Source organism: Salvelinus alpinus, chromosome 11, assembly GCF_045679555.1.
Source record: "Salvelinus alpinus chromosome 11, SLU_Salpinus.1, whole genome shotgun sequence".
Lineage (NCBI taxonomy): Eukaryota > Metazoa > Chordata > Actinopteri > Salmoniformes > Salmonidae > Salvelinus > Salvelinus alpinus.
This window is the reverse complement of record NC_092096.1, coordinates 45,100,922-45,245,100: the sequence shown is the minus strand read 5'-3', so window position 1 is coordinate 45,245,100 and position 144,179 is coordinate 45,100,922. Positions and strand designations below refer to the sequence as shown.

The 144,179-nt window shown below is 43.0% G+C and overlaps 2 protein-coding genes across 3 annotated transcripts; both read right to left on the bottom strand.

The window, feature by feature from the left end:
- Window positions 1-52,642: 52,642 nt before the first annotated feature.
- LOC139534245 (inactive ubiquitin carboxyl-terminal hydrolase 53-like) lies at window positions 52,643-113,963 on the bottom strand. 2 transcript variants are annotated; one of them, XM_071333212.1, is made up of 17 exons: window positions 113,561-113,963; window positions 89,437-90,160; window positions 88,367-88,459; window positions 88,004-88,138; window positions 86,023-86,133; window positions 85,063-85,145; window positions 84,835-84,919; window positions 84,088-84,234; window positions 82,069-82,218; window positions 79,749-79,917; window positions 74,925-75,077; window positions 73,443-73,589; window positions 68,695-69,511; window positions 65,434-65,501; window positions 56,145-56,214; window positions 55,154-55,932; window positions 52,643-54,909 (listed from the first exon to the last, which is right to left on the bottom strand). In XM_071333212.1, exons 2-17 carry the CDS (start codon window positions 89,578-89,580, stop codon window positions 54,833-54,835), a joined length of 3,228 nt encoding a protein of 1,075 aa, XP_071189313.1. In that variant the 5' UTR covers window positions 89,581-90,160; window positions 113,561-113,963; the 3' UTR covers window positions 52,643-54,832. The 2 variants fall into 2 exon arrangements, with proteins under 2 accessions (XP_071189313.1, XP_071189311.1); XM_071333210.1 differs by having other exon boundaries at window positions 55,154-55,935; window positions 113,561-113,962.
- Window positions 113,964-129,659: 15,696 nt separating this feature from the next.
- On the bottom strand, window positions 129,660-143,145 carry LOC139534246 (myozenin-2-like). The gene is made up of 6 exons (XM_071333213.1): window positions 142,812-143,145; window positions 141,566-141,655; window positions 140,488-140,654; window positions 137,300-137,429; window positions 134,894-135,080; window positions 129,660-130,302 (listed from the first exon to the last, which is right to left on the bottom strand). The coding sequence occupies exons 2-6, from the start codon at window positions 141,645-141,647 to the stop codon at window positions 130,062-130,064; spliced, it is 807 nt and encodes a 268-aa protein (XP_071189314.1). The 5' UTR covers window positions 141,648-141,655; window positions 142,812-143,145; the 3' UTR covers window positions 129,660-130,061.
- Between the last annotated feature and the right edge of the window lie 1,034 nt (window positions 143,146-144,179).

Below are 144,179 nucleotides of genomic sequence, written 5' to 3'. Positions count from 1 at the left end.
TTGATATGAAATGGATTCACACATGATATTTAAGATACTATAATACAATGATATTCCATCAAGCTATATCATTCCCTATTGTAGGCTCTTGGGGGTATCAGAAACGTGTAGAAATAATTAGAAACTTTTGAATCTGGCCCTTTCTCCATTAACTCAAAAGTGACAGTTCCTTCAGAAAGTATTCACACCCCTTGACTTATTCCACATTTTAGATACCAGCTGTCTTCTGCATTTTTATTCCCTACCATCAAACTCCTCATCAGGGCTTCTCCCTCCTTCCTCTCTACTTTACTATTATTATTGGAATGGAGGGGAAAGGCGTCCCTTTTTCCACTGCAAAGTACCTGCTCACTCAAAAAGAGATAAGATGCGATCCCAAGAGTGTCAAGGCACCCAGCATGGGTTCGATTACCTCCGTTAAGACAGTGAAATCAAAAGACAGCTGGCAAAACTCTGCACAGGAAGCGCACCAAATAACATTTCCTCGACGTCGAAGCTAACAGATTCCGTGCATCTGAAATGGTAAAGAATCCGTTGTCGGCTGTCCCCGAGTATGAGCATCATTAAATCTACAAAACCACAGCGACGACAAATGTGGGAATGCTGAGAAATCTGAAGTTTCAATCTTGGCAAAGTTACAAATACATCATGATCTCTTTGTGTTTGGGAATGACTCATAAAGGCAACATAGAATGGATGTTAGTTTACCCTTCAGGCACAAATGGGGCTGTGAAAAAGTGTTTGAATGACAGAAATTTGTGTTGATTTTACCATCAAACAGAGCTGCCTACAGAGTGCTTACAAAGTGCCAGGGGGATGTGTGGAGGCAAGACATTGTATATAAATGGCCTTACAACATATCACAGGGTACTTAAGTGAAAATGGACTTTTACACTCCTGCTGCTAGCTGGGAAACCACATTTCACAAAATGCATCTATGCAGCAGAACTGTCAAAGTATTGGAGGGGGACCAATCTTCGATCTGGGAGGTTAAATTGTTGATTTGACCTCAATGAAAAGGAAGCATTTACATCCTCCTCATGATTATATACTCTAATACACTGAAGTACATACAGTAAGTAGGGCCTCCTGACCTGAGGGATATTTTCAAAGGTTTTCCTCCCATTGCTTCTTCTTCTATCTTAGGCTATGTTGGCTTTGTTGGTTTCCAAGCATGAAGGCTAAACCAATGACAGTTAACCTGACATGTGACTGTACGAAATAATATAACATTCGCCCAAGTTGTTGCTTTGGTGAAGAATTGCATTGTGGTTTGTGCATTGTGAATGCAAGTCGTGTGCAGAATCTACTTTTCTTGACCTGAAATACTCTTGTCTTCAAATGTCATTGGAGATGTTCTTGAGGCTCGTCATTTTAACAGACCCAGGTGTTTGAGAGCTAAAGTAATTGGCCCTCGCGGCGTAAATGACTGTATGTTGTCAGAACACACCAACAGTCAAGACCATATCAAAGACATGGGTTACTTGAGTGCACGTGTTTCCTCCAACAAATTTTATGTAACAGGATTTGCCATTCGAGTTTCCTTGACAATCCAGTCAGTTTAGTGTTCATCAAATGAATTTTCATTACATTGAAAAGATGCTGACAACTAAATTATTTGACTGGTGATATCGCACGTCTAAGTGGAAAATTAGATAGCACATTTTTGGGGAAAGCTACTGATGTATTTCTGAAATGGAGAAAAGGTCAAATATAATGGAGAAGGGAACCAAATATGAGACACTGGGGGATAGTGAATTGTCAAGTCGAGCATCATCTGTGTGATCAGTCGACCACTAAATGAGATTTGCTAGAACATATATTTATTTCACGGTTCCAATTGCTTTCCTGTGACTAGCTAAACATATTCTAATGTCTCTCTCTACACAGAACTGTTTGAGTTAATTAATTAAGCACTACATAATTACTTGCTATTGCTATGTAAAGCCACTAGGGGCAGTATAGATTATGCATGCATTTTAGCAGCTTGGGCGATGGAAAAAATACTACAACTAGACTTGTAAAAAATAGTCTGTGTGAAAATGTATCCATTTTGATGAACAACTGACAGCACCCGCAGAGTAATGATCAAGCACAAATACACCAATATGATACCCATGCCAATGTAATACATTCCCCCCCAAATAAATCCCAGTATCCATTTTAGACCTGAGCAATCTGACTCCGCTGTTGAAAAATGAAATGTTAATCTAAAATAAATGTGAAATAATGTTGCTTTTTTTGATATCCACTATAGTTTTTATAGTGGATATCAAGTTTATAAATTGCATAGCTGGGCTGATGAGACAGTGGATTGCGCAGTCAGATGGAACAGAGTAAATAGGCATTTTAACGTCATAGATTTAGCCGGTGGTAACTTGTGGAATAGACACCGGCTGGAATGCGATTTTAACCATTCGGCATTCAGAATTAGACCCACCCGTTGTATAAAACCCCCTCTGACACTTATGAGTATTGAAAAGGGTCACATGATCCCCATGTGACACACTATACATTGAACACAAACAAACATGTGGTTTGTTTATCAAAACCCAAGGACAGTATGCGATCTGAGCGGGCGTCAAAAAGTCAATTTATCTTTCTGAACGAGTTGGATCAAGAGGCAGGCAGAGGTAGGGTATATTTAAAGAACTGGGTCTCTTGCCGACTCGCTCAACTCGGAATGAGAGTGCTCCATCATCCGGCGCCGCTCGATGACACCGGCTGGGGGACCAGGCGGAAAGAGCAATAGGGTGTCGTGCACTCGACGACGCTTTCCTTCAGAGTGGGCTGCTACGGACTTGCTCTGGTCTCGCATCACGCTCGGTCTTACAGGGACACAGAGGAACAGTTCAAAGGAACTGGCTGGTTGGTTGGTTCCTACTACTTTGGAACCTGTTGAGTTGAGGGAGTAAATAACAGTAAAGTGACTGTTGTAAAGATGTGTGCTAGATACTTGATTTCTGTTTATCTGTATCTCATTCAGTGTACCATATCAAAACATGTACAGTCGGTGCATGACCACTACAGAATAGCTGTTGTACAGATTGCTTTTGCTCCACAAACTGTAATATACTGTACCTATGCTCAAACGATGTGTGCCTACCCACTCCGTCATTACACTGTATCTGTTTATGCAACTAGGCCTGCCATATAAATGCATAGGTATTAAGGACATGTATTGTTGAACACAATATTAATGCATAAAATATTTCTGCCAACTGTTTAAGGAAAATCAGTAAAAGTTTGATAAATCATAATTGCTAATTATGACGGTCCTGAATGTCTTACTAAACAGTATGGGGAATGTTATTCATACAACTAGTTAGTCCTCTCTTCTAGTTGTGTTTCTGTTTCTCCTTTAACTTTACCTTTTGTTTTCAAATGAGAAAACAATGCTTCCCCCTGTTTTCATCAAATTCATTTTAATTAGAGTTTGTTAGTATCACTGGAAGACGCCATGCATTTTAATTGAATCTAATTACCTGAAAAGCAGGACTCTATCCATAACTGTCACTTTTTAATTATGTTTTGTGATCTGGAAACTACTGTTAAAAACAAGAGAAAATGGAATATAGCTTCCCACCACAGTATCACCCCCATCACAATTTACATTTTAATTTCATTTTACCTTTATTTAACTAGGCAAGTCAGTTAAGAACAAATTCTTATTTTCAATGACGGCCTAGGAACAGTGGGTTAACTGCCTTGTTCAGGGGCAGAACGACATATTTTTACCTTGTCAGCTCGGGGATTTGATCTTGCAACCTTTCGGTTACAAGTCCAACGCTCTAACCACTAGGCTACCTTCCGCCCCAAAATAATATTTTTTGCTGTTTATATTTTTCTAAATAGGAATTTAAAAAAGTGTGCCTTTATACGAAACATCAATCCATACATATAATTTGTATGTAAAGCACCTTAAGATGTAGAGAAACATGTATCAGGAATGCACAGGGAGAACCTTCACATTTTGACCCCAAACAGTCATGCTGAAAATCTAAGGCACATTTTCATTTTACGGCCTGTCAGCTTTCTGATATGGAGCAAATGAATGCGGCAGAAAACAAATCTATCAAATCCTACATCAGAACAACCATGCTCTCTATTCTTCTATGACTGGGGAACACAGATATAGTGGGAGAAAGAGGAGGAGGAGGGACAGAAGGACGGGAGAGATGATACTAAACCTTTGAACAAACCTGCTGACTGAAAAGGAGCAGGTTTTTTACTTCAATCCCGGGTAATTGCCGACTTAATTTTTACCAGGGACGGCTAATTATTACCTCGAGTATCATGTCAAACACACAGTCACTGGGATACTCCACACTGGGGTGGGGTATGTGTTTGTGGGGGGCGTTACAGAAAGACGCCCAAAACATGCAAAAATGTGAGTGAGGATGGAGGTAATTATAGATCCCCATTTAATCGGGTATTCCCAATCCTGGCCCTCAAGGACTGCAGTATCAGCTGGTTTTTATACTTGCCATTTTACATCGTGTGACCAATCTATGCCATTAAATGATCAATGAGAGGTCATTGAGGTCAATCATATTCAATACAGTTGACTTCCTGTTGAAAGCAGCTATTTGGGACTATAATAATAGCAGGCAGTAAACTGGAACGTGCAGTTATCAGGACCATTACAAAGTAGAGTTCACACTGATGCAAAGTGCATTTCTCAAGAATTGACTGTCATCTCTTTGGGAGGTTCAAAAATGTGTTCTTAATTCTTAAGACAGTGAATTTCTCCTCTGGCTATTTTTTACGCCTTGTTTGTTCTTTCGGGCCCCCCGTCGACTAATTATCATCAGTAGGCATAGCACCGTGAGAGACCTTTAAAAAACTCCAGGTCTTGTCACTCCACGAGATCTCCTAAGATGTGTGAGAGGCAAAGTGTGAAAAGTGTGTCTTTGACATGGGTTGGAATAAAAAGGGTCATTCGGAGGCACCTCAGTGGAAAAGCGTTGAAAGGAGGAACAGGTCTGAACATTCATAAGAGCAGACGTATAGATGCCACGTATCAGTTCAGTTCAATGAGTCCCCAGTGGCACCACGGCGGGTTGAAAATGTTAATTTCATGGCGTTTAGACAGAGCTAATGGATACCTGCCTGGAACACGACAGGTTAATCAGTGTCTTTTCAGCCCTCGCCTTTTGAACGTCTCCTGTTGAGTGTGAGTCACCCTGCTGCCGTAACGGTCCAGGCAGGCGAGACGTACATGGTGACATGAGGCGATATTAGACGTTTTGATTCGAAGCGTATACCTTTGAGGCGCAGTGAGTCTTCATCAGTGATTCCACAAACGTGGCTGAGTGTATTAATGTTTCCTTTAAATGTTGACTAGTAATTACAAGAGTTCTGTTCTTAAAACTTCTTATGGCTCCATCCCGCTAACGGGATCGATATGACAGCAGCCAGTGAAAGTGCAGGGCGCCAAATTCAAACAACAGAAATCTCATAATTAAAATTCCTCAAACATACATGTGTCTTATATCATTTTAAAGGTAATCTTGTTGTTAATCCCACCAAAGTGTCCGATTTCAAATATACTTTTCAGCGAAAGCACTACAAACGATTATGTTAGGTCACCACCAAACCACAATAAGCACAGCCATTTTTCCAGCGAAATATAGCAGTCACAAAAAGCAGAAATAGAGATAAAATGAATCACTAACCTTTGATGATGTTCATCAGATGACACTCATAGGACTTCATGTTACACAATACATGCATGTTTTGTTTGATAAAGTTCATATTTATATAAAAAAATCGGAGTTTACATTGGCGCGTTACATTCACTAGTTGCAAAAACATCAAGTGATTTTGCATATCCACATCGTTTCAACAGAAATACTCATCATAAATGTAGATGATAATACAAGTTATACACATGTAATTATAGATATACCTCTCCTTAATGCAACCGCTGTGTCAGATTTCCCAAAATAATTACGGAAAAAGCAAACCATGCAATAATCTGAGACGGACTCAGAACAATAGCCAAATTAGCCGCCATGTTGGAGTCAACAGAAACCAGAAAATACATGATAAATGTTTCCTTACCTTTGCTGAACTTCATCAGAATGCAGTCCTAGGAATCCCAGGTCCACAATAAATGCTTGATTTGTTCGATAATGTCCGTTATTTATGTCCAATTAGCTACTTTGGTTAGCGCGTTTGGTAAACAATTCCAAAATCACAAAGCGCGTCCAGTATAACGTGACGAAATGTCCAAAGGTTCCATAACAGTCAGTAGAAACATGTCAAACGATGTACTGAATCAATCTTTAGAATGTTGTTAACATACATCTTGAATAACGTTCCAACCGGAGAATTAGATTGACTTCAGTTGAGCGATGGAACGGAGCTGCCTATCACGTGAACGCGCATGGTCAAAGCATGGTCAAAGCATGGTCAGCTCGTGGCAGTGGTGACTAATTCCTGTCTCCTTCGGCCCCCCTGCACATTAGAGTCATCAGAAAAGGTTCTATTGACTGTTGACATCTAGTGGAAGCCGTAGGAAGTGAAAACTCATCAATATCTCGCTGTAATTTCAATGAGAGCTTGGTTGAAAATCTGCCACCTCAGAAAGAATCCAAACAGGAAGTAGAACTTCTCAGGTTTTTGCCTGCCATATGAGTTCTGTCATACTCACAGACATAATTCAAACAGTTTTAGAAACTTCAGAGTGTTTTCTATCCAATACTAATAATAATATGCAAATATTAGCAACTATGACTGAGGAACAGGCCGTTTACTCTGGGCACCTCTGTGCTCCTTTCATCCAAGCTACTCAATACTGCCCCTGCAGCCATAAGAAGTTAAGAGGGCTGAAGTTGGAATTCAGGTGGATAATGGCAAAAGTTATGTTATCTGGGTATTTCAAGTTTTCTTATTGAGACGTGTACTCATACGTGTTCATACATGTTCCTACTCATACATGCACAAAGGGCTCATACATGCTTATACCAAGTCTGAATGCATAATACCATACCATGAAATGAATAAAAGTTTCCTGTGAGGGTATTGGGATATCAGTCTTGAAATCGACAGAAACACAACAGTCAAACACACAACAGGCAAACACAAAAAAACATCTTTGTGATTGGTTTTACAGGACAAGTAGGATTTGAGTTGAAGAAAACACATTCAAACCAACGCAAGATGAAGAGCATTTGGACCAGGGGAAACAAGAAATGTAATAATGTATTACTGGTAGCAAGGCGAATCCTCTGGAACCTACAGTAGTGAAGAACGCTGAGGTGAATAATTCTCCTTCTAAACGTGTATCAAACACAACGCAGCAGCTGCACCCAGGCTAATGCTAGTGTGTGTGTGTGTGTGTGTAATCTTCATCATGGTCAGAAGTGCTGTGGCCTCGCAAATCCCATCTCACAGCATCTGCTCCCCAATCTTCAAGATGCAGGGCAACACACACACACACACACACACATAGTTTTTTTTTCAACGCTTGAATTATGATCCAAAGGCATTTATAACCTGCTCTGGAGAATTTAACTAAATTAAAACCTTGGACTTCATCAGATTATTAATTTCTCTAGCAATTCATTGCACTTAGGAAGACTTCAGAGAAATTAAAGTGTTGGGTTGGTTTCAAAAGGGTGAGAGAGGAGTGCTGGGGGAGAAATGAAATCAGTCATCGACGTCCATAAATCTCATTGGTGTTCATTGCAGAGTGAAGAGCGACCGGCGCATTTGTGCTGACAACGGGAAATAGTTTGATGGAGCGCTGGCACAGTTATTTTTTCCATTAGGGAAATACCTCACACACAGACACACACACACACACACACACAGCAGTGGAGTGTGTATGCGTGCGTGTCTGTGTGTGCATGTGTTTGTGTGTCTGTGTGTGTGTGTACGTACGTGTGTGTGTGGTCCAAGCATATGTCACTGCGGCAATAGATTGAGAGGAGGTGTGGACATTGGAGGTGAGGTCATTTCCATTCTGAAAAGCACCATTAAAAGTGATTAATTTAATAAGCCATAACTCATGGTGTCCCAGGAACATATTACAGAGGCACCTGAGTGATGAATCACACTTTAAAGGCAAATAAACGCTATCAGAAATATTCTCTTTAATGAGCATCTGTACTAAATCAAGGTGCCCGCCACGTCCCTGACAAGAATGGTGTTTTGATGCTAATGTTGTCCTGTTTATCATTTTGAAATGGCGGTCGGACAAACAAATACAAATCTGCAAAAGCTGTAAAATTGAGGGAAGGTGGAGTGTTGTTTATGTGTGGGTTCCTGGTAAGAGTAGATAGATCAACCCAAAAAATGCTCCACTTTGAGAGGTGATGGACGACAGCCAAGTATGGTTATGAAACAATATCCGCCTTGCCACAGTGGCTTTCAATTGAATTAACAATCATAACAACAGCCATTTCTATTATGGTACTGTGTCCATCGGTATTTAGCTGATATTTACCAGCTTACGTTTTGGTAGTTAGCTACTTCAATTCAACACAAACTACCTGGTACCAAATGTTGCCCAGTAGCGCTTGTTTTAATGAATAATAAGGAAACAAACAAATAGGTTACTGCTGTGTAAAAATCCTGTACAGTAAAATAAAGTGCTGCCATTATAGGGATGAAATTACCCCAGAGAAAAAGGTACTTTCAAGGTATAAGAAGGCTAATACTACATAGAAGAGCACTGTAGTACTGTAAGGCTCTACACACTACAAGCTAAAACTCAGGTTGGCCAGAGGGCAGGGAAGTAACAAGAGCAGTAACAAGAGAAGTAACAAGGGAAGTGACAAAGGAAGTAACAAGGGAGTATAAGGTATGAAGGTAAGACCCAGATGCAGACCACATCGAAGAAACAATAGTTTAATAATCCACCAGGGGCAGGCAATAGACAGGTCAAGGCAGACAGTTTTGCTATCACAGACTGGAACATGTTACGGGATTCTTCCGATGACATTGAGGAATACACCACATCAGTCACTGGCTTTCTCAATAAGTGCATCGAGGACGTCGTCCCCACAGTGACTGTACGTACATACCCCAACCAGAAGCCATGGATCACAGGCAACATTCGCACTGAGCTAAAGGGTAGAGCTGCCGCTTTCAAGGTGCGGGACTCTAACCCGGAAGCTTACAAGAAATCCCGCTATGCTTTGCGACGAACCATCAAACAGGCAAAGCGTCAATACAGGGCTAAGATTGAATCATACTACGCCGGCTTCAATGCTCGTCGGATGTGGCAGGGCTTGCAAACTATTACAGACTACAAAGGGAAGCACATCCGCGAGCTGCCCAGTGACACGAGCCTACAAGACGAGCTAAATCACTTCTATGCTCGCTTCGAGGCAAGCAACACTGAGGCATGCATGAGAGCATCAGCTGTTCCGGACGACTGTGTGATCACGCTCTCCGTAGCCGACGTGAGTAAGACCTTTAAACAGGTCAACATACACAAGGCTGCGGGGCCAGACGGATTACTAGGACGTGTGCTCCAGGCATGTGCTAACCAACTGGCAGGTGTCTTTACTGACATTTTCAACATGTCCCTGATTGAGTCTGTAATACCAACATGTTTCAAGCAGACCACCATAGTCCCTGTGCCCAAGAACACAAAGGCAACCTGCCTAAATGACTACAGACCCGTAGCACTCACGTCCGTAGCCATGAAGTGCTTTGAAATGGCTCACAACACCATTATCCCAGAAACCCTAGACCCACTTCAATTTGCATACCGCCCAAACAGATCCACAGATGATGCAATCTCTATTGCACTCCACACTGCCCTTTCCCACCTGGATAAAAAGAACACCTATGTGAGAATGCTATTCATTGATTACAGCTCAGCGTTCAACACCATAGTAGCCTCAAAGCTCATCACTAAGCTAAGGAACCTGGGACTAAACACCTCCCTCTGCAACTGGATCCTGGACTTCCTGACGGGCCGCACCCAGGTGGTAAGGGTAGGTAGCAACACATCTGCCACGCTGATCCTCAACACTGGAGCTCCCCAGGGGTGCGTGCTCAGTCCCCTCCTGTGCTCCCTGTTCACCCACGACTGCATGGCCAGGCACAACTCCAACACTATCATTAAGTTTGCAAACGACACAACAGTGGTAGGCCTGATCACCGACAACGACGAGACAGCCTATAGGGAGGATGTCAGAGACCTGGCCGGGTGGTGCCAGAATAACAACCTATCCCTCAACGTAACCAAGACTAAGGAGATGAGTGTGGACTACAGGAAAAGTAGCACCAAGCATGCCCCCATTCTCATCGATGGAGCTGTAGTGGAGCAGGTTGAGAGCTTCAAGTTCCTTGGTGTCCACATCAACAACAAACTAGAATGGTCCAAACACACCAAGACAGTCGTGAAGAGGGCATGACAAAGCCTATTCCCCCTCAGGAAACTAAAAAGATTTGGCATGGGTCCTGAGATCCTCAAAAAGGTTCTACAGCTGCAACATCGAGAGCATCCTGACCGGTTGCATCACTGCCTGGTACGGCAATTGCTCGGCCTCCGACCACAAGGCACTTCAAAGGGTAGTACGTACGGCCCAGTACATCACTGTAGCAAAGCTGCCTGCCATCCAGGACCTCTACACCAGGCGGTGTCAGAGGAAGGCCCTAAAAATTGTCAAAGACCCCAGCCACAGACTGTTCTCTCTACTATCGCATGGCAAGCGGTACCGGAGTGCCAAGTCTAGGACAAAAAGGCTTCTCAACAGTTTTTACCCCTAAGCCATAAGACTCTTGAACAGGTAATCAAATGGCGACCCGGACTATTTGCATTGTGTGCCCCCCCACCCCTCTTTTACGCTGCTGCTACTCTCTGTTTACCATATATGCATAGATAGTCACTTAAACTATACATTCATGTACATACTACCTCAATTGGCCCGACCAACCAGTGCTCCCGCATATTGGCTAACCGGGCTATCTGCATTGTGTCCCACCACCCGCCAACCCCTCTTTTTACGCTACTGCTACTCTCTGTTCATCATATATGCATAGTCACTTTAACCATACCTACATGTACATACTACCTCAATAAGCCTGACTAACCGGTGTCTTGCTACTGTTACTGCTACTGTCACATTTATTTTTACTGTTGTTTTATTTCTTTACTTACCTACACACACACACACCTTTTTTTGCACTATTGGTTAGAGCCTGTAAGTAAGCATTTCACTGTAAGGTCTACACCTGTTGTATTCGGCGCACGTGACAAATAAACTTTGATTTGATTTGAGGGGTTAGGGTTACGGTGGGGCAACGGTACAGGACGGCGGGCAGGCTCAGGGTCGGGGTAGGCAGAGGTCAGTAATCCAGAGGGGAACGAAGGTACAGGTCAGCAGGCAGCCTTGGTGTCAGTGGCAGGCAGAGTGGTCAGGAAGGCGGGCTCGGAGTCAGGACAGGAAAGGGTCAAAACCAGGAGCGTGGGAAAAGCAGAGACTGGAAAAAGCAGGAGCTGAGACACAAAACACTCGTTGACTTGACAAACAAGACGAACTGGCAAAGGACAAACAGAGAACACAGTTATATATACACAAGGGATAATAGGGAAGATGGGCAACACCTGGAGGGGGGTGGAGAAAATCACAAGGACAGGTGAAACAGATCAGGGTGTGACAGGGAGGTAACAAGGGAAGTAACAAGGGAAGTAACAAGGAAAGATTTCCACACTTTTTGTCTGTGTCCATTTGCTGCCTTTGTCCATCCTTTTGTACAGTAGGATTCAGCCAAAGCTAAAGCTGGGACGAAAAACAGAACATTATCAACCCCGACCACACTGATCACTTATCACAGGCATTTTTCTGATATTGTTTATTGCGATAAGTAGCCTAAATGCTAATGCTATGTTCTGTCCATATTTCCTTGTGACCTTTGTAGTGCTAAGTGTAAGTGACTGATGAAGTGGGCAGTGTAATGAGGTAGTGAGTCAAAGCTTGAATTAAACATTCCACCTACTCATTGGCTATGTGGATCCATATTCCCTTTTCTCCTAAAACATCCTGTTCTCATGTCAGATCAATGAGTTTAACACTATTCTAGATGTTTTATTTTTAAATAAAAATGACTCCCTCACACAATTGTACCTCTGTACAATTATTGAGGTCGAAGTTTTGGTAGAAGCCTTTTTCTGTGACGTTGATTTTTGGAGCAATACGATTAATTTAGTAGTGTGCGTGTTAACTCCTCTTTTAACTCTATTCTGTCTTTGCTGGCAAATGATGAGTCACTTTCATAGAGTATTACTATTACCTATGGTCAATTACGGTGTTGTTACATTGTGATGACACAACAGCTCTAATCATTTTCATTGTACTGGATAAATGAACGGCTAATGTTTTAGGAGTATAGTTTTGGCTTATCAGTGAAGAGTCAATACTGACCCAATCAATATTTATAATTAGAGATGCATGTGAATTTCGTTATGTACACAATAATTGAAAGAGACCTAACTCAGACATCAAATTGAAGAGATTGAGATAAGGTAATTCGGTTGCCATTGCAATGAATTTGAACAGAATGTTTTTCTGTCTTAATAGCACACAAATTACACTTGGTAGGTTCAGGACATACTTTGGACACCCGCAAAGAAAGATAAAACAAACACTGCCGAGAAATGAGCATTTTTCAATAATTGCCATGAAAAGGTAAAATTTACATTTTTGTTCAGTTGAAAATTGCATTCTCAAGGATTACAGAATGAATGGGCGCATTAAATTGGAGCTACAAAGGGCAATGTTAAGTTATTATAGTAGCAAAATATCTTGATTGAAAAGTCAAGTTTTCGCCATTGATGTATGCAAACAGAAAGTACCCATTAGTCTGCCTCTCGCGTGGGATGATTGGCTGCTGCTTAACGCAGAAACCGTTGGCATGACATCCTGTAATCAAATTAATTTACCCTAGGATGACCTATTATTTGAATGACAGCACCAACTGGCATGTGGCATTAAGTCTTATTCCTATACTCACTGACGTATTGCAAAAATAAATGTAGACAAATCCTTTTACAGTGAAGCAGAGTTGTTTTTACCACCCAAGAACTCACTGAATGCTAAAATCGAGATAAAAAACAATTTGTAGATTTTATGTTATTGTAACAACATTATAGTCCCAGTATGCGGACGACAAAAAAAACTGCCCAATCATTCAGTCCAGGTACTGAGGCCATACATGGCTCGGCTCAGGTTGCCGCAGGGTTTTCTTATGACTACTGGTTTCTATTGTTCTCTCCATGCACATGCCACACAGACAAGCCAATAATATTGTCTGTTTTGTGATTGTTTTGCAGCTCCAATAATATCGTTCCAGGTTAACCCCAAAGGGGTGCACATGTTTGTTTTAGCCCAGCACAAACCAACTGATTCAGCCAATCAAGGGCTTAATGATTAGTTGATTCTTTTAATTAGTGTTAGTGTGTCAGTAAATGGTGCATCCCTGAGAGTCCCTCTGGAATGTATCAAGAGACACTGTAAGAACTTGAAGCATTGACATTGACATTTTAGTCGTGTAACACAGGGTGTCCCAAAACCTCCTGGGTGCACGTGTTGGTTTTTGCCCTAGCACTACACAGCCGATTGAAATAACCAACTCATCATCACGCTTTGATTATTTGAATCAGTGCAGTGCTAGGATAAAAACCAGAATGTGCACCCAGGGGGGACCCCAGTACCGAGTTTGGGAAACCCTGATTTAGCAGACACTCTTATCCGGAGCAATTAAGGTTAAGTGCCTTGTTCAAAGGCACATAGGCAGATTTTTCACCTAGTTGGCTCAGGGATTCAAACCAGCAATATTTCAGTTACTGACGCAACACTGTTAACCACTAGGCTACCTGACGCTTTCTATCATCCATTACCTAACCCGGTCTCAGGTCTGCAGTTGTGACAGAGCATTGACGGGTCCTTCCACCTATTTACAGCCCAACACCTTATCAGCCATGTACATGCCTGACCCCCCGCCTTCCCCACCTCCACCCCATCCTTCCATCCATCCAATAGCTCCCCCAAACAGTTTCCCATTAACAGTTGAGTTGACATGAGGCCTGTCTCCTCACCCAGTCACATACTCGATAACAAAGGATGACCTTGACCCCATTCGGTCAATAGGTCACAGAATGTGGGGAGATGGCTCTGGATTTCAAAGGGCAGAGGGTGGTGAACAGTAAACAATGACAATGACACTGGTCGTATATACTGTACATATACCCCAATGGGGCAATTATACTGTCCCCAGCCTTTACCTCCCTCCTTCTTGTACGCTAGTCATTTCATTATCACCGTTCCCTTCCCTCATTACTCAACGTGGTTCCCTCCACTAGTGAGCCGTGAAGAGAAATGAATTAATTACCATGTATTTACCACGAGATTCGGATCTATAGCCGAAGGCTTCTAATTTGAAAATCCCAACATTTGGGGTATGGTGTTTACCTTGTGAACCTTCGCCAATTTAATTTAGAATTATTTGGCTCAAACTATAAGAAGAGACTGGGGCTGAAAATAGTCTCCCTGATTGAATATTCCAACTGAGAGACACCTACAGTACATAGCCACCGGTCTTAGCAGCAATCACGGCAGCCATTTTATTTAGATAGGCAAGCGTGACTAGGAGGTACCCATCTGCGCCGAACTGTCATTTGTGGAAACACGTGCCCGCCGGCTTCGAACACTGTGTGCTGCCATGCTCGGCTCATTCCGTTTCGCCAACACCACCATCCCACCCCTCCTCCCTCCTACACTCCTCTCCCTCTATCTCTCACCTCCTGCTTCACTGGGTTTTCACCCAACAAACAAGCAATGTTATACCTCTATTATGTGCGAGGGAGCCAGGCCTCTCCAGTACTCGCGACTTGACACTGGCGTAATGAGAACATATATGTACACACATCAACTGATCATCAGATGCAGACTCTATTTAAATGATCTTGAGCGGCAGGCAAAGGATTTGAAGGGGGCTCGGTTGGGAAGATGATTTAGAGGAGGATGCCCATTTATCCTGATAGCCTAGGATGGCGTGCACGCCAGTAAGCGAACCACTCTTATGCATAGTAGTAGTAGAAGTATAGTAGTATATGTATTATGTTGTACTTTACACACTGCAAGATGAAAATAGCAATTTAGCTTTCTGTATGTAGCAGTTGCTGCTTAATAGTATAGGACTGGCCAAGTGTATGAGATCAGTGAGAATGAATACAAAGTCCAATCAGTTATTGTGCAGATTTAAGATAGGTAGTTACTGTACAGCAGCCAAGAGTTCTGGGGCTCTGTGCTAAGTCTTAGTAATTACTAGCTTCGCTTGCTTTCTAGCGATATCCCAGGGAAAGGGGATACCTGGTCAGTTGCACAACTGAAAGCATTCACCCGAAATGTGTCTTCCGCATTTAACCCAACCCCTCTGGATCAGAGAGGTGCAGGGGGCTGCCTTAATCAACATCTTTGGCACCCGGGGAGCAGTTGTTGTTGGTGGTCAACTGCCTTGCTCAAGGGCAAAACGGTCGATGTTTCCACATTGCCGCCTCGGGGATTCAAACCAGCTGTTTGGTTACTGTCCCAATTCTCTTAACCTCTAGGCTCCGCCACCTGACCCACCCTTCAAAAGAAAACAGCTATGTTACTGTTACTTTAAAGCGTCTTACATTTCATCCTCAAAGCTTTAACAAAGTCTAACGGTGACACTGAAAATTATAATCCCGCTCCCTTGTTTTGGGAAGCCCACAGCTCGAGCATTGGGATTTAAATAGAGCAACAGTCTCACTTGACTCAACATAGGATATGGACTTAGATAGAGAGGGTGGAAAAAAGAAAAGTTAATTGGGAACAGTTGGGGCTGGAGTGGGATTGTGACTTTGATCAATGGCTGGGGAAACTCATTATCAGCGTGGGGCAGTGCGTGAGGCGGACTTTAATTGTGTGACAGTCTGTAACTCGGTGAAGTAATTGACAGCTGCAACAGACAGGTGTGCCCCATGACACTGTGACACGACGCAAAAAGACAGAAAGGGAGAGATAGAATGGAGAGAAAGAGAGAGGGAAGAGGGGGGAGGTCCTTTCAACTCCCTAACATGCATACTCCGTCACGCCAATGTCCTAAATATAAAGAAGGGTGTGTGTGGGGGTGTGTGCCTCAGGTGCAGACATCTCATGGCACTGTCGTCCACCATCATACTGTAGTGTCGACCTAGTTGTCAGTACCTTCTATCGTAATGGCTCCCATTAGTAGGTGCAAACAGAGAGACAGCCTTTTCAAGTTGAGTAGTTGACAAAGCTGTACTTTGCAGGCTTTGAAAGCAGTAGTGTTTAATTGGTGTTGGACCAGTCACTTGCAAGACCTACAGTACTTGTTCATATGTGTTGTAGTAAAATGTCATAAATTCTTGTGAAAGAGAGATGCTCTATCCAGGAACTACCAGCTACCACTATTACTGAAAAGTAACTGAAAAGGTATGACAGTGCTATGTAAAAACTCCCTGTAGCCTCTAATTCGAACTACATAGCCTTTCTATTTGCTTAAAAAAATTGGTCAATGTTACAAGCACTTGTTCAACATTTTAGTCATTTAGCAGATACTCTTATCCAGAGTGACTTACAGGAGCAATTAGGGTTAAGTGCCTTGCTCAATGACACATCGAGAGATTTATCACCTAGTCGGCTCGGGGATTCGAACCAGTAACTCAACACTCAACACTCTTAACCGCTAGGCTACTTGTCGACCCAAGCCAAGTTTGATGGTGATCCTACAGGACAAGAATAAGAGGGCCTGCATTCTATAGGCTGCCTGTGACTCATCTTTTAGCAGGAACAAACCCAGTCCTATCTGACAACCGCTAAGAGGACCGAAGCTGAACTGTGCTGAATTCAATCAAGCGTACCATAATTCCTTCCAGCCTATGTGTGCATCCCAAATGCCAACCTATTCCCTATTTGGCGCATTACTTTTGACCAGCGCCCCCTATATAGGTAATAGGGAGCCATTTGGGACGCAGTCTAGGAGTGGAAGCTGACTTACGGCTCCTATAATGGCATCCCATAATCAAGCTCCTCCTCTGTGACATGATTAAGAACTCGGCAAAGTAGGCACACACACTCTGCAAATCCTTTGGAGATGCCCCCTTCTTCAGAGTGAAGTGCACTCATTATATTCCAAAGGGGACTTGGGTGCTTCATTAGCTTTTATGCCCGGCCACCCGAGTTCATGATTCTTGTGGGGGAGGGGGCAACCGAAGAGTCCTCGATTGCAGGAATTTTCAATTGGTACATAGGCCTCTTGCGGACCCCATGAAATGTATTTTGGCTCTGTTGGTGTAGCTGGGCCTTTTAAACCAGCTTGTGGAACTGGGAATTTTGCAATGTCTTGAGCCAATGGATGATGTGGTCTGTAATATGGTGAAAGAAAATGATCAGTTGTTCATTATGTAATCTACAGGGTTCTTCAACTGAATCAGCTGAATTTGAAGTGGTTAGGGGTTAGGCACTTCAGGACCTTTAAAAGAAAATATGCATAATGTTACAACCCAGAGATAACTTGTAAAAGTCTTGTAAAATATAAATGACATCGTACTACCTGGTAGTTATGATGCTACTCTCCTTTGCATGGATCTTCTCATAATACAAGGTTAAACACAGAAGTTAAATCAAGTATCTTTAGATTATAAGATGTATAAGATTTGTTGACCATCTTCCTTTGGCATTACAAAGAAGCCTCCAATGGCCTCTGAGGCAAACCCACTGTGCAAACCAACGACACACAACTTGACTGTAAGGATATGTCGAAGGGTCAGGGTCACTGGGAAATTGAGCGCTAGCTACAGTACCTGCGAGAGCGTCTTTGTGCAGAATCTAATTACAACGTTAACCCCACCCGCCGAGGCGTGACTCCGGCGCGCAGCCAGACGGTCGCTGACACAATACCACATGGTGAGGTACTTTTAGATGACCAGACAGATGCTTTGGTCCACCTCACTAATTAGCAAGACTCCTCATGGTCCATAACCAGGGAAGAGAAACTCTGACCATGGCCATCTGCATTCTAAAAACACCACGCATCTGCTATGGCAACAACGTTCCAGAATGTATGTGGTTTTATTCATTCATTAACACAATTCTTGTTTTGTTTACATTAACTTTGTCAGCCATGTTGGTTTTTCCAGGTCCACAACCAGGAAGTATAAACTCTGACCACAGACTAACACCACACATATGTTGTAGCAGCAACACTGCCAAATGTATTCACACATTAATGCATTCGTTGTTTTGTTTACATTCAAAAAGTCATAATGTCGGCCAAATTGGTTTTCTAAGATCACCACACACATCTGCCGTATCAGTGACATTCCTGATTGAATGCCGCTTTGTGTGTGTGCACATGTGGGTGTTTGTTTGTCTGCGTGAGGGAAGTTTATTTCTGAACATAAAATAATGATAAAAGTAACAAAAAAATAGGCCCCCATAAACAGAAACAAAAAATATGTAATGTTTTTCCAATGCCTCGAGGCATCGCAGAATATGAATTGCCACTAAGTACTCTCTCAAACATATTAGTCCATAGATTGTAGCCATTATAGGTAAAGCTCCTGGCTAAAAGATTAGTCGTCTAATTCATTTTCTCTTTAACTTTGCTCATCTTTGTACATTATTTGTGATGCATTGCCTCTTTAAAGTTGCGAGCGAAATGTCACTTTAATAGTGTTTTGCATCTCCCATTCTGTTTACTGTCATTGCCATAATGGTTGTTGAAATGCTCAAATGGTTCTTGCCACACATTATCAACTATGTCATCCTGCTAAATACTTGTTTTGCACCCAAATGAGAATGGTATAGGTGACGGAACATTCTAGAAAAAAAGTAAAGTTGACATGCTGACATTGACCCCTCAGCTTTGAGTACCTCACTTAAAAAAAAATGTCCCGCCAAAGATTGATTTGATGCTTCCCATCTCTCACTACCAAAATAAGCCTATACAGATGCATGACACGTGTTTCAATATCTGTAGGAGCTCCATGTTCTAGCCTTGTTTTTTTGTCCGTGGATCCGCTGCCGATCCAGTGCATTTGATCCCAACTTTTCCCACTGTCTGCTAAATATCACAAACATTTCCAGGCAGCCTGGATGTCACAGTGGAAAATGTGTGTGTGCTTTTCTGTGTGTGTGTGTGTGTGTGCGTGCGCGCATGTGCATGTGTCTCTCTGCGTGCTTGCGTGAGTGCGTATGCATTTTCGGTGTGTGTTTGCGCCTGTCTGCCAATGCCTGTCAGAGTGAGGAGGGGAGCCTTACCCAGAGCAGGATGAATACAATCGGTTACCTGGTGAGGCTCAGGGCAGCTCGATCGATGACACTCTCCGTCTCTGCTGATGAACTCCCCTCTCTGACAAGGTGTATCATTCAGACCTGTCATCTACCAGGGCACTGTCTCGACATTTCAAAACGTCCAGCATACGGGACCAGACAGTGTCTTTTCCTATCCTGGTCCTGGGGACTAGGATACGCAGGGTTTTGTTCCAGCCCAAATCAACTGCTTGATGATTAGTTGAATGACGTGTGTTCGTAGTGGAACACACGACGGTATATGCACAGGGTTGAAGAACACTGGGCTGAGAGGTTTTTGTGAAGTGTGTAGGTTGCCCTAAGTGAGCGCATGTAACAAATGTGTTGCCATTGTTCTTACCCATATCACAAAAGTGAGGAGAAGCATCCAGCTGCAGATTATGCGTATTTTTGCGTTTCAAATGGTATGTGCACGCGCAACCTGTAGAAGTTTATTGGTCTCGTGTATCACAAGAGTCAGTAGCATTGTTCCAGGACATCAGTGTGCTACGCACAAACCAGTCAGGCCACTAGCTCTGGTCCAGGGCCTTACGTTAACCACTGTTGCTTGTGCAGCTAGCTAGTACACACCAGCTAGGTTAGCTAGCTAGTACTTACACACTAGCTAGCTTTCTAGTACACACTAGCTAGCACACACTAGCTACCTAGCTTCTAATTATAAATGGAATTTCATCACCCATGCTGTTGGTGGCGGTAACATCTCGTATGTCTCACGGCGTCTGTGGCGTGAAAAAGGAATCTGCTGGAGCCAGACCCTATTGGAAGTGAGTGAAGGAGGGTGTGTCACGTGTTAGGACATGTATGACTATGTTTTTCTGTGTAAACATCAATGATGCTTGATGACTGTCAGTTTAGCAGAAACACTGCGACATGTCCACTTTATTTCTTATCAACAGATTAGTTATTGACGTCGTACAATCAGTTTCTGCATCTTCACAAGAGCTTGTTATAGCCCCAAATGTGTGAGCCGGTCAAAACATGTTAGCTGTCATTTTCACCTCAAACAGGGATGAAAGGATAGGATCAGATGGACGGATGGAGAGTCAGTCAGTGTGAAGGAGGAGATGAAGCATCGGTCCGGTTATGAGATGGGTGTCTGATGCCTTTTCAGAGGCGTTGTTTTGGCAACTGCGCCAGTCAATCACGATTACAATGGCGATGGGAGAGGAGAGCAACGGCGCAGAAAGAGCAGAAGCGATAATTACTATGAAAGGGACAAAATAATGGGAACGAGCCTCACTCTACCAATCATTTCACGTATTAACTGCTGACTGACCTTCGACAACCAGCAATCACAGCTCATATTTGTGAAATTGCAAATAAGTTATTTTGACGTTGGTGTGTGTGTATGTGAGAGAGAGATTTCATTTATGTGTGTGTTTGCGTGTATCAGCACAGGTGTGATTGTGAGCGAGCGAGTGTGTCGTCTGCACACCAGCGTGTAAGTATGCGTATTATCTATAAGTGTGAGGAAAATATGCCAAGGATTATTATGTCCCTTTCTCCACTTTACCATGACATTATGGGTCTCTCCTCAACAAGCTCTCACAATCTCACTGCAGAATTAGAAGTTTCTCCAAACGTCCATTTTCGAAGTGAAGGGTTAAATGTAGGCACTCACTCCGGATGGTTAAGGTTAAGGTTTGGGATAGGGTAAAGCATTTATTTTTTTAAATGTCCACCACTGGGATCAAACATGCCACCTTCTGATCCAGAGTCATGGGATTACACTTATCTACCATCCTCATCCACAACGCCCTAGCAAAACCCAAGCCTACTTGATGGTATTAGCGCACATTGTTGCTCCTAGTGGCCGGTTTGAAGGAATTTCCTGTCGTCCAATTTCGAAGTCAATCTTGAACAATCTCCCTGCTATCCTTAACCATTTATTGAGTGGATACTGTAGTTACTTTCAATGGCCTGGCAAATTTGCCAACACAATATAGCTTAAAGTGGATCTCCTTTTTAAATGGGCAATGAGACAAAGTGAAGGAGTGCAGCATTGAATGATCTTGATCGGCTGTCTTTAGCCAGACAACCTCAATAGGAACAGATGGGACAACAACTTAGGAGACAACTTGAGAGAAACAAAGCTTTTTCCTGTGAGATAATATAAGGAATTATGAAATGGAAGCTAGAGAGACTAGATGCTTAAACGTACTGAAAACAGAGCAGAGAAGTGCTAAACTACTTCTGGGGCTGGGATCAGTTTGGCCTTTTAGATCACAATGAATAAGATGACATGGAAAGGGGATACCTGATCCTAGATGCTTGATACATATGGCCCCTAAATGTTCACTTGAGTATTTGCTTCAGTATACCCTCGTTATAAGTAAATAATGTATCTCCTTATAAGTATAAGTATATTTCATACTTTCTGGTTCAGGGGGAGAATAATATCAGCGTCCCTCTCAAGTGTAGCTAGCTGAAGGCATTCATCTCAGTGTCGTCTAATGTAAATGTGTCGTTATTGGGCTTAATGAAAATGAAGTTGTTTATGAAGCGCCTGATTACAAGGGTATATCTCCGTTTAATGTACATGCTTGAGATGAGCAATGGGGTGACTTGGGTCATTTGGACTGGAGTCAAAATCGTACACACTGTAAATGCCCAAACAGTTTAAGCAAAATCATGCATATTGATTTAAATCAGGATGAACTTTGATTGATACAGTTGAAGTCGGAAGTTTACATACACCTTAGCCAAATACATTTAAACTCTGTTTTTCACAATTCCTGACATTTAATCCTAGTAAAAATTCCCTGTCTTAGGTCAGTTAGGATCACCACTTTATTTTAAGAATGTAAATGTCAGAATAATAGTAGAGAATTATTTATTTCAGCTATAATTACTTTCATCACATTCCAAGCGGGTCATACGTTGACATACACTCAATTTGTATTTGGTAGCATTGCCTTTAAATTGTTTCACTTGGGTCAAACATTTCAGCTAGCCTTCCACAAGCGTTCCACAATAAGTCTGGTGAATTTTGGCCCATTCCTCCTGACAGAGCTGGTGTAACTGAGTCAGGTTTGTAGGCCTACTTGCTTGCACACACTTTTTCAGTTCTATGGGATTGAGGTCAGGGCTTTGTGATGCCAACTCCAATACCTTGACTTTGTTGTCCTTAAGCCATTTTGCCACAACTTTGGAAGTATGCTTGGGGTCATTGTCCATTTGGAAGACCCATTTGCGACCAAGCTTTAACTTCCTGACTGATGTCTTGAGATGTTGCTTCAATATATCCACATAATTTTCTTTCCTCATGATGCCATCTATTTTGTGAAGTGCATCAGTCCTTCCTGCAGCAAAGCACCCCCACAACATGATGCTGCCACCCCGTGCTTCATGGTTGGGATGGTGTTCTTCGGCTTGCAAGCATCCCCCTTTTTCCTCCAGACATAGTGATGGTCATTACGGCCAAAAAGTTATATTTTTGTTTCATCAGACCAGAGGACATTTCTCCAAAAAGTACGATCTTTGTCCTCATGTGCAGTTGCAAACCGTAGTCTGGCTTTTTTATGGGGGTTTTGGAGCAGCGGCTTCTTCCTTGCTGAGCGGATGTCCACCAGAAATGGTCTCTCTAAGCTGCACGTGTGTGTGGGCGCGCAGTAGCCTTGAGATTGCCTCATAGCTCCCCGGGACTGCCGCACAGAAGAAATACTGTATCAACCCACAGAGAGAAGCACGAGATTGAACTTCACTCAACTTTCTAGAGTTTTCCCTGTTAGTTAACACTATCAATGTTTCCCTTTTCTGTGGCAATTGTGATTGAATCAATGCAATATTGGCCACTTTCAATGCAACATAGCGAAACATTGACATGCATGACTGAGTACTCTACAAAGACCGTTGTGGCATAACCAATCAGAGCTGCAGTATGCCTATATGCAGATAGACCATTACCATATATGGATCTGTGCCATTTACTTTAATCTGGATTGTGTTTACAGCTGTGGTCGTGAGTAGATGTGCTTGTTTTGATATCAAAGTGAGAGCTGCATGTAGCCACGTGTGCACATTTTGTTCATATCCTTTGCTAGTTAGTGAGTTATTAACCCAGTTATAGATAATTTGAATTCAGCAATAGGGGAGGGATTGCTTCCTACAAGAGCACATAACGTGTACATTTCTAGGCATCTTTGGAAAAAAAGGTAAAGGTAAAGTGTTTTTCTATGTCTTAAAGGGGCAGTGTTCTATTTCGAGACCGGCTTGAATAAGCTAAGTAGCCAATAGGCAGAGGGTAGCATAATTTGTCTGATTCTCTGTAATAATAGTATGGAAATAATAATTCATTTTATTTTGTATGTTTCCTGTAGTGTACGATCAGCTCCTTTGTCTTGCTTACATTGAATTGAGGGAGAGCTTGATGTCCTGGCACCACACTCTCCCTATAGGCTCATCATTGTCTGTAATCATTCCTACCACTGTTGTGTTGTCAGCAAACTGAATGATGGTGTTGGAGTTGTGTTTGGCCACGCAGTCGTGGGTGAACAGGGAGTACAAGAGGGGACTAAGCACGCACCCCTAAGGGGCCCCAGTGTTGAGGATCAGCATGGCAGACGTGTTGTTGCCTTACCACCTGGGGACGGCCCGTCAGGAAGTACACGATCCAGTTGCAGAGGGAGATGTTTAGTCCCAGAGTCCATAGCTTAGTGATAAGCTTTGCAAGCACTATGGTGTTGAACGCTGCACTGTAGTCAATGAACAGCATTCTCACATAGGTGTTCCTTTTGTCCAGGTGGGAAAGGGCAGTGTGGAGTGTGATTGAGATTTCGTCATCTGTGGATCTGTTGGGGCGGTATGCAAATTGGAGTGGGTCTAGGGTATTTGGGATGATGCTGTTGAGCCATGACCAGCCTTTCAAAGCACTTCATGGCTACCGATGTGAGTGCTACGGGGCGGTAGTCATTTAGGCAGGTTACCTTCGCTTCCTTGGGCACAGGGACTATGGTGGTCTGTTTGAATCATGTAGGTATTACAGACTCGGTCAGGGAGATGTTGAAAATGTCAGTGAAGAGACTTGACAGTCGGTCCACACATGCTTTGACTACACGTCCTGGTAATCCGTCTGGCCCCATGGCTTTGTGAATATTGGCCTGTTTAAAGTTCTTGCTCAAATCGGTTAGCGAGAGCATTATCACACAGTCGTCCTTAACAGCTGGTGCTCCCATGCATGCTTCAGTGTTGCTTGCCTCGAAGCGAGCATAAAAGGCATTTAGCTTGTCTGGTAGGCTCGTGTCACTGGGCAGCTCACGGCTGGGTTTGTAGTCCGTTAAAAAAAAAGCCCTGCCACATCCGACGAGCGCCAGAGCTGGTGTAGTAGGATTCAACCTTAATCCTGTATTGACGCTTTGCTTGTTTGTCTGAGGGCATAGCGAGCTCCCGAGTGACACAGTGGTCTAAGACACTGCATCCCAGTGCAAGAGGTGTCCCTGCAGTACTTGGTTCAAATCCAGGCTGCATCACATCCGGCCATGATTGGGAGTCCCATAGGGCGGCCCAGTGTTGTCTGGGTTTGGCTGGGGTAGGCCGTCATTGTAAATAAGAATTTGTTCTTAACTGACTTGTCTAGTTAAATAAAGGTTAAAAAAAGTAGCAGGATTTCTTATAAGCGTCCAGATTAGTGTCCTGCTCCTTGAAAGTGACAGCTCTCCTTTAGCTCGATGCGGATGTTGCCTATAATCCATGGCTTCTGGTTGGGATATGTATGTACGGTCACTGTGGGAACGACGTCGTCGATGCACTTATTGATGAAGCAGATGACTGAGGTGGTATACTCCTCATTGCCATTGGATGAATCCCGGAACATATTCCAGTCTGTGCTAGCAAAACAGTCCTGTAGCGTAGCATCTGCATCATCTGACCACTTCCGTATTGAAGGTTGCGTAGAAATGACGTAAAACGGATTGAAGTTTTACTGCATTAAAGTCTCTGGCCACTAGGAGCGCCATTCCTGGATGAGCATTTTCTTGTTTGCTTATGGCCTTATACAGCTCGTTGAGTGCGGTTTGAGTGCCAGCATCAATTTATTGCGCTAAATAGACGGCTATGAATAATATAGATAAAAACTTTCTTGGTAGATAGTGTGGTCTACAGCTTATCATAAGGTACTCTACCTCAGGCAAGCAATACCTCGAGACTTCTTTAATATTAGATATTGTGCACCAGCTGTTATTGACAAATAGACACACACCCCTGCCCGTCGTCTTACCAGACGAAGCTTCTCTGTCCTGCCGATGCATGGTTTTTAATGTCCCATTGCTCAGTGCCGAGAAACATTTGAGGTAACACTGTCCATCAGAGCTTTTGCCAGAGAATTGAATGATCATTTCTCTACCATAAGCAGCCTGCAACGTCGTTTTAGAGAATTTGGCTGTTCGTCCATCCAACCACGTGTAACCACGCCAGCTAAGGACCTCCACATCCAGCTTCTTCACCTTCTTCACGATCGTCTGAGACCAGCAACCCGGACAGCTTATGAAACTGAGGAGTATTTCTGTCTGTAATAAAGCCCTTTTGTGGGGAAGAACTCATTCTGATTGGCTGGGCTAGGCTCCCCTGTGGGTGGGCCTGGGTGCCAAGTGGGTGGGCCTATGCCATCCCAGGCCCACACATGGCTCCGCCCCTGCCCAGTCATATGAATTCCATAGATTAGGGCCAAATGAATTTATTTAAATTGACTGATTTCCTTATATGAACTGTAACTCAGTAAAATCGTTGAAATTGTTGCATGTTGCATTAATATTTTTGTTCAGTATATATACACATACATACATACATATATATGTATATATACAGTAGCAGTCAAAAGTTTGGACACCCCTACTCATTCAAGGGTTTTCATTTATTTTTTACTATTTTCTACATTGTAGAATAAAACTATGAAATAACACATGGAATCATGTTGTAACCAAAAAAGAAATAACACATATGGAATCATGTAGTAACCAAAAAGGAATCATGTAGTAACCAAAATAATCTCAAATGTAAAATATATCTTATATTTGAGATTCTTCAAAGTAGCCACCCTTTGCCTTGATGACAGCTTTGTACACTCTTGGTATTCTCTCAACCTTCTTCATGAGGAATGCTAGTCCAACAGTCTTGAAGGAGTTCCCATATATGCTGAGCACTTGTTGGCTCCTCTTCCTTCACTCTGCGGTCCAGCTCATCCCAAACCATATCAATTGGGTTGAGGTCGGGTGATTGTGGAGGCCAGGTCATCTGATGCAGCACTCCATCACTCTCCTTCTTGTTTAAAAATCACTTACATGGCCTGGATGTGTGTTTTGGGTCATTGTCCTGAAAAACAAATGATAGTCCCACTAAGTGCAAACCAGATGGGATGGCGTATCACTGCAGAATGCTGTGGTAGCCATGCTGGTTAAGTGTGCCTTGAGTTCTAAATAAGTCACCAACATTGTCACCAGCAAAACAACCCCACACCATCACACCTCCTCCTCCATGCTTCACGGTGGGAACTAAACACGCGGAGATCATCCATTCACCGACTCTGCGTCTCACAAAGACACAGCGGTTGGAACCAAAAATCTCAACTTTGGACTCATCAGACCAAATGACAGATTTCCACCAGTCTAATGTCCATTGCTCGTGATTCTTGGCCCAAGCAAGTCTCTTCTTCTTATTGAGGTGGTTTCTTTGCAGTAATTCGACCATGAAGCCCTGATTCACGCAGTCTCCTCTGAACAGTTAATGTTGAGACGTGTCTGTTACTTTAACTCTGTGAAGCATTTATTTGCGGAAATTTCTGAGGCTGGTAACTCTAATGAACTTATCCTCTGCAGCAGAGGTAACTCTGGGTCTTCCTTTCCTGTGGCGGTCCTCATGAGAGCCAGTTTCATCATAGCGCTTGATGGTTTTTGCAACTGCACATGAAGAAACATTCAAAGATCTTGAAATTTTCCGTATTGACTGACCTTCATGGACTGTCGTTCTCTTTGCTTATTTGAGCTGTTCTTACCATAATATGGACTTGGTCTTTTACCAAATAGAGCTATCTTCTGTATACCATCCGTACCTTGTCACAACACAACTGATTGGCTCAAACGCATTAAGGAGGAAAGAAATTCCACAAATTAACTTTTAACAAGGCACACCTGTTAATTGAAATGTATTCCAGGTGACTACTTCATGAAGCTGTTTGACAGAATGCCAAGAGTGTCCAAAGCTGTCATCAAGGCTATTTGTATATTTAGATTTTTTAAACACTTTTTTGGTTACTACATGATTCCATATGTGTTATATAATAGTTTTGATGTCTTCACTATTATTCTACAGTGTAGAAAATAGTAAAAATTAAGAAAACCCTTGAATGAGTAGGTGTTCTTAAACTTTTGTGTATGTATGTATATATATATATAAGTGCACTAATATATTAGACTAGTATGTTAGACAGCTTTTAAAGACTATCACACTGTCCGAAAGACACTGTTTGGAAAGGTTAATGTGACGTAAGCCTGATCAATTGACTAAGAAACATAAACATAAAACATGGCTACTCATAATCTCATGTAAAATGATCACAAAAGCTCTCAATTCTTCAGGATTTTATGTACTTTGTATTATTCACAACAATGACATGCCATTTACTAAGAGGCACTTTGTTACCATTCCAGAGGAGAATACAATAACCTCCATTTTGGAGGAAAACAGTAGAATGACTACTCTGAGGAAAAGAGTGACTAAGAAGAGGCCTCCGCGCTTTTGTACTCTACACAAGACGTCACTCAACAGTCATCTAGCGACAAAACGTAGGAAGCCGCTAAAAGCCGTTTACACACAAACAGGCAGTGTGTGGGGAATTATCCCAGCTACTAACATACAAGCTCTCAGCCATTGTCTGTTTATACAAGTGTCAAAGAGAACATGATTGCATTCTTTGCACTCGTATCAAACGACATCGCTGGGAAAAAGTTGAGCCCACTCGAGGATGATTGAAAGGTAGATTATTAGTGGCAATTTTGCATGTTCCAGAACATAACCGCCTTATGTTGTGGCGCTGCTGCAACTTATGCTAATTCATGTTACATAAACCTTCCTAATATGGAGGATGCTGAAGGAGAGCTGTGTGTTGTCGGCTTTTCCTCATAGTGGCTTGCTCATGCTAAAAACACCTAGAACGGTTTCCTAGGTGATGGCAAAAGCAGCACTTCTGGATGTGGTTTGAGTGGTTCAATGTGTTACGCCGCATTTTCTTCTACTCCGAAGTGCAAGCCACCGACTTCTCAGCTAGGCTCTATGTCGACTGTATGATGACATTGTAACACACTGTAGTGACTTAAACGGGAACTGCCTCCTAGAACCAACTGATCTGGTTATAAACAGCCTATGTGGCATCGATATGAGTCAGAAACATTCATTTTAGTGTGGAAATTGACGACATAGTGTAAATAGGGTAATAAATCAGTCTCGTCCAAAGGGAGATTTTGGAAGTTAGTGCGTCACGACTGGTATGGATGGGTGGGGTATGGATTACCTACATACCCACTTTTACCAACCAGGTAGGCCATTTACAACCGTTTACAACCGCAGTTCTCATTTACAACTGCGACCTGGCCAAGATAAAGCAAAGCAGTAAGACATAAACAACACAGAGTTACACATGGGATAAACAAACTTACAGTCAATAACACAATAGAAAAATCTGTATACAGTGTGTGCAAATGAAGTAAGGAGGTAAGGCAATAAATAGGCCAATAGTGACAAAGTAATTACAATTTAGCAATTTACACTGGAGCGATATACAGTTGAAGTCGGAGGTTTTCATACACTTAGGTGTATTAAAACTCATTTTTCAACCACTCCACACATTTCTTTTTAATCTACTTTGTGCATGACACAAGTAATTTTTCCAACAATTGTTCACAGACAGATTATTTCACTTATAATTCACTGTATCACAATTCCAGTGGGTCAAAGGTTTACATACACTAAGTTGACTGTGCCTTTAAACAGCTTGGAAAATTCCAGAAAATGATGTCATGGCTTTAGAAGCTTCTGATAGGCTAATTGACATAATTTGAGTCAATTGGAGGTCTACCTGAGGATGTATTTCAAGACCTACCTTCAAACTCAGTGCCTCTTTGCTTGAGCATCATGGGAAAATCAAAAGAAATCAGCCAAGACCTCAGAAACCTCCACAATTCTGTTTCATCCTTGGGAGCAATTTCCAAACGCCTGAAGGTACCACGTTCATCTGTACAAACAATAGTACGCAAGTATAAACACCATGGGACCACGCAGCCGTCATACCGCTCAGGAAGGAGACACATTCTGTCTCCTAGAGATGAACGTTCTTTGGTGCGAAAAGTATAAATCAATCCCGGGAACAGCAAAGGACTTTGTGAAGATGCTGGAGGAAACAGGTACAAAAGTATCTATATCCATAGTAAAACGAGTCCTATATCAACATAACCTGAAAGGCCGCTCAGCAAGGAAGAAGCCACTGCTCCAAAACCGCCATAAAAAAGCCAGACTACGGTTTTTAACTGCACTTGGGGACAAAGATCGTACTTTTTGGAGAATTCTCCTCTGGTCTGATGAAACGAAAATAAAACTGTTTGGCAATAATGACCATCATTAAGTTTGGAGGAAAAAGGGGGAGGCTTGCAAGCCGAAGAACACCATCCCAACCGTGAAGCACGGGGGTGGCAACATCATGTTGTGGGGGTGCTTTGCTGCAGGAGGGGCTGGTGCACTTCACAAAATAGATGGCATCATGAGGTAGAAGATTATGTGGATATATTGAAGCAGCATCTCAAGACATCAGTCAGGAAGTTAAAGCTTGGTCACAAATGGGTCTTCCAAATGGACAATGACCCCAAGCATACTTCCAAAGTTGTGGCAAAATAGCTTAAGGACAACAAAGTCAAGGTATTGGAGTGGCCATCACAAAGCACTGACCTCAATCCTATAGAAAATTTGTGGGCAGAACTGAAAAAGTGCGTGTGAGCAAGGAGGCCTACAAACCTTACTCAGTTACACCAGCTCTGTCAGGAGGAATGGGACAAAATTCACCCAACTTATTGTGGGAAGCTTGTGGAAGGCTACCCGAAACGTTTGACCCAAGTTAAACAATTTAAAGGCAATGCTACCAAATACTAATTGAGTGTATGTAAACTTCTGACCCACTGGGAATGTGATGAAAGAAATAAAAGCTGAAATAAATCATTCTCTCTGCTATTATTCTGACATTTCACATTCTTAAAATAAAGTGGTGATCTTAACTGACCTAAGACAGGGAATTTTTACTAGGATTAAATGTCAGGAATGTGAAAAACTGAGTTTAACTTCACTAGGGTAGGGGGCAGCATTGGGAATTTTGGATGAAAAGTGTGTCCAAATTAAACTGCCTGCTACTCAGCCATAAAAGCTAGAATATGCATATAATTAGTAGATTTGGATAGAAAACACACTGAAGTTTCTAAAACTGTATGAATGATTTCTGTGAGTATAACAGAACTCATATGGCAGGCAAAACCTGAGAAAAAATCCAACCAGGAAGTGGGAAATCTAGTTTTTCAACTCATTGCCTATCGAATATACAGTGTCTATGGGGTCATATTGCACCCCCTAAGGCTTCCACTAGATGTCAACAGTCTTTAGAACCTTGTTTGAGGCTTCTACTATGAAGTGGGGGCAAATGAGAGGGGATTGAGTAAGGTCTCTCCCAGAGTGCCATGAGCTGACCATGCGTGTTCACGTGAGAGATAGCTTGCGTTCCATTGCAATTCTGAAGACAAAAGGAATTCTCCGGTTTGAACATTATTGAAGATTTATGTTAAAAACATCCTAAAGATTGATTCTATACATCGTTTGACATGTTTCTATGGACTGTAACGGAACTTTTTGACTTTTCGTCTGCACCTAGTGATCGCGCCTCATGAATTTTGATTACTGGGCTAAACGCGCGAACAAAAAGGAGGTATTTGGACATAAATGATGGACATTATCAAACAAAACAAACATTTATTGTGGAACTGGGATTCCAGGGAGTGCATTCTGATGAAGATCATCAAATGTAAGTGAATATTTATAATGCTATTTCTGACTTCTGTTGACTACACAACATGGCGGATATCTGTTTGGGTTGTTTTGGTCTCTGAGCGCTGTACTCTGATTATTGCATGGTGTGCTTTTTCCGTTAAGTTTTTTAAAAATCTGACACAGCGGTTGCATTAAGGAGAAGTGGATCTAAAATTCCATGCATAACAGTTGTATCTTTTAGCAATGTTTATTATGAGTATTTCTGTAAATTGATGTGGCTCTCTGGAAAATCACCGGATGTTTTGGAACTACTGAACATAACGCGCCAATGTAAACTCAGATTTTTGGATATAAATATGAACTTTACCGAACAAAACATACATGTATTGTGTAACATGAAGTCCTATGAGTGTCATCTGATGAAGATCATCAAAGGTTAGTGAATCATTTTTTCTCTATTTCTGCTTTTTGTGACTCCTCTCTTTGGCTGGAAAATGGCTGTTTTTCTGTGACTTGGCTCTGACCTAACATAATGGTTTGGTGTGCTTTCGTCGTAAAGCCTTTTTGAAAGGTGTAAAATACTTGTATGTTTGAGGAATTTTAATTATGGGATTTCTGTTGTTTTGAATTTACAAAACGCTACCGTCCCACCTCATGTATGTAAACTTCCGACTTCAACTGTGTGTGCAGATGAGGATGTGCAAGTAGAAATATTGGTGTGCAAAAGAGCAGAAAAACAAAAACCAATATGGGGATGAGGTAGGTAGTTGGTTGGATTGTCTATTTACAGATGGGCTGTGTACAGCTGCAGCGATTGGTAAGCTGCTCTGACAGCTGACTCTTAAAGCAAAGACTTTTAGATGACCTGGAGCCAGTGGGCTTGGCGACGAGTATGTAGCGAGGACCAGCCAACGAGAGCATACAGGTCGCAGTGGTGGGTAGTATATGGGGCTTTGGTGACAAAACGGATGGCACTGTGATAGACTGCATCCAATTTGCTGAGTAGGGTGTTGGAGACTATTTTGAAAATGACATCGCCGAAGTCAAGGATCGGTAGGTTAGTCAGTTTTACAAGGGTATGTGTGGCAGCATGAGTGAAGGATGCTTTGTTGTGAAATAGGAAGCCAATTCTAGATTTAACTTTGGATTGGAGATGCTTAATGTGAGTCTGGAAGGAGAGTTTACAGTCTAGCCAGACACCTAGGTATTTATAGTTGTGTCTAGTGGTGATTAAGGCCATCTATTGTATTTCATGAACATGTGTAGACAATAGTGACTCATCCACTTAGTTAGATGTGGCTGGAGGGTGGTTATAGCATTTCTTTCACAAGACCCATCAATTTATACAAGTGTGTCTGGGAGAGAGTCATCTAATAATTATAAAATATTTATAAAATATTTTTATCTGGACATTTTTGACATTGCTACTATGTAAGTAACCATTTCACTGTACCGTTTACACCTTCTGTATCCTGTGTATGTGACAAATAAACATTGATTTTATTTGATATAGTGTGTGTTTACCAGAGACAACAATGTGAAGAACAACATGACCTGCACCAAAGTCAGATTAGGATATAGGCCAAGGATTAGATAGTGTATATTTACCTGGAGTTTTTCCTTATTCTAAGCTACTACTTTTACCACTTTTAGTCTTGAAAACTTTGGTTGTTTACTGCACTACGCACCCTGTTTAGCACATGGCCTCACTTGTGAATTCTTAAAGAGATGTATGGGTCTAAAGCTTAAGAGGGTGTGAACGATGCTGAATGGGTGTAGACAAAGAAGAGCTCTCCAGTAGGTGTACCAAAACATTCAAGGCCCATTTTCTCAAAAGTGGGATAACAAGTTTATCAACTTTCAAAACAAAATTAAGTTTCCCATTGTTCCTCAACTGCAGTGTATGATATATGATCTACTTTTATCCAATGTAAAAAATAAAATAAAATAAAAATGTTGCTATATAGGACCGAATCCAGGTGGTTGGTCACATATGTATACTGATTATATTTAATTTCATTCACAAGCTACTAACAAAACCTGGTGGATTTGTTGTTCAGCAGTGTTGTGGGAACCCCCCTACCAAATCAGGAGCAGATGGCTGAGGCTATACGTGGCCAGGCACCAGTCCCACCTCAGGATGGTCACATTTGATCTGGTCATAGGTCAAAATACTATCCTTTGTCCTGGAATTCACCTAACAACCATTGATAATGTAATCAGTGCTTTGTGTACCAACTCTACCTTGTTTTTTCTAAAGATGGTGGACAGGCGAGATGGTTTGTTCTAGTCCCCTGACTAAAAGACAGGTTGATTCAGATGTCTGAACTTGCACTCAGCATTTAAATTATACAAGGGGGTATACAAGTGGGTGACTTGTCACCAGGACAAGTCACCTTGATCCATGGGTTGAGGTAAACTCTCCACGATTCCTGCCACCTGACTGCACCTGCCCATAACCTGTCATACAATACATAGATGGAAGGGACTTCATCGCCCACTGGAGACTTGAAGACAGAACCTCCCCCATAGAGATGTGCATGTCAGTGTGTTTAGACAGCCAGCTCCGTAGAATAAACCATTGAAATAGAATAGAATGCTAGTTCTGGGACAGGTGAAGCTGTACCACAGATTTGTATGCTCCTTGTTCTATCTGTGCTTATACTCTGCACACAACGTATTTTCATTTGCTAGGTAAAGTGTAGGCATACTGTCTTTCTAAGCAAATCAATATTATAGCCCATTTACCGCAGAAAATGTCTTGTTTTTGTAACACGAACACTCCCATGGATTTTTTTGTTGATACATGTATCTACACTCAAGCTTGGCATGTTTGTGCAAGGTCCACATGGAAACTACACCTGCAGGGAGATTAGTTCTGCTTTACCCTACTCTGTTGAAAAAAATCTGTTTTGGTTATTGAGCTACAATAAGTGAAGTGGATTTACACCAGGTAACGGAATTACGTTAACAGGTCCCTGATCTGTACTACACAGAAATGGAAGATTATGGATATTAATGTTATTCTCCTCTTGTTTTACAAGAGCAGAGCACAGTAGGGTACAGTGCAGTACAATTCAGCACAACAGAGTAGGGTAGAGTAGGGTTCAGAACAGTTCAGTAGAGTACAGTAAAGTAGAGCAGAGTACCATACAATATACTGTACTCTACTCACCTGTACTATACTTTTCTGTACTGTATTGTCTGAACTGTACTACTGTACTGTATTGTACTGTACGGTGCTCTACTCACTATACTGTATTGTATTGTACTGTGCTATCCAAACTTGTGAAACATACGTCTGTGACAGGTTCAGATTTGATCCGGTCCGGTCCGTCTGTGACTAGGGCGGACTGACCAAATGTCAACTACTTTTCAATGTCTGGTGTCGGTCAGTGCTCAGTAGGTGAGGATGCTGGTTACAGTAAATGGAAAGAGAGGGGGCTCATGGCTAGGTGTCAGTAAGAGCTGGGAGAGTTGACAATAACTGGAGAGAGAGAGAGAAAGGCAGAGAGGGAGAGAGAGGGGGGTTGTCCAGATGACAGAAAGACAAAGAGAATTGTTATAAGCTGAACATGACAGTATGCCAGTGGAAAGGATCACTGTGGCAGGTGACGCAACTGTGGTTTGTGGCTATTATTATTTCCCATTGTAGCCAATTCAGTTGAAGGAATTCCCTTACAGATTTTGGGGTAATTCCGTTACCAATTTGGTACCAGAATTACGAGTTTTAATCACTTAATAATTCATAAACTAAATTGATATGAGTAAAATGACTTCATTAACTAATTGGTAGGTCTAGCATTATTGTCACTTCTGTGAACTTTCATTATCCTCCCTCATGAGAGAGAGAAATTTGAAAATATCTTTAAAATGTGTCTTTTTGGTAATGGAATTACAAGGCACAAGGCAAAAATTCTTAAATTTACAGAAGCTAAACAATTTCTAAGAACCCTTTTCCATCTGTTTATCCATAAATCAAAGCCTTAACTTATGCTTAATTTTTTATATGTAAAATGGTTGAAAAATGTATTCTTGCCTTCATTTCCCCGAAATGTAGACTCTTATATTTAATTTGACATGCTCCTATAAACTTCACGTTGGTGGCCATGGGTCATTTTCGATGGAAATGAATACACAAGGTAGAATACATAAGGTTCAATTTCAAAATGTGGTTGTGCATCAGCAGTTTTTCTCTTGTTATGTCAGTCACTGACAGTCACTCAATTAGCCCATGTCAGCTAACATTTTTCAGATTTGGAAGTTAGTCTAGCGGCAAGCTATTAATGGTCGAATTACAGACCGGGGTCGGCCATTGATCATCAGATATCATATATAGGGTGGACCCTATGGCAAAATGTGTAGAATTGCAGGAAATGTGTAGAATTGCACAACAATTTTTTTAGGGCTCTGACTGCATGTGTAGAATTGGATATGAGTACACAGACCCGAGAACCACTGCGGCCCCTCATGATGAGTTCAGATTTGTTTGAGGCCCCCAACCCCATCCATTTCCTGGGGTACGTGTAAACAAAATAAAACCTGAAGCCACACCAAACAAGGTAAAAATGTGGAATAGCACAACACAGTGTTCCATATAAGGGTAACCTGTAGTACAGTGGCAGAAATATAATCCAGGTAATACCCAACAAATCTATCACCTCGATTCTAGAAATAGAAATCCTTCCATTTTAAAATGTGTTCCTCTCTTTCCTTTCCTCTTTAACATGAATGGCGAATAAGGGTGGGGCAGTCAATGTCCCTTCTGTCGAGACTCAAAGACACACAGCTATGAAGGTTAAAGCGTGAATTGTCCGAGTGCTGGCCTGAGCAACGTGAACAATTTTGCAAGTGGTTTTAAAAAAGACTGTGTCTACCAGGGTCAAAGTGCTAATACGTTAACACTGTTTGACCGCTTTGAGAGGGAAAAGGGGGAAGATTATTAACGGTCGAGAGAGAGAAAAATAATGCGTTTCAGCTTCGCAAGGGATTAAACCCTTCAAATGGCAATTAAACGGTGGTTCGCCAGTCCCAGAGAGCAAAAGTTAAAAGCAAGGCAGTTTATTCATGAAAGCCTCTGATAGCCAATACACTGTTTTGTCTTCTCTCTGGCTCCCTAACTTTTTTTCTGTCACTCTAATCCACATATTTTTGCTAAAAGCCCACTAGTGTCTGAGCTTTGGCCCTGCAAAATGTCAATTAACCTGCCAATGGAAATCAGGGTGGCCCGACCCGAGTGTTCTTCCAACTAAAGGTTTGCCATCGCCTTCAGGAAGCTTCACCGTGACTAAATCTGAACGTCAACCTGGCAGCTTGGCCTTGTGGGAAACGCCAACACGTTGCCACCATGATTGGCATTTTCTTCTCTCTCAAGACATTGTTTCTTGTCAATGTATGTGTCTGTGTCACAGTCATTACATTGGTCTCGTTTCATGCAGGCAAGTGGGAGAGGCACGTGTGCGTGTGGTGTAAATGGGAATCTACATAGAAGGGAAATGTCAAACAGTATATCACTGCCCCCTAGTGTTGAACCAAGGACTTTGACATGACATGTCCAAGACACCGTATACATGGAGCTTCCTATTTATTAAGAGACTTCAAAGTGACTTCATATGATACAATAAATACTGTTCCTTTGTTCCATATCGTAATATGGTAAAGAATCAGCCAACTCAAATTTCAGAGGGCAAGTAACAACAAGATAAAGATCTGACCCAAGTCAGATTTAAACATGTTCAGTCTTTCAATGAACACCCATCAACAAATACAGCAAATATGTATCAGAATATGCAGCATATCATTATACAACATACAACCTGAGGAAGGTTGCTGGAGAGAGCTTCTTCGGTGTGTGGTCTCAAACCTCCGGCCTAGCCACCAGTCTGCTCTCTCTGTGTACTCCATTAAGCCACCCTCTCAAATCTCAACATTTGGTAAATCCCTGGAACAGACTACACCCCTACCACTTTACTTCCCCAGCCCGCCCAGTTTTTTAAATCTTCCAAAGCAATCAGATTCCACACGTTCTACTGCCCCAAATTAGAGGCGTCTTTAAATAATCCGGTTCCTACTACAGAGGCCTGGGGGCTTTGTGTTTGTGTGTGTGTGTGTGTGTGTAGAGAGAAACAGATATGGTACAGAAACTAGAGGAGGAGGATGTGATGGAAGGATGAGGACAGGAGGGAGAGGAAGGCAGAGTGAGAGAAGGGGTACATTTATCAAGGGGAAAGAGATTAAGGGAGGTTGACAGAGTAAGGAATCACATGGAGATGTGTGGTGAGAGAGGGAGAGAGGGAGAGGGGGAGAGAGGGAGAGGAGTAGGAGAGATAGAAGAAAGCGAGAGAGAGGGGGAAATGACAAAGCAGAAGCCTGCCTCTGACAGTGTGCTCAGCCTGGCTGATGGCTCCTAATGAAGTAAGCCAGCTGCGGAGGACGAGCCGCCCTGACAGGAAGCGAGACAGAGGAGGGAACACATACACGCATAACTCTCGGAGTCAGCCAAGACTCAAACACCCAAACTCTGTGTGTGACAAACAACCCATGCAATCAGGAGTAGACTGCTACCCAGATGGCAGAAATGATAGAAAGGGCCACCTTAGTTCCTTTGGGTTTGCCATGTTACGTCTCACCAATAAGGGTTTTGTGATCACCAGGTGAGTTTACCCTTGGGAGTGCAAGAAATTCATCACAAGAGCCACCGAAATCAATGAATTGTGGTGTCTAGTATTTATACCCATCAATTGCGATTTCAACCATTCCATTGACAGAGTTGATATTATTGATGACACCGAATCACTAGTCTCAGGAACTTTGCAAAGGCATCATCTCACCTCTTCTCCTTCTCAAACGCAAAGGAGTCAGCTGGCACCGTCACTTTGTTTTTAGTCAAATAATGGTCGACTACCTCGCGGCACTGACCTGGAAATAGGAACAGAGGGATTGGAGAGAAGAAGTGAGCCGTGCAATTTCCATCCAGCCTCCTTCTCTTCGAGGCGCGAGTGGAGAAAGTCCCGGGATCAATACCCTATTTCTGCATAGAAATTGTGCGGGGATGGTAGACTAATTAGCTATGATTAGTAAAACGGTCTGTAGTCGAGAGACTCTGCAATTACTACAACAAATAACGATCTATAAATTTATTAATTACGTTTGAGGCTGATTGCATGCAGGGATTAATGAGATTAGGGGGCCTTATCTTGTAGAGGAAATGTATTTTTGTGAGACTTATATCTTTAATTAACCTGCCTGTTATGGATTCTGTGATAGTTTTGGGTAGACGGGTGTTGAGATGTGCAAGGGCATTGGTTTTTGTTATCCTCTGCTGCCCTCTAAAGGACAAGAGAAGGAGAATAGCCTAATGTAGTTTCTTCTGACCTTATCAAATACATTTTTATTTGTCACATGTGGCGAATACAACCAGCCATACAACAGGTGTAGAATATAACGTAAAATGCTTACTAATGATGGAGGGAAGGTTAAAAGAGGAATAAAAGAGTGAAGACCATTTAAAAAAAGGCCAGTGATATTTAGAGAAAATATTTCATGCTTATCGGCTGGAAGCTCTTTTACTTTGTTGAAGCACATTTGACAGCGATTACAGCCTTAAGTCTTCTTGGGTATGACGCTACAAGCTTGACACACCTGTATTTGGGGAGTTTCTCCCATTTTTCTCTGCAGATCCTCTCAAGCTCTGTCAGGTTGGATGGGGAGCGTCGCTACACTGCTATTTTCAGGTCTCTCTAGAGATGTTCGGTCGGGTTCAAGTCCAGGCTCTGGCTGTGCCACTCAAGGACATTGAGACTTGTCCCAAAGCCACTCCTGCGTTGTCTTGGCTGTGTGCTTAGGGTTGTTGTCCTGTTGGAAGGTGAACCTTTGCCTGTCTGAGGTCCTGAACACTCAGGTTTTCATCAAGGATCTCTCTGTACTTTGCTCTGTTCATCTTTCCCTTGATCCTGACTAGTCTCCCAGTCCCTACCGCTGAGAAACATACCACAACATGATGCTGCCACCACCATGCTTCACCGTAGGGATGGTATTGGCCAGGTGATGAGGGGTGCCTGCTTTCCTCCAGACGTGACGCTTGGCATTCAGGTCAAAGAGTTCAATCTTAGTTTCATTAGATGAGATCATGTTCTTTCTCATGGTCTGAGAGTCTTTAGGTGCCTCCAAGCGGGCTGTCATGTGCCTTTTACTGAGGAGTGGCTTCCGTCTGGCCACTCTACCATAAAGGCATGATTGGTGGAGTGCTGCAGAGATGGTGGTCCTTCTGGAAGTTTCACCCATTCACCCACCCTGAACAAAGCCCTTCTCCCCCAATTGCTCAGTTTGGCTAGGTGGCCAGCTCTAGGAAGAGTCTTGGTGGTTCCAAACTTCTTCCATTTAAGAATGGGAGGCCACGGTGTTCTTGGGGACCTTCAAATGCTGCAAAAATATTTTGGTACCCTTCCCCAGATCTGTGCCTCGACACAATCCTGTCTCTGAGCTCTACGGACAATTCCTTCTACCTCATGACTTGGTTTTTGCACTGACATGCACTGTCAACTGTGGAGGCTTATATAGACAGGTGTGTGCCTTTCCAAATCATGTCCAATCAATTTATCACAGGTGGACTCCAATCAAGTTGTGGAAACATCTCAAGGATGATCAATGGAAACAGGATCTGAGCTCAATTTTGAGTCTCATAGCAAAGGGTCTGAATACTTATCTAAATAAGGTATCTGTATGTAAACTTAACTCCATCAATATTTCTACGGAGTTAAGTTGATACGAGTGTCAGCGGAGGGAAGCCAATTACATTGAGTCACTATCATTCGATACTTGTAAAAATGTAAATTCTTAATGTACCTATGTTTGTCCTGTATTCCTTTCTTTGGGTGCTGAAATCTGTAGTTTTGGATAAATGTAACATTTTACGCGACCTCTGCCAAAGGAGCCTTTGTCAACAGAGAAGAGGCATACCGTAGTTGCATGGACGATTTTACAGTTTTAGCATGGGATGCATAGAGTGGAATTTTTTATAATAAAAAAACTATGGATTCCAACTGACAACTTTATAAAAATCAGGACAAGCACAGGTAAACAGTAAGTGTTAAAGAATATATTTTTAGAATGTATTGAGTGGTAAGTCACTAACTTCCTACTCCTTTGGAAAACAGTTGATTACCAGCAGTCTTTTTTTTTAACTGCAGAGAAAGCACCCAAAGAAAATCTTGCGTTTACTCAGGACAAACATATGCTAATTACAAGGTAAGCATTAAATAATCAACATTTTACAAGTGACTCGATGTAGTTGGTGGTACACGCAGCACGCTAGAACTCTGTATGGAAAATATGGCACAGGGATCTAACCAGAGGTTCAATTGGGATTTGGGAGGTGGGTGTTCCCTAGTTCACAGGCTCTTAATTAATAAACTGCTGTAATCTAGCTAGCGCTACATTGAGAGTTAGACTAGCTGCAAGCACACAGTGTGACAGTGCTGTTATTGTTGGGTTATATCTGTTGTATTGTGATATGTCATTCATTGCTTTCGTTCTGTAAACGTTACTTGAGTTTGAGATAAAGAACAACATGGTTGATTAGAAATCGCCGTCACGGAGTTGTCATTCTAAACACAACATAGACACTATTCAGAGTAAACTCTCTTTGGGGACAATGTCAAATTAGCGCAAGCCTGGGTATCCGGGGAGCTGTTGCACCTGCTTAATAAGTGGTGGCTCGCTTGCTCTCCAGACCACGTCCCGCCTTGGTAGCGCACCGGCTGGGGAGTCTGTCTTTGCCCATAAATTAATGGAGCCTCGAGTTAGCGCTTCATCAGTGTGGAACTTCCTTTGTCAAGTGTTTAGTTAGTTAATTAGCTGAGGAACCAGTCCATCTGGTGACCAAAACCCACATCACCTACCGGTTTCCCTCCCTATCGGATCCTTCTGCAGCTGTTTGTGGCCAATGCAGTGACTTTTGGATGGGGGAATTGTGGGGCTTGACACTGGCACCTGTGTTGGAAAGTGCAGCATTTCCCAGGCGAATTATGAGTACGATACTAGAACTCTCGAAAGTCGGGTATAAACCAAATGTTATAGTCGTTCTGTAGTCAACTGTCAAGGCCATACTTAAATCCCATTGAAGCTGGTTAAATAATGTCTGCAATTCAGTCATATATATATATATATATATTGTAATGACCCGGCTGGGTCATAAAGGGAAAAGAGACGGACTCTAGGTGTGCAGGTCAGAACACAGGTTTATTCCTAAACTGGGCTATTGTTCCGACCACAGCCCACGCCGCTAAATGCCGAACGTACACAATGTTACCCTGTCGAGTTAAGGGTCACTCTCATAGGAACAGATCAAGGCCCCGAACAGAAAAAGAAAAGAAAGATGAGACAGTAATCCCTATTTATGCATTTCCAAATCCCGCGGGATTACCCATCATACCCCCCCCCCCCCCCCAACCTTTCCATCTGTCCTGACATATTTAACCCCTGCTAGTAGCCATGAGAACCATAACACACCCACAAACACAGAACACAATACCGGGTCGTTACAATATATATAAACACTCCCTATTCACTTTACATGTTTCATGATCCCTCATACACCTGTAAGAGTTGGATGGAATCAGTAATATGACACAGGAGGTTGAAATACAGCAGGCTGAGCCAAACAGTCTCTCGGTACCTGGCTCTTCAATTCTGACTTCATTCCTCCAGGTAGTGCTCAGTTGTGAATCATGAACCTAATTGCAATGGCTTGATCGGCAGGTTTCATTTGAAAACGTGCAACTGCAGTTGGAGATGGGACTCTATTCACACCACTTCGATACAAAGTGGTTAACCTGCTACGTTCATTTTCTTAACCTGCTGTGTAAGTTCTAACCTGCTACTACAAAGTAACTTCGGTATCGGAGTGCCGTTGACCGAACATGCGTAAAGATCGCAGAATTCAGATATGACGTCATTGTTTCAGGACTATCCGTTGATTTTGAAACTATGGCGCACGACACGGTTAAATCAGCCAATAAATCAGCACAATCAACAACAACAAAAATATTCTAATTGCTGGCGTCTTCAAGCAAAAATTGGTATCATGTATACTGTACTAATGACCTTTTCTTTTTAAAGAGTAACTTAGAGCAATTTACAATGCGGCAAAATTAGGAATTTGTGGTAAGTGCATGGAGCCTCCGTCTTTATGCACAAGATTGTCAGTCCCATTAACGCCACAAGATGGTGCGATGTCCTTAGGAGTGCACATTGGCAAGATTTGCTGTACATGTCATCATTTGAGGATCTATAGAGGTCACCAGTCGTGTACTAAAGTCCTCTTTCGTTTCTCATCGGCTCCGTGATTTACAGACATTTGGGATTTGTGATACAACAGAATTCTTATGTACATAAATAATCGCACAAGCACAATGGTGGTGTAAACATTTTTGTGCGGACAAACTCTATTATATAAAAAATATATATGTTATGCCTTCTCCAATCCAATGCTTTTAGATTTTTGGAAAGTAGTAAACCAGTGTACACTTTAGGAGAAAGGAGATATTACGTGGACACACTCTGTAGATACACTGCCTATAGAACGTTTACATCCCTTTGAATTTCTTCACATGTTATTGTATTAAAGTGGAATTAAAATTGATTTGTCATTTTTTGTAAATGTTTTATAAACTATTTTTTATTTTTACAGATTAATGAAAAATAAAACCAATTGATTAGATAAGTACCCCCCGGGTCAATACATGTTAGAAACACCTTTGACAGCGATTGCAGCTGTAACTCTTATTGGGTAAGTCTCATAAGAGCTTTGCACACCTGTATTGAGCAATATTTTCCCATTATTCTTTACAAAATTATTCAAGCTCTGTCAAGGAGTTGGGGATCATGGCTATTTTCAAGTCTCGCCATAGATTTTCAAACACATTTAAGTCAAAATTATAATGATATTCATTGGCCACTCAGGAACATTCACTGTCTTCTTGGTAAGCAACTCCAGTGTATATTTGGCTTTGTGTTGTAGGTTATTGTCCTGCTGAAGGGTGAATTACTCTCCCAGTCTCTGGTTTAAAGTAGACTCAAGGAGCTTTTCCTCTAGGATTTTGCCTGTGCTTAGCTTCATCCTGAAAAATTCCTGTCAAGTATACCCATAATATAATGCAGCTATCACTGTGCTTGAAAATAAGGAGACAGTTACTAAGTTGTGTGTTGTGTTGGATTTCCCCAAACATAAGGTTTTGCATTTAGGCCAAAAAGTGTATTTAGTGCCTTGTTGCATACTTATGCATGTTTTGGAATATTTGTATTCTGTATATTTGTATTAATCTTTTCACTCTGTCATTTAGGTCATTATTGTGGAGTCACTACAATGTTGTTGATCTATCCTCAGTTCTCCCATCACAGTCATTGAACTCTGTAGCCAATCACCAATGGCCTCATGGTGACATCCCTAAGCAGATTCCTTCCTGTCCTGCAGCTCAGCTCAGAAGGACGACGGCATCTTTGACGTGTCTGGGTGGTTTCATACATCATCCACAGTATAATTATTAACTTGACCATGCTTAATATATATTCAATGTCTGATTTCTATTGTTACCCAACTACCAATCACTGCCCTTCTTTGAGGCTTTCGAAAACCTCCCTGGCCCTTGTCGTTAAATCGGTGCTTGAAATTCAGTACTTGACTGAGGGACCTTAAAGATGTTATACTGTATGTATGTGGGACATAAGAAATTATATCAACCATTACAATTTCACACAGATTTAGCCAATATAATTTGTGATTTGTTAAGCTAGATTTTAGTTCTGAGCTAATTTAGGCTTGGGGGGAATACTTATGCATCAACTATATTTGTTATAAAATTATACAGCTAACCAGAAGCTAGCCGAAAGCGAGCCAGAAGCTAATCTGAAGCTGCCCAGAAGTTAGCCGGTTTGCTGGCTAGCTTTGGTGTTTCAGCTGCACACGTTTTGTGGTCATCAGCTATTCCTTTAGCTCGATAATCTACCGGCACTTTTGTGCAACGCGACTCGGACCGGAGCATACCGGGCCTTTTTTCTTCTCTCAGTTTCCCCGGATTTCAGCCGCAGGCTCTGGACATTTGCACCTTGATTTCGCAGCTAGCTAGCTGCAAACCGTGTGACTATTGGCTTACGTCGATCCCGGAGCAAACTTAAATCATTCCGGAGCTAGCCAGCTGAGGAGTTCCATCAGCCATTCCTGGGCTACAGTCACCTATCCGGACCCGTTTTTAATTTTTAATTTTTTAATTTTTTATTTTTTGTGCTGCAGATACGGAGACGACTGACTGCCGATGTTATCTGCCCGAGGGAGTTATCCAACTGGCACCTCCGTCGCGACGTTACCTGAACGCTCATCTGGGGCCCGCTAATCGTTAGCTGTCTTATCGGCTGCTATCTGAATAAGTATATCGGACAATTTTTTTCTTGGGTCACTATATCTATTTTGCCAATTGGATTGATCCCCTCTACCACACGGAACCCCACTAATCTACCGACGGAAACGCACGAGGTGTCTAAAAATAGACCTCCATCCTATGCTATCTTGCTACCGATAGCCATCTACCCGGCCAGCTGTCTGGATCGCCGTGACCCCAACCAACCTCTACTCACTGGACCCTTATTGATCACTCGATTAAGCATGCCTCTCCTTAATGTAAATATGCCTTGTCCATTGCTGTTCTGGTTAGTGTTTATTGGCTTATTTCACTGTAGAGCCTCTAGCCCTGCTCACTATACCATATCCAACCTTTCAGTTCCACCACCCACATATGCGATGACATCACCTGGTTTCAATGATGTTTCTAGAGACAATATCTCTCTCATCATCACTCAATACCTAGGTTTACCTCCACTGTATTCACATCCTACCATACCTTTGTCTGTACATTATTCCTTGAAGCTATTTTATCGCCCCCAGAAACGTCCTTTTACTCTCTGTTCTAGACGACCAATTCTCATAGCTTTTAGCCGTACCCTTATCCTACTCCTCCTCTGTTCCTCTGGTGATGTAGAGGTGAATCCAGGCCCTGCAGTACCTAGCTCCACTCCTATTCCCCAGGCGCTCTCTTTTGATGACTTCTGTAACCGTAATAGCCTTGGTTTCATGCATGTTAACATTAGAAGCCTCCTCCCTAAGTTTGTTTTGTTCACTGCTTTAGCACACTCTGCCAACCCGGATGTTTTAGCCGTGTCTGAATCCTGGCTTAGAAAGACCACCAAAAATTCTGACATTTTCATCCCCAACTACAAGATTTTCAGACAAGATAGAACGGCCAAAGGGGGCGGTGTTGCAATCTACTGCAAAGATTGCCTGCAGAGTTCTGTTTTACTATCCAGGTCTGTTCCCAAACAATTTGAACTTCTACTTTTAAAAATCCACCTCTCTAAAAACAAGTCTCTCACCGTTGCCGCCTGCTATAGACCACCCTCTGCCCCCAGCTGTGCTCTGGACACCATATGTGAACTGATTGCCCCCATCTATCTTCAGAGCTCGTGCTGCTAGGCGACCTAAATTTGAACATGCTTAACACCCCAGCCATCCTACAATCTAAGCTTGATGCCCTCAATCTCACACAAATTATCAATGAACCTACCAGGTACCACCCCAATTCCGTAAACACGGGTACCCTCATAGATATCATCCTAACCAACTTGCCCTCCAAATACACCTCTGCTGTTTTCAACCAAGATCTCAGCGATCACTGCCTCATTGCCTGCATCCGTAATGGGTCAGCGGTCAAACGACCTCCACTCATCACTGTCAAACGCTCCCTGAAACACTTCAGCGAGCAGGCCTTTCTAATCGACCTGGCCGAGGTATCCTGGAAGGATATTCATCTCATCCCGTCAGTAGAGGATGCCTGGATATTTTTTTTAAATGCCTTTCTCACCATCTTGAATAAGCATGCCCCATTCAAGAAATTTAGAACCAGGAACAGATATAGCCCTTGGTTCTCTCCTGACCTGACTGCCCTTAACCAACAGAAAAACATCCTATGGCGTTCTGCATTAGCATCGAACAGCCCCCGTGATATGCAACTTTTCAGGGAAGCTAGAAACCAATATACACAGGCAGTTAGAAAAGCCAAGGCTAGCTTTTTCAAGCAGAAATTTGCTTCCTGCAACTCAAATTCAAAAAAGTTCTGGGACACTGTAAAGTCTCCTCCCAGCTTCCAACTGCACTGAAGATAGGAAACACTGTCACCACCGACAAATCCACTATAATTGAGAATTTCAATAAGCATTTTTCTACGGCTGGCCATGCTTTCCACCTGGCTACCCCTACCCCGGTCAACAGCACTGCCCTCCCCTCTGCTACTCGCCCAAGCCTTCCCCATTTCTCTTTCTCCCATATACAGTCAGCTGATGTTCTGAAAGAGCTGCAAAATCTGGACCCTTACAAATCAGCCGGGCTAGATAATCTGGACCCTTTCTTTCTAAAACTATCTGCTGAAATTGTTGCCACCCCTATTACTAGCCTTTTCAACCTCTCTTTCGTGTCATCTGAGATTCCCAAAGATTGGAAAGCAGCTGCGGTTATCCCCCTCTTCAAAGGGGGGGACACTCTTGACCCTAACAGCTACAGACCTATATCTATCCTACCCTGCCTTTCTAAGGTCTTCGAAAGCCAAGTCAACAAACAGATTACCGACCATTTCGAATACCACCATACCTTCTCCGCTATGCATTCTGGTTTCAGAGCTGGTTATGGGTGCACCTCAGCCACGCTCAAGGTCATAAACGATATCTTAACCGCCATCGATAGGAAACAATACTGTGCAGCCGTATTCATTGACCTGGCCAAGGCTTTTGACTCTGTCAATCACCACATCCTCATCGGCAGACTCGACAGCCTTGGTTTCTCTAATGATTGCCTCGCCTGGGTCACCAACTACTTCTCTGATCGAGTTCAGTGTGTCAAATCGGAGGGTCTGTTGTCCGGGCCTCTGGCAGTCTCTATGGGGGTGCCACAGGGTTCAATTCTTGGACCGACTCTCTTCTCTGTATACATCAATGATGTCGCTCTTGCTGCTGGTGATTCTCTGATCCACCTCTACGCAGACGACACTATTCTGTATACTTCTGGCCCTTCTTTTGACACTGTGTTAACAACCCTCCAGGCGAGCTTCAATGCCATACAACTCTCCTTCCGTGGCCTCCAATTGCTCTTAAATACAAGTAAAACTAAATGCATGCTCTTCAACCGATCGCTGCCTGCACCTGCCCGCCTGTAAAACATCACTACTCTGGACGGCTCTGACTTAGAATATGTGGACAACTACAAATACCTAGGTGTCTGGTTAGACTGTAAACTCTCCTTCCAGACTCACATCAAACATCTCCAATCCAAAGTTAAATCTAGAATTGGCTTCCTATTCCGCAACAAAGCATCCTTCACTCATGCTGCCAAACATACCCTTGTAAAACTGACCATCCTACCAATCCTCGACTTCGGTGATGTCATTTACAAAATAGCCTCCAAAACCCTACTCAATAAATTGGATGCAGTCTATCACAGTGCCATCCGTTTTGTCACCAAAGCCCCATATACAGTGGGGAGAACAAGTATTTGATACACTGCCGATTTTGCAGGTTTTCCTACTTACAAAGCATGTAGAGGTCTGTCATTTTTTATCATAGGTACACTTCAACTGTGAAAGACGGAATCTAAAACAAAAATCCAGAAAATCACATTGTATGATTTTTAAGTAATTAATTTGCATTTTATTGCATGACATAAGTATTTGATACATCAGAAAAGCAGAACTTAATATTAGGTACAGAAACGTTTGTTTGCAATTACAGAGATCATACGTTTCCTGTAGTTCTTGACCAGGTTTGCACACACTGCAGCAGGGATTTTGGCCCACTCCTCCATACAGACCTTCTCCAGATCCTTCAGGTTTCGGGGATGTCGCTGGGCAATACGGACTTTCAGCTCCTTCCAAAGATTCTCTATTGGGTTCAGGTCTGGAGACTGGCTAGGCCACTCCAGGACCTTGAGATGCTTCTTACGGAGCCACTCCTTAGTTGCCCTGGCTGTGTGTTTCGGGTCGTTGTCATGCTGGAAGACCCAGCCACGACCCATCTTCAATGCTCTTACTGAGGGAAGGAGGTTGTTGGCCAAGATCTCGCGATACATGGCCCCATCCATCCTCCCCTCAATACGGTGCAGTCGTCCTGTCCCCTTTGCAGAAAAGCATCCCCAAAGAATGATGTTTCCACCTCCATGCTTCACGGTTGGGATGGTGTTCTTGGGGTTGTACTCATCCTTCTTCTTCCTCCAAACACGGCGAGTGGAGTTTAGACCAAAAAGCTCTATTTTTGTCTCATCAGACCACATGACCTTCTCCCATTTCTCCTCTGGATCATCCAGATGGTCATTGGCAAACTTCAGACGGGCCTGGACATGCGCTGGCTTGAGCAGGGGGACCTTGCGTGCACTGCAGGATTTTAATCCATGACGGCGTAGTGTGTTACTAATGGTTTTCTTTGAGACTGTGGTCCCAGCTCTCTTCAGGTCATTGACCAGGTTCTGCCGTGTAGTTCTGGGCTGATCCCTCACCTTCCTCATGATCATTGATGCCCCACGAGGTAGGATCTTGCATGGAGCCCCAGACCGAGGGTGATTGACCGTCATCTTGAACTTCTTCCATTTTCTAATAATTGCGCCAACAGTTGTTGCCTTCTCACCAAGCTGCTTGCCTATTGTCCTGTAGCCCATCCCAGCCTTGTGCAGGTCTACAATTTTAGCCCTGATGTCCTTACACAGCTCTCTGGTCTTGGCCATTGTGGAGAGGTTGGGGTCTGTTTGATTGAGTGTGTGGACAGGTGTCTTTTATACAGGTAACGAGTTCAAACAGGTGCAGTTAATACAGGTAATGAGTGGAGAACAGGAGGGCTTCTTAAAGAAAAACTAAGAGGTCTGTGAGAGCCGGAATTCTTACTGGTTGGTAGGTGATCAAATACTTATGTCATGCAATAAAATGCAAATTAATTACTTAAAAATCATACAATGTGATATTCTGAATTTTTGTTTAAGATTCCGTCTCTCACAGTTGAAGTGTACCTATGATAAAAATGACAGACCTCTACATGCTTTGTAAGTAGGAAAACCTTCAAAATCGTCAGTGTATCAAATACTTGTTCTCCCCACTGTACTACCCACCACTGCGACCTGTACACTCTCGTTGGCTGGCCCTCGCTTCATACTCGTCGCCAAACCCACTGGCTCCAGGTCATCTACAAGACTGTGCTAGGTAAAGTCCCCCCTTATCTCAGCTCGCTGGTCACCATAGCAGCACCTACCTGTAGCACGCGCTCCAGCAGGTATATCTCTCTGGTCACCCCCAAAACCAATTCTTCCTTTGGCCGCCTCTCCTTCCAGTTCTCTGCTGCCAATGACTGGAACGAACTACAAAAATCTCTGAAACTGGAAACACTTATCTCCCTCACTAGCTTTAAGCACCAGCTGTCAGAGCAGCTCACAGATTACTGCACCTGTACATAGCCCATCTATAATTTAGCCCAAACAACTACCTCTACCTACTGTATTTATTTATTTATTTCGCTCCTTTGCACCCCATTATTTCTATCTCTACTTTACACTTTCTACCACTGCAAACCAACCATTCCAGTGTTCTTTTTATTTTATTTTTAACTTGCTATATTGTATTTACTTCGCCACCATGGCCTTTTTATATTTTTATTTATATATATATTTTGTTTGCCTTCACCTCCCTTATCTCACCTCACATTGTATATAGACTTATTTTTCACTGTATTATTGACTGTATGTTTGTTTTACTCCATGTGTAACTATGTGTTGTTGTATGTGTCGAACTGCTTTCCTTTATCTTGGCCAGGTCGCAATTGTAAATGAGAACATGTTCTCAATTTGCCTACCTGGTTAAATAAAGGTGAAATAAAAAATAAATAAAAAATACATTTTAAAAAATCTGTAGAATTGTATTTTCACTTTAACAGACTATTGTGTAGATCAATGACAACAAAAAAAATACAATAATTATTTTAATCTCGCTTTGTAATGCAACAAAATGTGAAAAAAAGTTCAAGGGGGTGTATACTTTCTATACGCCCAGTTTATCTTCCTCTTCCTCCGGGGTTTATCTTAATCTAGATGGTAGCAGAGCTTCACGTTTCCAAGCCTCCATGGCTAAGCCTCTTGTTCTCCATGTATCACTTAAAAGTTAATTGCAGCAGTTTTTTTCTCAATATCAAATCATTTCTGAGTAACAATTAAGGACCTTGCTGTGGTTGTTTTCAATTAAAACGGTTTAAAAAAATTAACTAAATAGCTTCTTAGAAAAATGCTACTTCTCAAGCAAGAATTTTTGCCAGGACTGTCTGGGAGTGGTCTGAGGGGCCTAATTGGAGTGATGTCACCAGGAGGTCCAAAAACCCCAAACTAGGCGGTCTTTTCAAACAGCTCGTTACACTAAACTTGCATCATCATACTTTTCACAATTTGTGTTATTCCAAAATCATAGTGCAGAAATCTAAAACATGGGGAAATCTAGTTTTTCACTGCACTGCCTCTAACTTCACTTAACTCCATGTATCATTTTACTGTGGGCTTCCTATTTACTCTTCCAGTACAATGTAAACTCAGGGGGGAAAAAAGAACCTGCCCTTTTTCAGGACCCTGTCTTTCAAAGATAATTCATAAAAATCCAAATAACCTCACAGATATTCATTGTAAAGGGTTTAAACACTGTTTCCCATGCTTGTTCAATGAACCATAAACAATTAATGAACATGCACCTGTGGAACGGTCGTTAAGACATGGACAGCTTACAGACGGTAGGCAATTAAGGTCACAGTTATGAAAACTTAGGACACTAAAAAGGCTTTTCTACGGACTCTGAAAAACACAAAAAGAAAGATGCCCAGGGTCCCTGACCATCTGCGTGAATGTGCCTTAGGCATGCTGCAAGGAGGCATGAGGACTGCAGATGTGGCCAGGGCAATAAATTTCAATGCCCGTACTGTGAGACGCCTAAGACAGCGCTACAGGGAGACAGGACGGACAGCTGATCATCCTCGCAGTGGCAGACCACGTGTAACACCTGCACAGGATCAGTACATCCGAACATCACACCTGCGTGACAGGTACAGAATGGCAACAACTGCTCGAGTTACACCAGGAACGCACAATCCCTCCATCAGTGCTCAGACTGTCCGCAATAGGCTGAGAGGCTGGACTGAGGGCTTGTAGGCCTGTTGTAAGGCAGGTCCTCACCAGACATCACCGGAAACAACATCGCCTACCGTCGCTGGACCAGACAGGACTGGCAAAAAGTGCTCTTCACTGACGAGTCTCGGTTTTGTCTCACCAGGGGTGATGGTCGGATTCGAGTTTATCGTTGAAAGAATGAGCGTTACACCGAGGTCTGTACTCTGGAGCGGGATCGATTTGGAGGGTCCGTCATGGTCTGGGGCGGTGTGTCACAGCATCATCGGACTGAGCTTGTTGTCATTGCAGGCAATCTCAACGCTGTGCGACACAGGGAAGACATCCTCCCTCATGTGGTCCCCCTCCTGCAGGCTCATCCTGACATGACCCTCCAGCATGACAATGCCACCAGCCACACTGCTCGTTCTGTGTGGGATTTCCTCCAAGACAGGAATGTCAGTGTTCTGCCATGGCCAGCGAAGAGCCCGGATCTCAATCTCATTGAGCACATCTGGGACCTGTTGGATCAGAGGGTGAGGGCTAGGGCCATTCCCCTCAGAAATGTCCGGGAACTTTCAGGTGCCTTGTTGGAAGAGTGGGGTAACATCTCACAGTAAGAACTGGCAAATCTTGTGCAGTCCATGAGGAGATGCACTGCAGTACTTAATGCAGCTGGTGGCCACACCAGAAACAGACTTACTTTTGATTTTGACCCCCCCCTCCCCCCCTTTGTTCAGGGACACATTGTTCCATTTCTGTTAGTCACATGTCTGTGGAACTTGTTCAGCTTATGTCTCAGTTGTTGAATCTTATGTTCATACAAATATTTACACGTTAAGTTTGCTGAAAATTAACGCAGTTGACAGTGAGAGCACATTTCTTTTTTTGTTTATATCTTTGTAGACTTGTTTGGTTACATTTACCCTAATCTTTCGTGTACAGGCATAGTCATAAATTACATTTGTGAGATTTAGGTTCAGGTTTGCAGAGATTATATTTACCCCAAGTAGGCTATTTATAATTATGGATATTATAATTATGTACATTAATAATGTTATGAGAATAACTGGTTTAGAAAAAACTTGGACATGGCTATGGTTAAATATAATTATTTATTAAACAATTGTTAATCAAAAATGAAATTGAATGTTAAAAAAACATCTAGAAAAATTACATATTGTACAAATGACGGCTCCTATTTCAACTTGACATAGAAAACTAGAAAGGCACTGTGCAGTGAAGTCTGCCGGGCAATATATTAAAACATTTACAACAAAAATTACTTTTTTACAGCATCACTAGAATGGTCCACCATGAAAAAAAATGACATAGCATGTACATGTAGGCAATGTTGTGATAATCTCTGGGGGTAAAACTAGAACAATACCTGCAGAAAAGCAGGCCCTTTCTACTTCACTCTTAAAATCCTTACATCCAGTACTCAATCCATTCTTGAGGTTTTGGTTCAAGTTTAGGTAAATCAATCAGACCTGGGTCAAATTCATATTTCAAATACTTACAAGTTTGAGGTGGGTTGGATTTAGCTTGGAGTTTAGACTTTTGGAACTAATTCAATTGGTTCCATTGTACAGGAACATCTAAATGAACCACTTTGAATGAATTTGACACGTGTTTGACCCAGGAGACAAATATACAGAAGCATGGTTTGACAACATGAAAAGTAACGTACCTTTAACACACTGCCCAGTATGAGACAGGAGAAACATTAAGAGCGAACAATGAGGCTTATATCTGGAAAGGAGTGTGAGAGGCGATCTGAACTGGGGACAGAAAGCCTTACAAAACACAGCAGCGAATTGTCAGGGGTGCATTTGTTAGTGCAAACCATTTAACAAAAGTTAGTGTTTCTTATTGAACAAGTTCAGGTTAGTCACTCCCTGTTTCATCCATTTGGTTCCTAGTGAATACACCCCTGGGATGGCAGGGTTAAAAAGGCAGCTTAGAACATATGCCAGATACCAATGACTTGAGATGCTTCTCTCCTAACAATTATTAAAAAGTGGTCCAATGTAGCTGTTATCTCAATATAAAATTATTTGTGGGTAACAATTAAGTACCTTACTGTGATTTGTTTTCAATTAAAATGTAAAAAAATAAAAATAAAAATAGCTTCTTAGGAAAGAGCAAATTCTCAAGCAAGAATTTGATAGGACTGTATGGGAGTGCTCTGAGTGGGGAGGGGGAAAGTGAAAACTAGCTGTTATTGGCAGAGAGGTTTGGAACTCTTTTGAATTGGTCGATCAACTCATTTCTGCCTGGTGATGTCAACAGGCAGGTCAAAACTCAGTCTCACCACAACAGGCTGACATTTCAGGCAGTCTTTTCAAACAGCTTTTACACTAAAATTATATTATAATTTTCACAATTTAACAGTATTATTCCAACAGTGTGGAAATATATACTGTATAAAACACAGGGAAAGCAAGTTTGACTGCACTGGGCCTTAAACACTCATTCAACCTCGGACTGGAACAGATTCACCTAACACCAGGTGCCTCTGTGGCCACATAGGGGGAACCCTTGGGACTTATTTTAAAGTAGTGCTCCAACAAAAACAATGCATAAGTGTACACAAACTGAATCTCCCTTATTCCATGACTGCATCAACACTGGACATTCAAAGTAAAAACCTGCTCAAGGCGGATTTACCTCACCTTGTTACATTGTTACATAGGCAGAAGTTGCGCAGTCACTGTAGAACAATGACATGACCGTAATTCGAGAAATAAATACAAGCATTTCATAGATTTTCTGGCTAAAGTGTAAATTGGTTAAAGATGAGTTATTGTCATTGTTACATTTAGTTTATTTGATCATCTCTGGAGGGGAAAAGTGGTTTCGTGGGAGACATTCTTCAGTGAGCCAACCTGTGAATGACCTTGGAAGTAAGTTCGAGCAGGTCCCTGCATCGACCAAGAACCATCCTAGGTTTGGATCCTCTTTCGTAATTTATTTTTGGCTTTCTACTGTGCAAATCCACAATTACTGCTGCTGCCATCTAGTGGCCACAATCACAATCACATGAAGACCGTTGTGCAGGCGTGGACTCCTGAGACTACTGCTGAACTGAGAATACTCTTCAGACTTTTGCTGCCTCTGGGAGTTACCAATCTCTTTGGCATTCCAGATTCATGTCTGTCTTCTGATATGACATCTCTACAAGCAAATAAGCATCACCGCAAGAGGATTCAAAACTTGTAGGAGATGACATTTTTTCTAACTGTTGCTTTCGTACCAGGCCTCTTCAACAGTAGACTTTCCATCATAGAAACCCATGTTCATCAAGTCCTTTGGGTGTAACAGGATTCCATTTAGCTATAGTTTTACTGGAGTAGTAACCTGCGAAAGACAGGAACATATATTAGAATATGCCAAGAAAACATATTATTCACCCCTGTAATAGACTTCTAATGAAAGTTTTTATAACATTTATTGATGACCCAAAAAATCTATAGTACAAAACATGCATTCACTTTGGTCACATTAAAACCACAAATGGTGACATGGGTATGACCACAAACAACTAGGGCTCCAAGTGTCTTCCAATTTCCGTGGCAAATTATCTACAGAGAGCTCCAGTTACCTGATTCAGGCTGGCTCTTAGGGGGCTCTGTAGGTTGGGCCTCTGGGATGGGGAGTCCCCCCTCTCCCAGGTCACTCTCACCAGACGACACGTGTTGTTCCCCGCCTTTAGCGTTCGTCATCATGTACAGGGCGGGCCTCTGGTGGTATTTTGCCCGGTATGTGTCTGTCATACAATTGTCCACAGAGAAGTAGGTGGTGGGGAGGCCCATAGGTAGAACCATCTCCCCTGTCACCGGGGAGTCTAGGTCGTCCGTGTCGTCCCCTGGCATTGAACTGGGAAACTTCTCCTCTCCGCTCTCACTGGCCGACAGATCGTTCCGGTCCTGGTCCGACGAGCCTGACTTGGAGCTAGCGTCCGATGAGAGCTTGTGGTCGGCGGGCGTCTCAATCCACCTGCGCAGGATGGTTTGGGAGAGTATCGGCCCGTTTTTGGCCTCGTTCCTGGCACTTGTGCAAATGGGCTCCTGGAGCTGGGGAGCGCGGAAGCCCGACTGGTCTGTCAACCGGTGGATGTTGGTCTTGGGAGGGAGAAGTGGGGCCAGGATGTGGTAGTGGGGCTGGGGGGAGCGGTCTTTGGTTACCAGGGGCTTGGTTTCTCCCTGTTCGGAGAAGGAGCCGGCGAGGTCGCCATAGCTGTTCCACTCTGAGCTGCTGGTCTTGGGCAGGTATGGGGGAATAGGGCTGACCGGGCTGGGGCTGCCATCGATGTTATCCTCCTGCTCGTCATCCAGACCTTCCGTCCTCTCCAGAATTCCATGCGTATATCGGAAGGCTCTTCTTCTGTCGCAAGAAGAATAGGACATACATCAATATATTTTCAAACTTGAAGGAAAACAGTCTATCCAGAATAAGATGTAATACTTTATCACAAGCATCAATACTGGCACATCAAAATGGGTCAATAGTTTCCATTACTTTTCAGTTATAATAAAGAATCAAAGAAAGAAACCATTCACTCTACTGAAAGTAGTACAATGATAATGCTTTACGTTTGTGAACTTGGACTCAATTTTAGGAGATGTGCGTCTTGCAGGTCTGGAAACTTTGCTGGGTGTTCACCTGGAATAGATTAATACATTCATTAGATTTGGTAAATTGCTACTAATTTGCTAAAGCATTTGACATACCCTGCATAAGGTATGAATTTATTGCTATTATAAGACTGATTATAGTTGGCATATGTTCCTCTATATCTAGTAAAACATACAAAACACAACCAAAACGCTTAGCCCAAAACACTTAGAAACAACACTGCCCTATTCTGAATCAAGTACCAAAAATGACTTCTCTAAAAAAAAAAAAAAAAATCTTACCCTCACTGACACACACAAACTACTCATATTGCTGTGCCTCTGCTTTGATCCCATGTTCGAACAGGGTCACAGTTTTCCTGCCCGTCTCTAGCACAGACATGTTATCTAACTGGGGTCATGTTAAGGGCCTAGCCAGGTGCTGGGGGAAGAGGTATCAAAGTAGAGCGGCAGTCTGGTAGAGTGCCCCCGGGCCCCCCTGTGTATCACTGTCTGATCTGGCATGAGCGAGGCTGAGGCCCCTCAAAGGGAGCCGGAGCTGAAGTACCAAGCCGATGCCCATTTGCTAGCCTTCAGGCTAACGATGCAAATCCTTGCTAATGCAAAGTGAGAACTTAAACAAAGATATAAACGCAACATGTAACAATTTAAAAGATTTGAATGAGTTACAGTTCATAAGAAAATCAGTAAATTTAAATAAATTCATTAGGCCCTAATCTATGGATTTGACATGACTGGGAATGCAGATATGCGTCGGTTGTTCACAGATACCTTTAAAACAAAGTAGGGGCGTGGATCAGAAAACCAGTCAGTATTTGGTGTGACCACCATTTGCCTCATGCAGCGCGACACATCTCCTTCGCATAGAGTTGATCAGGCTGTTGATTGTGGCCTGTAGATTGTTGTCCTATTCCTCTTCAATGGCTGTGCGAAGTTGCTGGATATTGATGAGATCCAGAGCATCCCAAACATGCTCAATGGGTGACATGTAAGGTGAGTATGCAGGCCATGGAAGAAAATGGGACATTTTCAGTTTCCAGGAATTGTATACAGATCCTTGCAACATGGGGCAGTGCATTATCATGCTGAAACATGAGGTGATAGCGATGGATGAATGGCCCAACAATGGGCCTCAGGACCTCGTAACGGTATCTCTGTGCATTCAAACTGCCATCGATAAAACTGCTATTGTTTTTGTTGTCGATAGCTTATGCCTGCCTATACCACAACCCCACCATGGGACACTCTGTTCACAACATTGACAATAGTAAACCGCTCTCCCACAAGACGCCATACACACGGTCTGCAATCTGCACGGTACAGTTGAAAGAGGGATTCATCTGTGAATTGCACATATCTCCAGCGTGCCAGTGGCCATCGAAGGTGAACATTTGCCCACTGAAGTCGGTTACGACACCGAACTGGGGTCAAGACGCCGGTGAGGAAGACGAGCATGCAGATGAGCTTCCCTGTGACGGTTTCTGACAGTTTGGGCAGAAATTCTTTGGGTGTGCAAACTCAGTTTCATCAGCTGACAGACTGGCTGGTCTCAGACGATCCCGCAGGTGAAGATGCCGGATGTTGAGGTCCTGCGCTGACATGGTTACACGTGGTCTGCAGTTGTGAGGCCGTTTGGATGTACTGCCAAATTCTCTAAAATTACATTGGAGGTGGCTTATGTTAGAGAAATGAACATTAAATTCTCTGGCAACAGCTCTGGTGGACATTCCTGCAGTCAGCATGCCAATTGCACGCTCCCTCTAACTTGAGACATCTGTGGCACTGTGTTGTGTGACAAAACTGAACATTGTAGTGGCCTTTTATTGTCCCCAGCGCAAGGTGCACCTGTGTAATGATCATGCTGTTTAATCAGCATCTTGATATGCCACACCTGTCAGGTGGATGGATTATCTTGGCAAAGGAGAAATGCTCAATAACAGGGATGTAAACAAATTTGTGCACAAAATTTTAGAGAAATAATCTTCTTGTGCATATGGAAAATGTCTGGGATCTTTTATTTCAGTTCATGAAACATGGGACCAACAATTTACATTTATATTTTTGTTCAGTGTATAAGCACACTGAGAATGTGGGTGTGTTTGCAGCACTGTGTCGGGCTTTGAACAGCTGACTGGGTTGGAGACGTGAGCGAGTGGCTTAGGATATCTGTGGCGCGTCAGCACACTCGACATTCTCCCTTTCCTTTTTTTTTTGTTGCACTCTCCGCAGGAGCATTACTGTCTAAATCCCTTCAGCTGGCATGCTATTATTACGCTGGGATCGGACTCCAGAGTCCAGGCTCTGTTTTCATTCTTTTTTTCTCTCCCTCCCCTCCCAACGCTGCGTGTTTTTAAGCCGCTAAGTCCGTGTGGCGATTCTCAATTTGATGCTGTTGATTTGTAATGTGGACAAGCAACCCAAACAATACGAATATGAAAAACAAAGCGGGGATGCAGTTTACAGCCCTCCACACCATTGCTCCTTACTGTAGCAAATCCTGTCTCTTCTTTACGGTGTGTGGGCTGTTGCCAAGAGAAAACTTGAGGGACCGGGGAGTGTAGCTGCTTTATAACAAAAGAGCAAGGCGGCTGCGGTCACTGCTTACAGAGATGCCTCGTCGCACTTTAAAATCACAAAATGTTTCAGACATCAGCAATCAGATTAATATCTAATCAATGGCTGAATAATCTCTTAAGTGATTAACGGCAGAGTCGGGGTCACTAATAGCATTGTGGTGCACTTTTCCTTTAGTGTTACAAATATAACCATTAGAGAGCCACAAAGTCATTGAGGTAGGGATGCATTAATAAAGTCACGTGGTTTTGGTTAATTTCCTAGAAGTTAGGGGCACCACAAGTTCAATAGTATAGTTCAAAAACTGTGTGGCTAACAGTTGCATTAAGTTGTTTGTGCTGGCATAAGAAACAATATGGGTAAGCTTGGGTCCTTATTGAATCAAAACCGCTAATATATACAAATTTAAACAATTTTTCCTCACAACGACACTTAAAATACATTTGTTTACTGGATGATTCCAAATGAGAACATGCACTTTGAAACCCAGTTACTCTCTTTGATTGACTGTGGCCTCTGGTGTTTCTGTGTACGTCATTCAGTATTTAGTGTTCCAGCAGTGACGGTTTTGAAGATACCATCTCTGTGGACGTAAATCGCCGATCCCATTTCAGTGAATGGGACTACACAGAGCAGCCGAAAAGGACACCTTCTCATGTGCCGAAAGCCAATCAAATCATCATCTTACTAATCACAGTAGTGATGTCATTTTGTTTCAAAAGCTCTACCATCATAACTCAGCATCTTTGTGTGAGCGTCAGGTTATTTTGCAAATCACGAACTCCAACCTCGCCCAGTTTTTTTTTTAGGATAACACCAGAATGTTTTGACAGCTCTTTGAACGTCTTAAATAGCTGTGTTGATGCAACAAAATGAGGCAACGTCAGGCGTTTCAATTTTAAGATTGCAGAGCCAAGATTTGTAGACCTCAGGGTTTTCTGCTGATCTGCAGTCCTTCAAAATCCGCAACATCAATCATACTTGCATTCACATTGCAATTCAGTTTCTTGTGTGAATCAATTATGGGATGAGAAAAAAGTTAACCGAGAAAAAAGTTAACCGAGCTTTCGATAAATCTAAATGTGAACTGATGGTGATCAAAGTGATCAGGGGACAAAAAAAACTGCCAAGAGTATTTATTGACATCTAATAAATGGTTCCTCGTCCAGCTTGAAACACCAATAGCACACAGATCAGAGGAATATAACTCAAGCTGGTATGGATGGCAGGGACACAAAGATATAGGATCTCGCAAGCTTACGACTCTTCGCGTTGCTCAGATTCAGTTTTAAACTCAACTTCTGTACTTCAATATATGAATCAATCATTTCAACTCCATTTACTTAGGCAGTTTGTTTAAATTCAATTATGAAATAATGGACCATTTGGCCACTAAGTCATTTCATTTCAAAATCATTACAAATTTCGTACAATATTTGAGAAAGTTATTAAAAGGGTTTGATCGGGATCTTAAGCACCTACACATGTGTAACATATTGTACAAATTATCACTTGTAGGGTATTATACGAATTGCAGGAAAAAAACAATTTGTTGTACATAATTTTGGCTCACGATCACTACTTTCAAAACTACTAGCTGAAATTATACAAAACATTTCTAGCATCACTTTAAACCCCAACCCTGTCCATATTGTCTATAAATCCAATCATCACTCAACGTAATCCATCCACTCTGTATGGTTTATAGGTGTGTTGAGACGCTGGTCTAAGAACATTCAACCTAAAAAGGCCCGATATTAATGTGTACTCTGAGGGCGTTAACACATAAGTCACTGGCTTGTTAAGTGGTGTCAATGGGCTAGCTAAGCCTGGGAGCGTGGGAGCATTAAAACCCAGCTCCCAATCCGCCATAGGCTTCGTCCCCTATATATTACACTACCAGGCCCATAAAGCACTGGTCAGAAGTAGTGTACTATACACAGTGTACAAAATATGAACACCTGCTCTTTCCATGGCAGACTGACCAGGTGAAAGCTATGTTCCCTTATTGTTAAGTGTTAAATCAACTTCAAAATCAGTGTAGATGAAGGGGAGGAAACAGGTTAAATAAAGATTTTTAATCCTTAAGACAATTGAGAATGTGTACCATTCAGAGGATGAATGGGCAAGACAAACGATTTAAGTGCCTTTGAACGGGGTATGGTAGTAGGTGCCAGGCGCACCGGTTTGTGTCAAGAATGGTCCACCAACCAAAGGACATCAAGCCAACTTGACAACTGTGGAAAGCATTGGCGTCAACATGGGCCAGGATTCCTGTGGAACGCTTTCGACACCTTGTAGAGTCCATGCCCCGGCGAAATGAGGCTGTTCTGAGGGCAAAAGGTGGAGGTGCAACTCAATATTAGGAAGGTGTTCCTAATATTTGGTATACTCAGTGTATAGGAAATAGGATGTCATTTGGTACAGGACAGAGAGAAACCCTGCATGGAAAATGCTTTATGTTAATAATTTCCATTAATTTAATATAGGTTCTTCTATTTACTATGTTCATTCAAATATGTGAGTATTAAAAAGGGAGATATATTGATAGCAAACATGACTGGATGAATGTTTGAAATTAATATGCAAAAGAGGCCTATTAATTCCTTGAGAAAGCAGACATGGCTTTTGGTTGTGCTTGGTTATCCATTGGGAGTCAAAAGGCACTCTTTCCATCTCAACAGGTGGAAAGAGTGATGAATAGAGATAGTTTGTGTCTTGGTAACAGAGGTTGGTGCATTGAAAAGGACGGGTAATTATCGACTGCAAAATGTCACTTTCATTGTTAATGAGACAGGTCCATATTTGGTCTAAGGGGGCATATTCAGGTAGCATTAGGGATGTTGTGCTAACACGATAGCAAAACAACAGTTAGCACTGCAGAGCGTGTGACTGTGGTCTCCAGACGAGCGTCTGGGGAACCGCAGGAGCCAATCGGAGTAAATCAAGTGAGGGCATGATTTACTGCTTGGATATGGCTGTTTGAAGCGGCTGGACTTTATCTCCCCCCCAGCGGCCGTGACCTTTCGAAACCGTCACACACACAGAATGCCTTCTCGAAAGGCATTGCATCCATTTTAGTACGCTGTGGTTAGGCTGGCATACCGGCAACAGAGAATATAGAGCTGTCATTTAGGTGGGCAAAATCTGGATGGCTGTTCCAGAAGAGAGACATCCACATTCTCAACTTGTATTACTGTTGTTTGTAGATGTAACACTGTATATCCAGACAAAGCAAAGGTTTGTGGTTTCTAAAATGGTGTTTACTATTTACATCTTAGATTATTATTTATCGTTTTGCAGTCTATTCTCCCACCCACACAGCCATGTGCTTTTAAAAAGGATTTTAGCCTCTAATGGACCTCTGGAATCTACTCAGACGTAACTGCAGCACAGCCCAGGCCAGAGTATCACAGCTGAATTCCAGCCAAATTGACTTCAAAACACTGTAGCTTGTCAATACAATTTGCAAATGGCAGGGAGCAGAGGCAACATCCCAGGCACAAATAGGGTGACTACATCGAACACTCAGGTTATCAACAAGTAGTGATGGGGGAACAAAATCAATAGTTAGCTATCGGGATATTATTTTTAATGATATATTGCTATATTATGTTTTGCACCAATTGGCTGTACCTGGACCAAAACTCCATTCATAGCCTGTTCTCCATCTTATAGTGAGCAGTTTGTTTTCAGCACTTATTTCCATGACTGATCAAAAATTGTTTCCTCATGGCTCTCACTTGTCCCTCTGCAGCAGACATAGGGTGAATCGCAATACATATCGTATCGGCACCGAAGTATGATGAGTCCAAATTTGAGATTTTAAGTTCCAACCTCCGTGTCTTTGTGAGACGCAAATCGGAAATATGACATTTTGTTACAGAAAAATATCACTGAGGCCAAGTGCAAGGCAATGAATCAACATGGTGCCGGAACAATTAAATCAAATTATTCTATTGTCGTCCTACTGTGTGTGCAATAAGCTACAAAAAATATTAAAATCTATTCCATTGGTCACCACTGTTTTCAAATGAAAAACAACTGCTAAAAGTGACCGATTTAAAAGCAGGGGAACAGAAATCCCAGCGGTGAGAAATACATCAAGGCTTAAAAGCATTTGTTTCCTTGCCAGGGAGTATTTCCACATGGATTGCTCTGCTCTGCATACAAAGACGCTCAAGGGCTAGCACAGGGCCCCCCACAAAACACTACCCTTTTCCCGCTTCAATTAGTCAGCTCACCAGACTTACATAAAACCAACCCACCTTCCCTCTGTTCTAAACACTGGTTGAGACCTCGCATTCACCCCATTCGTTCTTATGAAGAAGGGACACAATAAAAGGAGGGGAGGAGAAAATATTTTGGGCCACAGAAAATTGCATTTTATTTATGTGCATGAGGGAATTCCACCTTCTGACAGGCCCGGTCGTGGCATTTTCTGCTCAGCTGGGCACAGCTGGGAGGCCCCCGCAAGCTCGCTCATCATCCCTGCTCTGTAAGGACAAACTCCATGGATTTCAATTCTGAGAATTGGTGACGGGTGTTTAAAGGGCTGCCGTAGATTGGAGCATTACAAAACAATGTTTTTTCTCTGGTGGACTAGATGGATCAGACAGTGGGAACATGTGATGAAAATCAGAGAGTATACGTAAGGGGTGTCTGAGCTAGGGATGTAACAAATGGAGAAAAAAATCTTAACGTTTAAACTGCCATTTTTTACCGGTTTTGGGTTAAAACGGATAGAAATATTCATAAAAATCAACATGAATTCACAACAGAGCTGCGCTGCTGCCAGCAATTGTCCTCAAATCGATTCGGCTAGGAGTCGACTCCTAAGATTCCGTTTTTTTGAACGGAGGAGACTGATTAGTTGCCGTACTTCCGAGAACACAAACACACGCATCTTTCATAGCGAGCCAGCGAGGGATGGGGAGAGAGAGGAGGGGCACAGTATAGGCAGGTCAAACACCAGGCAGATAGATATGTCTAGTACACGGTTCTGACTCTATCGCAATGGAATGCTTTATCTCACAATTTCTTGGCTTGCAATGTCTCGCAACTTCAGTAAAGCAGGGCCTAGCATCAAGAAATAGGCTAAGATATAATACACACAACAGACCGAAGACCGAACACACACTTGCATCATTACCGAAGAGAAAGAGCAGTGGTGTAATAATTAGTCCAAACAGTATGCAACTAAAACAAGAGTTTTTATCAGATAAATTCAGTTTCTATTGGAAAGAAATCTCACAATGTCTTGTCTTACATGCCTCGCAAATTCACAGAAGTAGCCTAAAGGACACAGAGTATGTTAGCTGTTGTGTTTTCTGACATTTCCAAATCTCTCGCTAGCTCAGACCGTTATCCCCACCTGCTTCAAGATGTCCACTATCATCCCCGTTCATCTTTCCCTCGATCCTGACTAGCCGAAAAAACATCCCCACAGCATGATGCTGCCACCACCATGCTTCACCGTAGGGATGGTGCCAGGTTTCCTCCAGACGTGACGCTTGGCATTCAGGCCAAAGAGTTCAATATTGTTTCTCATGGTCGGAGAGTCTTTAGGTGCCTTTTGGCAAACTACAAGCGGGCTGTCATGCGCCCTTTACTCGTTTAGATGTTCTCACCCTTAGACTGAGCGGCGAACCACCCTGCGGCTATTCATGTCAGCTAATCTCCCTTTATCCTGTCTGGGGGCAAAAAAATTGCTATTATAGCTAGTTGTAAACCTGGCTTTTATTCCGGTTATTTTTTTTGTACTAATAGATAGTTGCTTTTTATCATCAATCCGACACAGGAATTAGTGATTTGTTCTACTTCTTTGAAACTGGTTGATTAAGTGTTAAAACACTATTTACATTGATATTCACCCCTCTCCACACCACTTTTCATGCTTATACATGCATTGTTCAGGGCAGGACACATCCTATTATTCTGTGCACTGCACAGAACACAAACTTTCCTCTGGAAAAGGTCAGATCCAGTAAATGAGGAATCGGTCTCACATGTACTTCCATACAAAATCTCCATCATTGGGCTATGACCTTAGCACAACTGATGGGACCATAAATCAAGGAAATTACAGAGTGGTGTTTCTTAATATCGCTAGACCTTATACTGCACATTAAATTTATCGGGGGAAATTAAACTTTAGGACCTAATGACAAAGATTATCATCCTCTGATGATAATGACTCCATCAGTCGTCCTTCCCTCCATATCAGACATAGTGGCTGACAGAAAATTATATATTTCCTACCATCAGAAAGGTTCAGCTGCCTCTTTCACCCATCGTCACTTTACACAACAATCCATTTAGTCTACATGAGGTCTCATCCAGGTCGCCAAAATATTGACTTGAAATTAGGACAGCTGCCTCGTTTAATCATTTTTGTGTGTTCTTGCTTTGGGCAAAAGTGAGAATTTTGCCAGATGCTTTGGCTTTTCTGAGAACTAACAAACAAGGACAACATCATTAAAAAGTACCTGAGAAGCAGGTGTACAAAACTAGCAAAACAAATAAGGAGTCGTGTACGTGAAAGCCGAAAGGCAACTGGCACAAAGCATCATGGGAAGGCCGGACAACTAATGGTGAATTACCAGTGTTTGGAGGGAAAGCTGATCCTAGATCTGTACCTACTGTAGGGGAAACTTAACCCTGTAGTGCTTACCATAGGAGAAAGAGGAGTGCAAGATGTCAGTCTTGGAGTCGTCACCTCTCCGGTGAGGGAAGGGATCCCTGAAATTCACAAATTGGGTAGGGCTGAGTCAAACGCTGACACCACATGAAAAAGGCCTTTCTTTCTATGCATGTCCCATTGTATGGTGTCTCTCGACATGCAGGTTTTTCCAACCTTTTAAAGAGATTATTTTGGATCTAAACTGCTAGAGTAAACACAGAAATAACACCCCCACCCACCCAGATCCACGCCACACTACTTTGTTCTGTGAATGATTTATTCATGAGTAATCTGATACTAAATCTACAAAACAGCTTTTTTATTTTAGTCCATGCATGGCTCACATTCATTTCTCTTCTCAGTTTGGTGCATTGGTGAATTCAGGTGACTGAGAAGAGTCAACACCAATTGTGCCCTAACAGGAATGGAGCACTGAATTGAGGGGTGTCAATACAATAGGCTATAGTGTGGCACTATCACCTCTTAAAATCAACTAGCAAGAAAGTTCAGTGATCTACAGACGCATGTAAAGAGATTATCTACGTACATTAAGGCCTTTTAGAGATTTCACTTACACATTTTGACATGGGTTTCTTGGTCAAGTAAAGTATCTACACTGAGTGTACAAAACATTATAAACACCTGCTCTTTCAATGACAGACTGACCAGGTGAATTCAGATGAAAGCTATGATCCCTTATTGATGTCACTTGTTAAATATACTTCAATCAGTTTAGATGAAGGGGAGACGATTCTTTAACCTGAGACATGGATTGTGTATTCGTGCCATTCAGAGGGTGAATGGGAAATACAAAATGTTTAAGTGCCTTTGAACGGGGTATGGTAGTAGGTTTGTTTCAAGAACTGCAACACTGCTGGGTTTTTCACGCTCAACAGTTTGTGTGTATTAAGAATGGCCCACCACCCAAAGGACATCCAGCCAACTTGACACAACTGTGGGATGCATTGGAGTCAACATGAGCCAGCATCCCTGTGGAATGCTTGACAACTTGTAGAGTCCATGCCCTGACGAATTGAGGCTGTTCTGAGGGCAAAAGGGGGTGCAACTCAATATTAGGAAAGTGTCTTAATGGTTTTTTTTTCACTCAGTGTACATAGTCCCATATAGTCGTAGTACTGACTCATCGAAAACAAATCATTCACTCATTGAGTAATGTATTTATATCATATATTAATCCATTTGAATTATATACATAGTACAATATGTGAATTCATCCCTATCTTGTTATAATGACTACACTATTGTCAGTAGACGCTGGATTGCGTAACGCATTTTGGTCAGACTGGTGTTGGCCCATCGACTGACTGTGCCTCTTGGGAAGAAAGCAGTCGTCAGCTAGTTGGGATCATTATCACCAGACACACTGGCGAGCCGACACTGAAGACCCTAGCACAACCTCGGTAGATTCTGCTCTTTGTGCACGTATGTAAAAAACATTTTTTTTAAAGGTCATGCTTCACTCTCAGAATGGGTTGTTTGCCATTTCTGAATAATTAGACTGTGCAGAGATTTTGAAGTTGAGTCGAATCATAACATGAGTTGCGAAGAGATTATAGCTGGAGGGAGGCAGTGAGTGAATAAAAGGTGTCTCAAAATAATCTGATTAGAACAGAATGAAAAATCCAAAAGTAGCCTATACAGTGCATTCAGAAAGTATTCAGAATTCTTGACTTTTTCCACATTGTTACGTTACAGCCTTATCCTAAAATCCTCAATCTACACACAATACCCCATAATGACAAAGCAAAGACAGGTTTTTAGAAATGTTTGCAAATGTAAAAAAAGAAAAAAAAATGAAATACCTTATTTAAATAAATATTCAAACACTTTGCTGTGAGACTTGAAATTGAGCTCAGGTACATCCTGTTTCTATTGATCACCCTTGATGTTTCTACAACTTGATATGAGTCCACCTATGGTACATTTTATTGATTGGACATGATTTGGAAAGGCACACACCTGTCTATATAAGGTCCCACATATTGACAGTACATGTCAGAGCAAAAACCAAGCCATGAAGTCGAAAGAATTGTCCGTAGAGCTCCGAGACAGGATTGTGTCAAGGCTCAGATCTGGGGAAGGGAACCAAAACATTTCTGCAGCATTGAAGGTCCCCAAGAACACGGTGGCATCTTCCTAGACCTGGCCACCTGGCCAAACTGAGCAATCAGGGGAGAAGGGTCTTGGTCAGGGAGGTGACCAAGAACCCGATGGTCACTGACAGAGCTCCAAAGTTTCTGTGGAGATGGGAGAACCTTCCAGAAGGACAACCATCTCTGCAGCACTCTACCAATCAGGCCTTTATGGTAGAGTGGGCAGACGGAAGCGACTCTTCAGTAAAGGCACATGACAGCCCACTTGGAGTTTGTCACAACGCACCTAAAGGACTCTCAGACCATGAGAAAGATTCTCTGGTCTGAATAAACCAAGATTGGACTCTTTGGCCTGAATGCCAAACATCACATCTGGAGGAAACCTGGCACCATCCCTACGGTGAAGCATGGTGGTGGCAGCATCATGCTGTGGGGATGTTTTTCAGCGGCAGGGTCTGGGAGACTAGATGAACAGAGAAAAGTACATTAAAAAACCTGCTCCAGAACGCTCAGTACCTCATACTGGGGTATAGGTTCACCTTCCAACAGGACAACGATCCGAAGCACACAGCCAAGACAACACAGGAGTGGCATCGGGACAAATAGCCTAGACAACGCAGGAGTGGCTTTGAGACAAGTCTCTGAATGTCTGTGTGGCCCAGCCAGAGCCTGGACTTGAACCCAATCGAACATCTCTGGAGAGACCTGTGCAGCGACGGTCCCCATCCAACCTGACAGAGCTTGAGAGGATCTGCAGAGGAAAATGGGAGAAACTCCCCCAATACAGGTGTGCCAAGCTTGTAGCGTCATACCCAAGACGACTACAGACTGTAATCGATGCCAAAAGGGCTTCAACAAAGTAGAGTAAAAGCTCTGACTACTTATGTAAATGTGATATTTCAATTTGCAAACATTTCTAAAAAACTGTTTTTGCTTTGTCATTATGGGGTATTGTGTATAGATTGACGAGGGGAAAAAATTACTTAATCCATTTTAGAATAAGGCTGTAACAAAATGTGGAAAAAGTCAAGGGGTATGAATACTTTCCAAATGCACTGTATATTAACTAAATGTCTTAGTGTTTCAAATGATCTTTTAAGAGAATCAACAGCACACAGAAAATATCACTCCTGTTTACCTTGTCAGGTGTACCTCAGGTTTGGGCCTCAGCTCTTTGGACGTGAAATTCTCCACCACGGGCGAGTCCAGGTTGGCCGAGCCGTTGCTAAGCCGGTCGCTGCTCTCGTATCCCGACTCGGTGCGCTGGATCTTCCAGTTGTCGCTGCGCACCTTCAGCGTGCTGACCTTTGACCTGTCCTTGCCCTCTGACTCCAGTGAACTGCGGCTATCGCCCGTCTCGGGCCGCTGCTCATCCTCGTAGATGGTCATCAGGCTCTTGGGCTTGTGCTCCTCACGCCCGCCCCATGTGAAGTCCTGGTCCTGTTCCCTGTCTCTTTCGTGGGAGGGTGGCGCCATCTCCTGGGTGGAGGGTCTCCGGTGGGGACTGTGCTGCCGGTGCTCCTGACTCCCTCCACCACCACCGCTTATCACACTATCCACATTTAGCACCTCGCGCATGGGCTTCCATGGCCGACTTGGCCTGCTGCTGCTACTGCTGCTGGAGCTGGAGTTACGGCCGCCCTCCCGGCTCCCAGGGCGCTCCCGCGATTCCTGGCTGCTGTCCGTGTCGTAGCCGTTAGAAAGCTGCTCTAGTCTCCGGCTGTAATGGCCGCCACCGGAGCCCTCGCTGCCGCTGGGCAGGGCTGGTAGTACCTGGACCCTGGAATGGGAGTGAGGAGGCCCCTCGTGAGAGGAGCACCTGCCGCCAAAGTGGGGGGTCCTCTCTGTCCTGGTGGGCCCTTTGCCCTGGCTGGCATACAGGCGCGTATCCAGGTACTGCTTGAAGCCGTTCTCCGGCGGGGAGGCAGAGCGCGAGTATCTCTCTGATATTGGATCTGAAGGAAAGAGAAGCAGAATTTTATGAGAATGTATTCAAGTATAGTGTTTAGGAAGACATGAGCACACATTTTGTAAGGACATTGTCCAAGAAGTCTGTCTGCTACTTACAAGGATTTGGTAAGCTTTTTCTACAGATATTGCTCAAGATAATTTACCCTACATGTTAAAAGCTGCTGTCCTCATCAATTTGTTGGCTACAATGAGGTAGAAAATCCTCTAGCAAAACCTATTTAGAGCTTCATTGCAAGAAGCTGTTATTCCACATGACAAGTCAAATTTGTTCCATGTTTTCTTACAATATGAGACAAAATAAACACGTTGGGCGACCTCTGTCATTACAAAGTCGCCAAGGCTTGTCCGAAAAGAGGCAAACAAAACCCACTGAGTTGCATCAATTCATCTGAGGCCAAAGTAGGGTGCGAAGGGAGAGGACCTTACATTCTTAGGAAAATAACCTTTTCTGGTTGATGTCGCTAAGAAAGTCTATTTTTTCCACATGGGAAATGCTGATTCCAACATTGCCCTCGAGCTGGCGTAGTATCCAAACTGCCACCCTTAATGCCAAATGCCAGTGTATTGTGACACATTGTCAAATGCAACAATTCTGACTTTCAATGTCATTCCAAGCCAGCGTTTGCTAAGGAAGACCGCAGGGGTGTAGTGGAGTATGGGAACAATGAGGTTGTGGTCTGTTGTACGTCTGTAGACAAGAGGGAGGTGTAAATAATGGACGCCGGGATTCCGTGTGTGTCTCTGTGGCATAGCAGTATGGGTAACAACCGCACGCTGGGACATCTGTGGAGATATTAATGATGAAAGGTGGCCGTGGCCGTGTGCGTGTGTGTGTATGTCTGTATACAGTGCCTGTATACATACTCCCTGCTGGCTGTCCATGACTCCTTGAATAGAGGAGTCTGTGGCCTGGAGATGTGTATGACTTTGAGGACATAGTGTTTGTTTGTGTGTGTGTGTGTGTGTGTGTGTGTGTGTGTGTGTGTGTGTGTGTGTGTGTGTGTGTGTGTGTGTGTGTGTGTGTGTGTGTGTACACACACACAAGTGTTTGTCTTTCAAGGACACCGAGTCACGCCGGCCACTTTCGAAAAATATGATTAGACTGGACATCTCCACTGGAACAGTACAGTGATATGTTATTGAGGGGGAGGGGTATGCAGTAAGGTATGCAGTAAGGTTAACTTGCTAAATATATGCCCTATTCATTTCCGTCTAACTTTATTTACTGATAGAGCTCTTCAACAAAGACTAACAGAAGACGCACTAAGGGACAATTACTCAACGTTAGGATGACCGGGTCCAATGGCTCTGTTGGATGGAGCATTGTCCTTCCAACATCACGGCTGTGGGTTTTGATGCCCACACATTCTACATATGTCCTGGTCTGGATATACATTTTATAACTGGAAGCGGTCTGGTATAAAAGTGTGTCTAAATCCCCATATTTATATGAATTAATAGCATGACAGGGCGTGTGATCTAGGATTGAGGCCTGCACTGAGGTCTCAGGTGTGCAGAGAGAGTTATGAGAGGTTACAATCCACAGCGCCTTAGGATGGAACCTCCCCTGAGAGACGGAGTCGCTATGGCTAGGGAATCTGCTGACAGGGAGCGCGAGAGTTAAATCACCTCGAGCGTAACTTGCTCTGTTAAACATGGCGTGTGTGAGAGACTCGTGTGATATTTGATGTGCGATTCTGTGCGCTTGTGTCCGTCTATGTAACAGTTTCTGTGAACTGGTCCAGCCACGTGTGTGCGTGCATGTGTACACACGTGCGACAAAGACGGTCTAACTATGCGTGTAGTGATGCTAACACGGCATGCTTGTCAGTTAGGATTGGAAGCTAAATGTCAACACAGTTACACTGTGCTAGATGAAAACAGGGAAACGTGTCCTGGTAACACCAACTGCAATATCCCAAATGGAGCCCTATTTCGTACATGGTGTACTACCAAAACCCTGTGGTCAAAAATATTGCATTATATAGAGAATAGGGTGCCATTTGCGATGAAGCCAATGTCTCCCATTGACACCAATTCTCCCTATTTGACCTGAACGCTAACTTTCTTGTTTTGCTATTTTTCCAAGTGTGAAGGGACGGAAAATCGTTAAAGACTCCAGCCACCCAAACCATAGGCTGTTCTCTCTGTTTCCGCATGGCAAGCGCTACTGGTGCATCAAGTCTGACACCAACATGCTACGGAACAGTTTCTATCCCCAAGCCATTAGACTGCTAAATAGCTAACAAAATAGCTACACGGATTGTCCAAGTTGATCCTTGTATTTTATTTTTACACTGTCTCTATGCACACTCATAGTGCCATACACACACTGACACGCCCACACACACACACACTCCCTCACATACAATCATCATATACACTGCTGCTACTCTGTTTATCATATATCCTGATGCCTAGTCACCTTACCCCTATACATATCTACCTCCATCACTCCAGTATCCCTGCATATTGTAAATATGGTAGTGGAACTGATCGTGTGTATAGCGTTAACTTGAAACTAAAACGATCAAGTACCTTTGAAGAGAGCTAGCCTCGGCACGAGCAGTATTATATATAGATTTATTCCGCTTACTTTAACTCACCTCCAGCCTCACCATTCATCAAAGCCATTATGCTAGCCTCTGTTAGCCTGGTGCATTCAATCATAATGGGACGTGAGCCTGGTGCAAACAGGGTGGCTAGTTCAATTTCAGTTCCTAGCACCTTGCCCCTAGTTCCAACCCATTTGGTGTTCACAGAAATGTAACGACTGAACAGGTGAGAGAAATACGACAGAGGGTTAGAGACCAAGGAGGAAAGGGGTGAAGTTGCCTGTAGACACTGACCTATGATCAATTTGGCATTTTCCTCCAATGGTTCAGGTTAGGCTTTGGGTATGCTGATCCTAGATCCATTCTTATGAACAATTTTAGAGATTGCTTTCATATTGATCTACCTTTAAGTCCCCCACCAACACACACAGCAAGCCACAACACCTTTGAGGGACTACTTATGGTTGGATGGGAGAAGGTAGACTATAGGAGGGTGGTAGTGGGTCTCATGTGGCCATAGATGTTGCCTTATTTCTATTGCTGGCCTAGATATAAGCCATATGGGTCCAGGGCCAGGAGTTCCATGATCCTACTCTCACATACTCTACTAACACTGTCGTGTGAACACTCAAGACATTGAAATAGCACCTACAGACAGCAGCTAGGAATCCAAATAGAACAGGGTATACACACTACCACAGTATCCAGTAGTGAGAGAATAGAGAACGGTACGTGGAAGGGCCTGATTCAAAAGGGAGGGAGACATGATCCCCATCCTGACACATTGCTCCCAAACCACCCTGCCTGGTAGGCCATTACAGTGGAATGCTGGTTTGTTGTGCATTTTTATGTTGGTAATGATGTATTGCATGTGTACTGTTTAGAGCATTGTGTCAAGGATAATTTTCTATTTTCATTGGTGTGTGTGTGTGTGTGTGTGTACATGCATAGTGCAATGCCACTATAATTTCATATCAGTTACTTTTCCTCCCTGTGTGTGTGTGTGTGTGTGTGTGTGTGTGTTTATTCAACCTTTATTTATACAGGTTGTTTTTTTTCACAGAGTTGAAATCTCTTTTTCAAGAGAGACCGTGTCCAACAGCAACAGGATGAACAAAGTTTCAGACAAAACAACTTACATGCACTAACACAACATTGAACAAAACTATAGACACACACACTACAACAATTACATAAACACAAATGTCATAACTAAAAAAACAGCTGTCCTAAAGACAATACCACTCTTCTATGATATTTACGTCGACCAAGGACATGTGTGTGTAAACTGTGTGTGTGTGTGTGTGTGTGTGTGTGTGTGTGTGTGTGTGTGTGTGTGTGTGTGTGTGTAGCGCCATACCTCGGTAGCGGGCGTCCTGTCTCCTCCTGTCTGTCCTGTCCTGGTCTCTCCTGGAGGGGTGCATTCCCCGGACCTCCCCTGCCTTCATGACCACCTCTCTGGAGATGTCCTTCAGACGGCTCTTAGGATCACTGGTGCCCAGCTTCACTGCACAATAAGGAGCAAGAAACACATTCTAGACTACATTCTATAACAGTCATTTTGAGAAACAAAGTGACTTCCAAGACACAACACAAGGAAAACACACCAAAAGGAACAAGTCGTCAAACACGAAGGGGTAAAGGTACAGTCCTTTCTACTGTACCTCTAATCCCAACAAACTACAGTCACTTAGGCCACCCCCACCCCATCTTCCACCTCCACCCCTCCTCCCTTCCATCCCCTGACTAGCCCCCTGGAGGCATTGAACAGTGCTGAGTTTAAGGAGAAGTTTAGGGCCGATCGATGTGCTGATGTACTACGCCAAGCTTTTCTGCTTCACGGGGGGAAATGCAGTGAGATGGAACCCGCGGAAGACATTTTCTCTCCTTCTATCCTCTCTGAGTCTCATCTCTGTAGCTTCTTCTCTCGTAAAGTAGGAGAAAGTCAGATACGATGGATAGAACTAGAAGCATGTGCTGCGGTCGTTGAAAATGCCAAACAACTCTGTGTAGCACAGAAAATGTGCTCGAAGAGGCTCTCTGTGAATAAGAACTGTGAAGTTTTCGGCTTCGCATTGAAATCAATGACGAGACAATTTTGCAAATTGCACAGTCACTCTATTGCCTGGATAGAGTGTCACGAGGACAATTCATCACTTTTCCCACAAGATACTTGACTGCTATTATTATTATTTTCAGTCATTCGGGTGGCCTTGCTGTTCTCAAAATCCCTGAGCGACTGGTAACTTTTCCAGTGCGGGGGGGATAGAAAACAATCAAAATGCATAATATTGAGCTGATGGCTTTAAGCAGGGAGTAAGTAACAACAAAGGGGGACCTTCATAATAACAAAGGAATGTGCAATAATAACTAAGGCTGTGTCCCAAATGGCACACACTTTCCAATACAGTGCACTACTTTTGACACTGGTTAAAGGTAGTGCACTATATAGGGAATAGGGTGCTTAAACGAGTCAACCCTTAGGCTCTTTCCTTGCTTCTCTTGTGCGCTCTCGCTTACCTCTTCTCCTTGGAGGTGTATGTGCTCCTGATCCCTCACTCCCATGTGTCCTCATTCCCTTCCTGTTCAATCATAAAGGTCACTTTTCAAACTCTGGCCCCCCTCCCTCCCCTGCGCTTTGGTTGCCTTTATCCATGCTCCCCCCCCCCCTTCTATAGTAACTCTGTAATCTACCTGCAATCTTCTCTACCTCTAACCCCATCACATCTTTCAGTCTCTTCTCTCAATATCTATCATGTACCTCCCAAATGTCTCACTCTGATAATACCCATTTTCCAAAGCTATGTGTAGAAATACCCCCGTCCCCAACCCCTTGTCGTACCTGGTCCACGGCCTCCGCCAGTCTGGCCACTGCCCCTGGTAAAGGTGGAAGGGGTCTGGCTATTCGGTTGGAAGCTGCTGGGGCCCAGCAGGGCATTCAGGTTCTCCCTGGTCAGGTCCAGTTTCTTGGGGCCCGGAAGTGGAGAGGAGGGAGCTGATTGGTCAAAAAGGAGGAGGGGGAACGAATCTTTACATTTGTATTTTTTTTAACATATGGATAGCCTATGTCTCTTCATGGTTCCGTTTCTACTGGTGAGACAAACCAGAGAGGGGATCAATTCCAACAAGCAATTCTTAGGTATTATGTTAAACTTCTTATGGCTGGGGGCAGTATTGAGTAGCTTGGATGAATAAGGTGCCCAGAGTAAACTGCCTGCTACTCAGGCCCAGAAGCTAAGATATGTATATTATCAGTATATTTGGATAGAAAACAGTCTGAAGTTTCTAAAACTGTTTGAATGATGTCTGTGAGTATAACAGAACTCATATGGCAGGCAAAAACCTGAGAAACAATCCAACCAGGAAGTGGGAAATCTGAGGTTTGCCTATCCAATATACAGTGTCTATGGGGTCATATTGCACTTCCTAAGGCTTCCACTAGACGTCAACAGTCTTTAGAACCTTGTTTGATGCTTCTACTGTGAAGAATGAGGGAATGAGAGCTGATTGAGTCAGGGGTCTGGCAGAGTGCCACTCGTTTCTAAAGACAAAGGAATTCTCCGATTGAAACATTATTGAAGATTTATGTTAAAAACATCCTAACGATTGATTCTCTACATCGTTTGACATGTTTCTACGAACTGTAATGGAATTCTTTGACTTTGTCTGGCCTGCGCGTCATGAATTTGGATTTTTGAACTAAACGCGCGAACAAAAAGGAAGGTATTTTAACATATATTATGGACATTATCGAACAAAACAAACATTTATTGTGGAACTGGGATTCCTGGGAGTGCATTCTGATGAAGATCATCAAAGGAAAGAGGATATTTATAATGCTATTTCTGACTTCTGTTGACTCCACAACATGGCAGGTTGTGGAGTAACAAGTATGACTTGTTTTTGTGTCTGAGCGCCATACTCAGATTATTGCATGGTGTGCTTTTTCCGTAAAGTTTTTTTTAAATCTGACAGCGGTTGCATTAAGGAGAAGTTTATCTAAAGTTCCATGTAAAACACTTGTATCTTTCTTTTATAAATGTTTATTATGAGTACTTCTGTAAATTGATGTGGCTCTCTGGAAAATCACCGGATGTTGGAGGCAAAACATTACTGAACATAACACACCAATGTAAACTAAGATTTTTGGATATATAGTGGGGCAAAAAAGTATTTAGTCAGCCACCAATTGTGCAAGTTCTCCCACTTAAAAAGATGAGGCCTGTAATTTTTATCATAGGTACACTTCACCTATGATAGACAAAATGAGAAAAAGAAATCCAGAAAATCACATTAATGAATTTATTTGCAAATCATGGTGGAAAATAAGTATTTGGTCAATAACAAAAGTTTCTCAATACTTTGTTATATACCCTTTGTTGGCAATGACAGAGGTCAAACGTTTTCTGTAAGTCTTCACAAGGTTTTCACATACTGTTGCTGCTATTTTGGCCCATTCCTCCATGCAGATCTCCTCTAGAGCAGTGATGTTTTGGGGCTGTTGCTGGGCAACACGGACTTTCAACTCCCTCCAAAGATTTTCTATGGGGTTGAGACCTGGAGACTGGCTAGGCCACTCCAGGACCTTGAAATGCTTCTTACGAAGCCACTCCTTCGTTGGAAGGGCGGTGTGTTTGGGATCATTGTCATGCTGAAAGACCCAGCCACGTTGCATCTTCAATGCCCTTGCTGATGGAAGGAGGTTTTCACTCAATCTCACGATACATGGCCCCATTCATTCTTTCCTTTACACGGATCAGTCGTCCTGGTCCCTTTGCAGAAAAACAGCCCCAAAGCATGATGTTTCCACCCCCATGCTTCACAGTAGGTATGGTGTTCTTTGGATGCAACTCAGCATTCTTTGTCCTCCAAACACGACGAGTTGAGTTTTTACCAAAAAGTTATATTTTGGTTTCATCTGACCATATGACATTCTCCCAATCTTCTTCTGGATCATCCAAATGCTCTCTAGCAAACTTCAGACGGGCCTGGACATGTACTGGCTTAAGCAGGGGGACACGTCTGGCACTGCAGGATTTGAGTCCCTGGCGGCGTAGTGTGTTACTGATGGTAGGCTTTGTTACTTTGGTCCCAGCTCTCTGCAGGTCATTCACTAGGTCCCCCCGTGTGGTTCTGGGATTTTTGCTCACCGTTCTTGTGATCATTTTGACCCCACGGGGTGAGATCTTGCGTGGAGCCCCAGCTCGAGGGAGATTATCAGTGGTCTTGTATGTCTTCCATTTCCTAATAATTGCTCCCACAGTTGATTTCTTCAAACCAAGCTGCTTACCTTGCAGATGCAGTCTTCCCAGCCTGGTGCAGGTCTACAATTTTGTTTCTGGTGTCCTTTGACAGCTCTTTGGTCTTGGCCATAGTGGAGTTTGGAGTGTGACTGTTTGAGGTTGTGGACAGGTGTCTTTTATACTGATAACAAGTTCAAACAGGTGCCATTAATACAGGTAACGAGTGGAGGACAGAGGAGCCTCTTAAAGAAGAAGTTACAGGTCTGTGAGAGCCAGAAATCTTGCTTGTTTGTAGGTGACCAAATACTTATTTTCCACCATAATTTGCAAATAAATTCATTAAAAATCCTACAATGCGATTTTCTGGATTTTTTGCACAATTGGTGGCTGACTAAATACTTTTTTGCCCCACTGTAAATATGAACTTTATTGAACAAAACATACATGTATTGTGTAACATGAAGTCCTATGAGTGTCATCTGATGAAGATCATCAAAGGTTAGTGATTAATTTTATCTCTATTTCTGCTTTTTGTGACTCCTCTCTTTGGCTGGAAAAATGGCTGTGTTTTTCTGTGACTAGGTACTGACCTAACATAATCAGATGGTGTGCTTTCGTCGTAAAGCCTTTTTGAAATCGGACACTGTGGTGGGATTAACAACAAGTTTATCTTTAAAATTGTGTAAAATACTTGTATGTTTGAGGAATTTTAATTACGAGATTTCTGTTTGAACTTGGCGCCCTGCACTTTCACTGGCTGTTGTCAAGTCGATCCCGTTAACGGAATCTCAGCCGTAAGAAGTTATTAATAAGCTTCCTATTACCATTTACGATTCAGTTAATTCCAAAAATATCTGGGAAAATTTAGACAAAAAAAAAAAGTTTAACGCGACCCAATTAACAACATTTTTGAAAATGTAAAGGAACATTTGTCTTTCTTCTGAAGGCCAGTGATCCGCAGTCACCATCACGACCTGGGGGCGAGGCCAGCTCAGAGAGTTAGAGAGCAGATCATTAAGGGGGATAAACCCCACCCCAAACAAATCCAGAGGTTTTTAATCCTCACACAGAAATGTTCAGCTGTACAAATGTACAACTTCTTGCCATTGCCAACAGCGACGGGTATTATGGTCGAGGTCGAAGTAAAAAAAAAAAATATTGTTTAATGCCTTCTGCTCATGAACTCTCGTAGTTCGGTTTCAAATCAAGTATTGATTGAGTGGTACAGAAAAGGTTGGAACACCGTTAGCTAATACACTAATAACAGTAATCCAACTAGAGTGCAAAATTCTGGGAACTTTACTCAAATTGACAGTTTTTCCAGAAATCCCGGTTTGGAATATTCCTGGAATCAGGAAACAATAAGCAGGAAATTCGGAAATCCTCCAAACAGGATTTTGGGATTTTAGTTAAGTTACTGGAATTTTGCAACCATAAATCCAACTGAAGTGATGGGCATCCCAAACTTGTTTTGAAGTCCAGCACGCATTTGTAAAGTCAGTCACTTTTGTCAACTGCACGTATTTTCTGGTCATACAGTCAAAAAATAAAATCTCAAGCACATTGTGAGACTTCAAAATGCCAAAAATGTGGCCCGAACAGACCCATTGACCCAATCACATTAACAAAACAGAATTCAACACTGCAACATGTAGTGTAGTTCCCCTTCTTTTTTTTTTTACAGACTCTCTCCGACTGAATGTGGTGAGGCTGACACTTCACAGAAAGCAATTCACACGCGTCTGGCACAGGGCTCAAATTTAGACCAAAAATATTTAAAGGGGATGCTAGCCAAAAAGTTTGAGAATCACTGCTCTGTGGCGGTCATTTGGCTAGTACACACTGTTAAAAACAATTTGTAACCAGTCACACCATTGGCAACACATGCTGGCATTAATTCCAAATTGCTCTTGCCGGAGACCTCTACTCTTAGAAGCACTTATTTTAGGACCCCCTCTCGCTGCGAATTTACTGCACCGACTTAAATATAGCGTCCCCATGCTAAGCATTAATTAAAAGGAACTGTGAATTATAAACGTGGTGTGTGGTTCCTGGGAATCGTATCGAGTGAAGGTAAGGGGGTCGTTTGGAAAGGAGGGCCATTTGAATCGGGTCTCCAAAAGAACCAAGACCACATTTGGTCTCAAGTTGTCTCAAGTCAGAGACCATGAGATAGAGACTGCGTCGCCATCGCAAAAACACCTGAAGTCACATCATGGGTTGATGACACCATGAAAAGTGATTGTACATTTGACTTAATATTGTTGGCATCCTGAAAAAATAAAATATTTTTGATATTATGATACGCAAATTGAACGCAGTTATATCCCCTCAATGTGCTGTAAAAGTTCCATGACTCTAGGGGTAGTGTGTAGTTCTTCCTGTAAATGGAAAAAAAGAATGTCCCTTTGACCGATGTATACCTTGGACGTCTCCGTTGACGGGGGACTTGTAGCAGGAGTGGTCAGTGTTCTGGCGCGAGGTGTCGTCTACGGAGATGGCGCTGCCATCTGGGTTGGAGTAGAATAGGAGGAGGGGCTGGAAGTGGCCTTTGGTGCATTTGGTGACCACATCTTTCCACCGGGTCCCAATCTAGGATAGGGGAGAGGAGACTGTGAGGTCAATAGGAGACGCACATGAAGAGTGTGTGTGTGTGTGTGTGTGTGTGTGTGTGTTCCTGCTTGACAGGCAAAAAGGCGAACTGGCATTTTCCCAATGTGTAAAGAAAATAAAATGTTACCCGTGTCTTTCTGGCACCGACCAGTTTCCTCATCTCATTAGACAGAGGTCTTGTCAGAAGCCAAATGTGTCATTTAGTGCCATTCAATACACATTACTATTTTTGAAGAGACTATTTATTTGATGAGCATCAGTTGCCAAAACCTAACTATGTAAATGTTAGGTACCTTGAGTACACCTTTCAGAAAATTCTGACTTGTAATTGAATTGGTTTGTACATTTAAAGGGCTTGGGCTCTAAGAAATATTATTCTCAGAGTACATACTATCTAATGCCTCATTTAAATTGATAGTGCACAAACAAAAACCCTGGGAAGAAAATCATTGAAAATGCTTGCTTGAATTCAGGGACATTCTTTGAACCACTACCCTCAAAAACATATGGTGACCATAGACCAGGCATGTCACAAAACGGTTCAGGGAGGAAATTTAATTTTAGAATTCCACACGAAACTCTATGTCCAAGGAGACATGGTTGTGCACTGCGAAAGCACATTGTCCCTTTGTCTTGGATCCTAAGTGAATATTATGCCTTGAAGCAGTTTCACAATCACATCAGCTGAGCAGAGTTAAATGCGTGCCTCACTACAAAACGCCACAGAGGCAGACTGGAGGCTAACAGATGCTAGTGTGCACCTTAATTAACCAAAGTAAGGAGAAGGAGAGAGGAGCAGAAGGTGTGAAAGAGAGGAAGGAGAAAGAGCAAGAAAGGAATGTGGCAGTAAAATGGGAGGAGGGTCTAATTAAAAGATGGAGAGAGGGTGTTCAAAGTCGACATTATTCATGTTGGCCACTGATCCCCGCCTGGGAGAACAACAACATAGGCTTAGTGGAACCGCTGAACCACTGCTGCTGCAATAAATGATACAAGCAATTATGACAAGAACGACAGTCAACAAACCGCAACCATAAAAGTCAAATATAAATATAGTTTTAAAAGCCATCCATAAACTGTAGGGTATTTCTGCTCATTACTTGGTGTGAGGCCGTAAGAGAATGAGTAGCAACACAGCAGGTATATGACGTGTTATTTGGTTGGCTCGGCTGCTGTGCTGTAGCACTCTGTCCCAGTTGGGCTGAAGTGCATACACAGCACAAGCTGCTGCTGGATTGACTCTGAGCCAGCCAGCACCGCAGTCCAATCAAATGGACTGGACACAGTGTTGTACATTATCATTCTCACATATGCATGCACACACAACATACCAAGTCTTACCATAAGTCATTTCGATTTGATATCCTGAAATGTGGAAGTCCACTAAACAGTGTAGCTCAACTGTGGATGACTGATGATGCAATTAACTAGGGAAAGACTGAAGGTGCTTCCACTGGGAAAACCTAATACTAGTGCTGCTGCTGTGTGTGTGTGTGTGTGTCCACCCTTGCAAACATGTGTGGGTGTTGGTGGTGGTGATTATTGCAGACTGTTCAACCCCACTGAAGGCTCATCAACCCGGGGGTGGTGAAGAAAGATCGATGTGGCCCTTATAAGAAGATGGTGGAGATAAGAGATGGCTCAGGGACTTCCCTGCTCTCATTCTCTTGTAAAACAGTCTCCTTTTCATCAGCTCAGACGAGTACATTTCTGCACTTTGAGTTGTTGTCTAGGGAGGCTTTAGCTCCAGATAATAGCAGATTTTTATCCCATGATATTATACATCAGCTTCCTGGAAAATCCTCTCATGTCAGACTGTATTCCTGATTTTATTTCAAATCGACTAGTTGAATCTCTTTAAAGTAAGTTACCGACAAATTTTACTTTAGTTACTTGGCGAATTCCTTTTTCTTGTCATAGTGTCATAAAGAGGGAGTGTGTGTGCATCACTACAGCAAACGAGACAGAGGCTAGTGTGTGTGGCGTGCGCCTGTCCATGCATTTATACGCGTATGGTCCAAGCAGCATATGTCAGCACAGCAAAAGTGTGAGAGGCTATGAGTGTCGGTTGAGGTGTAGTGTTTTTACTCCCTTACTAGGAGGACTGCATGTCTTTTTCCCCTCCCTCACCTCTTTGACTGTGGCGTCGTCGAAGAACACCCATTTGGCGGACTTGGTGTGGAAGGCGAAGGCACAATAGTGGCGACTGGAGTAACAGATCATCCCAACCAATAGAAGCTCTCCCTTTTTGGCGTGCTCGTCTGTCACCCGGTAGAAGAGCTGCGGACACACACACACAAATTTAAAATTACTTCATTTGGTCAAATTTTGCCCAAAACACTCCCACCCTGTCCATGAGTAATCTTGCCTAAGACCTAAAGACTTAGGTTAGCTCCCCGAACTTTAGCTCAATGGACTAACAGTCTTATCACACAGCAGAACCTTCTCAGTCAGATATACAGCATTTTACCAAAACATTCATGTTTGTCATCCACACGGTATCATTTGGACAGTAAAATTGCCCTTCAACTTGGATTATTGCTGGCATCGCCTGCATGGTAAATTGCCACATCTCTAGCAGCTCAGGCAATCGTCAGTATAATGTCATCCTCCCACCAATTTGAATAGACCGCTGGATGAGGAGGTTGTGAAATAGCCTCTTGTTTTTCCTGAATGGCTGGTTCTCTTTGGCCATGGGAGACAATGGATTCCTAGGCAGGGGGAGGTTTTCTCCAACACAGTCACATGAATAGTACGAGTATGAATCAAGCCCTTTGTGGTACTTGGTGGGGGGGTTCTGCTAGACTAGCTAGACTAATCCAGTTCTGGAATGCGCTCAAAACAAGGAGAGGGGAAAAGAGGAATCTGTGCTTGTAGTATTCAAGGGAGATGGTGTTGTGTAATATGTTGGGCCTGGCCTATGCCAGTTTGTTCTAGATTTGTAGCAGGTTTCAGTGAAGCTCAATCCTTTTCTTCTTGAAGGAACAGGGACAGTGTCAGCCAGAGTTGAGTGCTACAAATGAAACCTCCTGTACGCCTATGCCAAGGACACTCTGTACTCCAACATGAACTCACACACACACACACACCACACCTTCCAGACAGGCACCATTCTCTTACATATAATATACACATATTCACATGTAACCTTTCTGACTCTCTCTCTCTCTCACAAACACTGTGCTCTTCCATCGTGGCGCTGAGGGGGTGTTGACACGATCTGGCCATGCAGCAGGGGCTTTTTGATCAGCAGTGTGGGCCAACTGGGCATTGCACCACGCACTGCTTACGCAACGCTCCGACTTACGCAGGGATAAAGCCCACTTTATTTCCCCCATATGCTCCATGGCACCAAAATAAACTGACCCCAACACAACCAGGGCAAGGAACACCAGCTGTGGAGGCTCCAACAAACAAACAAACAAACAAAAAAAGACAGAAAGCAAATAGAGTAAAACCAGAATGCAGTGATTTGAACCATATTTTAGGAGCTCGACCAATTCTAAATAGTGTATTGTTGTTGTTTTTCCTATTTCCAGGGTTCACATTTTGGGGAGGTGAGGCAGCCATTTTGTTTGGGTGCAATCACTGCCATGGCAATTTTAATCACACTACTTGACTAATCTGTTTTATTACGGGCTGACAGTGGAGAATTAAACATGTTTTAATCTTATGTGGAGGTTCTTGGCCATCAGTAACTTTTTTTCTTGTCCCTGATCAAAGATCCAACTTTATATTGCCTTATGGTTGTTTTATGACAAAGTGATTGGAAAAGTACAGTTCTCCACTGTGTTTGAACCTTTTTTACTTTCTCTACAAACCACCACTTTCATTAAAACGAAACACAAGCGCAGACTGACTTTGACAAAACGCTACATCAGTGTTTCCCAAACTCGGTCCTGGGGACCTCAAGGGGTGCATGTTTTGTTTTTTCCCCTAGCACTACACAGCTGATTCAAATAATACAAACTTAATGATGATATGGTTACTTGAATCAGCTGTGTAGTGCTGGGGCAAAAACCAAAACGTGCACCCCTTGAGGTCTCCGTACCAAGTTTGGGAAAGACTGTGCTACAATATTGAACTGATTTTCGTAGTAATATAATCCATTTGTTGTGCTTTTTGTCCCTGCTGGCTTGCCGTCCTTACCCCAGAGAGGTTGAGGTGTGGCCCCAGTGAGCGAATGACGTCCTCCGTGAGGTCTGACTGGTCTGAGTCCCACACGAAGCCGATGGTGACGATCTCCGGGGAGTTCATGAGGACTCGGCGGATCTTGATCCTCTGGCCACAGTTACTCTGGTGACAGCGAGAGAGGGAGGAGACAGATAACTAGGGGAGCAGAGATAACTAACCAGTTTAGCTAACAGGGCCGGGACGATACTGGTATTGCGATACTCGTTTGAATTGTGGCAAGGAAACAAAAAGTGGATTTCACATCTTTAGGAAAACAGCCCTAATGTTGGAAACAAACATCATTATGCTTGTCATCCAGAGTCACATTTACTTATTTTCCAAGCGATAGCACACAATATTTTACATACAGCAGGTTTTTAAAGGACCAAATAGTTTGATCGGCTTTGTGTTTTCATTTTTGCCATGGGAAAAAATATTGCGATACTGCTATCGTCCCAGCTCTATTAGCTAACTAACTAAGCAAAGTAACCAGACAACTAAGTCACAAGAACCCTAAATACGACTTTACAGTGGGGGGGGGGGGGGGGGGGGTTCTGCTGTTGTCTTGCTAGTGACATTCCGACTTCGCCCCCTACTAGTTGTTTAGTGTGATGAGAATGGAGCTGCATCCTGACTTGAGATATGCGTGCGCTAGTTTTTGCACAAAACTGGCATTGACATCAATGTATGATTTTATTAATGCTTGATAGGACAGACACTTACCGGACAGTTGCGGGAATCCCCGATGGTGCTGGCCGCTTGCAGCAGCTCTCCAAATGACTCGTCCCGCCTCTGATACACCTGTTGACTGAGAGAACCAGAAAGAGTGTGAGAGAAAGATATGAGAGAGAGAGTTTACAGAGAGCGACAAAGCTACAAAAGTCACTCAGTAACCCTAAGAGGAACATGGAGAAATGTGTGTTTTGTGTGACGTCAGTAAGCATGGCTTACCAGAGGGCAGTGGTGGAGACATAATGCACTAGCTCAGTGAAGGGCAGGGGGTCGGAGGATGCCCCACAGCTACGGCACACAGACTGCAGGGGAGAGGGGAACAGGAACACAACACAGACACATGGCCGTTAGCTAGGCGCCGCTTAACCACTGCCAAGCACTAATTATCAAGTCAGCGTGTCATTTCACGAGGTGTAGTAGTTTGGGGGCAGTTATGGGGAAATTACTACTTTAGGGTGTTTGTGTGAACTGTGATGGAAGAGAGTGGAGTGTTTGTCAGTTGAGAGGAAAAGTGGCAGGCGGGGTGGGTTGTGTTTTGTGTCCGGTCTTCAGACTTCATCTATTGCCTCCTTTCTCAATACTGAGCCACAGCACTGCTGGCTTTTACACTATAGGGCCTCTACCGAAACATCAAAGCAACCCTCCTGCTGGAGAGCTACTGGGGTATACAGGTGTTTTGTTCCAAACATACTGTAACTGTAGCACAGCAAACTATTCCGCTACAGTGCACTCGACCACAATGCGTTCTGACCACAGCGGTCCCAACACCACACAACACCCGATTCCACTAACCTGTTGAGCAGCTGATTAACTGAATCAGGTGTGTAAAAGCCTGCTGGAAGAAGAACTTGCATATCTACTTGCTCTCAGAGTTGGCCAACTACGCATCATCATCAAACCCTGCATCAAAGCTGTCTGATACGTTGACGACAAGACTGCTCTGGGATTTAGTGAGATGAACATCATACCGGCAGGGAGGGATCTGAGGAAAACCCCCTCTGTATTGCAGAGTAGCAACCCCACTCTGGAGACGTGACGAATTGGGTAGCTCCTATCTCAGACAGTGATCCATGTGGCTGCTGCTGTACCCCCGGATGGTGTGTGTGTGATCCCTGTGCTTGCAACTGGATATGGACCTGTGTGTGTGTATGCTACCAAATGCTAGGAGTTTCCTTTAACCTGTTCGTAGAGTGTCATGGCAAACTTCTGGTGTGTGATGCAGGACTTGGAGGTGCAGGCATCTGTCTCTTCAGGCACAATGTGCAGGTGGATCTGTTCCAGAATATTCTCCTGTGAAAATATAGCATGACGATAAGAAATGGGTCAAAACAAACAGGTAACAGTTTTCACCGAATCACCATTAGCTTGATCTTATCCAAAGGAATATTCACATTTCCAAATTGAAACTTTGGAAATTGTCCCCCTCTATTGAAATATTAGCAATCATCAGCTAATTATTTTTCCTCAGCATGTATCGCCCTCAACTCACCCTCAGCTATACACTTATCTCCTTACTGTACCAGTAAAGAGAAAAATAATGTCTGGTAAACCAATACTTTCCTCCCTGATACATCTGTATAGTTTTGTGACATTTAACAGCTAGGGAGTTATGCGGTGCCTCAGACTGGTTCCTTAACTACAGTAGTGAGTGCAAGCGGCCTCCACTTGAAACTCACTCATATTGCTACAGAAACCCACTGGGTTTATGAAAGAGTCAGGCTGCTTTTAGACCATCATTTCACAGCCATTTAATCTGACACTGGCTAATTCTGCTCAGAAATGAATTCAAGTCGTACCGCTGAAGCATTACGGGGCCTTGATTTTGTCTTTAATTTACGCACGTGAACCTAAAATTCACATGGTCATTAGGAAAAAGAGAGAATAGCTTTATGCAAGGCCTTGCCAAATATGAACATGCACACAGCGAAACGTACATTGAGAATTAAACCAGTTGAAACAATGTTAGAATGATTCAGATGACATGCCTGACCAAATTGCAGGTAAAAAATAAAGGGACAAAAACCTGTGATCTCACGTTACATTTCTATTCTAGCTATATCATAAAAAAATGGGGTTGTTGCCAAACTGAGAATGGGACATTGGTTACAGAACAAACATTTCGTTTTTTGTTTTGTCTGGGACCTGACCACCACCTTGGATTTGATTGGATTGTGGTTCTTTCTAAATCATTGTTTATTCAAAACAAACTCCAGTACGAGACGCAAACCACAAGAATCTGAGGTAAATTTTACAAACGGCCTGTGTGAGTAGTTCCCTGTGTTGCCGAGGAGCTCGGAGAGGGGGTTATTGGTTATTTGGTTTGGCTGGCCTCTCGTTTTCTCATCACCTCCTGTTCTACAGAGAAAGAGCGACTTAATTTTCAAATCCATTTATCCTCCACTGTAGAATGAGCCCTCCTGAGTGAATGACCTCCCCACTTGAGAGCTGCTGCGCTGATCATAAAATGAGTGTACGTTTGTGCTGAGTAGGTTTACAGCAATTTCGCTACAGAGTCAAACTCAATACTGGCACAATGTACTGGAGTGTACCGTCCCCTAAACCCTATGGCTAAAGAGGAACAAAATCATTAGCGAAGATGAAGTCTAAAACTAGATGTAATGTACAGTAATATTCCTAAATCCTGGATGTTTCTTAGTTGGTGTTGAAGCGTCTGAACATTCCTGGTCTGAGCTTGTAATGACATTTTCTCTGTTGGGTCTGGAATGAGTGTTAAAAAAAGAACATGGTAAGAAAGCATTACTACTACAGTGGAAGTTAGCCAAACTAAGCACAAGTGGACTGAATAGTTATGGTTATAATGAATCATTCAGAGGGCTCATAGAGACATCTTTAAACCACTCGGAGTGATGCTTCATACACAGTGAGGAAACCAAAAAAGGCCCAAAGATGGTGCTTCTGCTTCCATAACCCGCCACCATTATATATTACGGGTTGTGTCGAGGAGATTGGTGGGAGAGGGGACAGGGCTCTTTCAGACGGTGACCTTGCTGAAATCTTTGTTACAGCACATCTGCCCTCATATGTTCCCAACACACATTCCAGTCTATCCTTGGGAAGGCCCCAGTCGCCTCTGCTCAGAGGCCCCCCTGGATACCTGGGTTATGCCGGTAAGCTTGGTCGGTCACCATGGGAAACTTACGAAGCACTCTGCAGCATCGTCCATGAAACCGAGCTGAAAGCGGTGCTCGTCCTTAAAGGTCTCTGCCAGGGCATGACGCAGGTTGTCCGAGGGCAAAGCGCGCTCCCGACTGTGCTGAAACTGGGAGAAGATGCCCTGCGGAAAAGAAAAGAAGCTGGGAATTAACCAGACCATTCATTTAATTTGAGGTTTCTGAACAAACCTAACTGACCTTCAAGAACCTGAAAACGAAAACATTTAAAATGAATTATTAACAGCAGTTCAAGGGACAACTACGTGTCAGCAACAATAAAGCCCTAAAAAGTAACTTTAATATATTGTAATTGCTTTCAACAACTGTAAGACTTGATGTAGGGTGCATACCTTCAACGCACAGAAGATGCAAGAGTCTCCGAGACAGAAGTGCCCAGGAAGCTGCCTCAGACTGCGTCTGAAGATGTCCAGCTGCCACAGCACCTGAACAATGGATTGAAGAAAATATATTATTGAGAAAGTATTGTCATGTTCATTAAGTTCCTCATTTTCCAAACCAAACTCTCATTATAACCCAGACTTGCTCAGCTAATCCTTCCTGATAACCTTTGATGAAAGACAGGTTTTTAATGGGATTTGTTTTAGAAAACACTCTTTCAGCTCCAAATGTGACCCTTGAGGGCCAGTTAATAATTATGAGTGGAAATCAAGCTTTATCCAGCTTTACTTCACCTGTCCTCAAACATTCTCAACCATGGATTTGGGGCTAGTGATGGCCTTCCTTGTTAGATGGTGCTTAGATTTAAAAAGGGGGTCTCTGGTTGAGTCAGGCCATGAGGAGGACAGAGGAAGGAGGGAGGGGAAATAAAGAGGGGAAGGAAGGCTACTGTTCCTTGGAAACATAGCCCTGGGTGTCAGACATCTTCACCCAGCTCAGCCATGTCTCGCCCCCTGAGTCACGGCCTGGAAGAGTGACCTCACTGCGGGATGATTGCACCCGTCAACCCTGTCGCCAACTGCCATCCCACGAGCCAAAAACAACCTTCCAGTAACTTGCCGGGACATGCTGACGAATATAGTGACTAAGCTATGGGCTTTGAGGCTGTAAAGTAATGCTGGTGTTGGTAAATATTTTTGTCCGGAGGGACATGCTGTCGAATCCTTTCTTATAACTATGCAACGCTAACATGAGTGACGTAGCCTACTGGAAATGAGAACATGTTTTGTATTGACTCGGCTTACTAGGTATTGCAATAAAGGGATTTGGCATTGTTGCAATTTACATTAAGCTTTTACTAATGTCCCTAATCAGAGATTAACAGTGTCTCTACATCCATCCCATTGTTCTAGATACATAACCATTCAAAAACAAAGCATTTCTGTTCATGGCCATTACCTCTGCTGCATATGAAGAAAACATGCAGTAATAATTTACTATTTATTGGTAAGTTAGGACTCACCTGCACCGCACTGTTGAGAAAGCAGCTATTCTGCCCCGGCTCGTTCAGCAGGCCTTTGGTGGGGGCTAGAGACAGCATGCTCCCCGGCTGGTAGGATTTGGCAAGATTGCCCCCCGGCTTCCTGAAGAACTTGGCCCATGCCATTTGATAGAGTGTCTGCCTTTGGACGGGAGTGGAGTGACTCAGTGAGGCAGACTGGGGCTCGTTGCTGGTAGCGGTGGGATCTCTCGCCCCGTTAAGAAACGAACCCCGACAATCTGAGGCTACGTTATTCCGCTATCAGCAGCTATTTTCTTGCTACACATGGGCGACTACTGCCACCTCTCCACAGCTCGATAGGAAGGTGATTTGACCTTGTCCACCACTTGGAAGAGTCTTAAATGTCACAAGAAATTTGGATTTTAAATGTTAAGTCACTGGCTAGGAAGTCTTTTGAATCCAGAGAAAATCCTTTTAAAACAGATTGCTAGTCTGATTGTTCTTATGCATAGCTGTTTGACTCCTGAAGTAGGGGTGTTAGGCATTCTCCAACCTGGATCATTCTGCACTGGGGATTCAGTACAGGGATGGGAGGGGCTGTGGGTACCGGTTGTCTCTGGGGACTCTCCACATTGGCCTGACGTTATAGAGCAGTCAAATAGAATTGATCGTCCCTTTCCAAGGTTCATCCATAGAGAAGATCTATCCAGGCAGCTCTTACCATTGGATGTCAATTGGGTCTGATCTGTAAAAGAAAGAGTGAAAGGAGACTTGAGTCACAACAAAATAATAATTTAACTCAAAACAAATGAATATCCAGGAGAAACATTCGAGGACATAGTGCAATACTGTATGACCTTTATTGAAAAAGGGGTGTTTGGATCCTTCTAGTCAGTAAATTATATATTCCTGGCAATAGTAAACATCAGGTTTCACCTATTTCCAGGGCAGTAGTTGACCCCACACTCTTATAACATATATGTCAACAAAGCTTATACATTCACTTTTTGGACCACCCTTGTTCTAATTGTCATTTAATATACCCCCCTCATTCTTAACACATTTATTGGAGTGAGGAAAACAACGTAATTATTGATCAATTACAGTTCACAGTATCAATGTATAAAACATTACCAAAGAGAACATTGTTTAGGTCTTGAGAAATCAGGTCACAAATTCCAAAGTCCACCAAACTAAGATATTATAGGCAACTGTGCATGCATATTGCATGCTGTAAAGCTTAAACCTTTCGTCATCTTGTCACTTTGAATAGTCGTGCCCCAGCTACCGAGTTGAAGGTTAAACAATAATGGGAGCGATGCCAAGTTATACGGTAATATCATCTGTCCAGTAAACAATGTAGTGCAAATAAGTTAGTTGCAGCATGCCTTCCTTCAAGTTCAACGCCTGGTCAATGGCCAGTCTTCAACATTAGGTCACATAGTGCCTCTCATAGCCATGCCAACGTGTGTGTGGAGCGGACTTAGCATTAGGCTAACATGGCAGACAAGGAATTATCCTGCCCAGCCTGACCTGCTGCTCACCATAGCCTCTCAAAACATAACTGGGACACGTGTCGTAAACCATTTGAGACTCAGTTGATCCTGGAAGCAGTGCAGCCCACATGCTCAAGGGCCTACCGGCACACTGAACTTCAAATGCAATAACCGACCCGTAAGGCAGCCACGACAGAGACAACAGAGCTGTTTCCCAGAATGCTGCCGGTGTCATCTGCTCGCTTTGGAAATGCTGGTTAAGGGTTGTTTAAGTACAATGCATGTACATATACTGTATTTGTGCTAAAGGAGCCGGGCAATTCAGTACCAAGGTTATTAGGGTGACACATCCCACTGGGGAACCAGCAGACCACAGTCAACCAACAAGCTTCCTAAAACATGTGGTGTTTTGTTGTTCTTATCTGTGTTTGAAACTTGTAAATGTTAGCTGAGGAACACAAAGGATTCTATACGAATGTGTATTCTATTCATTAGTGTTACCCATATAGCTAAAAATGTGGTTAGGGGAAGTTATCAGACAAGTGGGATAATCACAGGAAATGATCTAGAAGCTATACAATGACACTGAGCAGCAGTTTCCACTGTCATACAATTCATACTTCTGTTTTAAGTTAGGCACCTCTGAGTACACGATGATGCAAATCCTGTATTCCGCAGCTCACAAGCACCCATGTAGAACAGTGAAGTGCCATTCATAGCTTAACAATCAACAAATAGATCCACAGCATTAGTAATCTACTGTGACTGGTAGATACTGTGTGTTAAGGCATGCAGTCAGAAACGGACTGGCCATAGGGCAGTTCTGGCGAATCACAGGTGGGCTGGTCCATCTTTAGGGGTTTTATGGAGAGAATTATCATCATTTAACCAATCATGAGGGTTTGAAAGAAGGGGGGAAAAAATGGGCCAGAGTTGGGGCCTTGACAGAAAGAAAAATGGGCCATTGTGTTAGAAATGCGCAGGCTACATTGGTTGCTGTCTGTCATGCTAGTGCCAGACAGGACCAACTTATGTCTCAACAACATAATAGTCCAAGGTCTCTATGCTACCCTTGTTAATAGAACCAGCATCCATTTGTCTGATTTTAATATTATAGTTTATTTTAAAAGCACAGTGGCTATTGACAACATGTTCTGCAGTTTTACCTGTGCGGTCACGCTATCATTCCTCCTGTCATAGCTTCTCTATACCAGCAGGTTAGGTATGCTGTGTGTCAGTATGGAAAGAAACACCATCTCTGTCTCCCTGGTGTGCTGGTATTCAGCCAGTACAGGTCAAAACAATGTCTGCTGCTCATACTCTGCATTGTCATGTCCTCTAAGAATGCCGTCACCTGCCCTGACCACGGGGGTATAATCCTGTGTGACCTACAGTCAATGTGATATGTTAATTGGTATCTTTTTCAAACCAATGGGAATGTAATGACTGCCGCTACACAAACAAAAGCCTTGAGAGGAGTCAATGGCCTCAACGACGCTATAATTCAATGAATCTGGCAACAATAACGCAATAATGATTATCAATGGTGACGAACGAGGTAACAAATCACACGGCCTCAGGGCCAGACGGATTACCAGGACGTGTGCCGAGAGCATGCACGGACCGACTGGCAAGTGTCTTCACTTTCAGCTTCTCCCTGGCCGGGTCTGTAATACCTACATGTTTCAAGAAGACCACCATAGTCCCTGTGCCCAAGAACGCCAGGTAACCTGCCTAAATGACTACTGCCCCGTAGCACTCATGTCAGTAGCCATGGAGTGCTTTGAAAGGCTGGTCATGGCTCACAACACCATCATCCCGGAAACCCTAGACCCACTCCAAATTGCATATTGCCCCAACAGAGCCACAGATGACGCAATCTCAATTGCACTCCACGCTGCCCTTTCCCTCCTGGACAAAAGGAACATCTATGTGAGAATGCCGTTCATTGGCTACAGTTTAGCGTTCAACACCATACTGCCCACAAAGCTCATCACCAAGCTAAGGACCCTGTGATTAAACACGTCCCTCTGCAACTGGATCCTGGACTTCCTGACGGGCCTCCCCCAGGTGGTAAGGGTAGGCAACAACACATCTGCCACACTGATCCTCAACATGGGGGCCCCTCAGGGGTGCGTGCTTAGTCCCCTCCTGTACTCCCTGTTCACCCACAACTGCATGGCCAAGCACGACTCCAACACCATTATTAACTTCTTTGGGCTCATTGGAACACTAGCATCCCACCTCGACAACATCCGGTGAAATTGCAGAGCGCAAAATTCAAATTACAAAAATAGTAATAATAAACATTCATGAAAATACAAGTGTTATACATTGGTTAAAACCTCTACAGGATCGGTGGGTCCCCGGCGGGACGGTTGAGCTAACGTAGGCTAATGCGATTAGCATGTTGTAAGTAACAAGAAAATGTCCCAGGACATAGACATATCTGATATTGACAGAAAGCTTAAATTCTTGTAAAATCTAACTGCACTGTCCAATTTAGAATAGCTCTGACAGTGAAAGAATACCATGCTATTTTTTGAGGAGTGCACAGTTATGAACTTGAAGATGTATTAATAAACCAATTAGGCAGTCTTGATACAACATTTTGAACAGAAATGCAATGGTTCATTGGATCAGTCTAAAACATTGCACATACACTTGCCATCTAGTGGCCAAAATCTAAATTGTGCCTGGGCTGGAATAATACATTAGGACCTCTGTTGCATTTCAAAGATGGTATAAACATTTTTTCAAATGCAAAATAATGCATGTTTATTCATTGTATTATCTTTTATGAGCTCTAATGTGTTATATTCTACTACATTCATTTCACATTTCCACAAACTTCAAAGTGTTTCCTTTCAAATGGTATCAAGAATATGCATATCCTTGCTTCAGGTCCTGAGCTACAGACAGTTAGATTTGGGTATGTAATTTTAGGCAAAAAATTTAAAAAGAGGGGTAGATCCTTATTAATACCCTGTGAATTTCAGTTTGTGACAAAACATGCAATGTATAGTGTGGAAAGAATCATTGTACCATCTAAATTGCTGTGACATATTTTCAGCTGGTGTACAAAACCGAAAGTAAGAGGCAAAAACAAAACTTAAGAACAGGAAGCATAGAAATACCGCACATAGAACAGATCTACTGCTTCTTAGACTTGCTTTCAATGACAAATCTATAACTTGGTCAGGTCGCCCAAAAAGTTATATTGCAGCTTTAAATGGGTCTTTGTTAATGATGGCAAGACTTGTTTATAAAGCAGTGTGGCTTGATCACTTATCCTTGGGTCAAACAGAAAGTGCAGACATGCAAAATCCACCAACAAACATCTGATCTCAATGAAAAGCACATTCAACTGAGATGGCAGGCCTTTCAAGGGGCCTATGCAACACATCTCTATTGGATTTGTTTTGCATATCCTTGGTCAACAACAACTGTAATTTGCATCCCTGACTGGAGCTGTGAAGATAAACCGAAAATTACAGACACAGACTGAAGCATTTTTGTGTACGGTCAGTCATTTTCTGTGATTCTGCTACACAATATTCCTCTAAAATCATTATTTGGTCAACAGTAATATCCTAAGCATTATGTTGATTCATAGCCAAGTGAGGGGTTACCCGAGTCATTTCACTGGTCTGGATTTTTGGAATCGACCAAAGCACATTACGGAGTTATGAGACGTCCTTTGTAAAGAGAGAGTCTTGCTTAGTGTCTTGCGAATTCCAAGCGCAAACAAAAAAATCTTGTCGTCATAGCAAAAATGCTAAGGCTAGCACCTTTGAGCAATCAGCTAGAGCGTCTGTTCTGCATCAGCATTTGACAGGGTAAGGCTGTCCGTTAGACATGAACACCGCAAACGTGACCTGGTCTACAGTGTGGGGAATTTAAGTCATCTGGTGATGTAATTGATCTATTAGAGATGTGTTGATGAATGGCCTCAGAGAGGTTTAACTGATGTATTTTATATGGCAATGTCAAGAGCCTTTCATTAGGAGACTTGTAACATTCCTTTAACATATGTCAGATAAATAATAACAAAACGTGACTGTTCAAGAAGCAGCCACTGGCAGAAAACGTGTCATCATGTACTTAATTTTACAGAAACACAAAAAGGCAAAGCTCAGTTTGTTTTAATTTTACATCAAGTTGCCCTAATACCTGTGTAACAACTTCAATAACTGACTTTCCCACTTGTTGCCTCCAATATGAAACTCCAAGGCATTTCCATACTTCTATACTGAATCCTTGATGTTAGACAGTGGTGCAGTGTGCCTTTGCTCAATGCAGATCAATACATCATCCCACCTAGCTGGCGCATTACACACCTTTGTGACGGCTAAAGCGTGTCCCTCCCCACAACTCGCCGACTCCGACTCAACACTGATGGATGGCTTTCCCAATAGGAGAACACATTCAGTGGTGAAACTAGTTCCCTGGGATGATAGAATGCCCAATGCGTTCAGGCTAGTTGCTGCTTTTTGTCCTCAAATCAGGTATTAACAATGGTCTTTAAAATGTAGAGCATATTCTCTCTGAAGATGTTGCTCATCTTGAGATTCTGGCATATGAGACGATAAAGGAAAGAAATGGTGTGGCTCATTGCACTTTAAAATTTCTGCAGTAGGCTAAATCGATGGGTGTCAATCTTAATGAAAAGTAAAGTATATATACTTTTTTCTTGACATTTTAGCTAAGAGCTGTTTATGGCAGCATAACTTGGATGACTGCCAAAAATGTAAATACAGCAACTTAACATTCGTAATATTCCATGACTAATTTAAAAACAAGTTGTTTTTCCCAGCACTTTCACCTGTGTGTTATTAAATTAATTAGACCAATCTGTTCCAAATTCCAACTGTGGTCAACTCAACATGTTCAGAAGTCACACTTACAATAACCTAAGACAGCTGCTATAAAAAAAATGTTTTATACTTTTATAAACTCTTCCACTGTTTGCTATGACGCCCCCCAAAAATCTTCCTGTTTCACACATTATATGCATGTGTGAAATGGAAATATCCTAAATCTCCCTGAGACACCGCCGGAGACTGTTTGCCATGACACCCCGCCTGACCCAAAATAGATGAGAACCAGACAGAGCATGTTTTGGAAATAACGAAAAAAAACATGTCCATCCATTGTCACTTTACTTACTCATGCACGAAGATATAACAGGGCACAAGTGAGGTATCTGATGAACTAACTGCCAAGAACACATTCCTTTATATAATGTCTAAAGACCGCACTTTTCCTCTAGAACCTACAGTTGGTAATAAACTGAACAATCATAAGTCGTTTTCACACAGACTTGGGGAATAAAGGGAACGTTAACTTCTCAAATCAACACTACACAAAACAAATACCCACCAAGGAAACAGATTACGTTGTCGTTTACTGACACTTCGAAGGTTCAGAAGTTTGCCTTCCTTTGCTTATGCTCTCCGAGGTTCTACTCGAGTGTTCTGTTTGTTCACAAATTGACTGCAACTTGGCAAGGAAAAAGCAGACAACGACGTTGAAGGATGACAAGGATTTTATTTTATTAGTTCCCTGACTTAATATGTGGAAAACTGCATACTGAAAAACTTACGTTAGGATATAGATATACTGTATTAAAGCTACAAAATGTGCCTCCTGAGTGGTGACAGTGGTCTAAGGCACTGCATCACAGTGCTAGAGGTGCCAATAGAGATCCTGGTTTGAATCCAGGCTCTGTCACAGCCGGCCGCGACCGGGAGACCCATGGGGCGTGCAAAATTGGCCCAGCGTCGTCCGGGTTAGAGAGGGTTTGGCCGGCAGGGATGTTCTTGTCCCATCGCGCACTAGCGACTCCTGTGGCGGGCCGGGCGCAATGCACGCTGACACGGTAGCCAGTTGAACAGCGTTTCCTCCGACACATTTGTGCGGCTGGCTTCCAGGTTAAGCGGGCATTGTGTCAAGAGGCAGTGCGGCTTGGCTGGGTTGTTTTTCGGAGGACACATGGCTCTCGACCTTCTCATCTCCTGAGTTCGTACGGGGGTTTCAGTGATGGGACAAGACTAACTACCAATTGGATACCACGCAATTGGGGAGAAAAAAGGGGGTACAAAAAACAAAATATTCTTGGTTGGTACTATTGGGGCCTATATGTTCTTGCCAGAAACAATCAAACTGTGGTTAACTGCTTTCAAAGCCATGTTCTGCAAACCTACAGCAAGTTATGAACTCAGTAGATTGACATACAGTTAGCCATCCATTAAATCAACAGAGGAAACATCCTTGACCAACTGGAAATGTCATGTCCCTTCCACCCTCATGTACTGGGGTCTCATTTATCAACCATGTGTACATTTCAAATCAAATCCAAATCAAATAGTAATCAAACTGTCAACATTTACACATATTCTCATCGATAAAAATCAGAGCCATATTATATTTGAGCGCTACAGCCCTACCAGGCTGTCTATTCACCTTTTATGGTAACAAAAACACCCTCATTTTCTGTATGACTTGGAGATGTTGAAACTGGATCGTGACAGTTCGTAAAAGAAAGCCCAATGGAAAATTTGATCACATTTCTGTAGAGGTCTGGGCAGAATGTTGCAGTGACTTCTTCAAACTAAAAATACATGCCACCTAGCGGGTGCCAAACACTGGCCACGCATTCTGCAAGATTGATTGTCCTTTCTAACTATTTTCAAAGTAAATGCTACAGTCCACACGTCTATGCAAAATCAATGCAAATTGTTGTTCAAAATGCCTCCGTTTTATCATTAGGCCTACGTTTGAACGTTTTTATTAGACTACCATTATTATATTTCCTGTGCAGCAAACATCTCCCATTTCCCCAAAACAATCAATAAGCCTATTTGATTGCAATACAGTTGACCAACCTTCTTGAAGTTGTGCGCACGCATGGTTTGGGATTTGCGTGGAGATACGCACACTTTCCCGTCAAGTTCAACGTTTATAAATATCAACCTTTGCGGGAAAATGAGGCCCCTGGATTTCAACAATTCTCTCATGTGGGGCAGACACCAGAGAGTTAAGCCAGCCTTCTCTGTGTTGGCTAGGGTTGGGGTCAATTCCATTTGAATTCCAGTCAATTCAGGAAGTACACAAATTCCATGTTTTTCAATGAGGGAAATTTGGAATTTGGTGTACTTTCTGAACTGAAATGGAATTGACCCAAACCTTGGTATTGATCAATTCCAATGTGCGCTCAATACTTCACTGACTACTTAATTTAAAGCTGCCGTTAGGCAAAAGCAGTGAAGTGCGAAAGTGAAGAGAAAACCAATGTTTATTGATATCGTCCCCCACACTCGGTCAGAACCTGCCTCACTTTGCTTCCTACACACATTTTTGCTTCAATTGGTTTCAATCGAAAACACTTGTGTATGTCACAATCCCTAGATGTTGCTGCAGAGGCCTTGGCAGTACAACTTGAAACATAAAATCCTCAAACCTTTTTGACCATGTAAAAATGCAAGCTGACTATGAGGAAACTGGGCTCAGCTGTGGGGAAATGAAACAAGACCCCTCTGATGAAAATCCTGAAATAACAGAAAGAAACAAAAACTGGAGAATTCCCTGCAGACTGGAGCAAAAGTGGTAGGCCCGATTACCGGCGAGACAGGCTACAGGGAGGAGGTGAGAGCCCTGGTGGAGTGGTGCCAGGAAAGTCGCTCACTCAACTTCAACAAAATGAAAGAGCTTCTGGAGACCGCAGAGAGCACGCCCCCCCCCCCCCCTCCCCCCATATCGACGGGCCGCAGTAGAGAGGGTGAATCGCTTCAAGTTCCTCAGCATGCACATCACTGACAACCTGAAACAGTCCATTCACACAGACAGTGTGGTGAAGAAGGTGCAGCAGCACCTCTACAAACTCAGGAGGCTGATGAAATTTGGCTTGGCCCCTAAGACCCTCACGGACTTCTACAAACGCACCATTGAGACCATCCTGTTGGGCTGTTTCACTGCCTGTTACGGCAATTGCAGTCCACAACCGCAGGGTTGTGAGGTCAGCCCAACACGTCACTGGGGGCATACTACCTGCCCTCAAGGACATCCACAGGACCCGGTGTCACAGGAAGGCCAAGATCATCATCAAGGACCTCAGTCACCCGAGCCACAGCCTGTTCACCCCGCTACCATCTAGAAGGTGGAGATGTACAGGTGCATCAAAGTTGGGAGACAAAAAAAAAATGCTTCTATTTCCAGGCCATCAGACTGTTAAATAGTCACCACTAGCAGGCCTCCGCCCAGTACCCTGCCCTGAACCTTAGAGACTGCTGCCCTATGTACATAGTCATAGAACACGGTTTACAGTGCCTTCGGAAAGTATTCAGACCCCTTGGCTTTTTGCACATTTTGTTACGTTTAAGCCTTTTTCTAAAATTGTTTATCCCCCCTCAATCTACACACAATAGCCCATTATGACAAATCAAAAACAGGTTTAGAAATGTTTGCTAATTTATAATATTAAAATGTATTTTTTTTTATAAAGTATTCACACCATTTACTCACTATTTTGTTGAAGCACCTTTGGCAGCGACTAAAGCCTTGAGTCTTCTTGGGTATGACGCTACAAGCTTGGCACACCTATATTTGGGGAGTTTCTCCCATTATTCTCTGCAGATCATCTCAAGCTCTGTCAGGTTGGTTGGGGAGCATTGTTGCACAGCTATTTTCAGGTCTCTCCAGAGACGTTCGATCAGGTTCAAATCCAGACTCTGGCTGGGCAACTCAAGGACATTCAGAGACTTGTCCCGAAGCCACTCTTGCATTGTCTTGGCTCTGTGCTTAGGGTTGTTGTCCTGTTGGAAGGTGAACCTTCACCCCAGTCTGAGGTCCTGAGCTCTCTGGAACAGGTTTTCATCAAGAATCTCTCTGTACTTTGCTCCATTCATCTTTACCTCAATCCTGACTAGTGTTCCAGTCCCTGCCGCTGAAAAACATCTCCACAGCACGATGCTGCCACCACCATGCACCACCGTAAGGATGGTGCCAGATTACCTCCAGACGTGATGCTTGGCATTCAGGCCAAAGAGTTATATCTTGGTTGCATCAGATCAGAGAATCTTGTTTCTCATGGATTGAGAGTTTAGGTGTCTTTTGGCAAACTCCAAGTGGGCTGTCATGTGCCTTTTACTGGGGAGACCCTTCTCCCCCGATTATTCAGTTTAGCAGGCAGCCAGCTCTAGGAAGAGTCTTGGTGGTTCCAAACTTCTTCCATTTAAGAATGATGGAGGGCACTGTGTACTTTGGGACCTTCAATGCTGCATAAATGTTTTGGTACCCTTCCCCAGATCTGTGCCTCAATACAATCCTGTCTCGGAGCTCAATGGACAATTCTTTGGTCTTTGCTGTGACATGCACTGGCAAATGTGGGACCTTTCATAGACAGGTGTGTGCCTTTCCAAATCATGTCCAATCAATTGAATTTACCACAGGTGAACTCCAATCAAGTTGTAGAAACATCAAGGATGATCAATGGAAACAGGCTTCACCGGAGTTCAATTTCGAGTCTCATAGCAAAGGGTCTGAATACATGTATTAAAAATAGAAAACAGAAATACCTTATTTACATTTGGTAAAATCCTGTTTTTTCGCTTCGTCATTATGGGGTATTGTGTGTAGATTGCTGAGAATTGTAATTTATTTAATCAATTTAAATAAGGCTGTAACGTAACATTTGGAGAAAGTCAAGGGGTCTGAATACTTTCCTAAGGCACATTCTGTATTCTAGTCAAGGTTAACCTTATAAAACTACAGCTGTACACACCTTTTCTATTAATATACTGTCCACACACACAATTTACTTAGATATAGATAACTCTGACATTTCTCGTTAGGATGTTTCTTAATTTCTTCAATTCTTTTGAAGCTAGATAAAGGCATTGCTGCATTGTTAGAGCTAGAAACACAAGCATTTTGCTGCACCTGCGATAAAACCTTCAAATATGTGTACGCAACCCAAACATTTGTATTTTCCAAAGCAAGCAGAAGTTTCCTGTGTGAACTTCCTGCTGAAACATTCCAGCACGTGGACACTGCTTGAACCCTGTGAAACTGAACAGGTCACCCACACCTCGCTGAGCCACTCAACAAACAGCTCCCTTCGGTCACAGCGAGAGTGGAATAGGGAGAGAACAGAAGTAAATGTTCCCAAAAACAAATCCTGTATTTATTTTTTAAAGGCTCTGATTGAAATATAACGGCCTCCCTTAGACTGTTCAGACTACTTCCTAAATGTTTCGCTGCTTCCCACGACTTGCCAATAAATGTCAGAGCGATGGCCAACAACTCCCCCCACCCTCCCTTTATTTTAAAACAGATTAATGAGTTTATTCAGTTCCAGCAGCTAATTGAAATTCTGCAAGCGGGTGGTGTGTATGAGAGGGTTTTGGTGCACTCTGGCTTAGCCCTTTAATTTCTGTAATTTGTAAGAAAATTATATATAGCTTCAAAACATGTTTTAAAAATGAATGTTGCTTGCAGGGAATGCGATTCTTTGAACACTACAGTGAAAATGTGATTGGATGCATTTTCTCCATTGTCTACAGTTTGGTTAGTGGTCCACTGATGTAGCCTACCACCTCCAGACTGTGGCTTTAATGAATGGACGATGCAGTTGCTACATAGGCCAACAAATGGGGCACAAGTTATAATCAATGCCAGGTACCGGTGTTGTGTTCAAGACCAAGACCGGATGGGGGGGGGGGGGCCGAGACCAAATCAAGACCAGAAAAATGCGAGTCCAATTCAAGACCACGATTGTAAATTTGATCAAGTCACCACCATAAGAGCTCGAAATGTTCTGAAATATGAACACAGACATACTGGACAACATATGGATACTTTAGACATTCAGAATAGTGGGAAAATGCATTCTGGGGGAAAATAAAGCCACTCTACAAAGTATTACTAACCAAAGTGGGGAACAATGGGCCTTCAGAGAAGGGATTTATAAAATAATGATTATAATAATTAAATCTCTTCCGTTTGTTGGAAAGGAAAGGGTTAACACTGCTGGTCTCTAGGGAGATACATCTAGCTAGCTAAAAATCAGACATTGGCTAGGACATCAGAAGCTAGATAAAAGGCATTGCCATTCAATTGTATTTGGGCAAAATTTTCGAGTGACAGTGGAATCAACCAATCACACTTTGACTTAATGAGTGGGACCGGTTTACAAAACCATATGGAAACTTCTACTTTCGTGAAGGCCAACAGGTCCCGGCGCAATACAGAGCAGTATTTTTCCCACGGTCTAGCTAGCTTTTTTTGTCGGCTAGTTTGCAGCAGGTGTTATCAAAGAGGATGTTGTTGCTAATTTGTTAGCCTCTCCCTTTTCAAGAATAACTTTCAACAAGAAATTAAGTTTCAAATGATCATCCTCTGGTGAGTGGAAATGTGTTCTCTATTGCAGCGCGCTTGCTGTTAGACATCTTTGAAAATAACACATGTATTGAAACATTGTTGCATTTAAAGTGGAACTGACATTATTTTAGCAACATGAAATCTTATTCAAATCTGTTCATATACAGTGGTTCCTCCTTTAAAAGTTGCAAGCTTATGCCACGGGACTTAGAGGTCATTTGTGGTTTAATACATTACCCTGCATCACCACTTCATTGCTCCAGACCAGCGCAAGGGGGAGTTAGAGCACTGATTACGCTTTTGGGTCCTACTATGTCTCTGACTGACAATGAATGGGCGACATAAACCTAAATAGAAACTGATAATTGTGCACGACTTCAGTATTACTTACTAAACCTGTTGTTACACTAAGATTTTTATTATTTTACTCTTACTGTAGTACTGTAGGCCACTCCCAACAGGTCAAATTGTGCAGCGGTCTAAGACACTGCATAGCTGTGTTGATACAGAGGCTGGTACAATACCCATGCCGGCCTCAACTGGGAGACCCATGAGATAAGTGTAGGTTTTTTGTTTTTCTCCCTCTAAAAACAGAAATAAATCATTCTAAATAACAAACTGGCTTCATTTACAAATTAGTAACAATGTCTCACCCCATGTTCAAGAATGGACTTTTTCCTCAATAATTTTACATTATTTGAAAAACTAAATCTCCAAAATATTTAAGGGGCATTGCACTAATAATGGCGCTGACTAGGGAAACGTTCCTAGTGTTCTGTTCTTAATACCAGTCTGCACGTTCAAACTAAAACAATGTAACTAATAATGGCATCTTTATGATTTCATTAATAAAATAATGATAAAAATACTTTCAAATTGCCGATGTTTATTTAGTTATGGATCCATAACGAATTACTATGGGAATAAATATCACTGAATTGTAGAAATATCCTCCAATCCTCTACGTAATTATTGGCGGAGAGTCACGTCATATTTTTCGATATACTGTAGGCGACATGAGTCTCACTAGTGTTGAGTAATGTGCTGTTAAAAGTGGTTGCAGGTCTTATTTATTTAAAGAGCATATTGAAGTTAGAAGCAATAGGATTTGAAGCAAAAGCCTACAACATTTTAGCACCGTTTCACGCAGCTCTGAGACAAGCATGGGGACTGGTTTTGCCAAATACAGAGCGCCATATTCAAATAAAATGATATAAAAATCTAACTTTCATTAAATCACACATGTAAGATACCAAATTAAAGCTACACTCGTTGTGAATCCAGCCAACATGTCAGATTTCAAAAAGGCTTTTCGGCGAAAGCATAAGCTGCTATTATCTGATGATAGCACAACAGTAAACAAAGAGAGTAGCATATTTCAACACTGCAGGCACGACACAAAACGCAGAAATAAAAATATAATTCATGCCTTACCTTTGACGAAATTATTTTGTTGGCACTCCAATATGTCCCATAATCATCACAAATGGTCCTTTTGTTCGATTAATTCCGTCGATATACACTGCTCAAAAAAATAAAGGGAACACTTAAACAACACAATGTAACTCCAAGTCAATCACACTTCTGTGAAATCAAACTGTCCACTTAGGAAGCAACACTGATTGACAATAAATTTCACATGCTGTTGTGCAAATAGAATAGACAAAAGGTGGAAATTATAGGCAATTAGCAAGACACCCCCAAAAAAGGAGTGATTCTGCAGGTGGTGACCACAGACCACTTCTCAGTTCCTATGCTTCCTGGCTGATGTTTTGGTCACTTTTGAATGCTGGCGGTGCTCTCACTCTAGTGGTAGCATGAGACAGAGTCTACAACCCACACAAGTGGCTCAGGTAGTGCAGTTCATCCAGGATGGCACATCAATGCGAGCTGTGGCAAAAAGGTTTGCTGTGTCTGTCAGCGTAGTGTCCAGAGCATGGAGGCGCTACCAGGAGACAGGCCAGTACATCAGGAGACGTGGAGGAGGCCGTAGGAGGGCAACAACCCAGCAGCAGGACCGCTACCTCCGCCTTTGTGCAAGGAGGATCAGGAGGAGCACTGCCAGAGCCCTGCAAAATGACCTCCAGCAGGCCACAAATGTGCATGTGTCTGCTCAAACGGTCAGAAACAGACTCCATGTGGGTGGTATGAGGGCCCGACGTCCACAGGTGGGGGTTGTGCTTACAGCCCAACACCGTGCAGGACGATTGGCATTTGCCAGAGAACACCAAGATTGGCAAATTCGCCACTGGCGCCCTGTGCTCTTCACAGATGAAAGCAGGTTCACACTGAGCATGTGACAGACGTGACAGAGTCTGGAGACGCCGTGGAGAACCTTCTGCTGCCTGCAACATCCTCCAGCATGACCGGTTTGGCGGTGGGTCAGTCATGGTGTGGGGTGGAATTTCTTTGGGGGTCCGCACAGCCCTCCATGTGCTCGCCAGAGGTAGCCTGACTGCCATTAGGTACCGAGATGAGATCCTCAGACCCCTTGTGAGACCATATGCTGGTGCGGTTGGCCCTGGGTTCCTCCTAATGCAAGACAATGCTAGACCTCATGTGGCTGGAGTGTGTCAGCAGTTCCTGCAAGAGGAAGGCATTGATGCTATGGACCGCCCGTTCCCCAGACCTGAATCCAATTGAGCACATCTGGGACATCATGTCTCGCTCCATCCACCAAAGCCACGTTGCACCACAGACTGTCCAGGAGTTGGCGGATGCTTTAGTCAAGGTCTGGGAGGAGATCCCTCAGGAGACCATCCGCCACCTCATCAGGAGCATGCCCAGGCGTTGTAGGGAGGTCATACAGGCACGTGGAGGCCGCACACACTACTGAGCCTCATTTTGGATCAGCCTGTAGTGTGGTTTTCCACTTTAATTTTGAGTGTGACTCCAAATCCAGACCTCCATGGGTTGATAAATTTGATTTCCATTGATCATTTTTGTGTGATTTTGTTGTCAGCACATTCAACTATGTAAAGAAAAAAGTATTTCATAAGAATATTTCATTCATTCAGATCTAGGATGTGTTATTTTAGTGTTCCCTTTATTTTTTTGAGCAGTGTATAAACATCCGTTTTGTCCTGGACCGGAGTCTACACAGACCAGTATACTATAGCCAAATCAGAGCTACAGTGGACCTTTATACAAACAAGCCATTTGCCACACGGGCCAGCCATCATTCACTTTGAACTGGAGTGTGTGTTTACAGGCAGTTGCAATAGCGCGACTTTAGGTCATTAGAACGCAGTCGTCAAAGGCCACAAAATACACCTGAATGGATTTCTGCAAATATGTAAACACTACAGGAGTCCTCTTACATTTGGGAACATTAGTCTATTGATCAAACAACCATCAAAAAGGTAGGCTCTCTCTCCCTCAGTTATGCACACCAACAACAAGATCAACTACTAATGCCAGCCAGAGCAAGATGATCTAAAATCTAACAAAGGCACATTAGATATACCCTCTCAAACTTTTTCAGCTAGTTGTCCATCAAAATTGCACTTAAACTATAGGGAATTGTAGCCTCCTTGTCTTTCTGCAGCTTGCCTGCCAATGCATGCTTGTCCCAACCAAGCAAACTGGCTAAAGTTGTCTAGCTTGCTAATTAGCTAACGTAAACTCACCCCATTCCGTACAAATGTGCGCAACCGCATCATTCAAACAATGCTGCAAAGAAAACTAATGGGACTGTAGCGACTGTGTTGACTTCAAAATCTGGGGTGTGAACAACGTTTTTATTCAAGCGTTGATCGACATGGTAATGGCTCTATAGTATTGGAGAAAAGTTGGAAAAAAACGGACCCTCCGTTACATCGTGACATGTCATGCCGTAACGCACAGCACGCATAAAGCAACTGTTTCTGTCTTACAATCTCTCTCCTCCAGGTGTAGCACTTCTCTCATCGTTTAAAAACAAGAAATGGACAGTGGAGGGAGTAAGGGGGGATACCTTGGTAATTTTTGCGTCATCACTGCAAGCGATCATCATTCTCAAAGCCGCTGTTCACTTCTGAAGATCAGGTTTTTAGGGCGGTGCTAAAGTGATCCAAATTCGACACAATCCTTCAAATAGGTATATAATGACACATTATATAAACTATTTATAGTGTTTTATTTACATTTTAGAGGCGATAAGGTGATAAGTTAGACAGATCGAGTGGAAAACAAGCAATTTTCACACAACATCTCTCCTTCTCACTATCACGCATTAGTTTTGCTTCCCCACCCACCATTTTTTAAAAGACCCGACGAGGCTCATTGCCTTCTTGAATCATGCCGAAACGGGCAGCGTGGGGGTCATGCAATTGATTCTGTTAGAAAGGGGAGAAATTGTGCTTTACAATGGTATTGACATTACAGTTGATCTGGAAGTATTACGTTTTTGGGGCGCTAAAATAAGGTCAATTGTACAGACCATGGCGATGTACAAAAAGTGAGTGAGTTTACGTTACTTCCAGACACAAATGAGAGAGCACCTCACTGACCATTTTACTCACCATAGCAGAACATACATGTTTTCTAGAGCATGCTTGACCAACTATAAAAACTTTTTGGCCTACATTTACTGACACCGGTCATATTCAGCAGGTGTTGTGCACTCAAACACACTCAGACGAGAGTGCTCTGAAATCGGAGTAGATCGCCAGAGTGAATTTACAAACAAGAGATATTCTAACTGTATATAGTTAGCTAACACACTTTTGTACATCACGCTGTAATGTACAATTGACCTTATTTTAGGGCCCAAAAAATGTCATACTTCCAGGTCAACTGTAATATGAATACCATTGTAAAGCACAATTTCTCCCCTTTCCAGTAAAATCATTGACAAGACCTTCATGCTGCCCGTCTATGCATGATTGAAGAAGGCAATGAGCTACTGGTCTTTTTAAAAATGGCAGGTGAGGAAGCTAAACCTACTGCGTGATAGGGAAAGGGGGAAATAAGCCGTGTGGGGAAACAGCTTTTTTCCACCCAATCGGTCCAATCTATCACCTCTAAAATGTAAATTAACACTGTAAAGAGTTTATATAATGTGTCATTACATACCTATTTGAAGGTTAGTGACGAATTGAATCGTGTTTTAGGGTGGCGCTAAAGTTTTCAGAAGTAAACAGCGGTTGTCGCGGCTTTTGAGAGTCATGATGGCTTGCAGTGATGACGCAAAAAATGAACGCATTCAGTTGTACAATTGACTAGATATCCCCCCTTATTCTGTCCTTTTCTTGTTTTGTATCTGCGAGAGAAGCGCTACACCTGGTGGAAAGGCTGTCCTTCACAGAATGAGTTGCATTATGCGTGCTGTACGCTACATCATGACATGTCACAATTTAAACGTACAGCGTCAGAGGGGTCTGTTTTTTCAACTTTTCTCCAATACTAAAATTGGGCCATTACCAACACTTGAATAGAAACGTAGTTCACACCTCAGATTTTGATGCCAACAGACGCTACAATCCCATTAGTTTTCATTGCAGCCTCGTTTGAATGCCGCGGTTGCGCAGATTTGTACGGAATGGGGTTAGTCAACAGTAAGTCGTTCAAGTTCTTGCTAGCTAACCAAACGATACCTGCATCTCTAGCTGTGTAAAACCACTGAAAAACAATGAGAGGAAAGTCAGTCACTCACCCACTCCTCCAATGGCATGACATCCTCCTTGCTCATGAACGTTAGGCTTTGTGTTTTTAGCTTACTACATAAATAGATATGCTAGCCTATTAGCCACGTTATGAGTGACTTGTGGTCATTGCCGTTGCTAGTTTGATTGCATTGACATTCCCAGCCTTAGCTACATTCGTCCATTTTTGTCCAGAATATTGAGTCATTGAAACAGTGCATCCCGAATCGATTTGGAAATGCTTAATGTTTGTGTTTTTGTATTCTTATGATTGTGACCTACTGGCTTATTATGACCAAGTTTATGGACTGCTTATCCGTTAACATCATGCTGTGTGAGACTGCCGCCTTTCCACCGGCCCTATGCAGTGGGGCATACTCTAATTTTGCCAAAAAGTTTCCAAACGGCCCGCCTATGTTTAATTTTTTAATTCCTAGAGGTTATTTACATTTTCACTCTCCTACATGAGTGCGCTGGTATTACGGTTGCTGTCCTTTCAGAAATCAGGAACCTGTCACACACTGAAGGCCTATAGGTTCTCTACTATGCAAACATGTCTACAATAGATATAAAGGCTGTTAAGATAATGTTTAAAAAAAGGAGCGTATACATTTGGCCTGGTGAAGCGGTTTTATGCGCTGACTGAATGGATGCTGATAATTCTGAGTTATTTTACTCAGCTGGTCTCGGGAAGAAATTACTAGTCCTCACTGTCCAAGACCGAGTACAAATGTACCGACACAGAGATAAGGCCACACTCAATGTGGTCTCGAGACCAGACACGTACTACAATACTGCCAGGTACCATAAAATCAAACCTCATAAATAGTGCTGATTGTGAGAACTGACTGGTGAACTGCACTGCAATGAGATAGCACTTTTTCTTTTCCGAATGGCACTTGATTTGACTATCCCAGTGAAGCACAAAAACATCCCACCAACAAACTTCCATAGACAACAGTGAACCTCTGCAACAACTCCTCCCTTAAATATCCCATTCATTTTCTTGAGTAAACACATTGTGTAACATGGGCCATGCTGCTACAGAAACAATCTGGTTCTTCAGCATTCTATTATCTTCTCGAAGCTACCTTTTCTGGTTCTAATGAAAATATCCCACAAAAATTTTGGCATGATAAATTCTCCATGGGCTAAAAACAGCATAGCATTATCGAGCGGTGTACAATAAAGCGAATGTCACAAAAAGATAATCAAAATGTTGAGTTGTTATACTGAGTGCATACGGTTTGTGTAAAATAGAGAATAATTTCTGAATTAAGTATTTTTTCCAACATTAATTGTGATGGAAAGAAGTTTGTTCTAAAACATAAATTATCATTCATATCAATTCAACTGAATTTGGAGCTTTGTCAAATGGGAAAATATAACCCTGTCACCGTCGAGGCTCATTGTTGTCCCAAAATAGATGAATAAGTAGGCTATATTCGTAACACGTTCATAATGAGCTTTATTCTAAGTGAACACCACTCTCTCACCTCTAAATAATTCAAAGAAACTCACATAATGTATATAAAAGTAGCCTACAATATCATATAGTCTACAATAAACCATTTGTTTCTGATGAGAATTTTTCATTCAGTTTGTAATACCTTATCCACAACTCAGGGTTTTAATGAGCTCTGTGCCTTTGATTGTGAGGAATATAAAAAGAGTGCCTGATGTTTGAGGACAGGATGAGGTATTCTTTTTGCTAGCAAGGCTTTTGGGGGGAAATAAGGTGTCGTAGACTCGCCTCATATCAGTGAAACTCACTGGGGAGTTGAGTACAAACTGTACTCACTGGTCATACAAAAATACAGTATTTATGTGGTAAAAATACTAATTGGTTGTCTGCTTATCACTCAGATGTTTGCTGAATGTTCTGTAAAAGTGAATCATGTACAGAAATTTGTTATTGGCAGTGTTTAGAAACTAGTGTTGGTCATCATGACAAATATGATGAACAAAAATATTTAAAAAACGCAACAATTTCAACAATTTTCCTGAGTTACAGTTCATATAAAGAAATCAGTGCAGACTTGGGTGGGCCTGTGAGGGCATAGGCCCCACCAACTGGGGAGCCAGGCCCAGCCAATCATATTATGTTTTTCCCCACAAAAGTGCTTTATTAGAGACAGAAATACTCCTCAGTTTCATCAGCTGTCCAGGTGGCTGGTCTCAGATGGTCCCGCAGGTGAAGAAGCCAAATGTGGAGGTCCTTTGGTCCCCAGCAGAAGGTGCACCTGTGCCAGAAGCATACCACCCTGCATCCCACTGCTGGCTTGCCTCTGAAGGTAAGCAGAGTTGGTCCTTGTTGGTTCCCGGATGGGTGACCAGATGCTGCCGGAAGTGGTATTGGAGGGCCATATCCCAATGCCTCAGTGCAGTGATTAAGGACAATGCCCTGTGTAGGATGCCGTCTTTCGGATGGGACGTTAAACGGGTGACCTGACTCTGTGGTCACTGAAGATCCCATGGCACTTATCGTAAGAGTAGGGGTGTTAACACCGTTGTCCTGGCTAAATTACAAATCTGGCCCTAAAACCATCATTGCCATCTAATCATCTCCAGCTTCCAATTGGCTCATTCATCCCCCTTCCTCTCCCCTGTAACTATTCCCCAGGTTGTTATTGTAAATAAGAATGTGTTCCCAGTCAACTTACATGGTAAAACAAGGATTAAAAATCATGCTGTTTAATCAGCTTCTTGATATGCCACACCTGTCAGGTGGATGGATTATATTGGCAGAAGATAAATGCTCACTAACAGGGATGTAAACACATTTCTGTACAAAATGTTAAAGAAATATGCTTTTTGTGCATATGGAACACTTCTGGGATCTTTTATTTCAGCTCATGAAACATACCAACACTTTAGATGTTGTGTTTATATTTCTGTTTATTATAGAAAAGATATGTTCATGAATGGAAAGGAATAGAAATGCATAAGTGTAGTTTAGCCCAAGATGTATTAAGGAGCCTACCGTTACTCCTTAAAGTCCAAGGACTTTTTATTTTTTAGAGGTAGACTGGCTCTGGCAGCCAAAACAGCCAAATAAAATACTCCATCTAAACGTGAATCAATTCTCAATTGTGACATACGGTTCTAGAAATACATTTCTCCCTGCTCTGCTGATGAGTTCTTTGCTCCACTCATAAAGGAGTAATAAAGGCCTAGTGCACTCATTTGGTGGGGAATTTTATTTTTGTATTAATTCATTTGTTTAAATTGTGATTTATCAGGGGGTGCTGCAGCATCCTCAGCACCCCTACTTCCCACGGCTATGGCTGTAACATAGAGACATGGCCATGTGGGAAACTAACACTAACCCTATAAAAGGCTGTGTATCAATTAAACTTTAGAAAAGTATTTCTCGCTGATATGAAAGGTCCTTATGCTTCCAAAACGGTACCGCAAGCAATGAGTGTGTTAATGTTCAGCCGAGCGTTGCGGTTCTTAACAAAACTAGCCCTCTACAGAAGATGCCTTCGTCAAATGACGTATGTGTAATGAAATGGAACAGAGGACTAGAATGTAGCTCTCCATGATAATTAGGCACAGTCAAAAAAGTGATTGTCCTGTGTTTCATATACACTCGCAGGCCAGTTTATTAGGAACACCCATCTAGTACCGGGTCGGACCCCCTTTATCTCCAGAACAGCCTGAATTATTTGGGGCATGGATTCTACAAGACAGAAACGTTCCACAGGGTTGTTGGTCCATGCTGATGCGATGGCATCACGCAATTGCTGCAGATTGGAAGGCGGTACACCACCGCCACCAGCCTGTACTGTTGACACCAGGCAGAATTGGTCCATGGACTCATGCTGTTTACGCCAAATCCTGAATCTGCCATCAGCATGACGCAACAGGAACCGGGATTCGTCGGACTAGGCAATGTTTTTCCACTGCTCAACAGTCCAGTGTTGGAGATCGCGTACCCACGGGAACTGCTTCTTCTTGTTTTTAGCTGATAGGAGTGGAACCCGGTGTGGGCATCTGCTGCAATAGCCCATCCGTGACAAGGATCGACGAGTTGTGCGTTCAGATATGCTGTTCTGCGGCAATATTTGTCTGTTTGTGGCCCGCCTGTTGGCAAGAATTGTGCAAGCTATTCTCCTTCGACCTTTCTCATCAACAAGCTGTTTTCCCCCACAGGACAGCCGCTGACTGGATGTTTTTTGTTTGTCGCACCATTCTCTGGAAACCCTAGACACTGTTGTTCATGAAAAGCCCAAGAAGGTAGCTGTTTTTGAGATCCTAGACCCGGTGTGCCTGACACCAACGATCAAACCACGCTCAGGTCACTCATTTTGCCCATGCTAACGTTCAACCGAACATAACTGGATGCCTGTCTGCCTGCTTTATATAGCAAGCCACGTCCATGTGACTCACGCTCTGTAGAAGCGATACATTTTTATTAACGGGGGGGTGTACCTAAAACTGTTCAGTGAGTATATTTCCACACCGAGGTTGGAATAATACTGTGACATTTTGAAAATGATAATGCCCTTTTAGTGTAAGAGCTGTTTGAAAAGACAGACTCAAATGTCTGCCTGTTTTGGTGGGATGGAGTTTTGGTCTGCCTGGTGAAATCAAATGAGTTAAGACCAATAAGAAAGAGTTCCAAACCGCTCTGTCAATTTCTGCTAATTTTCCATTTTCCCCTCAGAGGGACTATTGAGCAGTGACAGACCTCCCAAAATTCTTGCTTGAGAAATTGCTATTTCCTAAAAAAGCTATTTTTTATATATTTTTGACCATTTCAATTGAAAACAATCATAGTAATTGTTACACAGAAATAATTGGATATTGGAGATTAAAAAACTGCTGCATTGGACATTTTTGGGGCTGCAGGTAGTCTAGAAGAGCGTTGGACCAGTAACAAAAAGGTCTCTGGTTCGAGTAGCCGACCCGAGTTGACAAGGTCGGAAAAAATAAAAAACTATCTGTCGATGTGCGCTTGAGCAAGGCACTTAACCCTAATTTGCTCCAGGGGCCGATAATACTATGGCTGACCCTGTAAAAACAACACATTTCACTGCATCTTTCAGGTGTATGTGAGAATAACACAAGGCCACGGCTGCATGGACAACGTAACCTGCCAAATTCAATAGGTTGCAATTACACAAGTGTTTTGGCCTATTAGTAGGAGATTGTTAACAATATAACATGATTGACCAGGCACAAACATATGGCATAGCCTATGGGAAATGGGTTTGGGAGCCTTTCAATAAGTAAACTTTTATGAATTGCTGTCAGTGTCAAACGACTAAGTGACAGACTAGTCTTCGTTCGTGTGTTGATACAATGTCGCAAGAACAATGAGGAAATATGATGTCAAGCCAGGCCCTTCCACAATTTTTAGGATATATATATAAATAACATGAAGGCTACTTTTTATTTCATGCAGTCATAAGCACTACTAATACCGCACTAATAGTTTGACGTTTTTGTTTCGTTCATGAATATGCCAATGACACATATGATAGGCTAACAAATCGGAAGTTAATCAGCGATTTCATACGTTTCGACTGGGTTTACCTGTAATGCAGGTACATTTACGCCTCATGCGCGTTGATGCTGGAAATTGTAGAGAGAAAATAACAAACAACCCAATCTAAACCAAAAGAACACAACACTCACCGTTTTAAAGAAATACCAATATATCCCAAGGTAGGGAATCTGCAGCTCTTCCAAATGTGTTTGAATTCTTGAAATTGAAACAGCTAGGAGTTTCGGGAGGAAATTGACGACGCCTATGATACTGTCCCAACAGTCGTTGCGGTAAAAAAAAAAAATATATATATATACAGAGGGCTCGTTATAAATTAAACCACATAACTAAAAGCACGTGTTACAACTTTGCTGTTACGGTTGTTACGGACTCTTTCTTCCTGTATAATTCCAGTTTTTGACACCATCCGTCCCATTCACTTGCTGTGGGCTATTCCGGTTTTTAGAGTAGTCTGTTTCTTGCAGTTGTTGATGCGCAGATGTAGTGAGCAATGATCGACTTCGGCACCTGAAATACTGGATTAGTGATGTTTTCAGAGCTGCGAGGTCAAACCCCGCCTCTTGAGCGGCACAGTATTTACTGCAGCCCTCTGTAGCCTACTGAACTACGTTCGCACAGGCAGCAACCACGACTCTCCGCGAGCGAAGGGAGGAGTTTCACTGCACTTTCTTGTGAACTTTCCACCATCAACCACTCAGGTAGGATGCAGTTTGAGAATATTGTGGCGGCAACTGTTTGCAGGTGTGGAAGGAGTCGAACTTGGCATACCGGTTGGCTATGCATTTTTATATAGTTTGTCCAGGTTAATAGCCTGCGGTGCGTCGGCTACATACAGCCTTCAAACGCAAGCAATGTGGCGACAATTAGGCCTAAAACAATGCTTGAGGACAACAAGGGCGAAATTGTGGTGTAGCCTAGATATTGGTGGGACGAGTCCAAAGAACAGTAGATGGATGTTTTTTTTTTTCTAAACAACATTTGAAACGCATTTCCTGTAATTCTACACAGTTGACATGCCTTATCTCTTGAGGGGTATATGGAGAGGTATTTTGAAAACTGTAAGTGGAAGGATGTCTCCATCATCATTAAGACTGAGTTGTATTATAATTTCCTGGTTGCTCTAATAGTTCACCAAATTTCAGTGTATGTGTCAAAACAAGCAAATATAGTGTAGATAATCATTGTACCATCTAAACCGCTGTGTAATATATTTTTCATTCCCAAAAATATTGTATTTTCAGCTGTTTGAAGCTGGTGTACAAAACTGGAAAGTAAATGACACAAAAAAACAAACGAACGGAAGCATAGAAAAGCATAGAAAAAGCATAGAAAAACACATATATAGAACAGACCTACATCTTCTTAGACTTGCTTTCAAAAAGAATGACAGATCTATAACTAACATTATGTGAATTTGGTCAGGTCGTCCAAAAAGTTACAAATTGCAGCTTTAAGAAGACGCAAAATATGAAGACTGAGTTTGATTATAGTTTGAGTTCCCCTACCTTATGCCCAGTCCAAATTTAAAAAAATATATATACTGTATAATAATAATTGAGTGTGAACATACAGTACCATGGTCAGACTTACACTTGTGCCGTTGAATGTTGATCCCGACTCAGGAGTCTGTCTCCCGACTGTATAAACTCGATGGAGCAGCCAAAATATTATTCTAGCCAACATTTGGTGCCATGGGGCACCTACCTCCAGGGGTCCCCCAAACCCCCCAAAAACTAACAATAATAATATTTCTGGGGTAAAACAGATTGTTTTAGGAAAACGGCTAACTTCCTGCATTTCAACACATTTTTTTTGATGATGCTCAGAGAAAAATGTGGTGTTTTATTGCTCATCTCATGCTACTCTTTTAAAACAAATGTTCTGCAATTCTACACATTTTGCCATTGTTTATGGCATGTTCATATCATATCTGAAATGATTGTGGGGGACAAAACCACCTGTTCTGAATATTGGGGGGGGGGACATGACCCCCGCCTCCTCCCAATCATTTGTGTCAATTTTACCTGTGCTTGTAGATTATGAAGAACTGAAATCATTACCTCAATTCTGATGCAAAATGTTTCTTAAATGTAAGCAAATTAAACTGGGCGGGACCTAGCTGAATTTGTCCAATAGAAACTCTCTCTTTCGTTGCAAAATGCTAATGTTTGGACAAATGATTACACCCCAGTTGTAGGGCCTACAAAAATGTGATGTAAGAATCCTGTTATCCAAACACCATCTGCCCAATCCTGTTATATAAAGAAAGCAATACAATTATTTAAAAAATTCAAAAAACAAAAAAATCAGTAGTGTAGAATGCAAATATTGTGCATTCTATTATTGTATTCTATTCTTTAGTATAGGCTACTTTGCTCCACTTTTGTATTTTATGGTGTGTCTACGTCTGTAAGTCGTTACGTCTCATATTTGACTGGCACATTGTTCCCCCTGCTGCTGTATTGGTTGGAACAGGTCTCCCTTAGAATCTCTTTCATCTCAGTGAGCTTCCTGGATAGGTAAAGGTTAAATAAATACAAATAACAGTTCTGGGTCACACCATGCATATGTGATTTGTCTCTCTTGCTCTCTCTCACTCATTTCCTTCATGGTAATAGAAAATGTAACTCATTAACCCCTAGTGCCTGGAGAAAGAGTGGTTTAACAAGGTCACATGATACCAGAGGCAAAACGTGATGTAATTTCAAGCTTTAGAAACAACTTTTACAGTTAATTATTTGAGTTGTTGACCAAACACATTCAGTACCAGTCAAAAGTTTGGACACATCGACTCATTCCAGGGTTTGTATTTATTTTTACTATTTTCTACATTGTAAAATAGTAGTGAAGACATCAAAACTTTTAAATAACACATATGGAATCAAGTAGTAACCAAGAAAGTGTTAATCAAATAAAAATAAATTCTTCAAAATAGCCACCCTTTGCCTTGATGACAGCTTTGCACACTTTTGGCATTCTCTCAACCAGCTTCATGAGGTAGTTTCCTGGAATGCATTTCAATTAACAGGTGTGCCTTGTTAAAAATTACTTTGGAATTTCTGTCCTTCTTAATGCGTTTGAGCCAATCAGTTGTGTTGTGACAAGGTAGGGTTGGTATACAGAAGATAGCCCTATTTGGTAAAAGACCAAGTAAATATTATGGCAAGAACAGCTGAAATAAGCAAAGAGAAAAGACAGTCCATCATTACTTTCAGACATGATTGTCAGTCAATCCAGAACATTTCAAGAACTTTGAAAGTTTCTTCAAGTGCAGTCGCAAAAACCATCAAGCACTATGATGAAACTGGCTCTCATGAGGACCACCACAGAAATTGAAGACCCAGAGTTAAATCTGCTGCAGAGGATAAGTTCATGTCCTTTGGTCTGACGAGTCCAAATTTGCAATCTGCATGTGTGGTTCCCACCGTGAAGCTTGGAGGAGGAGGTGTGGGGGTGCTTTGCTGGTGACACTGTCAGTAATTTATTTAAAATTCAAGGCACACTTAACCAGCATGGCTACCACAGCATTCTGCAGCGATACGTCATCCCCAGCTTTTCACTCAAACACAGTTTTGTTTGGTTGTGGCTTTATTTTGACATCTTATGGGTCGGGAAAAAGGAATAACGGGACTCTTTTTATAAACAGACACAGACTTGCAAAGGTCATCTAACCGCAACTTTTCAACCATCTGTTTCTTATTAATTCCCAGATTTGAAAGCGCTTTGAATGGCATTGTATTTTGATTGACAGTGTCTTTAGAGTGCAATCCTCTTTCATCATCTTGAAGATACTGAAGTAGTGAGCTGAATTTGGGACAAAGTTTAAAGTGATGAAATGTAATTTCTGCTGCTTTGGGCTCCGGTTCATTTGGCTGCCTAACCAGACTCCTTGCTCCGGCCGAACGCTATGCTACGCCATGCCCAAGGACGTTAGTTTCTTCTCTGCAATGAGTCTGGATCCGAGTACCTCCCAGACAATTTTTAGAACGCCAACATATTCTAACGGTTCTGATTGGTTCCACAAACCGATGGGTTGGGCCAGAACCAGAACACACGTGGGTCAAGCAGCGTTTTGAAAATGTATCATTGGCTTTGATACTCGGATTGGTTAGAGATTATCCAATCGCTGATGACTTTGTTTTGTACAACACCCCTCATTTTAATGTCGCCACAAACGGCTTCAATAATGGCCGCCACAGACTGAAGTATGTAGCAAACATAGAGCAGCAGAAGAATTTAGTTTGATTCGCCAGGCAACCAGTCCTATCGATCAGCTTTAATGCAGTGTAGATCTCACACTTGATCCAATCGGTTGTACAACCCAATATGGGCTAATCATTTTCAGGCGGGCCAAAGGTCTCGTGGAGCTTGCACTGAATAAACATTGGATTTTAAACAAAGCTGTCCAATGGCAAAGAGTGGTCGTGGAAATCCGATGCGACGATCAAATGTGTGGTGAAAGGGGGTCACAGTATGGCCCAGGCTTTCCCCAGGAAGTACTTGAAAGCGTAATAGAGGAGACAATGCCTTTTCCCTCGGCAAACGTTTCCCTGGGGGACACATAGTGCTTCCTCTCAGGCAAGTTTAGGAGTGTGTTAATCATTTTAAGTGATGTGAGCTAAGAGCCTACGCCACTGAGCCCTTATCAACATTCACCAATTCAAAACCATGCAGTGGACGCTGGCTTGTTACAGTAAGGAAGAGGACATTATCCCCTCACTGGGTGGGGAATTCTTCGACGGGAATTAAGAAGTCAGCGCTTGAAATAAAGTTGGTGTACTTCAACAACAAACACTGAAGTGCAATTACACTAGAAACATGATAACATACCAGTCCCTCCCAAGAGGCTAGGAATGTTTCTGTGCTTACAGGAAAGAATGAACAAAAAACTGTTTTTGACATCAGTGGGGTGGTTTTGCACACATACTAAGCTGACTTTATTTTTGACGCTCTCTTCCCAACATTAGCCATCCTCACCTTGCTTTGAAGTGATGCCACTGAATATTTATGCATACAGATGGATCAGGCTTCGGCTATTTCCTTTCCAAGTTGAGTAACACATTTCAAAAGTTGGTTTGTGACCTTGGGGATAGCTTGCATATCAGCAGTTGAATCCACAGATTTGTGCCACATCAGCATCGCTCTGCAACACTGAGTCTGTCCGAATATTACTGTATAGTTGCAGCATGTGCATGGACAGGTCATTGCCCGGTTTAGACCTAATGTAACTGCCTCCCAGGAATCAACGGCTCATTGGTCTCTCATTGTCCAGCTCTGGGTCATTGGCATTGCAGACAGCACAATGCCCAAACTGTAAACCAAACTTGTCCTTCCAGCAGCATTACGCTTAGCACTTCTCTTGTTCAGAGGTAATGGAGACTGTATATTAGAGCAGTGGTTCCCAAACTGTGGGGCGCGAAGGGTAGGCAGGGGGGGGCGCGGGTCCCCCCCCCCCCGACAAAAATAATATTTTTAGATTTATTTTAGAATGTACAAGGTGCAATTTCGAAATTGGGTAGTGCATCATCAGTCATTGCATACCTTAGAGAGCTATTTATACCTTGTCAGAAATGTCCAGATCAACTAGCCCATGCCAGCTAACATTTCTTTGTTTGTTTTGTAGCCCATAGATATTGTTGTAATTTTTTTTGTCACTCATATCACATGAATACACATTAGACATCCCAAAATGTATAGAATTGCAAGAAAATTTGCTTTGAAACTGCAAAATGTTCTTTGCACCCCATGACAAAATGTGTAGAATTGCAGGAAATAAGCTTTAAACCTGCAAAATACTCTCCACCAACAAGAGGGGGGTGGACAGTTTGTTTCATAAACAATGCTTGTGCACATAAAAATAGATGTGGCGCATACGCGCACATGCACGCAGGGCGGGGCGTGGGATTTTCCCAATGCTGGAAGGGGGGGCCCTGAGTGAAAAGTTTTGGGAACCCCTGTCTTAGAGGACCGTGGCAACAACTTAAAATAAATGGATCTTTAGGTGTCTCTGAATAGCTACAACGATACTCTTTATAAACCATATTTCTTAACAATGACTATGGGCATAAAACTGCCATGGAAAACAAATCTGAACTCATTTAAACAAATTCCCTGCAGAAAGGAGTACATTTAATTGGCATTTAAATACTTTTCAAGTTTGTTATGCTCAGAATCAGTGAGGTTGAGAAGTTGCTCTATCTACACACAAAGGGTTGCAAAATTCCAGTAACTTTCCAAAAATTCCCAAGTTTACCAGAAATCCTGGCTGTAGGATTCCTGATTTCCTGATTCCAGTAATCTTCCAACTGAGACTTCTGGAAACCTGGGAATTTTTTAGAAAGGTACTGGAATTTTTCAACCCACAAACCGCCCTCTATGCAAAGTATAGATTTCAGAATTAGAGACCAAACAGTTCTTGAACACATCTAACAGCATAGCAAACCACTGATCCTCAACACTACCCTACCTCGACTGGGTTGTGAAGGGCATTTTAATTCAAGATTAATTACATAGACTTTGCCAGCTCTGCAAGGAGACACTGACTGCGCATAAACAGCCCGCTGAGGATTTCTGCCTCTGCTTGCCCTGACTTTTCACCTTGAGAAAAGCCCCCAGTGAACAGCTAGTGATTTGCTGAACACAGTGCCTTGCCCGCAGGCTCAAATGACAAACCCATGTCCTCTGGCGTACCACCAACCCAAGCCGTTTTCCCTCAATTCCCAACACTGCAGATAAAAGCAATAAGCTGCGTTCAATTTGGAGTTGACATCTCTGAAATCCAAATGTTATGTTTTCATTCACTTAGTTTGGCTATTGATGTTTCTCTCACCAGCTAGCAATTTAGGTTGGCATCCCCCATGACTCACTGTGCCTACCAAACATATTGACCAGTCCCCTAGGTGGAGAGAAATCAGCTCATGTTTATTTTTGATTTCGTTGGTGACATTGATTGGGTCACCATGCGGCTTAATGCCGTTTCACCCCAAATGCAGCAAGCCATTTGAAGGACAGCAGGGATATTTTCAGCATCACTGTCTGGTTTTTCAATCCATACTTGTTTCTATTATTGGCAATGGGCAGACGCTGTTTGAAAATGGGGACAACCGCTAGCGTTCAAAAACAAGGCCACATTGTCGGGCTTGTTCTTTCACAGAACTGTTCGTACTTATGTGAAGCACACTTTCTTGTAAAAAAAAAAAAAAAGTATATTTGTCTTGCTAAAATGTATTTTATAACATAAGGAAGTAAAATGTAATCTCCAAAATGCGTTTTCACCCACTCTGGGTAGTGGGTGGACTGGATACCATAGATTATAATTCCTGGATAAATATAGGCCTAGAACAAGTTGTTAGCACCCATGGCCCCCATTGTGGAAACAAACCGTGTCTAATCTCTCTCTTATGTAACTAGGGGTATTCACATTTTATATAGCGGCTCGTTAGTGGTAATTCAATAGTAGCACAACCCGTAGTGTTTTAGACAGAACATCATGTTTAAGTGTTTTGTTTTGGACATTAGTGGGTACATGGTGAATAAGAAGGGGGCGTAACAGCGTCCTGTCATTAATTAGTTTGTAATCATGACTGATATGGACCAAACAGCTAATGGTTTATGGATGGTTTCTTGGTGAATGGGTAGAGCTAGTTAACCAGGTTGACACACACACACACACATATATGTGTGTGTGTGTGTGTATATATATATATATACATACATATACTAAACAAAAATATAAACGCAACAACTTAAGAGTTTACTGAGTTAAAATGCAATTGTGTTCGTTGTCTGTACCTTATGCCTGCTTATACCATGACCCCACCGCCACTATGGGGCACTCTGTTCACAACGTTGACATCAGTAAACTGCTCGCCGTTGGACGTACTGCCAAATTCTCTGAAACGATGTCAGAGGCAGCTGATGGTAGAGAAATTAACATTAAATTATCTGGCAACTGCTCTAGTGGACATTCCTGCAGTCAGCATACCAATTTTACCCTCCCCGAAAATTTGATACATCTGTGGCATTGTGGTGTTTGAAAAAAAACACACATTATAGAGTGGCCTTTTATTTTCCACAGCACAGTGTGCACCTGTGTAATGATCATGCTTCTTGATATACCACACTTGTCAGGTGGATGGATTATCTTGGTAAAGGAGAAATGCTCACTAACAGGGATGTAAACAAATTTGTGCACAATTTGAGAGAAAGGAAGCACCAGGGACGCACTCAATGCTGAAGTGGTCCGATGAAGCGGATGCTGAGCTACAGAACTGTTTCTCTAGCACTCACTGGAAAATGTTCCGGGAATTCAACCAATGGCATTGAGGAGTTTACCACATCAGTCACCGGCTTCATTAATAAGTGCATCGACAACGTCGTCCCCACATTGACCATACGTACACATCCCAACCAGAAGCCATGGATTACAGGCAACATCCTCATTTCCTGTTTAAGCATGACAATGCCCCTGTGCACAAAGCGAGGTCTAAACAGAAATGGTTTGTCGGTGTGGAAGAAATTGACTGGCCTGCACAGAGCCCTGACCTCAACCCCATCAAACACTTTTGTGATGAATTTGAACGCCGACTGCGAGTCAGGCCTAATCGCCCAACATCAGTGCCCGACCTCACTAATGCTCTTGTGGCTGAATGGAAGCAAATACCCGCAGCAATGTTCCAGCATCTAGTGAAAAGCCTTCCCAGAAGAGTGGAGGCTGTTATAGCAGCAAAGAGGGGACCAATTCCATATTAATGACCATGATTTTGGAATGAGATGTTCGACGAGCAGGTGTGCACATACTTTTGGTCATGTAGTGTATGTGTGTGTCAGTCTGACATGCTTCACCATGACTTTGCATGTAGCTTGAAGTCCGAGAAATTAGTAATGTACAAAGAAACCTCTGGTGCAGGTGAGGTGTCTTGTTAACAAGCGTTACGTAATCAGGGATGACTGCAAAGAGTGTAGATATACAGTATATATTAATTCACTTGAACTTTCATCTCCAACATCTTCATCTGCCCTTTCTTTTTTTCGCCTGCTCTCTCATCGATGAGTAGGCTTGCACCGCTGCCATGAGTTGCTAACTGCTGCAGTTAGGGGAAAAAGGGGGATGACTTAAGCAAAAAAAAAATGGGCAATTGACCATGTTACATTAACTTTGGCGCACACGGCCAAGTGGTGACTGTGTTCTATTTTGCTGCTGTGTTTGCAGTATCCGTGGCAGCCTGGGCCCCAGCACTCGCAGTGGAAGTGATGCTATCGCCTCGGTACTGTCGGTTAAGGAAACAAATGGCCTCCACCATCAGGGATAGGAGACATTTATTATTCTTTCCACTTCAACGTCGTCAGAAAACGGAGGGTGATTTTGTATGGACAAAATACAAAGAGCGGAATTCCACTTTTTTTTCCCCCCCTCATGTCTACTACTGAAACAGGAAAGGGCATTCGATTGTAGAAGGGAAAGCTGTCGTCTCGATTCCAAGCCATAACTTTGTTTAAAACATGTCACTTGCTTGTAAGTTCATCACTCTTTCCTGACCATTAACCAATGAGAGAGGTTAACATATACTGTACATTGGCCATTCGGCAGGGGAGGCATTTACTGTAGATCAACCCCAGAGGGAAAGGTCATGGGCGGGCTCGTTGTGAAACTACACTGTTTAATTGGTGTCTCGAGGATGCAGGCTCTCATGTAAACAGGAACTAAATCTTGGTTGTTCAGTTGTCTCAATGCTATCTAATTACCATCGTTGCTTGCATGAACCAAAGTTGTTCAGTCTTTAATTATGCAGTTCTAACTTTAAAACTCACACTCAATGAGGAAAGAGTTTTAGGTTTTAGTTGTACTCTCTGAAGTTCTCTGGAGAAAAAAAACTGTCTGTGATTAACCATGAGCGCAGCACTCAGTAGTGATGTAGTAGGTTAATCAGTAATGATGAGGTAGGCTAATCAGTAATGGTGTGGTTAGTGTAGTTGGCTAATCAGTAATGACCTGGTAGGCTAATCGGTAATGATGTAGTTGGTGTACTAGGCTAATCAGTAATGAGTGGTGTGGTAAAAAACGCTACTACTTGATTGGAAAACTATGTACAGTGAAATATAGCACTGCCATTTATGACATTTTGAGTCACATCTCCCATGGAGCGTGCATGTGCCCTGCCACCCTTTGACCCCACCTCATCAGTAACCCTATACCAACTAGGGGTCGACCGATTTAATCGGAATGGCCAATTTAATTAGGGCCGATTTCAAGTTCTCATAACAATCGGAAATCGGAAATTCAATTTTGCCGAATTTTATTATTATTATTATTTATTTTTTTACACCTTTATTTAACTAGGCAAGTCAGTTAAGAACACATTCTTATTTTCAATGACGGCCTAGGAACGGTGCCTTGTTCAGGGGCAGAACGACAGATTTTTACCTTGTCAGCTCAGGGATTCAATCTTGCAACCTTACGGTTAACTAGTCCAACGCTCTAACCACCTGCTTCACGAGGAGCCCGCCTGTTACGCGAATGCAGTAAGAAGCCAATGTAAGTTGCTAGCTAGCATTAATCTTATCTTATAAAAAACAATCAATCAATTATAATCACTAGTTATAACTACACATGGTTGATGATATTACTAGTTTATCTAGCGTGTCCTCCGTTGCATATAGTCGATGCAGTGCGCATTCGCGAAAAAGGACTGTCGTTGCATCAACGTGTACCTAACCATAAACATCAATGCCTTTCTTAAAATCAATACACAGAAGTATATATTTTTAAACCTGCATATTTAGCTAAAATAAATCCAGGTTAGCAGCCAATATTAACCAGGTGAAATTGTGTCACTTCTCTTGCGTTCATTGCACGCAGAGTCAGGGTATATGCAACAGTTTGGGCCGCCTGGCTCATTGCGAACTAATTAGCCAGAATTTTACGTAATTATGACAACATTGAAGGTTGTGCAATGTAACAGGAATATTTAGACTTATGGATGCCACCCGTTAGAAAAAATACGGAACGGTTCCGTATTTCACTGAAAGAATAAGCGTTTTGTTTTCGAGATGATAGCTTCCGGATTCGACCAAATTAATGACCTAAGGCTCGTATTTCTGTGTGTTATTATGTTCTAATTAAGTCTATGATTTGAGAGAGCAGTCTGAGCGATGGTAGGCACCAGCAGGCTCGTAAGCATTAATTCAAACAGCACTTTCGTGTGTTTTGCCAGCAGCTCTTCGCAATGCTTAAAGCATGCGAAGAGCTGTTTATGATTTCAAGCCTATCAACTCCCGAGATTAGGCTGGTGAAACTGATTTGAAATGGCTAGCTAGTTAGCGGGGTGTGCGCTAATAGCGTTTCAAACGTCACTCGCTCTGAGACTTGGAGTAGTTGTTCCCCTTGCTCTGCATGGGTAATGCTGCTTCGAGGGTGGCTGTTTTCGATGTGTTCATGGTTCGAGCCCAGGTAGAGGCGAGGAGAGGGATGGAAGCTATACTGTTACACTGGCAATACTAAATTGCCTATAAGAACATCCAATAGTCAAGGTATATGAAATACAAATCGTATAGAGAGAAATAGTCCTATAATTCCTATAATAACTACAACCTAAAACTTCTTACCTGGGAATATTGAAGACTCATGTTAAAAGGAACCACCAGCTTTCATATGTTCTCATGTTCTGAGCAAGGAACTTAAACGTTTGCTTTCTTACATGGCACATATTGCACTTTTACTTTCTTCTCCAACACTTTGTTTTTGCATTTAAACCAAATTGAACATGTTTCATTATTAATTTGAGGCTAAATTGATTTGATTCATGTATTATATTAAGTTAAAATAAAAGTGTTCATTCAGTATTGTTGTAATTGTCATTATTACAAATAAATAAATAAAAAATTGGCTGATTTAATCGGTATCGGCCTTTTTTGGTCCTCCAATAATCGGTATCGGTATCGGCGTTGAAAAATCATAATGGGTCGACCTCTAATACCAACCTCAGGATATTTTCTTCACTTGTATTTTTGGCCATCACACTGGGTTGAGCACCCCCTGTGAAATAGACCACCTGCTGTGTCCATTTACTAGGACCAGGCCAAAGCATGCATACAGTATATTTACACCATCTACAGTATTGTTAATAGTACAGTGGATATATACTGAAACAGATTAGGTCTACTCCTGGACCAAACAGTACTTTAAATGGAGATTCCCTTAAACTGTATTTTAACTACAAGTTATGTTTTGTCTGTGGGTGTGTCTGGGATTAGACCTACTCCTGGAGGACCAAAAATCCCAATGGTTGGATATCAGTCATTTAGAACACGTGTGGAGGTCAAATATCACTAAGGACTACTTATCCCATGTCCCAAATGCAGCGCTGTATGTTTGAAAGTTGTCTGCCTGCAGAGTTAAGACAAGGTTAGAAACCAACACAAAATGTTACTAGTCAAACTCTCCAGATATGTCCCATGGTCCTCTGATGAACCACATTCTCAGACAGAAACAGGTGCCCATGAGAGCAACAGTACAGTATTCACTTTCAGAACACCTCCCTTTAGCCGTGCTTGTGAGACCTTGCCGTTTTAGCCTGTACAATAGCCCGCTATTAGCCTGGAATCTACACTGATATTGCTCTGTTTCAGGCTCTTTACATGAGACATTGAAAGGTTAGAGGAAACCCTTTTGGGAGATGAGTCTCACCCTTTTAGAGCCTGTGTGAGTGTCAGCTGCAAAAAAAAGTGGCTTTTGGTGCTGTTTGTGCAGAGTAATTCTCTGGGGACTGAAGTACTTTTCCATGACACTCACTGGCTGTACGTGCAGTAGCAACAGCACCAATTGATGGCTTCACAAGACCGTGGGAGTGCTATATAAACATTCAGATGGCAGACTAACATGATATTAAACTCTGTTAGAAGTAACAACAAGAAGAACACCATTGGCATGTTTGGGTAGTAGTTATGAAGTTCTGAAAACCAATGAGAATTCTGATTGTTGAGTCTGTCCTGCGTTTCACAATCTCAGGCAATCACACGATTGAAAGGCAAAAGTGGTCTTGTCTTCTCTGCAATGCCCCAGAGAGTGTGGTACATAACCCGGGTAATGGTCTATACTATCGGCCATGTTTTTGTTGGATTTTACAAAATACCGTGACGAAGGCATTCGCCGAAACGTGTCCGTTTTTTAACAATGAAATGATTTCATTGAAATTGTTATTTTTGAAGAAAACTCCCATTGCCCTTCAAAGAGTTGCTGATTCATCTTCTCGTTTACAGTACTCCCCAGAGCACACACATTCCTGGATTTCTTGGTCTGCCAACCAAAGCCCCTCGACTCGCTCGGCCCACATCCCGTCGTGCTATCCCGTGCCAAATAATACACCCCTGGGGGAAACCCCCCTCCCCAACCCATCACCAGCCAAATATTCCCTATCTGAGTTTTGATACTGGGCATAATCAAAGTTCAAAGAGAGGCCAGGCCATTCTTGATAAACAGGCTGGATATAGCGTAACGGTCTTGGCAATGCTGCCGTGCTCAGATGCTGAGTGTAGACAGAGCGCTCAGGAGACTGATGGAGAGGAATTCAATAAGACAGCCAAAGGGGAGGTTCATGTGGGCCAGTGCATTACACAGATTGCCAAAACGGAGGCTAGGAATGCATGCAGCCACTGGACCCCATTTGACCGCTGTCTGTCAACCATAATCAGTTGTCCCTGTCAATAGGGAGTGAGTTTGCAGCAACTTTCTAGTATTGAAATTCATAAAGCTTAATTGTCCAGCCGATTTACATGAGATGGAGAACTGTCTTTGGAATGTGTTGTGTTTTATGAGCCACATGCCAAAGTTCTCTCTGTGGTAGCTGAATTTGTCCTTTCATCTTGAGAAATAGTGTAAGGCTGAAAAAATTCACCTGTTCATCCTGTGACTATATTCCCAGCTCTCTAGTAGATTTATAATTTGATATATATTTTTTTATAAATATGTTGGCAACCATTTTATAAAGACAATAAAGCCCTCAAACCGTTTAGGCTTCGACCTTGGGCCTAAGAACAGCCCTTAGTCAGGAGTTATCATACGATAACCCCTGGGTTCTTATGCCTTATTGCTTAAATGTACAGAGAGAAAAGATCAAAAACACTCTCCGAAAGCTGACATTTGCCGAGAACCCAATTCTTTTCAGATCCACCAGTGACCAACCGGTCTTGCAATCCACAAGGGCAGTACATTTAGCTTGCTTCAATGTACAGTCGTATATTACACTCCATGGTTTCTGACGTACCACACACTGCTCTGGTGTTGATGGACAGCTAAACAAAAAGCTGTCTTTTACACATGTCAAGATTCTGTTTGAATGGATTGTCTGTCTCTGTCTGCTTCCCTGCCTGTGTCTGTCTGTATGTATTCAATTGACTGCTAGTCTGTCTGGCCGTCTGTATGTCTCTCTCACTCCCTCCCTCTCTGTGCTCATCATAACCCCCCAGGGGTGCCCCCCCCCAGTCAATCACACAACGCCATTATATCATGTGTGATATACTTTCCTCGCTTTCATGGAGTGCATGAAGTCAACTCTGTAAAATAATGGCTCCAAATGATGATTATTATTCATAAAGCCATGAAAGAATCTCACTTTTGAATTTGAATTAAGTTGCATGTGGAGTTCTGTAGATAAGCAGGTAAACAAAAGTGCAAACGCAACATGTAAAGTGTTGTTCCCATGTTTCATGAGAATAAAAAAAAGATCCCAGACATTTTCCATACACACAAAAAGCTTATTTCTGTAAAAAAAATTGCACATATTTGTTTACATCCCTGTAGGTGAGCATTTCTCCTTTGGAAAGCTAATCCATGTACCTGACAGGTGTGGCATATCAAGAAGCTGATTAAACTGCATGCTCATTACACAGGTGCACCTTGTGCTGGGGACAATAAAAGGCCACTATAATGTTCAGTTTTGTCACGCAACACAGTGCCACAGATGTCTCAAGTTTTGAGGGAGCGTGCAATTGGCATGCTAACAGCAGGAATGTCCATCAGAGCTGTTGCCAGATCATTTCTCTACCATAACGTCTGACGACGTGTTAGAGAATTTGGCGGCCTGTCCAACGGCCTCACAACCGCAGACCACGTGTAACCATGCCAGCCCAGGACCTCCACATCCGGCTTCTTCACCTGCGGGATCGTCTGAGACCAGCCATCCGGACAGCTGATGAAACTGTGGGTTTGCGCAACCGAACAATTTCTGCACAAACTGTTAAACCGTTTCAGGGAAGCTCATCTGCGTGCTCGTCTTCCTCACCAGGGTCTTAACCTGACTGCGGTTCGGCATCGTAACCGACTTCAGTGGGCAAATGCTCACCTTCGATGGCCACTGGCACACTGCAGAAGTGTGCTCTTCACGGATGAATCTCGGTTTCAACTGTACCGGGCAGATGGCGTCGTGTGGGCGAGTGGTTTGCTGACGTCAACGTTGTTAACAGAGTGCCCCATGGTGGCAGTGGGATCATGCTATGGGCAGGCATAAGCTATGGACAATGAACACAATTGCATTTTATCGATGGCAATTTGAATGCACAGAGATACCGTGACGAGATCCTGAGGTCCATTGTTATGCCATTCATCCACCGCCATCACCTCATGTTTCAGCATGATGATGCACAGCCCCATGTCGCAAGGATCTGTACGCAATTCCTGGAAGCTGAAAATGACCCAGTTCTTCCGTGGCCTGCACACACACCAGAAATGTCCACCTTTGAGCATGTTTGGGATGCTCTGGATCGACGTGTACCCGCCAATATCTAGCAACGTCGCACAGCCATTGAAGAGGAGTGGGACAGCATTCCACAGGCCACAATCAACAGCCTGATCAACTCTATGCGAAGGAGATTTGTTGTGCTGCATGATGCAAATGGTGGTCACCAGATACTGTCTGGTTTTCTGATCCATGACCCTACTTTTTTTTTTTAAGGGATCTGACCAACAAGCATATCTGTATGCTTCCCGGTCATGTGAAATCCATAGATCAGGGCCTAATTTCTTTCTTTCATTTGACTGATTTAAGTATATGAACTGTAACTCAATAAAAAATACAATGTCATGCGGCCCATGGATGCTTCACTGCTGAACAGTTATTCAAGCATTTCTCTGGGAATATGTTAAAGCAATTTGTGTTTCAATCACAAGGGATATAGAGTGTACTGTATATGCTGATGTAATTCAGCAGGAAAAAATGCAATTCAATTGTAAACTGAAATTATAACGTTGTGCTTTTATTTATTCATTTTATTTAGCTCAAAAACAACTAATACAGTAATCAAATGTCATCAGGCAGATAAATTATATCTTATACACATCAATGTGCAGTATGTAAATATCCTATACTCTATTTAGTAACTCTAGCTAGTGTAAACTAGCTGGTTTACTTATTTCAAGTGCAGTTTGGAGATGGGCAGAACACCTTGGGCATGGGCAGATCAGTTAATCAGAGAAACTTGTATTTTCGCCACAAAAAAGTAGCTAACTTGCCTTAAGCAGGCAATCAAAAATGCCTCCTTCCCTCATTCTGACCCTATTCTGACCCTAACCTAGCGGAAGGACTTTTGGGTAGCAAACCAGGCAGCATCTCAGAAGACTGAGCAACCGCCAGAAGTTCAAAGGTCATCGGACTCTGGGATAAACATGGGATCCAGGTGCATTTTGGGGAGGATGAGGGGGGCGCTGGCCCCCGCCCAGCCGCAGGGCACCCTGTTGAATGTGGGCCTCTGCACCGCAGGCTCCCCCTGGAGCTCTGGGTACAGCTCCGACATGGGGTTGTGTTCCACATCGGGGGCCTTGAACAACGGGGCCGGTATGGTGGACTTGCCGCCGAAGCCGCCAAATGGGGTAGCCACTCTGGAGATGGATAGAGGATTGACAATGTTAATATTAGCCTTGCACAACTAACGAGGCAGAGGGGAAGTGACACATTGACTGAGTCATCAAAGAGTCTAAGCCTCTGGCTGGAGGACATGCTCTGTTGACAGGGTAAGAGATGTATGGTGTATCTGTTGACAATGTTGTGACTCAGATAAAGGAATGTACAGTATGTCACTGGACACTTCATCCGCTACCAAAGTGTAAAAGCAAGTTTACATTTTTATACATTTCTGCCTAGTAGACATATAGAATGTTGTGTAGAAAACCAACTGTTCTTAACACTACTTGTTTCTTGCAAGGGTAAAGCATAATCTTTTTTTTAAGGAGATCGGAGTATCAAACCTTTTAATGTACAGTGGGGAGAACAAGTATTTGATACACTGCCGATTTTGCAGGTTTTCCTACTTACAAAGCATGTAGAGGTCTGTAATTTTTTATCATAGGTACACTTCAACTGTGAGAGAAGGAATCTAAAACAAAAATCCAGAAAATCACATTGTATGATTTTTAAGTAATTAATTTGCATTTTATTGCATGACATAAGTATTTGATATATCAGAAAAGCAGAACTGAATATTTGGTACAGAAACCTTAGTTTGCAATTACAGAGATCATACGTTTCCTGTAGTTCTTGACCAGGTTTGCACACACTGCAGCAGGGATTTTGGCCCACTCCTCCATACAGACCTTCTCCAGATCCTTCAGGTTTCGGGGCTGTCGCTGGGCAATACGGACTTTCGGCTCCCTCCAAAGATTTTCTATTGGGTTCAGGTCTGGAGACTGGCTAGGCCACTCCAGGACCTTGAGATGCTTCTTACGGAGCCACTCCTTAGTTGCCCTGGCTGTGTGTTTCGGGTCGTTGTCATGCTGGAAGACCCAGCCACGACCCATCTTCAATGCTCTTACTGAGGGAAGGAGGTTGTTGGTCAAGATCTCGCGATACATGGCCCCATCCATCCTCCCTTCAATACGGTGCAGTCGTCCTGTCCCCTTTGCAGAAAAGCATCCCCAAAGAATGATGTTTCCACCTCCATGCTTCACGGTTGGGATGGTGTTCTTGGGGTTGTACTCATCCTTCTATTCCTCCAAACACGGCGAGTGGAGTTTAGAGCAAAAAGCTCTATTTTTGTCTCATCAGACCACATGACCTTCTCCCATTCCTCCTCTGGATCATCCAGATGGTCATTGGCAAACTTCAGACGGGCCTGGACATGCGCTGGCTTGAGCAGGGGGACCTTGCGTGCGCTGCAGGATTTTAATCCATGACGGCGTAGTGTGTTACTAATGGTTTTCTTTGAGACTGTGGTCCCAGCTCTCTTCAGGTCATTGACCAGGTCCTGCCGTGTAGTTCTGGGCTGATCCCTCACATTCCTCATGATCATTGATGCCCCACGAGGTGAGATCTTGCATGGAGCCCCAGACCGAGGGTGATTGACCGTCATCTTGAACTTCTTCCATTTTCTAATAATTGTGCCAACAGTTGTTGCCTTCTCACCAAGCTGCTTGGCTATTGTCCTGTAGGCCATCCCAGCCTTGTACAGGTCTACAATTTATCCCTGATGTCCTTACACAGCTCTCTGGTCTTGGCCATTGTGGAGAGGTTGGAGTCTGTTTGATTGAGTGTGTGGACAGGTGTCTTTTATACAGGTAACGAGTTCAAACAGGTGCAGTTAATACAGGTAATGAGTGGAGAACAGGAGGGCTTCTTAAAGAAAAACTAACAGGTCTGTGAGAGCCGGAATTCTTACTGGTTGGTAGGTGATCAAATACTTATGTCATGCAATAAAATGCAAATTAATTACTTAAAAATCATACAATGTGATTTTCTGGATTTTTGTTTTAGATTCCGTCTCTCACAGTTGAAGTGTACCTATGATAAAAATGACAGACCTCTACATGCTTTGTAAGTAGGAAAACCTGCAAAATCGGCAGTGTATCAAATACTTGTTCTCCCCACTGTATATTTTTTTGGAGGGTCAGGACAGAGTTAGAAACAAGATTTGGGGGATAGACCTAGGAGGAGGAACAGTAAGGAAGGGCACAGCCAGTCAGGGAAAGGGGGGATACCTAGTCAGTTGCAAAACTGAATGCATTCAACGGAAATGTGTCTTCCGCATTGAACCCAACCCCTCTGAATCAAAGAGGTGCGGGGGCCAGCCATAATCGACATCCATGTCATCCGCGCCCGGGGAGCAGTTGTTGGGGGGTTAACTGCCTTGCTCAATGGCAGAACAGCATTTTTTCCCCCACCGTGTTGGCTCTGGGATTCGAACCAGCGATCTCCTGGCTCTTAAACTTTGGGAACCCCTGGCCTAGCGGTTTTCACTCAAGCCCACACCTTGCAGCATTGGGGAACATTCCGCACCCCACGTCTATTTCTATGGGCACAAGCACTGTTCATGACACAAACTGTCCACCCCCCTCTTGTTGATGGAGAGAACATTTTGCAAGTTTAAGCTTATTTCCTGCAATTCTACACATTTTGTCATGGGGTGCAGAGAAAATGTTGCAGTTTTAAAGTACATTTTCTTGCAATTCTATACATTTTACCATGCCATGTGATATTTCAGTGACTCGAACATTGCTACAAAATCTATGGGCCAAAAAACCTAGCTAAAAAACGTGGGATAGTTGATCTGGACATTTCTGAGAAGTTATAAATAGCTCTCTGAGGTATGCAATGACTGACATGACAAGAGGAAACTGATGATGCGCACTACCCAATTTCAAAATTACACCTTGTGCATTCTACTATTACAACTTTCTCAAGTAAGTTGAAAGCCGAACTGAGTTCCTTAAAAAAATAAAGTAAAATATATTCAGTACCAGTCAAAAGTTTGGACACACCTACTCATTCAAAGGTTTTTCTTTATTTTTACTATTTTCTACATTGTAGAATAATAGTGAAGACATCCAAACTATGAAATAACACATATGGAATCCTGTTTAGTAACCAAAAAAGTGTTAAACAAATCAAAATATATTTTAGATTCACCCTTTGCCTTGATGACCGCTTTGCACACTCTTGGCATTCTCTCAACCAGCTTCATGAGGAATGCTTTTCCAACAGTCTTGAAGGAGTTCCCATATACGCTGAGCACTTGTTGGCTGCTTTTCCTTCACTCTGCGGTCCAACTCATCCCAAACCATCTCAATTGGGTTGAGGTCGGGTGATTGTGGAGGCCAGGTCATCTGATGCAGTACACCATCACTCTCCTTCTTGGTAAAATAGCCCTTACACAGCCTGGATGTGTGTTTTGGGTCATTTTCCTTTTGAAAAACAAATGATAGTCCCACTAAGTGCATACCAGATGGGATCGTGTATCTCTGCAGAATGCTGTGGTAGTGTGCCTTGAATTCTAAATAAATCACAGACAGTGTCACCAGCAAAGCACCATCACACCTCCTCCATGCTTCATGATGGGAACCACACATGCGGAGATCATCCATTCACCTACTCTGCTTCTCACAAAGACACGGCGGTTGGAACCAAAAATCTCAAATTTGGACTCATCAGACCAAAGGACAGATTTCCATCGGTTAAATATCCATTGCTCGTGTTTCTTAGCCCAAGCAAGTCTCTTCTTCTTATTGGTGTCCTTTAGTAGTGGTTTCTTTGCAGCAATTCGGCCATTAAGGCCTGATTTCACGCAGTCTCCTCTGAACAGTTGATGTTGAGATGTGTCTGTTACTTGAACTCTGAAGCATTTATTTTGGCTGCAATCTGAGGTGCATTTAACTCTAACTTATCCTCTGCAGCAGAGGTAACTCTGGGTCTTCTTCTCCTGTGGTGGTCCTCATGAGAGCCAGTTTCATCATAGAGCTTGATTGCTTTTGCGACTGCACAAATTTTACTGATTGACTGACCTTCATGTCTTAAAGTAATGATGGACTGTCGTTTCTTTTTGCTTCTTCGAGCTGTTCTTGCCATAATATGGACTTGGTCTTTTACCAAAGTGGGCTATCTTCTGTATACCACCCCTACCTTGTCACAACACATCTGATTGACTCAAACACATTAAGACGGAAAGAAATTCCACAAATTACCTTTTAACAAGGCACACCTGTTAATTGAAATGCATTCCAGGTGACTACCTCCATGAAGCTGGTTGAGAGAATGCCAAGATTGTACAAAGCTGTCATCAAGGCAAAGGGTGGCTACTTTGAAGAATCTCAAATATAAAATATATTATGATTTGTTTACCACTTTTTTGGGGTTAATAAATGATTCCATATGTGTTATTTCATAGTTTTGATGTCTTCACTATTATTCTATAATGTAGAAAATGGTAAAAAATAAAGAAGAATCCTTGAATGAGTAGGTGTGTCCAAACTTTTGACTTGTACTGTATGTATTTATTAACTTTTCTGGGGGGGACCCCACAGTTTGGGAACCACTGTGCTAGGCTGCCCTCGGTCAGCTGAGCGAAGGCTTGAACCTTCGTTGCCGTGGGGGTATAATTTGTCTAGAGTCTGGAGCATTACTACTGCACCAGCCTCCGGCATGGCAAGTACTGTACTATTTCAGCCAAGGTGTGGTCCAAGACAGGTCCATCATCAGCCATACCTGTTGAAGCTCTTGTACCCTGGTCCTTCAGGCTTGGCCTCTGGCTCTGGCAGGTGGTTGACAAGGCTATCGGCCAGGGAGGGGTCGCTGTGGTAGATGGCCTGGTCCCAGGGGGAGTGGTAGGACTTGGGGAGGCATGTGCTGTTGAACTTCTCTGGTTCCATTTGTTTTAGAGGTCCACCATAACCTGGGCAAAAGAGGGGGAGAGTGAATCTGGTGTAAGGGCCCTGTGACTACACATAACCCTGATTCGGTACAGTTTGTCAAAGCGGTAGAAGAAGTTGAGAGCGGGAGAGGAAGAATCAAAGGGAGAGGTGGTGGAGGGAGAGCTAGACATAGAAATAGGGAAGAGAAGGAGGCAGTGAGAAACTGCATAACAGAGAGATGGTGTAATGATTTACAATGACATTTGAGGAATCTCAGGTCATATACAGTACTCCCAAGCTGATTTTTGTCTTGCACAAACCTCAATATAAACCATGTGCAGCACTATATGGGTTCTCCCTGTATGGTCAAAAATATGGTTAAGTTTCACAGTGAACCAACATGAAGGACATTTTACTGTGTGGTGTAAGGGTGACAGGGAAGGCCTATCCAAATAAGTATCCTTCAAAACGAGTGTTCTTCGCCAGTGGCGACTTGCAAGCACATGTGTTACGTAACGTAGGGTGTTGCTGTGTCACGTCCAACCCCCCCAAAATATTCAGAGTTTGTTTTATCGAGGAGGAAATGAGAAAGACCAAACATTGTCCCCTCAGGGGAGTTCTGCTGTTTTTTTGAGAAACTTCCTTCACAAACGCAAACCACAAGATCTACTTGGGGCCACGGAAAAGTGTTCACGAGCATGGCTGCACATTTGGCTGTATTTGGCTGCTCCAATGTGTTGTGGGAAATGTACTGTGACTGCCGCACTGCAGGAAACACTGGGGGTTGGGAAGATAAAAGGGAGATCACTGTATTAGTGACATGGGGGCATGGTAGATATAGACAACAAGACTAGAGACAAAGTTTTGACTCCATGTTTTGAAGCATTGTTCCAAATGTGAAATAACCGCATCTTCTCACGTTCGCGTCACGATCTCGAGCCAGTCCGTCAGACAGACCCACACTACCAGAGGGATAAGATATTTGGGTAGCACTTGACATTACAGCAATGAATAAAGTGGTACCATGGTGATAACATGGTAGTATTACATATCTATTACCACTGTATTACCATAATATTAGCCCTTTTGCCACTCTGTAATGTAAAGTGCTATCGATATGGGTATATCAGTGGAGTAACATTGCAACACAATAGTCTGATTGCGGTGCAGTGATTTATTCGGTAGCCAGCATTTCCTTGCTTCCCTTCCCTATTCACACTATTCAACAAGCCATTAGACACCCAAAAGTGAAACATCTGGGTCCATCTCTTGGCTAATTTAAGAGTCATTACACCTGTGACATCCGATACCCTTTGACCCCATTTCTCGGCTACTGTTATCGCTGTGTCCACTGACTTCTCCGCCGCTGGTGGCGTAGTCGTATGTTCCCAAAATAGCATCACAAACTGTCTCCATGTGCTCATCGGCTAAACTGGTGTCCATATTATATTGACGGTGCTGGATCAGGAGGTTGAGCGTGATCTGAGCGCCATTCTCTTCCTGATGGTTCTCAGAGGACAGAGAGTGGTGGACACAGAAAATACTCTGCGCATTTCCTGTGGAGGAAACTTGACTGTTATCAAACTATCCCCAAGGTCGCCCATAAGAAGTGAGGGAAGGGGGAGAATAGATAGATACAGAGAGTGAGGGAGAGATCCACAGAGAAAGATAGAGGGGGGAGAAGGAGAAGGAATGCTCCTGCCCTGGAGCCGGAAGATTCCACTCAAGAATAATGTTTTCCCCCACGAAGACTCCTGAGTAGAAAAAAATGCAATGGAATTAATAAAATGCCAAAACAATGAAGACTATCCCCACGTCGTAGCAAAACATTTCATTTATTGTTAAATCCAGCTGGACCAAGACTTATTTTATCCATTCACTTACCTCATGTGAATAAAGGAGTAAACGTTACTAGTACCTAAAGTTCTACCAGAGTGCAAGGTGTAGCTATGACCATATTACTTAACACAAGTAAAATACTGTCTAGGGGGTAAGGGGCTAGGGTTAGTTTCTTGAAAGGACATAAGGCCAGGGATATTCTCACCGGGCTGCGTAATTTTTTATTTGGCCCAAGGTTTTGAGCTCCGTGCCCGATGCAGGTGCTCCAACAAACGTTTTCAACTGGCCACGACTTGATGACTTCAATGTCACCGGCTCACCCGCGCTAGTATAAATCATGCTAATGACTCCACTGACATCCAGGTTACTGAGTCGTAGGGTGAGTTTAGAGCAGAGGTTATGTCGCAGTAGCAGAACCCACCTGGTGCAATGTTGTCTGGGTTGGGGGTGTTGCTCGGATCAGGCGTGTTCGGGGGTGTTCTAGACTGTTCCACTCCCAAGCTGTTGCTTTCTGTGGTTTCTTGACTCTGCGTTTGAAGAGTTACACCATTCTAAGGGGAAGGTGAGAGGGAGGGAGGGAAAAGGCAAGGAGAGCGACAGTTTAGAGCAAAGGTCAGAGATATAGAGGGGTTAAGTAAGCGAAAGTGAGATGGGGAGTACGATGGAGAGTTCAGTGACTGTCTTATGTAGAGCCAGTAACATAAGGAGCATTGTTTTCCCATGTTTGAATATCCTGTGCTGTGGTCCACAGTGGGTAACTTTCATCCTCCCAGTGATATTTGTACTAATTTATGCCAGGACTTCCTCAGGAAATGTTGACAACTTGAAATAAATTCCCCTTTGCCCCAAAAGGCAAATTCAGTGTCAATATATTCCAAACAACCTTAAAATGTACAGGTAACTGCCAAAACAGCTTCAATGCGCCTTGTTATAGAGTTCCAGACGCTTGCAGAATCTATTGGATTCTTCCATGAGAAATTACATCATTTGGTGATGGTGGTGGAAAACACTGTCTCTGGCACTGCTCCAGAATCTCCCATAAGTGTTCAAATGGGTTGAGATCTAGTGACTAAGACTTACACACACACACACTACCCACCCTTTAAACCCTCTATGCTCCTTTGAGACCCCTCTTTCAAAGTCACTGAGATATCTTCTTCTAGCCATGGTAGACAAAATAATGGGCGACTGGGAATGTTATTCATGACTCTTAACATGATGGGATGTTAATTGCTAAATTAACTCAGAAACGACATCTGTGTAGAAGCACCTGATTTCAATATACTTTGTATCCCTCATTTACTCAAGTGTTTCCTTTATTTTGGCAGTTTCCTGTATGTATGTGTGTGTGTGTGTGTGTGTGTATACAGGCTCAAACAACTAGGTATCAGAGGAAGTGTCCTGGATGTGACTTCTAAATGGAAAGAAACAGATTGGACTCTCTGTTTTCAATTAGTTTGGTAAAGTATATGGGGAAATGTCCCTATGTGGTCTGAGTAGCATAGTAGACGCTAGGGCCTATAGTAGGCGCTAGGATCTAAGTGGCCTAAATTGCCGGGACGAGAAGATGAAGACTTGGCACACTGCCCATCCAAACACAAAGCTTGTAAACAGGACTTTTAACTTATGCCCGTTGTAAGAATCTCATAGCTATTATGCAAGTACAAGGCCTTATCCAGAAACAACCCCTATCTGTTAACCCCTATCCGCTACCCCCTATCCGCTACCCCCTATCCGTTACCCCCTATCCGCTACCCCCTATCCGCTACCCCCTATCCGCTACCCCCTATCCGCTACCCCCTATCCGCTACCCCCTATCCGCTACCCCCTATCCGTTACCCCTGTCCGTTACCCCCTGTCCCCTACCCCTGTCCCCTACCCCCTGTCCGCTACCCCTGTCCGTTACCCCTATCCGCTACCCCTATCCGCTACCCCTATCCGTTACCCCTATCCGTTACCCCCTATCCGCTACCCCCTATCCGTTAACCCCTATCCGTTAACCCCTGTCCGTTACCCCTGTCCGTTACCCCTGTCCGTTACCCCTATCCGCTACCCCCTATCCGCTACCCCCTATCCGTTAACCCCTGTCCGCTACCCCCTGTCCGCTACCCCCTGTCCGCTACCCCCTGTCCGTTAACCCCTATCCGTTACCCCCTATCCGTTACCCCTGTCCGTTACCCCCTGTCCGTTAACCCCTGTCCCCTACCCCCTGTCCCCTACCCCCTGTCCGTTACCCCTATCCGCTACCCCTATCCGTTACCCCCTATCCGTTACCCCCTATCCGTTACCCCCTATCCGCTACCCCCTATCCGTTACCCCCTATCCGTTACCCCTGTCCGTTACCCCTGTCCGTTACCCCCTGTCCGTTACCCCTGTCCGTTACCCCTGTCCGCTACCCCTATCCGCTACCCCCTATCCGCTACCCCCTGTCCGCTACCCCCTGTCCGTTAACCCCTATCCGCTAACCCCTATCCGCTACCCCCTATCCGTTAACCCCTGTCCGCTACCCCCTGTCCGTTACCCCCTGTCCGTTACCCCCTGTCCGTTACCCCTATCCGTTTCCCCTGTCCGTTACCCCTGTCCGTTACCCCTGTCCGTTACCCCTATCCGCTACCCCCTATCCGCTACCCCCTATCCGCTACCCCCTGTCTGTTACCCCCTGTCTGTTACCCCTATCCGCTACCCCCTATCCGCTACCCCTATCCGCTACCCCCTGTCCGTTACCCCCTGTCCGTTACCCCTATCCGCTATCCCCTATCCGTTACCCCTGTCCGCTACCCCCTGTCCGCTACCCCCTGTCCGCTACCCCCTATCCGCTACCCCCCTATCCGTTAACCCCTGTCCGTTAACCCCTGTCCGTTAACCCCTGTCCGCTACCCCCTGTCCGCTACCCCCTATCCGCTACCCCTGTCCGTTAACCCCTGTCCGTTACCCCTGTCCGCTACCCCCTGTCCGTTACCCCCTGTCCGCTACCCCCTATCCGTTAACCCCTGTCCGCTACCCCCTATCCGCTACCCCCTATCCGCTACCCCCTATCCGTTACCCCCTGTCCGCTACCCCCTGTCCGCTACCCCCTGTCCGCTACCCCCTATCCGTTACCCCCTGTCCGTTACCCCCTGTCCGTTTACCCTAGCGGTTAGGTTGTTTCTGCAATGTGTCTTGAGGAGCAGTAAGGCTGCAGTCTGATAATCATTTCAAGAGCTTATGTGTTTCATCAGGAAATTAGGTATAATGTTCGTCAAGTGTCTGTTGCCGTTCTCCTCCTCGTAAGCGTATAGGCAACTATAGGATTGGGGAGAATGAGTCACTAGATGTGCTTCCCGTGGAGAACAGTCTCCTACAGTACAAGAGCTGATAAGCTCTTCGAACGCTATTGATAATGGTTTGAATGAACCAAATGGAAACTCTGTGATGAGCCTTCTTTAAATCTCTCATCACAATCGCGTAGAGCTACAAAACAAATGCTAATGGTATCGGTCATATCGCTCATTTTCCCATAAACCTTCATGTTGAAACAGCAACTTTGTTCCATGTGTTTTGATTGTCGTTGTAGTATCCAGAGTTTTTAATCTAGCTAGCGTTCACATTCAAGGGGTTTGTGTTGCTTACATTGATCTGTGTGTTGGCTACATTCTGGATGCTCTCGAAGGTGTATTTTTCAGAGCGCCTCTTGCGCTTTTCGAAGAGGAGGGAGCCCCTGTTGGAGGCCAGAGACAGCTCCTCCAGCATCACATCCTTAGGGACACTCATCTTCTTCCCCAGGTCCATCTCTGCATCTGGAAGAGACACAACAGCTCTGAGAAAGTAGGGGTGGTGTGTATGGGGAAAGGTGGGTGGGGATGAGTGTGTGTGTTGTGTCATTCTGTACCTTAGCTGTGCATGCCCTTGTTATGGTTTTATCTGTGTTTGGCTGAGCTAGTGTCCCACACGTCCTTACTTTTTATCGACCCTATTATGCATACAGTCTGTAGTCTGTCAGAGTAAATTATACTCGTTATACTGACAATATTCACATTTGTCTATTTACATTCTATTGGTTTACCTTTCACTGTAAAACATATTCCCACTACCCATCTCGCTGACTTAATACATTGTATGCTGTCAATAATACATTACATTTTTAATAATCTTTCTGTGTCAGCCAGCCTCTCATGTTGGCCCCCTTGTTTGTGATTAGCAGTGAACCCCCCCCCCCCCCCCGTGCATGCTGATCATGGAGACGTCATAGTCTAATCAAATGAGCCAAAAGCAAACCAGCCTGACAGAATATCCCTCAGCTGTCAGTGGCCCTCAGGCTCTCTCTCTCTCCCCAATGAGCCATGTAGTTGTCCCCTCCCAGAAATAGCTTGTTCAAAGGACAACGACAAAGGGATTAATTACATTGAGTAATAAAACTTCACATTTGCTTATTTATATCCAAGGCCGTAGACCGGTTCAATGGTGCTACTTGGAAACCAGTAGCGAACTAGATGATACCCTGTTACAGAGTGAGAGTGTTAATACAGATTGAGTGAGAGAGAGAGTGTGTGTTTTTCTTTGTTTACAGGCACACACACATGCATTTGTCTGTACTGTATGACTGCAGTTAAATTGTTCACGTTTGTCTATGTGTTTTTTTACATTAGAAATTAATGAAGGGAGGCAGCGGAGAGAGCGTGTGAGAGAGAGGCCACGTGTCGTACCATACCTTCAGGACCCTGTATCTCCCTACAGATGGCTGCAGCTTGCATCTTCCTCTCGTTGGTCGTCATGGTAGAGAACTGTGACATCGCTGCCCCTGGGGAAACAATATCACAAGGGACAGCATGTGACGGCACGCCTTGTGCCGTAGCAACTAGCTTAACAAACCAAAGGAAGCAATGCCGCGCAGCACTGTAAGGCATGCTATCCTCACCAACATTACACTCCCCCTGACATGAACAAACACCCACCGCAGCAGGTAAAATTTATTGGTAGTGCTGAAAGGGCAAAGTTAACACATCCCTTTAAATAACCTTGGGCCGTTAAGCCAAGCACATGCTCGGCAGACATGGCACTCACTCGGTGGTGAAGCGAGAATCAATATGCTTGGAATGACCCATGTGGGTTGAGAAAGGACATAGGTACGGGACGGGCAATGTCACAGCAAGCATGTGTGACGGTTGACAAGATGTGGAAAAAGCAACAGTCCACATCATACCATTGTGTTCCTTGGTCTAGCTGTACTATGCACCATCTTGTTTTCATTTGAAATCCACATAAAAATCTGTATGAATAGGTGCTAAAATCAGTTTTCTGTGAATAGCTGCTCATTCATTAAGTCATTCGGTAAACATCATTTAGGTAAAGACAACAGCAGAGTAACTTACAGAGAAATCAAAGGACTTGTCTTGTCCATTCACTTGGCCTGAGGGCCATTCCTAGCCATACGACAATCTGCCCATTTTAATGAAAGCATTCTTAGCTCTAGTGTCACTAGTGTCACCTCCAGAGAGGTCAATAAACGTCCAAAGAAGTTCTCCGTGTTAGTTCATACGCTCTTGTAAATCCATTTATCCACAGTTGAAAAAGTGTAACGTTTGAGGGAATAGCACCACAAACACTATGTATGGAGAACTTGGAAATATTGTGAAAAAGATTTGCTTGACATCAACATGTATAATGACATTCATCACCATACAGTAAGCCATTCACATATCAGGCTGCATGAAGTCTTAGGAGGGATCATATAGTAGATATACGTGTACCTTACATCAAGTGTCCTACATTAACAAAACATGGGGATGCAAAAAAAAACAGTTCGATTTGACAATAATACAGCTCTGTCAATCATAACGCCTGGACTATTGAATGTCCCAAACAAGCTTGAAACATCAATGTCTCCCTGTGGTATCACTCAGCAAAACATATAGTCACAGCACCTAGGAAGTGACCCTATGCCTATGACACCTTACCTGTGTGTAGGTCCCTTTAGGGGCGTCTCAACATATGCCTGTATCCTTACGGAAGCTAGGAAGACGTGGGGCGAGGAGGTCAGACTGGGTGGGGCGACCTGCGCGGGTCCTTGTACTCCCCTGTACTGAAGCTTTCACGGGGGTGAGTGGGAAGAAGGGGGAGGTGAAGGGGGCTCGGTGGCTGGCTGGATGAGTGACTGGCTGTGTGGGTGTCAGTGTGTGTCCTAGTTATTGGGCATGTTTGAGTGGTAAGGCTAAAGCAACCCGACTAGGTGAAGGAACGAGGAGTGAAGTCGGGGTAGGTGAAACTACGACAGCTGAAAGTCGGACACTAAGGCTCAGATCGACATGGCAGAATCAAGATAAACATCTCCAACCCCCATATCATACACTCACAAACTGAAATCATATGTGTGTACATTGTACAATCAACTAGTGAGAGGGAGCCTCAAATATGAAATCCATTTATACTGTATACAGTATTTCCAATGTAGCCTGCTATATATGAATTGCGGCAAAGTTGGTTCCGGTTTCACTCACCACTTTGGTCATGTTCCCGTGGGTCAAACAAAACACCAGAATGATTGGTTGACAGTAGAGCCTTCCACAATGCAGATGACAGCTGCAGGATGAAGTTGGTGAAGGGCAACTGCAGAAACTTGCAGTCAACTTCGTGACCTTTTAATCACGTGGATTTCATGTTGTCGACATGTAAGCGCATGTCGGCCAATTTTTATCTCTACAATGCAATACACTTCGAAAGGCGGTGACCAACAATGGTCACTGACTTGACAAAAGTGATCCGCTCGAACGCGCCCAATTGTATGTGGTTGGGTGGTGGGGGGCTAAATATAGCGGCTACCACTCCCCTCCCTCCCTCTCGCTCGTGGCTCAGTGTCTGTACAGAAGCTTAGGCTGGGTGCAGGGGTTGCTGCCGAGCTAGCTCCTGCCTAGCCACGACTTCCCCCCCACCCCTTTCTGACACCATACCATCTCCCATAGTTCCCTTGGTCTGATGGGCAAGGACCTGTTGGAAAGTGTGTGAGGCTGAGGTTGTAAATACCCCTCTCCCCCCCAGTAGAGCCAAGGACAAAACTCTTATATTACCAATCCTTAACGCATATCTGTAGCGTAGACATCAACGGCCTGCTCAGGGAGCTGAAATGATTGGATATGTATCTGCTATAAACTCTTCCTAAGCTGCTGAAAGGAACCGTTTTGGTATTGGGCCCTAGGTGGCAGTAGAGGTAATTGAGAGGTGGGGTTTTATATTTCCGGTGCACCAAATGCATCAATGACTATGGGACTACCAATAGTTTAGTTACCAGGACCTAACTGCATCCCAGCCTTGTCTTTTTGGAACTTTGT

Excerpts from the sequence above, each read along its gene's own strand:
- LOC139534245 (XM_071333210.1), bottom strand. The coding sequence starts at position 89,580 with ATGGCATGGGCCAAGTTCTTCAGGAAGCCGGGGGGCAATCTTGCCAAA. Across the intron at positions 84,235-84,834 it reads GGGATTCCCGCAACTGTCCG|AGTAACTGTGGCCAGAGGAT; the intron begins GTAAGTGTCTGT and ends CGCTGTCACCAG. Across the intron at positions 79,918-82,068 it reads ACGACGCCACAGTCAAAGAG|ATTGGGACCCGGTGGAAAGA; the intron begins GTGAGGGAGGGG and ends CCCCTATCCTAG.
- LOC139534246 (XM_071333213.1), bottom strand. The coding sequence starts at position 141,647 with ATGTCACAGTTCTCTACCATGACGACCAACGAGAGGAAGATGCAAGCT. Across the intron at positions 135,081-137,299 it reads CCCAGACAACATTGCACCAG|GTTATGGTGGACCTCTAAAA; the intron begins GTGGGTTCTGCT and ends TCTTTTGCCCAG. Across the intron at positions 130,303-134,893 it reads GGGTACAAGAGCTTCAACAG|AGTGGCTACCCCATTTGGCG; the intron begins GTATGGCTGATG and ends ATCCATCTCCAG.